At 46.6% G+C, this 112,472-nt stretch overlaps 2 protein-coding genes across 2 annotated transcripts; both read right to left on the reverse strand.

The window, feature by feature from the left end:
* Nucleotides 1-1,608: 1,608 nt before the first annotated feature.
* On the reverse strand, nucleotides 1,609-31,165 carry sncaip (synuclein, alpha interacting protein). The gene is made up of 12 exons (XM_056288715.1): nucleotides 31,069-31,165; nucleotides 25,615-25,702; nucleotides 24,101-24,173; nucleotides 22,151-22,686; nucleotides 21,228-21,399; nucleotides 18,732-18,991; nucleotides 17,339-17,518; nucleotides 14,027-14,140; nucleotides 13,814-13,939; nucleotides 11,716-11,885; nucleotides 10,143-10,232; nucleotides 1,609-7,927 (listed from the first exon to the last, which is right to left on the reverse strand). Exons 2-12 carry the CDS (start codon nucleotides 25,669-25,671, stop codon nucleotides 6,907-6,909), a joined length of 2,799 nt encoding a protein of 932 aa, XP_056144690.1. The 5' UTR covers nucleotides 25,672-25,702; nucleotides 31,069-31,165; the 3' UTR covers nucleotides 1,609-6,906.
* A 9,176-nt stretch (nucleotides 31,166-40,341) lies between these two features.
* LOC130112727 (protein-lysine 6-oxidase-like) lies at nucleotides 40,342-82,536 on the reverse strand. Its single transcript, XM_056280205.1, has 13 exons — nucleotides 82,460-82,536; nucleotides 82,052-82,113; nucleotides 81,497-81,584; nucleotides 80,125-80,132; nucleotides 69,485-69,653; nucleotides 60,169-60,223; nucleotides 59,540-60,038; nucleotides 53,972-54,080; nucleotides 49,720-49,851; nucleotides 44,578-44,734; nucleotides 44,339-44,434; nucleotides 42,947-43,062; nucleotides 40,342-40,373 (listed from the first exon to the last, which is right to left on the reverse strand). Exons 1-13 carry the CDS (start codon nucleotides 82,534-82,536, stop codon nucleotides 40,367-40,369), a joined length of 1,575 nt encoding a protein of 524 aa, XP_056136180.1. The 3' UTR covers nucleotides 40,342-40,366.
* Between the last annotated feature and the right edge of the window lie 29,936 nt (nucleotides 82,537-112,472).

Raw genomic sequence — 112,472 nt, forward strand, 5'->3', positions numbered from 1 at the left:
CCACCTTTGGCAAATATGTGGCACATGCGGCATTGCTATGGCTTGGTTCTGGCCCAGATCTGGCAAACAGGAGCGGCCCGCCCAAGTGCCATCATTCCACGCGGTATGTGGGCCGGATGAAGTGTCAGTGTGGGACGGGTCCGGGCCACAGAAATTTTGCTATCTGGGGGGGGGGGTACACTTAACTCCATCGTCACCTCAACACGGGGTTGCACCAGCACCTAACAGGGTGTTTTCTTACTGACAGGAGTTCAAGGTAACACATACACAACACACAGAAAAAGACTAGCTTGTGTGCCTGACCAAGACGTGAGCGGGGTGATTCTCTGCGTCTCTGGATAAGCGGGTGATTTATCTGATTTATCATTTACGGCGTGACGTAAAATCCGCGTTGTAAACAGGATGCGCGCGCAGAACGTGTGGCAAAACAAGGGCGAGAAGCAGCGTGCGTACCTATGAAACTCACCGATGAAAGCGTATAAAGCTTAAAATTAAAAGGAGAAAAAAGTTGGAAATTTGACAAAATGGGAATGTCAGAATATGCCGAAGGTCTAAGCAAGGAGGACAGAAAGCATTACGAGCGGAAACTTACACCAGGCGCTGGAGAAGAACCTCCCGATCCGTTCGTGCTGGAGGAAGCTCAGCGGACAAGTGACGTCACGAAGTTGGCCAACATGGCTGGAGGGACGTGACCGAACACCTCTTAGACACACCAAGTATGTTTACCAAAGAATCAATGAAGGTGTGCAAGTCTTTAGACGCACACGATTACTTCGTTGGTGGACCTGTCCAGGACTGCTTTTACCACCTGTTATCAAAGGACAACAAGTTTTGCTCCTTAAAGCAAAGGTAAGCCCTCGAAGTCTGCTTGTATGGTTGAATTGTTTGTGCGGTTATGAGCTCGAGGCTGGAGTCAAATTATGACCTCAAACATCACGACACAAGAAAGCGGACGGACTCGTCAAACCTGAGGAAGACTAGGCATTAACAGCTCAAACTTGGGTTTGCCAGCTGGTCTACTACAGCGGGGGCTGACCATGTGCCATGGAGAGCCACGTGTATGCGAGTTTTCGTTCCAGCCCGACTCCGCACCAGGTGGTCTCACTGACACGTCCTGCCTCTGTGGTTGAAGGGTTGCTAATCAGTGAGACCACCTGGTGTGGAGTCCGGCTGGAAGGAAACCCTGCATACACGTGGCTCTCCGCGGCACATGGTTAGCTAGCCACCCCAGGGCTACTAGGGCAGTATCACACTTAGAGCAGTGTCTTACGTATGTTCGATCGCCATACTTACTTGTGTGAGAAGCGGACACACACCGGATATGAAACGTTCTCCGCGAATCCCCGCCCGTCTTCTTCCGTTCTTCAATCGGAGTTCCCGCCTTTTTTTTTTACCATCTTTACGATTTGTACAGCCGACAGCGCAACAACTGTGAGGCCTTTCGTTTTGGTTGAACATCTAATTTCCCGTGATGGTCTCCGAAATGAACGCAGTAACGTTGACACACACGAGACTCGCGGCCTCACGATCTGCGCACGCACATTTGGCGCATGTAACCAGGGGAGCGCGTCTGTAGAAGAGGAGTAAAAGGGAGGGAGGACTCGGAGGACCAAAGAAATGTTTATTTCAGCTTTTAAGTTGGCCTGAACAAGTCTAACAGGACAGAGGAGAGGTGAAAACCTGGTTCACCTGCCACTACTGACTCTGAAAACTGGTTTTGACCGTACAACAGTCCAAGTCATTATTTCCATTGACAAAAGTCCACCTTTAAAAGTTCATCGAAGAATCGGGTCAAAGTAGAACTCTGTCCCCTCCCACAAGGTCACGACGTCCGGCTGAGAAACAGGAAATGCTCCTCTCTTGCTTCCTGTGGGCGTGGTTATGTTAAAGACACTTCAAATTAAAACTGCACACGAAAACAAATCTCTTTTAAAAAAAACATTCGAGGGATGCAGAGGAGACCAGAAAATACTCTGGGCAATGATACCAGAAACTACAACAAAATGTTTCTGGGATATAAACTTCATTCTTTTTTCTCCAAATGTTTGTTAAACCTCCTCTGAACACTCACTCGTACGCAGTGGTTGTTAAACGCTAAATTCAATGTTTCACAACAACATCCTTTGTCCCGGGAGTGAAACGCTGTCCCGGACCAACACAAAGGCTGACGTCACCAGCATCACTCAGCTTCCTGTGAACTACATGACATCCTGTCACGTGTCAAAGATGCTGTATGCATCCATCCATTATCCGAACTGCTTATCCTGCTCTCAGGGTCGCGGGGATGCTGGAGCCTATCCCAGCAGTCACTGGGCGGCAGGTGGGGAGACACCCTGGACAGGCCGCCAGGCCATCACACAGGGCCGATACATTCACACATATCCATACTTAGGGACAGTTAAGTACGGCCGAGTCACCTGACCTACATGTCTTTGGGCTGTGGGAGGAAACCGGAGCCCCCGGAGGAAACCCACGCAGACACGGGGAGCACATGCAAACTCCACACAGAGGACGACCCGTGATGACCCCCAAGGTTGGACTACCCCGGGGCTCGAACCCAGGACCTCCCTGCTGTGAGGCGACCGTGCTAACCGCCGTGCCACCGTGCCGCCCCTTTCTTTGACGAATAACGACCTCGAGTGGTCCAGTGATGTGACGCCAACAAACCCAAACAGACAAGCCAGTAAACAGAGGTGGTGACAGTCCCTCAGCAGAAATCAGTTCACTGTGACGGCCGTTTACTGAGACAGTCAACAACCAGTGAGCCGCTCCAGCTCCCGTGTTTTCAGTGGTTACCCTTAAATTCTCCAGTATTTTATTTTCATACTGTAAATCCTAGAATTACATTCAAAACAGCCGTGACCGTGAACAGACACGGCGTGTTCACATGCAGACTGTAGTGTAGCGCGGGCCAGCTACTCCAGCAGTAGCATGTGTTAATCCGGACAACGAGGACTGATCAATTCTGACATCTGACACGGTAATACTGAGCCTCATATCAACCCATATTCCAGTTGGATAATATCCAGTTTTGTTCATTTTAACGCCTATGGCTTCATCCTCTGCATTCAACACACAACTTCCTTCTTCTTCTTTAGATATTGTGGTAGATTCGACTTTTTTCCTGTGTGGGCTCCATTACAGTTTGAACGCTTGGCAGGAATGGTGGACCCCACCGGCATCAACCACAACATACCGAATTACAGTTACACAAAGCTAATAAACTGAATGGCTGTTGCTGCAGAAATGCCAATGGGAAAATGCACAAAATATGGCATTTCTAACATGACAAGTAACAGATAACAACTTTACATGTAGAATTGGGGGGGGGGGGCAGTGAGTCATTTAATTTGTTTTAATCTTTACCACCCATTAACCCCTTAGATCCCTTCAGGAAAGCCAAAATATTACATATAAGGAGTGGAGGATGAACTGGATTCTGGATTCTCGTAGGGTTCTCTGAGGTTTTAATGCATCTGGCCCATGGAGATGAGATCTGTACCACAGAAAAAGGAACTTTTTCAATGAAAAATAAATATCCTCGCCATTATGCAGTGATCAAATGGCTCCCGAAGCCAGAAGCTGGAGAGCTAAGACATCCAGGACCCACCTCACTGACACAAACAGCAGACCGACTGACTTAAAAGATGACAGCCAGGCCGTTTTTCTCGGGTGTACGTTGAGGTGTACATTCATTTTCCCGTCATCCTATTGATTTTCTAATTTCCACGTCAGGGTCTTCGTCTGACGACAACACAGGAGTGTAACCAATAGCTTGAGCATGTGGACGGCTGACAGATCTGCTTTAACTAAGACGGAGGCCATCGCGTGAACCGCTTCTGCCAAGTCCTCCTTTCATGAGATCCCAGACTGAACGTTCATCAGTTTTCCAGCTTCAGCAACAACTCCGACACACCTTCCTGCTCCCGTTCAACCTTCTGAACCAACATCTGACTTTTGGAATGTGTGAGATCTCCTGCAGAGGACTGACCATGTGACAGGTCAATCCAGAACCCTCTAAAGACCTTCACTGAACTACATTTCAACTGACGCAAACACACATCCAGAAAAGTTTAAGCCTCTTCTAGGTTTCCAAATTCTAACTTTCAAATGAAGCTGGTACTACGGGTGGAAGATCATCCTTTTACTTAAAGCGGAGATCTGTGACTTCCCTCCATTAATACATGTCTATGTTCTCCATGTGTATGGTGGAGTCATGCTCCATAACACTACCGGTCATCTTCACCATGGTTGGAGACACTCTCCAGTGTCCGTACACCGCTGCTGAGATGTTTTGACCGGGTAGGATGAACACTGGTGCAGCAGAAAACATGTAGGTGTTGGGGAAAAGACTGAGACGTGATGCTGATGTGTCCATGACTGTACAACAGTGTTCCCATATAGTGTGATGTAGTTTGTAATACACCAGACTGTCTGTGTTAGCTTTGGTCCCAGGATCCATGTTTACAAGGGTGGGAACTGTTTACTGCTGAGCTGACGGCACGCCAGCCACAATGGCTGCTACACCTGGTTTGTAGTCCTGCTACACCTGGTTTGTAGTCCCAGAACATCAGAGTCAACAGGTCTGTTTCTCTCTGTCTCCTACATCCACTACATCACAACACTGTTCACCTGGAAGACTGACTGTCTGTCCAGCACCACCACATCACCTCCACCTTTCAGATGGAGAACATAGTGAGAAAAGTCACAGACTGCAGCTTTAAACTTGGCTTTCAGTTCATCTAGTCAGCCTGCTGGCCGGCTGTCGTCAGTTTCTAGAAGGTGCTGCCCAGTCAAACCCTCATCACACACCGAACCACAGCCTCATCCCAACCTGAAACCTTCCCACCAGAAATACTGCATAGATAACCAAACCACTCAAAAACACTGGGATATGAAGCTAACAACAAAACATTAAATACTGAGATATATATACAGTGGTTTCAAATACTGTTGTGCTAGTGCACGTTAACCGTGTGCATGAATATAACAAGACTTTAAATCATATAAACACAAATTTAAAACATAATTGTGTGCATTAACATAAATATTAATATTTGATAACTTCGTCTTTAGTGTAGAAGACAAAGTCTTAGTGGCAGGATTCGGACAGAATCCTCACAACTCACAACTTCCTTTTGTGTTTTTGTCGAACTGTAAAGTGACTTCTTACAGCGTCTCTCCAGCAGGAAATGATTCGAATGTGAAGTGACCCCAGAGGAGGACGTCAGGGGGGGAAATGACCCGTTCTGTTGTGACCTTTGAAAAGTGACGCTTTGGAGATATGACGTGTGTGGTCAGATGAACAGCCAGACCAACATCCTTTACTTGGTCTGTGAAAATGCCCTCTGAGGTCGTGTCATGTACAGGTCAGAGGTCAAACATCAGACACGCTCGGTGTTGTCATCCACTCACCTGGTGAGTTCATCACTTCAGAAGACCGGATACCTGGTTTGGGATCACGGTATCGAATAACAGTTACCAATGTGAACAACATCAGTCATCCCTTAACCGTATGAGAAACAGACTCGCTTGAGTCAGCGGATGTGTGCAATACTGCAGTACTACTGCATTTAGCAGGAATGGCACTCAGCAACCAGTACAACTAGAGTACAAGGTCAGCCACGGGGAGTACGACAGCTCCCATCAGAAAAGATGGGGGGGGGAAAGTATCTTAAAGGTGCCGCGTGTCATTTCCTTTTTCCTTCAGCGATGTGAATGAAAATAACCAATCAAAATGGACACCCTCCACCAGTAGAAGGTGGCGGACACACAACATTTTTGTGGACATCTACCGTTTTTAAACACCTTCAAATGACGACAAAACAACTCGCCATGTGAAGGGAGCGCTCTGCAGAGAAGGAGGAGTGTCATTTACTTTGTTTCAGCGTATATCCATCCATCCATCCATCCATTATCTGAACCGCTTATCCTGCTCTCAGGGTTGCGGGGATGCTGGAGCCTATCCCAGCAGTCATTGGGCGGCAGGCGGGGAGACACCCCGGACAGGCCGCCAGGCCATCACACAGGGCCCACTAACACACACACATTCATACCTAGGGGCAATTTAGTATGGCTGATTCACCTGACCTGCATGTCTTTGGACTGTGGGAGGAAACCCACGCAGACACAGGGAGAACATGCAAACTCCACACAGAGGACGACCCCCAAGGTTGGACTACCCCGGGGCTCGAACCCAGGACCTTCTTGCTGTGAGGCGACCGCGCTAACCGCTGTGCCACCAAGCGCTCTCCAGAGCTGATAATTTTGAAAACGCCTGTCCGGTGTCGACGACAAAAACAGAGTTTAAAAAAAAACAAAAGAACAAAACGCTGATTTATAATTGTCATGTGATGTAAATGTAAAGTTGCCAGCTTAAGTTGCCTGCACATGCCCAAAAGAAGGGACTTCAGTTTTTCTAATGTTTCGACATTCGATGTGGACGAGCTTTTTAAAAACGTACAGAAAACACTTATGTGGATAAAAACGTTCTACCGTTTCCACCACGAAAACTGTTTTCACTTTTCTCCATTACCGTGGACATACTTTCAACCAGCGCCACTCTGCTGATGTTTGCTTGTCTTATTGTGATGTTTAGCAGTTATATTTACAGATATTTGCTCATGCTTCAGGAAAGCAGAAATATAACACACTGCACCTTTAATTTCAGATTCTTGGTTGAGAACCAACCACCTTACGAAGACTCTTATACTGAAAAACGAAATAAAATAGTTGGCTAGTAAAATACTGCAGATGGCTGGTGAATTTTGGGGTACTTGCTAATGACTCCCTGCACTGCTGGAGATGTTCTCTCAAATGTTTAAATTCAGAGACTTTTCATCCACACTGCCTCTCAGTGGTCAGCCTGAGAGAGGCCATTGTCCATCAGCAGCCACGTCCAGTCAGTCAGACGTTACTAGTCTTGTTTTTGACCTTTAACCCTCCCCCAGAGCTGCTTTTACCTTCTGCAGACTTCTTACTGGCTGAGTTCGGAGAGGGTCCAGTAGAAGCAGGATGTTTACCGCTGGGCGATGTGGAACTGGAATGTTTGACGGTGGTGGCTGACTGGCCGCCGCCGCCGTTGTTGTTGTTGTGGTTTGTGTTACCGCTCAGCGATTCCATGATGGACCGGAATGTTCCAAATGGGCGTTTACTCTCAGAACTGCCTGTAGGAGTCCTCTCCTTTCCATGATGCCCTTTGGCTGGCTCCACTTCCTGGGCAGAGCTCTTGTGGACCTGCTCATCAAAGGTGACCCTCAGTTTGTTGTTCTGGGAGGTTTTCCGGCGAGACGACGGGGACTTCAGGGCACTCTTGGGGCTGGTGGTGACTTTCTGACCGTTGGCATTGTCATGCAAGTCGCCAGGAGTGTCTGGTTTACTGTCTAAAGCTTCTGGGTCACTGGAGGTGGGGGAGGGGTTGTAACCCACACTATCTACCGATTTAGACCCACTGTGAGCAAACGTCAACTTTCGTTCTGTAGCCGAGGAACCGGAGGAAGAGGACGGCACATGCTTCCTCATCGCCATGTGGAGATGATTTGTGACTGGCTCCTGGTCACTGATGGGCAGGTGGGTAGGCCTCTCGGGTCGTGCTGCGCCAGAGCTTGTTGGCGGGGCGGTGTGGTTTTTCCCCTCCTCTGGTGGATAAGCATCTGAATCTGATTCGCTGAGAGAGCGCTGCATGATCTGCTTGAGTCTGGCCAGTTTGAGCTCTCTCCGCTCAACCAGTCCGACTCTGCGGCTCCCGGGAGCAGCGGCAGCTCTGTCTCTGGGACACAGCGGCTCGGACATGTCCTTCCCCAGGAGCTGCAGGAGCACAGAGTCCGGAGCGACTCCGCCCTGCCGAACCACCCAGTGGCCATCCGCAGGACTCCCCTCTGCCGTCAGTGTCATCTCTGGCCACGCCTCCACCGACGGATGATGGGAACTGGAGTCCAAACAAATGGACAAAAGTTCTTATATGTTGTGTTAAAACCATGCACTACACCCGCTACTTATAATAACACCACCACTTCTACTATCATTATTATTATGATCAAAAACAATGATAATAATAGAACTTAATTCAGGCACAGAAAGTAAAAGCTCATTTAGCTCTGAAGCATCCTTGATAAGAGTTTAAATATTGAATGGCTCAGCATTTTGGTCATCTTTCTTTGCCCTCACAAAAAGATCTTTAGGAATTGCTGAACTTGATCATTTGTTTGCATGATAATTGTTGAGTGTTTGATTTATAGATACAGGTTTTTTCAGGTAATGCAGTGCAAAAACCCTATATTGTGTCTACGTATGTGTGTGTGTGTGTGTGTGTGTTTCCATTGGTTGAATAGACATGCAAACTATTTACCCATTGGTCAGAATTTTTTTGGTTGTGTATGTCATCCATGATACACAGTCAGTGTGTTTGCATGAGGTAGCAGCAGCTCTCTTGTTCGGTAGGGAGCCGCCAAACGTGTTGGCGGCTCATTTACTGTGCTGGGACCGTCTGGCTGACATGACAGAGTTCCTTATACAAGCAAATTCAACATGAATCAAAGCGGTGTCTCGATAACTCTGTGCAGCTGCATTTCATTAGGCGGAGACATACTGTCTCCAGACTCCTCCACAGGAGAAGACACACTTTAACGAACGCCTACAGTGACACACTCTACCCTACCAGTTCACAGAGCTGATCCCATCATGCATTATGATTTCACGAGTTGGGCTGGATTCAAGGTTGTGGAAAAATATACCTCTGGGCCTGAAGGGGGGATTGAGCATAATTTTTTAGCAGCCTTCATTTGAGGAATTTGTGCAGCACAAAATAAATGTAACAATCAACTTTAAAGTTTTTTCTTTCTTTTTCAATGCTATGAACTGTTGTGAAATTAGAGATACATTAAAATGAATATCCAGTGTGCAATGAAAAAAATTACAAGAACTAAGCCGCGTCAGCGTTATGCCGAAATAGCACCTTCTTTCTGCTTGTGGCATAACACAATTTCTTTGAGCACACGATGCAAAAACCTGCACCAGTTTCTTTTAGTTCATAAGACCCGAGTGCCCAGCGTCTGTCTGTCCCCACCCTGTTCATCCAACCAAAGCCCAACGCTGCTTATTTGTTTTTCACCACGCTCTATGGCGCCCGTGTCCTCGCCAGCTTTCAGGAAATTAAGATTCCATGTTATGTAGAGACTTCAAATTGTGTGAATGAGCAAAGCACGCTACACAAAAACTCACAGAATTTAGCTGGCTAGTTGGATAACACACTACCTGGCTAGCTGGATAACAGACTACCCGGCTAGCTGGATAACAGACTACCCGGCTAGCTGGATAACAGACTACCCGGCTAGCTGGATAACAGACTACCCGGTTTGCATATCAATGGTAATTGTGAGATATTCTATTTTAATCAACCCTTAATGTGACTTGATAAAACACATTAAAAAAAGTTATACTTGCTTTAGGAGAAATTATGAGTCTAAAAGCTATGTACACTGGAATTTTAAACCACGTTAAAAAACTTTTGGGTCCGCGGTGGTGTAGCGGTCTAAGCATCGGCTTTGTGTCGATGCAGTTGCCCACTGGGGACTGGGGTTCGCGCCTCGGTCTCGTCAGATCCGACTATGGCCGAACTCGATGAAGCAGCAATCATTGGCAATGCTGTCTTCGGGAGGGGGGCGGAGTCGGCTTGTGTTCGTCACATGAACGCGTCTCTGTGTGTGTCGGAAAAAACAGTGGTTCGGCCTGGAGTCGCCTTGTCACAAAAGTGGGGAGGCGTCTCCTTCGAGACTGCCGGCCGGAGAGATGCAGTTGGCGAACACACGCAGTACGAGGGTGGGAGTTTAAACTAAAATAGGGATCGATTGGCCACTAAATTGGGAGAAAAAGGGAAAAATCAGAAATAATAATAAAAATAAAAAAAAACCCAAAAAAACTTTAAACCATGTCACTAAAAAGGAACCGCTCCCGAGTCCATTTGGCTTATTGAAACAGTCCTATATGTGACTGTTATGTTCATGTGCCTGAAATAAACGCTCCAAAAGAACTAAGTGTGAAAACACCTCATGTGCTTCTGTAGTACCTATGTGTGTGTGTGTGTGTGTGTGTGTGTGTGTGTGTGTGTGTGTGTGTGTGTGTGTGTGTGTGTGCGCGTGTGTTACCCAGGTGATCTGGAGGGCGTTCCATCTGTCTTGCTGGGGTCTAGTAGTCTCTGGAGTTGGTTTTGCAGAGCCATCCTCTCTGTGGCCTGTCTGCAGGGTCAAAACATTAACAATAATGTCACCATACCTGACATACAGCCCTGACTGTCCACACTTTCTCGCTCTCTCTCTCTGTACAGCAAAAAAGTAAAGTGTAAGTACAATTTTATATACAGATCACAACATTTACGTGTGTGTGTGGGACAGTGGCTGTCAGTGGGGGGCTGGAGGGGCGGGGGGCTGGAGGGGCAGGGGGCCTGTAGATTAGTCCGATTGTAACAGAGAAGAGACTGCTCTTGTGGCATGATGACAACAGTTCATCAGCATAGACAACTCCACCTCCTTCACTGCTCCTTTGTCCCAAGGCGTCCCCCAGGGTTCGGTACTTGGTCCTTTCCTGTTCATCCTTTACATGCTCCCCCTCGGAAACATCATACATTGTCATGGTGCCCACTTCCACTGCTACGATGACTGACATCCAGCTCTACATCTCCACTAAATCCATCACCACTACAACTTACTCCAGTCTGACCAACCGCCTCATTGAAATTAAATCATGGTTGCAAGCCAACTTCCTCAAACTAAATTGTGATACATCTGACATGATCATCATCGAGCCCAAATCCCTTACCAAAACCACTCACAACTTCTGCCTCACCATCGATAACCCCACTCTGTCTCCCTCCCCACACATCCACCATCTTGGACTTATTTGACAGCAACCTCTCCTTTGAACACTATGCTGATCAAATCAGCAGAACTGCCTTCTTCCACCTAAAAAACACAGCTCATCTCTGCCTGTCACTCTTCTTCTTCTTTCGACTTGTTCCCTGTTTTCAGGGAACAATCTGTTGGCTGAGAGTTGACCGAGGAGTACAAGGCATGTGAGGGAGAGGGAGACTGGCGCAACATGTCCAACATGGTACACTCGTTGATCTGTACACCATGCTAGCAAAGGTGCTTTGTTGTGTTAGTAGTGCATCCTCTCTTGCATGAAATACACTTGGCACAGGTGTTGCACTGTGCCGACCCGTCATTTTTTTCAAACAAAATGAAGCCACGCTTGCTGCGATCCATGACGGTGCACGGCTCTACTTAGACTTGTGTGCTCGATACTCTAATTGATCTTCCCACAAAAAAAAAGTATCTCTTTGCGCAGCATTGTCCAGTCCAGAAAGGGCACCAATGTGTAGCTTAGGAGACGGGAAGACATGCATGCATTCAACTCGCATGACCATAGGCGCAGCTGGACTGCCAGATCCTGGTACTGAAACTCAAACTAGCGTGAGTGAAATTTGTTTAGGAACTGATGAGCAGGATCGAAATAAAAATTTGTTAATGGTTCGGTTGGAACTGGAATTTTGGAACCACTTCTAGATGCCCAACCCTAATACTCGCAGCTTAAGAAAGTAATAAAAAAAAAGAGGTTTAAAACCTCTTTAAAACGTTATTGACTATCTAAGATTGCATAACACACTACATTTTGCTGAAACATAGCCTGACTGTAACCACGTGAACAGCTGATGGAACTCACTCGTTGAGCTGCTTGGTGAGTTTGACCACCTGTGAGGCCAAAGACATGCAGGTTTCCACCACCACCAGGTAACGGGCGCAGGTTGTGTGGCCCTGCCGCTCGGCACTCTGGGAAGGCCTCTCTCCTTGCTGATTCTGAATTGTCACATTAGAGCCGTACTCTACCAAAGTCTGTGGGAGGGGGGAGGGGGGGGCAGGAGGATAGAGAGAAAGGGAGAGAGAAGTGTAAAAATAATAAATTTGTAGCTATGTGAGTTTCATATATATATAAAATTTAACCATTTATTTTTTCTGCACTTGGACAAAGAAAGACAAATACGTAAAACAATTATTTGACTAGACAATTTTTTACTACTAGTATCATTGTAAATACTTTTTTTTACACAGACAAGGGAAGTGAAGTTGAAACACACAACTATTACTATTACTGACGATTATTAGAGTCTATCAAACCAAATATCTATAAACTGACAGTTGCCAGTCACGACTTTGAGGACCTATTCTATGATATTCTACTCCATAGACCTACTCAGTTGGTTAAACAGTAAAACTGCTCCACTGATCAGTTTGGCATGGTGGGCAAAATACATTTTAAATGCAACACTGAAAACACAAACACACACTTAGTATGTTTTTTCTAACTAACAAGTTGGTTGAAAATCTGTTCCCCAACTAATCTGAGTGTATAAACACAAATGTAAGGATGGGAGCCACTCAGCGACTGTGCTTGTCTACAGCTTACATTCTTCCTGTCTGGCAGCCAATCAACAGCCTGCTTTCCCCCACAGGGCCAAACAAAACAAAGACCCTCATTATCGGTGGTACTACATTCCTGGGCTTGTTTTCCTGTAGTAACTGTAGTAGAGAGATATGTTTTGTACGGAGCTGAATGCTTCACATTCCTCCTCTATTGTGTGTTGAGGTGAGTATCCATCTCCGTCTCTGACACACACAGGGTCAGAGGTTAGAGGTCATCAGTGAGTGTTGTAGTTTCAAGGATAACGAGCTTTTACCAAGTTTTACCGAGACACGGGGTCTGATACAAGCACCCCTTGATGTATTTCAGGGGAGCAGCCGTGCAAAATTCTGGTTAAAGTATCAAGGTAGGTTATCGAGACGGCTCCTCCCGTCACAGATGAGAGGACGATTTCAGCCCATGAAATCACCAGCCGACCAAACAGGAAGTTCTGGCGTTCGTTCCCCTCTGTCTACGAAAGCCCTGCTGGGCCCTGCTGAGGAAAAGCTGTTCCTTTATCAGCAGTCGTTAACTGCAGTCCTTTCATTGTGGGCTGGGCCAGCCAGCAAAAAACAGCCGGGAATGATAACATCCACTTCTCCTAAGGTGGAGCGTCTCACCCATGGAAAAAAAACCCAAGACTTTCACTGCTGAAAAATACATTTAAGTGCACTAAACGTGTTAATATTAATAAATAATTTTCTGTCATAACATGGTTCTGGCTGAGACCCGAGGAAATCCTGAGCAGTAAATCGCTGAACAACACTGAAAAAATTGACGCTTTCTCCTTGTCCTCAGGACTAACATTGTGTCCACAGTACGGCAGTAAAGCTGATTATGTTGTTCTTAATATATTTCATCGGCCCGTGAAGCCTGTAGGCTACAGTTAATAAATATATATAAAAGGCTATAGCTGAGACAGCTGATCTTACTGGATGGATGAATGCAAGAATTGAGTGTGACCCCCAAAACACTATGCGGGCCCTCTAAATGAAACCTCACAGTCCTATTGGCTTCCAGTTATTATAAATGCTGACATCACCTAGGACAGTGTTTCTCAACCCAGTCCTCAAGGAACCCCTATCCTGCAGATTTTCATTGTAACCCTGCATAGGTAGCCCTGCTTGTACTTACTCGACCAATCATCTCGCAGCACTTAATTATGCAAGGTGTGCAACATCTGACAAAATTCATTGCTGATTGGTTGGATAACTACAAACAGGTACCTACTCAGGGTTGCAAAGAAAATATGCAGGATAGGGGTTCCTTGAGGACTGGGTTGAGAAACACTGACCTAGGAGATTATCATCCATCCATCATTCATTAATCCAGCATCCTTCCCTAACCCCCCCCCCCCCCGTACCTGTATACAGGAGAGGTGTCCATACTGGGCTGCTACGTGCACAGCTGTGTTTCCTTGGTGATCCACCTCATCCAGAGAGATGGCCTGCTCCTGCATGAACTGGAGCAACCATAGCAAGACCTTCTCCTGGAGAAGAGATATACGGAGCAAGGCAAAGGGGGGTTAGAATATATACATACACTGTGTGTGTGTGTGTGTGTGTCTGTGTGTTACCTGTCCATATCGAGCAGCATAGTGGATCAGACTGGGATGTTCTCTGGTGCAGCTCAGCTCTGCTATGGCTTCTGTCTCACTCACCATCCACCTCACACACTCCAGGTGTCCATTCTGGAAAACACGTGCGCGCACACACACACACGCACACACGCACACACACACACACACACACACACACACACACACACACACACACACACACACACACACACACACACAGATCGTTACCATATTCTTTTCCAAGGTTTTACTTTAGACCAGCTGGTTAGAAAAGTGTCAGGGGACCGTGGGGTGACACCACCTCCTGTTCTCAGGTGCTGAAGTTTACAGACAGTTGGGTGGAGTCACTAGTAATTTGTGAGATTACATTAAGGTGTAAAAGACAAAAGCCAGTCATAACAATATACAACTGCTAAACTTGTCTGTAGATAGCGTACTTCCTTCCTGGCAGCCGAAAGCCTGCTCTCCTCTATTAAGCCAACCAAGCAGGGCCCCAACAGCGTTTGAGCTCTTTAAGCAGTCCATGAACTCTTCCGAAACCTTCACCCAAATAACAGTCACTTTCACTTCAATAGAATTCAGTTCATGTTTTGACAGGAAACTATTTTTTAACCGATTGGGCATGGATGTCTATGTTCTCCAGGTGTGCTCACAAGATTAACATTAATTCTTTTTTTTCTTTTTTTTTAACTGTTTATTATTAAGTTTTACATGAAAATACAAGTGCAACACCAGGGCATTACAAAATGTTTTTATCCAAAACAGGTATAAATATATATGTATATGTACATATACGATAAACTTCTCTGTTATCAAAATACTGTAAAAAAGTGATAATCAAAAATGTTGTACACAAAAACAGCATTACTGCCTCAGAAAATAAACTGAAAATAACAATAAAAAAAGGAAAAAACAAAAAACAAAAAATTAAGACAAAAACAAAAACGCAGCCAAAAGAGAGAGGAGGGAGGAAAAAGAAGAAAACAAAAAAAACAAAAACAAAAACAAAACATCAGTCAGCAAACAGTGGTGTCCCCACTAGACAATACCGTGACACGCCGGCCCCCGGCCAACGGGCCGGACCCCCCAGCCGACCGGCCAACGCTGCCGCCCGCGGAGCGGGAGACCCGGGCCAGCGCCCCGACTAAAGGGCCCGACCCACCAGCCAAGGACCAACGCGTCCACCCACCCACGCACGCCACAATACATTGGTATAACAGCAGTTAAACTGCATGCTGCCCAGCATCAGTACCACTGTAAACCATAAAAAAGTTTATCAGTCCGGGATAAATGGGAAACTTATGTGATTAACAAATTGAAAAAATTGACCCCATAATTTCTGGAATTTATCAGCAGAACCACTCAGTGAAAGTCGAAGTTTTTCTACTTTAAGAAAATAGAGAACGCCTTGAGCCCAGTGAAAATAAGAAGGTGACACCTGTGACTTCCATTTAATCACTATTAGTCTCCTTGCCAAAAAAGTGGTAAAAGCGAGGAGGTCTTTTTTAACTGCACAGAGAGTTGGTAACATAGGAAAGACTCCAAACAACGCACCAAAAGCGTCAGGCTCAACTTTTTCCCCACATACAACAGAAATTATATTAAAAACTTCTGTCCATCGGTCCGCGGTGGTGTAGCGGTCTAAGCATCGGCTCTGTGTCGATGCAGTTGCCCACTGGGGACTGGGGTTCGCGCCCCGGTCTCGTCAGATCCGACTATGGCCGGACTCGACGAAGCAGCGATCATTGGCAACGCTGTCTTCGGGAGGGGGGCGGAGTCGGCTTGTGTTCGTCACGTGAATGCGTCTCTGTGTGTGTCGGAAAAACAGTGGTTCGGCTTGGAGTCGCCTTGTCACGAAAGTGGCGAGGCGGTCTCCTTTGAGACTGCCGGCCGGAGAGATGCAGTTGGCGAACGCATACAGTGCGAGGGTGGGTGTTTGAATTAACATAGGGATCGATTGGCCACTAAATTGGGAGAAAAAAGGGAAAAATCAGAAATAAATTAAAAAAAAAAAAAAAACTTCTGTCCAATATTTATGCAAAGATGGGCAAAGCCAGAGCATATGTATAAGATCCGCAGGTGAATGCTGGCATCTGTTGCATGCAGGGGACACCCCATCATAGAACTTTGACAAACGGGCATTAGTATAATAGGTGCGATGAACCAATTTACACTGAATAAGGCTATGCCTGGCGCAAATAGAGGATTTATGAACTCGTTTTAAAATCTCCGCCCAAATTTCCTCTGATATTGCCTCCCCCAAATCCTTCTCCCATAACATCTTAATGGAATTTAAGGAGTCCGGACGTAAAAGATAAATTTGGTTATAAATATATAAGATGGAACCTTTTAAGGTTGGGATTGGTGTCAGGAAGATTAACATTAATTCTTAATAAACTCTTATGAGTAGTGTTTAAGATTTCCTGGAGCATAATATGAATAATTAAGAGTTTCACATTAAGACGTTCACAATTGTGACAAACTATGCAGCATCACGGTAAAGCGACATCTGCTGGGTGTTTTCGAAAATGGCAGATGTCAGCAAACGTGATGTGCATCCACTACCTCTCTGTTTGAATTTGCTTGACTTGTTTATTTGGATTTGTGGTTGTTATTCACATGGCTGAACACTAGAGGTCAGCCATCAGACAGAAAACACACAAAGACCCTTTAAGCCTTGAAGTCCATCAATCTTCCATTTTTAAAATGGGAAACCGACACGTTTATTCAATTACCCTCAAAATATGTTTTGAATCGGAACAAAATCTGATTTGAAACTACTTTTTGGAGCTGACGGATGCAACCCAACTATCTGTAAACTTCTGCACCCGAGAACAGGAAGTCCTGTCACCCCGCAGTCCCAAAGTGGATATAGCAAGGAGAACATATTTGTGGAAGAGCAAAATAGAGACATTCTGAATTTATATAAAGGATCGCTTGTGACACTTTTTAAAAATCAAACATATCAAGACTCGGCCGACTGTACTGCGAGTGTCCTGATTTAAAAAATGAGCTACATCATGGTGAATCAAGGTTTAAATGAGCTACATCATGGTGAATCAAGGTTTAAATGAGCTACATCATGGTGAATCAAGGTTTAAATGAGCTACATCATGGTGAATCAAGGTTTAAATGAGCTACATCATGGTGAATCAACACGTGAGAGGACTCAGTGAAGAGGTAAGGCTGTCAGTACTTACGATTAACCGCAAAAAGGTTCATACATAGTCAATGACCAGACAGCACGTATGCACACATGTACACACACACGCGCACACACACACCCTCTAAACCTAACCTCCCTCTTACCTTGACCCCCAGTCCAGCGGGTGTGAGCTGCTGGTTGTTGCGTTCGTTGAGGCCGTCCTCTCCCATCAAAGAGGTGAGATGCTGCAGACAGTCGGCGTGGCCCTGGGAGGCCGAGATATGCAGCAGGTTGTTCCTGTCCTCGTCTCTGATCAGCTCCAAGTTATCTGCTGCTAGATGGGGCTAGAGGATCGGAGAGGAGAGTAAAGGATAAACAGCCCAAAAAAATATTTTTATACATGTAGCATATTTTTTCAGAAACCTTCAATAGTGTTGATAAAAGAGCTCAACAAATGAGGAGCGGAATATTAAGATAGATGTAGGGGAAAAAATCTTTAACACATAGCAGTACAAGCCTGTTTTGTGCGTCACACACTCATCAGCAAACACACAGCGAATAAATGCTATGTTACCTTGCACCACGCCCCCTAGTTACAGTGCACAGCAACCAATGGGAGGACAGAAAACATTTGAAAAGTAACATCAGAAACATAACAACCAATGAGGGAGGGGCTGGGGCTCGATTTGAAAAATTGAGGACTTAAAGGGCCGGGGCACTGTTGAAATAGCATACTTTTGAAATATAACAAAATAAAAAACATCCAATGGGGTACTTTACATACATCGTCTAGTGGAGTGGGTCTGGAGCACAGCCGAAAGAGCACACAGCCAAAACATAAAAATACCACATCCAATAACGGTCATCACATGTATATCATCCAGTGGAGTGGGGGGGTTGAATAATAAAGAGAATGGCTTATTTGTAATTGCAAAGCAGATATTTTTTCTGTCTGCAGCTGGTGGCCAATTCATTTCTACTGTTCGAGGTGGACATATCAGGCTTGCAAATAATAAATATTTCTCTGCCAAGCGCAGGTTACAGCTTTTGCTGTTAACTGAATATACGTTGTTCTTCATGAGGATTTTCCATGAGATAAGAGTAACTAATATTCTTGTCCACCAAGGACCAAATGTGGCGGCTTAAGGCCATTGCATTTCTTTAATGCTCATTCCTGAGGCTACTCTTATGGGCGTTAAACCTCATTTTAAAAGGGCCCTCTGTTAGTCCAACGTAGGTGTCCACTTTGCAGTTGTCTTCTCTTGTCCGGGCGTGGTGCGAGGCAACGTAGCATTTATTCACTGTGTGTTTTTTTCTGTTGTTTAGCCACCTTGGCAGCTGATGAGTGCGCAATGCACAAAACAGTCTTGTACTGCTATGTATTACAGTTTTTTCCCCTACATCCATCTTTATATATATATATCTTTATATATATATATATATATATATATATATATATATATATATATATATATATTTATAGTTTTCATGTTTTATATATGTTAGAGCCCTTGCTCCGTTATGCCTCCCTCCTCTCTGGGATGATGTCACACTCACCAGCAGTGAGATCTGTCCCTCTCTGATGATGTTGATGATGTTTTGGTTCTTCTTGGTCTCCTCATCCACCTCCATTGCTCCTCCTCCAGCTCCTCCAAACCCCCTGGAGCTCCCTCCCGCGGGGGCCCAGGGTTTGGAGCCGTCCTGCCTGCCCATAGTGCTCCCTGACAGGGGGAACATCATCCCCTGGCCACCCGGCAGATCCACTCCCGGCCTCTGGCTCTGGGAATCCGGGAAGACTCTGGCTGACAGCAGCTTGTCTGAAAATCAATTCACATGAAAAGTTTTATTATATCAAGCTACACAAGGTACCTTTTCCCTACAACACCGGGTGTGAGGATATAGCAACAATTATTATGATCCTAAATTACAACTGAAGGTAGGCTGAACAATGTCAGTCTTTTAGGTTTGCATGGCAAACAAATGAGTTTTAATCTGATTGTTATTGTGGTGCTAAATGTGTAGCAGCATATACATCCTGACACACACTACCACCTTCCAAATAAGATTAAGAAACTTTAGTAACTTAAATTGTTAAAAGCAAGTTCCTCTACCGAGAACGGACAGCTGATGTGATGTAGTTGTTTGACTTTCTCTTTTTAATGATTTTATTTCAGATTCCAGGAGACTTGTCGTGGGTTAACATGTCTGTATAATCTGATTTAACGAACATATGGTCTGAATCACATAGGGAATTTTCCATAACCGGGCTGGAACAAATTTGTGTTGTAGCATTTATTTTAGCGTGTGAGTCAACACAATGTTTTGAACAAAGAAAAGTTATATTGAACATAAAAAGGATTCAGAGCTTATCTGGAGCTGCGGACTAATCCACTGCGGCATTTTCACACTGTCCAAAAAGCACAAAATACTCAAATTCAATCCAGTCAGCTTCAGCTAATCAGGAATCAGGAACAGGAAAACTTTGTTGTTTCATTTTCCCCATCCACAGCAGTACAACACAAAGACAAAAACACATCCAAAAACTACAAGAACACACAAACCCAAACCAACACATATATCCAACTAAACAAAAATCAATGTCCAAGGGAACGAATGCCAGCCAGGATAACTGTGGGAACTGCCGGTCTACATGGGCTAGCAGTTAGCTTAGCCCGCCCTGCTTCCGCATCCTGTCAGACTGCCTTCGGCGTTTCCTCCTCGGGCGCAGCTCCAGGCAGGGGCCGTGGTCCCAAGGCCCACCGGACAAAGCAGACCAAGGTCTCCCAGCCGATCCAGCACCAGCTCTCCCAGCCAGACACCCTCGACACACCTCCCTGCACTCCTCACGACGACATCAAAAACATCATAGTCAACGCCAGGTGAGGCTGTTGCCAGACCGCCCTCGATGTTATTGGAACTGCGGGTCTGCATGGGCTAGCAGTTAGCTTAGCCTGCCCCGCTCTCCCAACCAATCCACCGCCAGCTCCCCCGGCCATCAAACAAAGACAAAACTTAGACGCAGACATGGACAAAGACACTATATTGACAGTACTGGGTGAGGCCGCCGCAAATGTGAATTCGCACCACCATTTTCCCACACCGGCACTGGGTGAGGCCGCTGCAAACGCGAATTCGCGCAGCCATCTCCCCACACCGGAAGTGGAATCAAAAAACCAAAAGTAACTGAAGTCCATACCACAATTTACCACAGATTATATCCAAAACCCAAAACAAGGAGCACCCTAAAATCCCTCTCATTTCAAAAAGTCCTCACTACATTGTGGTACCGGTCAGTCTGTCAGTCAGCCGTCATCACCATGTTAACCTCATCGGAGTTTAAGGAAGACACTGAAAAGACATTTTGCTGCCCCAAACCTCCACCCAGCAATCAGAGAGGAAGAACCTTTATTACGACCCCGAAAAACCCAATTTAAACTGTATACAGACTACAACAATAAACCAAATGGGAAAAATACGCCCAATGTCTTTACCTTATCTACAGGGATATTGAGTGTATTAAGGTAAAAATCCTACATGGTCTACTTTGCCCTCAGAGCGCCCAAACCTCTGAAAAGTTTGAACAGATTCCCCAAAAACATCCCACATCCGGACTGTCGTTCCAGTAACTACAAAGTCCATTTACTGGCGAAAACCTGTGTTGCAGCTCAAAGTGTTGTCAAGATGGTTCCACTGGTTTTATGAACTGGACTGTGACATCATCAGTCCTTGCACCACTCCACGAGATTACAAACATTCCACCATTCATTTCTATGGTGATTTTATTTTTCCACAAAAAAGTTAAATATCTTAAGAAGTAGATGGAATTTCACCACAAAAAGGCCCATCTGCTCACCAAACTGAGTCTGGATCTGTCCGTCCACCCTGAGACATCCTGTCGATCAACAGACAAAACGGTGACTTCTCTTTTGGGCAGCCATCTTGTGCTACTGGGACTTTGGACCCCCATTGAGTATTGGTGGGAAATTAGACAAAGATCTACTGGGATCAGTGAGTGGAAGCAGCAGAAGAAAAGAAGGAGATGACCATACGCACCTGCATCAGAGAAGGAGGACAGGGAAGAGGAGCAAGAGAGTCCAGAGGGGAGATGGTCAGGCTGGTAGCCTCCTCCTCCTCCAGCGGGGGGACGATGGAGGTGATGAAGATCTGGGTCCATGGATTTGGACTTCCTCAGGTCAGACCACTTCACTGGTGACAGCACACAATACTGTGGACACACACACACACACACAAAGGTAAATTAGGTTCAGTTATATTGACATCATGCCTGATGTACATTTACCTTTGACTTCACCCACAAGTACAAAAGGACACAGTACATATAGGACATGAAATGGCAGCAATAACACAATGTTTATACTACATAATGGTGTTTTGAAGTGATGACATACTAAATAACAGCTGTTTAAAAAGTTTAAGTTAAAAGTAACACATCACAACAGTAATCAGCCAACCAAACTATCGACACACGCAGTTTTTAAATATGTAATAAAAACATAACCAGTGTCGTGTTGTGGGTTTCAGTCATTAAAGATAAGCAGTGAGGCGGGGGGGGGGGGGGGGGCATGAGGAGAACAGTGCAAACTGTTAAGATCACCGGTCAGAGAAATCACAGTTAAACACAGCTGGCAGAGGAGGGCATCTCCGGGTGAAAAGTTAAGACTCCTAAATTTACATCTGACGAATTCACACATATTACACCATATACGGTGCTGTATCAGTACTGCCGCTGATTAGAGGCTAAAACATAAACATATGATACCCTGAGGTTTTCACCCAGACCAGAGCCAGCAATTTGGGACCACTACACTGTGAACACACATTTAATATCTAGAGAGCAGCAGTATTGTGGATGTTGAGTAAACACCAGCGGTGTTGCTGTGACACTTTACAGTACGGCACCACCACAAACTCCGCAGCTGGTTTGTCTCAGTGCAGTGGTGAGCTGGAGAGCCTACCTGTGTCTGGGAGCCAGCACTACCCAGGCTCAGAGGCTCATTGCTGGCTAAAGCCGAGTTCTTCAGCCCCGCTCCACGGCTCCTGTCCAGGGTACCTCCTCCCATGTTGCTCCCCGTGATGGAGCGCTTGTCGTGGGGCACACGGGGCAGGGTGGACATCTGCTGGCTGGATTTGATGTAAGGCACATCCAGGATCTCGTCCATGTCCAAGTCATAGTGCTCCAGCTCCCCAAACAAAGCCTGCGGGTTGGGACCTCCACCCTTCACCTTCCCTCCTTGCCCGTCGGAGGAGGTTGAGGCCTGGGCTACTTTGTCGAGGCCCTGTTCCTCCTTGCTGCCCTCCCCCTGCTCTCCTGGTTCCTGCCCCGGGCCCTGGGCCTTGGCATCAGAGTCCGTGTCAGTGGTTTCTGGCTGGTGTTTGAGAGGGGAGACCCTCTTCACCGGGCGGAACTTGCCGTGGACTTCTGGGAGGCCCGTGGGTTTGACGCCTCCCCCACTGTGGGAAGAGACGCCACGGCTCCAGTTGATGGCAGGAGCTGAGAGGAGGAAGAGCTTAGTTCAGTTTGGTTTCATTTAACATATACAGCATAGAGACTAAAGCAGTGATTTAGCTACTTTTTTTACATATATCTTCAAGTTCAAATCTGACCTGACTAAAGCCCTTTATCTATTTCATATTAGATATCTTTATTCATATTTTCATTTTTATATATAAATTCTTTTCAACCCCCCCCCCCCATTTTTCTCCCTAATTGATCCTGGCCAATCACCCCGCTCTCTGAGCTGCCCCAGTCGCTGCTCCACCTCCTCTGCCGATCCCTGGTAGTCTGCTGATACATGTGGAGTCGCTGGCCACCTCTTTTCACCTGACAGTGCGGAGTTTCACCAGGGGGATGTAGCGCGTGGGAGGATCACGCTATTCCGAACAGGTGCTCCGACTGACCAAAGGAGGCACTAGTGCAGCAACCAGGATACATACCCACATCCGGCTTCCCACCCGCAGACACAGCCAATTGTGTCTGTAGGGACGCCCGACCAAGCCGGAGGCAACACGGGGATTCGAACCGGGATCCCCGTGTTGGTAGGCAACGGAATAGACTGCTACGCCACCCAGACATCCTCGAAAATGTTTTTTTCAACAACAGGGTCACAGAATGGTGATTTAGATATGCGCTGTTTAGGTTCAGTTTATTGTGTAATAAACTTTGGGCTGGATAACTCAATGAGCAGTTTATTTTCTTTTTGACCTTTCACTACACCAGGTCAAACTGCTGCACACGACAAATTAACTTCACACGTCTGCAGAAATGATGTTATGAGCATAAGACATTAAAAAAAATGTATCTATGAATTGATTTTTTTTTTATTTTTCCCCTTTTTCTCCCCAATTGTACTTGGCCAACTACCCCACTCTTCCAAGCCATCCTGGTCGCTGCTCCACCCCCTCTGCTGATCCAGGGAGGGCTGCAGACTACCACATGCCTCCTCCGATACATGTGGAGTCGCCAGCCGCTTCTTTTCACCTAACAGCGAGGAGTTTCTCCAGGGGGGCATAGCACATGGAAGGATCATGGTATTCCCCCCACTCACCCACCGAACAGGCGTCCCGACCGACCAGAGGAGGCACTAGTGCAGCTACCAGGACACATACCCACACCCAGCTTCCCACCCGCAGACACGGCCAATTACGTCTGTCGGTGACGCCCGACCAAGCCAGAGGTAACACGGGGATTCGATCCGGCAATCCCCGTGTTGGTAGGAAACTGAATAGACCACTATGCTACCCGGATGCCCGAACTGATTTTTACAAACATAAATGAAGACTTCTGAAGTAAAGTTTGCTTTAAATGCATTATATCTACAGCGTTAAAAAGAAAAAACTCAATTAAGCCTCGCTTATCTAGTTTGTTAGTGTGCAGTTGGGGTTGGGGGAGATGGTACCAACAGTACCTGGTCTCTCCTCTCCCTGGCCATCACTCCTCCTGGACAGCTCTGGGATACTCTTCAGAGACGTGACAGAATACTGCAAGACAGATGGGAAGAAAGAACAGTTTGTCAGGGGGGTAACACTACTTTAGCTTGCATTGTCAGGAGGCCGTATTGTTTTTTAATTATTGAGCTAACTAAATGTGGTGCTTTGAGGAGATGCTAACCTAACTGGTATCCTCCACTTAATATCAACAGTTTGCATGTTAGCACGCGGCATAGCAAACTAAAACTGACCGAACACAGCCAGGCCAGACTGCCACCTATCTATTGATACCAAAACAGGAAGTTCATCAGAGCCCTTATTGATTAAAAAAAAAAAAAAGTTAGCATATCCCTTTCTAAACAGAAAATGGCCTCCAAATAGCACTCCTCTTCAAACATAAATTCTTCTTCACACATTATTCATACAAACACCGCAGGCTGTTGATATGATATTGTTGAACTTGCTGCATGTAATGGTTTTCATTGGGAGTGACGAAGGAGGACAGGATTAGGAACGAGTATATTATGCCCCTTTTCCACTACATGGTACCGGCTCAACTCGACTGGACTTTTTCATTTTCCATTACTGGAAAGTACCGGCATTTTGATAGCTGGTACCACTTTCCTGGTACCACCTTTGTCGAGGTTCCAAAAAAAAAACTGGAGCGGGTACCAAAATCAATGCAGACCAGCTACACTGAGCGGGCGCTGTTACGGTAATGGAAAACGACACTGGTACCGTGTAGTGGAAAAGGGGCATTAGAGGGACAGACAGCTCAGGTTGGACGGTTTGGAGATAAAGCAAGAGAGGCGAGATTGAGATGGTTTGGACATGTGTGGAGGAGAGATGCTGGGTATATTGGGAGAAGGATGCTGAACATGGAGCTGCCAGGGAAGAGGAAAAGAGGAAGGCCAAAGAGGAGGTTTATGGATGTGGTGAGGGAGGACATGCAGGTGGCTGGTGTGACAGAGGAAGATGCAGAGGACAGGAAGAGATGGAAATGGATGATCCACTGTGGCGACCCCTAACAGGAGAAGCCGAAAGTAGTAGTGGTAGTAGTAGTAGTAGTTGCACATAATGGTTAGGTTTACGCATACGGCCTCTGCTACTGGTTTCTAATCATTTGTTACTGAGACCTCAGAGGATGCAGCTTTTCAGTCAAACGAAACCCATCCCTCACACATTTCACTCATTAACACCTTTGCACTGACTCAAAGTATGAAAATAAAGGTTTTCTTTTCTTTCTGTTTTCCAATTTAAATTCTGCCTTCAGTGTGTTTATATTGTGGAAATCTTGCAGTCAATGTGGCACACTGCTGTAATCCCCGGTTTGAAAACCACTGAACTAGACGGTGCGGTTTAATCAGTGAAATCTGGTGGGGCAGATATTAATAAATGAAATAGAATAGAGATCAGTTAGTGAAATCAGATGGTGATGATTAATTAGTGAAATCAGCCAGGACAGAGATCATACGGTCAGTTCCATACTGACCACGGAGTCATCGGAGAAGTCAATCTCATCCAGGTCGAGATATTCAGGAGCCTCCATCTTCACACAACATCATCAGCCAAACCACCACCTGTTTAAAAGAGAAGGTTTTCATGAAAACGAGCTGCAGAATACATTTAAAGCAGCACTAGGTGACTTTTTTGGCTTTAACGTGATTAAATTCAGTTTGGTGGCATAGTGCGATGGGTATGGGGTGGACACAATCATTGTCCAGTGGCGTAAGTCTTGTTTTCTCATTGCCTTTTGTCTGCCACCGGATACCGAAACTCCTGGGGAAGTATAGAGAATGCTTTACGCTACACATAAGTATCAAAATTTTATTTCACCTCTTCGATCAACATACCTCCTCTTCTTTGGCGACAGTCTTAAGATACAGCTTGTGAATAAATGCGCTACGCTACGTAAAAAAAGCCCCTTGCTTGACTGTGCGACAGATGACAGAAGAGACGTTGCCAAAATCCATAAAGTTACCTGACGCCATTTTAAACTCTCATTTCATGCATTATACAGTTGGTGGCATCACAGCGATAGTTTTGTTTGTTTTTTTTGGGGGGGGGGGTTCTCCCCAATTGCACTTGGCCAATTACCCCACTCTTCTGAGCTGTCCCAGTCACTGCTCCACCCCCTCTGCCAATGCGGGGAGGTCTGCAGACTACCACATGCCTCCTCCAATATATGTGGAGTCACCAGCTGCTTCTTTTTACCTGACAGTGAGGAGTTTTGCCAGGGGGACGTAGCGTGTGGGAGGACGCTACCCCCCCCCCAGTTCCCCCTCCCCCGAACAGGTGCCCCGACCGACCAGAGGAAGCGCTAGTGCAGCGACCAGGACACATACCCACATCAGGTTTCCCACCTGCAGGCACGGCCAATTGTGTCTGTAGGGACGCCCGACCAAGCCAGAGGTAACGCGGGGATTCGATCCGGCGATCCCCGTGTTTGTAGGCAACGGAATAGACCGCCACGCCACCCGGATGCCCCCAGTGATAGTTTGATAATTAAATAGTTGTGATAGGTTTCATTCTATCAGTAGGTACCCATATTTTGGTAATTTTTGTACACAGTACAACTCAATATGTTAAACTACTCCCTTTACTACCATAAGGAGTACTTTTGTAATGCTCAATACCTCGATACCTTGTGGAAAAACTATTGAATAATTGCACTGTAGCATAACGTCATAACAACTGCTCCACATGACTGGCAGGGAGGGCATTTTGCTCACAGCAGGGTTGAATTAATTGACAGGAAACTGTGATTATCAGACCACGCTGCTATTTTCCTCCACTAACCAATGACAACAAGCAAAAATCAGCCTCCCAACTCAGGCCTGGTCTTAAGTCGACCAAATCCTGCCCCACAAGGCAGCAGGTTAAAACCTTCTCAACCTCAAACGGTCGCCCCCACAAAGTGCATAATCTGTGCTGATCAAAGCCAAAGAGCAGCGAGCTAATCGGGAATAATCAGAGGACAGCATGACTTACAGCACAGTCGCGGCTTTACAGGCCCGGTACGGGATCCAGACCTACACAGCAAACATGGCTGATCTCTCCAACACAACTCAAACAGAGTAGAATAACTGACAGTGTCTGGCAGCTATGATTTTCTTAATGCCATTATAGATTTTACGGATCCTCCATACAGAGGTCAGGGCTCATGGCTGGAGGAGTGTCTCTGGAGCTTGTAGGGATTCTGCCGCTTGCCAGAGGACACCTCGGCAAGCGGTCCTCAGATTAAGAGAGCGGTCTCTGTTCACTATGCCCCCTGCTGCCTAAAGGATTTAGTTTAAGGAATATCTGCTTTCTTATCACAGCAGAAAGAGAAAAAAAAATCAGTCGAGGGGGAGGGAAAGGCCATGAGCCAAACTTGAACCTGAAGGTGTTATAAGAACCACACCATCACTAGCTGACAGGCCCAGGACACACCTGAAAGGTCCTCTTTAATGAGGGCTACCACACTCTGACCTCCCCTAGGACCTCACTCTCCTTCATAAAAGACCATTTTAACCACTTCTTTACCCATCCATCCATCCATTATCCGAACTGCCTATGCTGGTCTCAGGGTCGCGGGAATGCTGGAGCCTATCCCAGCAGTCATTGGGCGGCAGGTGGGGACACACCCTGGACAGGCCGCCAGGCCATCACACAGGGCCCACATACACACACACACACCCACATTAGTACCTAGGGGCAATTTAGTACAGCCGAGTCACCTGACCTACATGTCTTTGGACTGTGGGAGGAAACTGGAGCACCCGGAGGAAACCTACGCAGACATGGGGAGAACATGCAAACTCCACACAGAGGACGACCCGGGACGACCCCCAAGGTTGGACTACCCCGGGGCTCGAACCCAGAACCTTCTTTCACTTCTTTACCTTTAAGGTTATTCTATCCTGTTGTATGGTTTTCGATAATGTTGTGACGCAGTACTGCTGATGTCATTTATGTTGTGTTCATGGTTAGATGCTGGGTCATACATAATTGTGTTTGTTTTTGCTGTTGTAATTATTAGAATTTGTATATCATTTAATAGACTCGTTTATCCAAAGCGGCTTACAGGAAATGCAGCAATCAGCAGATAAATCTTAATGTCAACCTGCAGGCACTGACTCATAATCATATCGTAGCCAAGAAGGCATGTCATTTCAGGTGCAATAATTATAAGTATCGCAGTAAGGTAGGTCGAAGAAGGAGGAATTTCAGGCTCTTTTTGAATGGAGTAAGCGAGCCTGTCCCTCTGACGGAGGAAATCATTCCACCACTTTGGGGCCCGATGAGACAAAAGACTGGACATTATAGAGCTTGCTTCATTTGGAAGACACAGACAATAACCTTGCAGAGGCATTATGAAGGGGGTGAACAAACAGGTGTGCACATATTAATATGCATTTGCTGGGAAGTTGGGAAGCAGGGAACCCGGTTTCCTCCCACAGTCCAAAGACATGTAGGTCAGGTGAATGGGCTGTACTAAATTGTCCCTAGGTGTCAATGTGTATGTGTATGTGTGTGTGTGTGGGCCCTGTGATGGCCTGGTGACCCGTCCAGGGTGTCTCCCCGCCTGCCACCCAATGACCGCTGGAATAGGCTCCAGCATCCCCGCGACCCTGAGAGCAGGATAAGCGGTTTGGACAATGGATGGATAGATGGATGGTTGCAGGGAAGCTGGAAATACAGGCTAACTGGAAAAACAACAGGTAGGTTATGAACTTTACTGACAGCCAGTGTAAGGGAGACACCGAGAGGACAGACATCTTAGCACGTAGTTTTTTTATCCAACATGGACAAATCTGTCTCGTTTCTTTGATCATTTTTAGAAATCATTGTATTTTGTCACATTTTTCCGATACCTTCAACACCGTTTGTTATTACTGCGTAGGTTAACTGAATCTATATTCATTCTCCGTATTTCTCTTTGTGTTTACAGCAGTGAAAGGTTCATTTTGAACACACGATAGCTTCAGAGCGTCTTCAGAACGTGCCCTTTTTCCATCTTCAAGTCAAACTTGTTTGTCATGCGTTAATAAGACTTAACAGTTTTTATCCTTCCAATGGATTCAACTTCTTGACTAAAGCTTTGGCTGACACAGCAGTCTTGAAATAAAAAAACTGTCCCAGTGTCTGGATGTGACTGCCAGCATTAAGAGTTTTAGACCAGACAGAAGGAAACGCACCTCAACAAGACTTTGTCAACAACAGACCCATCCTTCTCCCACTAGGAAAAAAAAAATACAGGATAGATCCCATAGATGCTTAGGAGGGGAAGAAAATCTATCCTATTTCTTTTAGGAATTAAAAAGCTCTACAGCCAACATTTTCCTCCATATCTAATTTTGGTTTTCCTCAGAAACATGATCAGCAGTGAGGTCAGAAGTGAGGGGTCAGCACACAGGGGCTCTGATGCTTCTTTTAAGGCTATTCTAGTGGAGACAGACTCACTGACAGTTAATGGGGACCATCAGGTGATATATCAAAGACATGAGTTCCTACTCATCATCCCATACACACCAGTAGGTTAATGAAACCATCATGGGACACCCATTTTGGCACTAGGAAGGAAACTGGGTTCCTCTGCTGCTTTTAATAAAGTCCAGAAGACCTGATGGGCACTTTCTTATAAATAAACTTGAACCAGACGGGAATTTTGTTTTTGTGTTTTAACTACAGGGTAAAGCACTGGGTAAATCTTAAAATGAAGGTGCCACTTTCAGGACTTTACAAGCCAGCTTGACTTCTAGCAGTACAGAACAGTGTCTCCATGCAATGGCTGATTATCCTCCAAAGTTGCAGATAGAGCAGTACTCCCAACCCAAGCCACGGCCATCAAACACTTGGCTGACAGCGAGCAATTACTAAATAAACTACACCGTCAATCCATCATAGTTTCCATAATAGTTGGCGTGGGGCAGTGGTTCTGTTCTGACTGGATATTATGGCTAAGGGGTACAGTTAATATTATTTGGTCTGGTGGCGGCGGTGGTTAACTCAAGGCCACTTGGGCCTGTTAGAGCATACTGTTTGGTCTGTCGACATGCTGCGTATTCCATGCAAGGGGGGTCTCTGTGGTTGCCCTGTGGCGGCCTGTCCAGGGTGTCTCCCTGCCTGCTGCCCAATTTCTGCTGGGATAGGCTCCAGCATCCCTGCGACCCTGAGAGCAGGATAAGCAGTTTGGGTAATGGATGGATGCACTAATGGTGTACAGTCCACGATCTGGTCCATTATTGCAGCATTTCTGTTATCCTATGCGATGAAAGCAGCTGGCACCAAGCACTGACGCTGCTCTGAAATCCAGCAGATCTTGTACCAAAATACAGACAACCACACCATCTATTCTGTGTATGGTTAGATACTGGCAACAGAGAGGCTTATATAAGTTAAAGTCACTATTGTTATTGTATGAAAGTGGATGTAATCAGAGTCGTGCCATCCCCACAACACTCCCCACACTTGGGCATCTCAACACAAAGCCTCTCGGGATGTAAAATCCAGGCATGGCAACATTTCAGCAGCTTCCTCGGTGGTGACAGTTACCGGTGCCTCGTCCGCGTTGCCTCGGCGGGTTTACTACATGTAGGCGACCGGGTGCCAAGTTAGTGCACTCGGACCCAAACTGGTGAGCCGAGCCGAACCGAACCGAACCCAACACCGGCTGCGACAACTTTACCTGCTCGGGAAAAGAGAAGCGTCGTCTTAAGCTAACACCCGTGCGGACGTCAAGAGCCGGGCCAATTAAGAGCGCTAGCGTTAGCTGGTCAATCAGCATCCCCGGGAGCTAACGTTAGCTAGACGGCTAACGGCTAGCGGGCTAACCGACCAGGCAGTTGGAAAATCGGGGCGAAAACGGACGGGGGGCAGGTTTTAAAAACGTCTTCCGACGGACCCCGGCCGTGACGAAGGGTTTATTTTCCGTTAGACGCGTTACAGACTGACGACGCCGTACCTTGAGGAATGCGAGGAGCGGCGGCAGACTTTCGGGGAGGGGGGCTGCTTCGACAAACTGCGCTGCGGGATCCAGCTGTTTTTTCCCTCTGTCGCCCCGCTGTCTCCGGGAGCACAAAGAGCCCGACACGGGATTCAATACATCACCAACCCAGGGCGGGTGCAAGACACGCCCCCCGGCCCCCTCCCAACCAATCAGATCCGCCGCTGGGTTTCCGCAGCTCCGCGCTCCAGTCATATTCTGAAAGGACGTAGATATATATACATATCATATCATATCATATCATGTCATATCATATCATATATCATATAGCATATCATATCATATCATATCATGTCATATCATATCATATATCATATCATGTCATGTCATGTCATATCATATCATATCATATCATGTCATATCATATATCATGTCATATCATATCATATCATAATCATATCATATCATATATATCATATATATATCGTATCATATATATCATATCATATATCATATCATGTCATGTCATATCATATCATATATATCATATCATATCACATCATAATCATATCATATCATATATCATATCATATCATGTCATATCATATATATCATATCATATCATGTCATATCATATCATATAATCATATCATATCATATATATAATCTCATATCATATATATCATATCATATCATGTCATATCATATCATGTCATATTATATCATATCATGTCATATCATATCATATCATGCCATATCATATCATGTCATATCATATCATATCATATCTTACTTTATTCAGACACATGGGTAGGTCCATATTAAAAAGAAAATACAACACAGGACGACAACACAAAAATGTAGCTAACAGCGGTCCACAAGTCCACAATGATCAAAACCTATACAGGCAATCGTTCCAGTGTTTCCAGAACAAGAGGAGCACCTTCTATCACTTTGTGTAGGCTTCGTTAAGAGCATTATAATTACCTTTTTGGAGTCAATTAATCGACACATAAGTTTGTAAATAAAACTCCTCAACACAGCATGAAAAGTGGGAACATTACTAGTCACAAACACATGACTTGCACTTGTCCATCTTGGACGCTTGAGCAAGACTCTGAACGTGTCATTACATGCTACCTGCAGCTTTTTCGTTGTTGCTTTGCTATAACTGCACCACAAGTGGGCTGTATAGAGTGGAGTACAGGAGGCCCTAAAAAGAGCAGTTTTAACCTCATCTGTACACATACTATGCGTGCCAGCATATTGGCTTGTGCATACAGTTTGCAACACTGGCGCTGCACACCATCGTCATCACATAAACCATTCCTGATGATGTGACCCAGATATCTTACGTTGTTCACCACGTTTAGTGCTGGGCCTGCCAAGAGGAATATATAAATGTCATTGATTGTCTTCTACACACACCAAATGATTTAGGTTGGGTTAGGTTAGGTTAGGTTAGGTTAGGTTAGGTTAGGTTAGGTTAGGTTAGGTTAGGTTAGGTTAGGTTGGGTTGGGTTGGGTTGGGTTAGGTTGGGTTAGGTTAGGTTAGGTTGGGTTAGGTTAGGTTAGGTTAGGTTAGGTTAGGTTGGGTTGGGTTGGGTTGGGTTGGGTTGGGTTAGGTTAGGTTAGGTTGGGTTAGGTTAGATTGGGTTAGGTTAGGTTAGGTTAGGTTAGGTTAGGTTGGGTTGGGTTGGGTTGGGTTAGGTTGGGTTAGGTTAGGTTGGGTTAGGTTAGGTTGGGTTGGGTTAGGTTGGGTTGGGTTAGGTTAGGTTGGGTTAGGTTAGGTTAGGTTAGGTTGGGTTGGGTTAGGTTAGGTTGGGTTGGGTTAGGTTAGGTTGGGTTAGGTTAGGTTAGGTTGGGTTGGGTTAGGTTAGGTTAGGTTAGGTTAGATTGGGTTAGGTTAGGTTAGGTTAGGTTGGGTTGGGTTAGGTTGGGTTAGGTTAGGTTGGGTTAGGTTGGGTTGGGTTGGGTTGGGTTGGGTTAGGTTAGGTTAGGTTAGATTGGGTTGGGTTGGGTTGGGTTAGGTTAGGTTAGTTTAGGTTGGGTTGGGTTGGGTTAGGTTAGGTTAGGTTGGGTTGGGTTGGGTTGGGTTAGGTTAGGTTAGGTTAGTTAGGTTAGGCTAGGCTGAGGTTAAAGTTTAAGGTTAAGGGCTTTGGATAGGGTTTGGGTTAACTGTCCATGTCAACATCTGGTGTGATTAAAGCATTACGAAGAAATTCTGATTTCTGATGTGATTCCTACTCTATTGATGTCTCTAAAACACTGCTTGCTATTTCTTCAATATAATCAGAATCATGTTTATTGGCCGTGTAGGTTTGCACACACAGAGAATTTGACTCCGGTTTTGTGGCTCTCTCAGTGTACTTAAAATAGAATAACAACACTACAACACAACAATCTTCAGATATACACACAGGGATTGACTATATACAGGTGAAATAAGAGGTGATAAAGTGCAGTGGTGCAGAGAATATATCAGAGATGCTGAAATAGATGTTAGCAGGTTATTTACATACATGCCTGAGGTAGATGGGCATGTACAGTAGATACAAAATGGTTTAATTTATTTGAGAGTGTTAAGTGTTGATTTGAATGACAACCCCCGGAAAGAAACTTGTTATATGTGGTTGTTTTGGTGTACAGTGCTCTGTAGCGCCTACCAGAGGGGAGGAGTTGGAACAGGTTGTGACCAGGGTGTGATGGGTCTGCAGTGATGTTGCCTGCCTGTTCCCTCACTCTGGAGGTGTATAAGTCCTGAATGGAGGGCAGGTTGGCACCAATTATTTTCTCTGCAGACTTAACTGTCTATTGTAGTCTGTTCCTGTCCTGTTTGGTGGCCGATCCAAACCAGACAGTGATGGATGTGCAGAGGATAAACTGGATTATTGTAGTGTAGAACTGATCAGCAGTTCCTGAGGCAGGTTGAACTTCCTGAGCAGGCAGAGAAAGTACATCCTCTGCTGGGTCTTTTTGATGATTGTGTCTATGTTGGATGCCCACCTTAGGTCCTGGGGGATTGTGGAACCCAGAAATCTGTAGGTTTTCACCACAGATACAGTGCTGTTGAGTATGGTAAGGGGGGGGGGGCAATGTTGAGGAGCTCCTCCTGAAGTCAACTGTCATCTCCACTGTTCTGAGCATGTTCAGCTCCAGGTTGTTATGGCCACACCAAAGGACCAGCTGATCAACCAGACTCGTCACCATCCCGGATAAGGCCAATGATGGTTGTGTCATCTGCAAACTCAAGGAGTTGAACAGATTGGTCTGCTGAGGCGCAGTCATTTGTGTAGAGGAGAAGAGTAGAGGGGAGAGCCCACATCCCTGGGGGGGGGGGGGGGCAGTGCTGATTGTCCGACTGCTGGATGTGATTTTCCCCAGCCTCAACAGCTTCCTCCTGTCTGTCAGAGCGTTTTTAATCCACTGGCAGATGGGGGCTGGTACAGTGAGCCGGGTGAGTTTGGAATGGAGGATATCTGGGATGATGGTGTTGAATGATGAGCTGAAGTCTACAAACGGGACCCTTGCTTGTATCTCTGGGGAGTCGAGGTGTTGGAAGATGTAATGAAATCCCGTGTTTACTGCATCCTCACTGACCTGTTTGCACAGTAGGCAATATGCAGGGATCAAGCAGGGGGCCCGTGATTTCCTTCAGGTGGGCCAACACCGGTCCCGTCAAGGATTTCATGACCACAGACGTTAGGGCAATGGGCTTGTAGTCATTTAATCCTGTGATACGGGGGTTTCTTGGGGACTGGGATGATAATGGAGCTCTTGAGGCAGGAGGAGACTTCACACAGCGCCAGTGATCTGTTGAAGATCCGTGTGAAAATGGCGGCCAGCTGGTCAGCACAGACTTTCAGACAGGAGGGTGACTCGCCATCCGGGCCCGGTGTCTTCCTGGTCTTCTGTCTCTGGAAGAGCCGGCACGCGGCCTCAACACAGATCCCGAGTGCAGGTGGGGAGGGGAGAGGGGCTGGCAGGGGGTGCAGTTGGTTGTGTGTTCTGGTCAGAGAGGCTGAGGGGTGTGAAAGTTTGCTTATCAAACCTGCGGTAAAACCCATTTCGATAGACAGCCAGCTGATGGATCCCTGCAGTGATGGAGGGGGGGGGCGGTGTCTCCTGTCAAAACAGATACCAAACATAATGCTCACATCATCACCTTGGTAAAATGTTCTCTTAAAATGGCACTTATACTAACACATTTAAAATAATACAAAAAACCCACCAAATTTCAACACCTGTGTTATTCAGACAGGTAACAAGCAGTGAGGTCCGAGAACCGTTTCTGATAAAAAAGGTAAGTTAAATGCAATATCTCCATTAGGTAAATTATCAGTAACACTGAGCACCGTGACATGTTTCAGATACCTTTTCTTTTGGAGCAGTGCCCCAACATAATTTAAAATAATTTTCTGTTGCAATTCAGAATGGAAACTGCAAAGCATGGATTGTCCTACACCAGTGGTTCTCAACCTTTTTGGGGTCCTGGACCCCCTGCGTATTTTTGATCTACCCTGAGGACCCCTCCACCTGATCTTGGGGGAGGGGGGTTGCAATTTGATAGAAACAGTAGAAACTGCATTTTAAATTGCATTATAGCATTTATTCACTCTTTGGGGCAAAAATAAGAGCTTTCAGTTGAAACTTAGATATAGTTAACAAAACAGAATTCTTATGCAGTAACTTTCAGATATATGTAACAAAACAGAATTCTTATGCTGTAACTTTCAGATATATGTAACAAAACAGAATATGTATTCAGTAACTTTCAGATATATGTAACAAAACAGAATATGTATTCAGTAACTTTCAGATAGATGTAACAAAACAGAATTTTTATGCAGTAACTTTTAACAATGCAAACGGGAGCGAGAGCTCTTATTAAAATACAATAAATTACACTTGTGAAACAGATGTAATTAGAGAAAAAAGTCCTGTTACCCTTTATAGTTTAGGTAGATAAAGGTCTCAGTCACATTTGAGTAAAATAATCCTATTTCTATAAATGTCATAGGATCTTTTTTTAAAGATATTTTATTTTCACGGACCCCCTTGCAATTATACCACGGACCACTAGGGGTCCGCGGACCCCCGGTTGAGAAACACTGTCCTACACCATCGATCCAGTGAGCTTCAGCATAGCTTCATTAGTTTCTAGCGAGCTTCAGGACCCAGTGATCCTTGAGGCAAAGATGTCATTTGTGATGCCGGGCTACACAAATAAAAGTGACTTGACTTTATTGTAAGGTTGAAGGTTAAAGGGAATTGGGTTAAACTCACCCCCCCCCCCGTTTGTGGAAATGGCAGGACAATTGCGATTGGTTTAAACGCGTGGATGGGGCGGGGCTTCTGCTCGAGCCGGGTTGGTGAACCAGCGGCTGCCGTGACTGACAGGCAGGCGCTGGGCGGGCGGAAGTAGACGCGGTCCGGCCGGCCCGTTATCCTCGGAATAACATGGGAGAGTAAAGCTGCTCACCCTTCTCTTCACCTCCGGACGCTTTGTTCTACAGAAAGACGCCCTCCGAGGCAAACTAACGGAGGGATGACCCGGAGAAGAGTTGACCACCCGTCGCTGGTGTGTTTTACTGGAAAACGCTCATTAATCAAAATCGCTCCTTACCCCTAATTAGTGTAACCGGGTATTTTCTTGCCCGGTGCGGGATTCGATACGGGGTGTGCTGCACCACAAGGCGACATCACTAACCGCTCGACTAAAGGGTCAGACCCGTTAGCTAACGGGTCTTATTAGTAGTTTACAGTCGTCACCCTCCCCGGAAGCGCGCCCTCGGTTATTCCCGCGCTCCGAAGAGACTTCTGAGGATCTGCACACTTCCGGATCCCACCGCTGCCACCAATGGAACCGGTTATTTTCTTGCCCGGTGCGGGATTCGATACGAGGTGTACTACGCCACAAGGCGACATCACCAACCACTCAGCTAACGGGTCTTATTAGTAGTTTACATTAGTAACTCTTAACCACATTAAAACCTTTTCCCGCCTTTTTATTGCTTATTCTTTATTATTTTTTAACTTTAAACATTAAGAAGGAACACATTAGTTAGCTAAGTTAGTTAAGTGGGAGGGAATTCAACATGACAGGTTATTTTACAGTATTCCCGTCTTGTCAGATAAAGGTCTGGAGCGGTGCTGCACGTGTTGGAATACTTTCCCATCATCACAGGCTTTAAGTTCAGCAGGGTTTCCGGTGTTAGCAGGGTAATCCCCCCCCCCAACAAAAAAAAACCCCAGCACGATAAATTTGAGAAAGAAGAAGAAGAAAGCCACTTTATTTTGTCATTGTATTCTTATAATGAAATGTGTTCTCTGCATTTAACCCATCCTATTGTACAGGAGCAGTGAGCAGCTGCAGCACCCGGGGCACCGACTCCAGTTCTTCTTGCCTTGCTCATGTGCACAGACAGGAAGGAGTACTAACCCTACCCAGACAGCATCCGGATGTGGGCCACTTCAGGCAATGATGCGGCACTGATGGCCTTCTTCTGGCCCTGATAAAATGGATGTGAGCCTGAAGTGGCCCACATGTATAATAGCAAATATGGCCCAAGTATGCCACATCAAATGTGGGCCTTTTTTGGCAAAGATGCGGTGCTCTGGGCAACATGTGATCTGGATGTGACCCTGAAGTGGCCCGTGTGGTAAATGGTGAATATGGCCCAAATATCACAAAACAAATATGGGCCACCTTTGGCAAATATGTGGTGCATACGGCATTGCTATGGCTTGGTTCTGCCCCAGGTCTGGCAAACAGGAGCGGACCACCCAAGTGCCATCATTCCACACGGTATGTGGGCCGGATGACGTGTCGGGTGTGGGACGGGTCCGGACCACAGCAATTTTGCTATCTGGGTAACATGCATGTCTTTTCGATGAAAGGACACAACATCTGTGAAATAGAAGTATTTACACTCGCGGTTCCTGTGGTTTGGGCTCTGGTGCTTCTTTATCCCCATCTTAATCTTAAATTTGAACGTTCGAGTTGTAACTATGGAAGTGGTGACACAAATACGACCAATTGATTGCAGTGTAAATTGAACCTTTGATTTGATTTGTTTTGTTCAACAGTAAGTTTCTTCTTCCCTTGGCCCTCCCTGCAGTCCATCCTGTGGAGCAGCTGGTGCTCTTCCATGAGCTGATGAGGCCTGCTGCTGTTCAGCTGATCCAGGCACATCTGCCTTTATGCTGCATCACATCCCAGATAGCAAAATTGTTCTGGCCCGGACCCGTCCTACACCCGACATTTCATCCGGCCCACATACTGCGTGGAATGACGGCACTTGGGCGGTCCGCTCCTGTTTGCCAGATCTGGGCCAGAACCAAGCCATAGCAATGCCGCATGTGCCACATATTTGCCAAAGGTGGCCCATATTTGTTTTGTGATATTTGGGCCATATTCACCATTTATCACATGGGCCACTTCAGGGTCACATCCAGATTACATGTTGCCGAGAGCACCGCATCTTCGCCAAAAAAAGCCCACATTTGATTTGGCATATTTGGGCCATATTTGCTATTATACATGTGGGCCACTTCAGGCTCACATCCATTTTGTCAGGGCCAGAGGAAGGCCATCAGTGCCGCATCATTGCCTGAAGTGGCCCTCATCCGGATGCCATCTAGGATCCCTTTTACCTGCTGACCAGACCCCATCTCAAGGCTCAGATACAGTGGATTTCATGACACGGGCCTGACTCCCGAATCTGTGTAAAACCAGCTTGCAGTGGTTTGTTACAAGCTCTTCGGCAAACGCTTTAAGCGAGTTGAAAAGCGCAACTTAATCACAGAGAACGAGACTTTTCATATTCAAGCAAACTTTAATGGGATATTTGGCAATAATTTGGCTTGATAAGATGAGATGTGAGCTAGCCTATATACAAGTGCTGCACATACGTCTGGTTACAAGTCAACACACACTGAGCTCCACACAGCCGCTTCTCACTGAACCACACAAAACCACATCCCACCTCCACCCGTCCCGCTCTACTCACGCCTCCTTTGTCTCAGCATGGCGGCCATTTTGTTTCTGGACGATCTGCAGTTCGGTTTGGTTGATTTTGGGACACAAAACGACACCAAAATGGAACAACCTCGGCCCCCAAAACCAAAGTAGGCCTGCCTGCTGGTTAGCACCAAATGTCAGTGTCAGAGCACCGCTATTCAAATATAACTTGACAGACATTTTAAGACACAAATAAAAGTGAGGCTGTCTTGGAACTAACAAAATAAACCCGTCAGTCACTAAACCTACACACATTAAATTAACACGTTGAACCGTTGTGTTGAAACAGGTATAAAAGGAATAAAAGAGCGTTCCTTGCTGACGTGACAGTTTTTCTGTGCAGTTCTGATCTTTATTTCATTGATTCTCTCTCTCTCCACCCACCCCCCTTCATTTCTTCAGCTTACATAAGACTGAAAGTACTGGTGAAAATATAGCCGAGTGAAAAGAAAAGAACAACTGAAAGAACTTACGAAACTTCACAGAAATGAAACGTGAGATCAGACGAGCGGAGACGCGACACAGATGGATGGACGTGTCTCGGCAGCATTTAAATAGACCCAAAAGTAAAATAAAACCTGTACCACGTGTCATGGCCATCTGGACACAGACAGAAGTCACTCACACAGCAGACCTGTTTAAATGCACTTTTACAGGAGGCTTCTGTTTTCTACACCCTCGGCCTTATGTTTGTGGGTTTTTTTTATCATCGTGCGTATCGGTTATGATTTCATTTTCAAATACGATATCACAGAGCTTCCTATGAGACACCTGGACAGGAGGGTCAGACATGTTTCAACAAGTCCACTTTAACCCAGTTATCTAAACCGGGTATGTGGAAGTGAAAGTTAAAGGCTATGATGTGAGATGTCCAATATGATCAATGGTGGACGACATGGCTGATCTACTTCCTGGTTCACCCTGCAGGAAGTAGCAGCCTACGCTTACCGTAGGTAGGAGTAACCATCCATAAACTAGCCGGCCAGCACCATATAGAAGTCATAGGTAAAGGACAGTCATGGGCACAGTCTGACTGAGACACTGGGGGGGGGGTTGTTGTTGTTTAAAGACTCCCGTTCAGGTGTCCCATAAGACACCGCTGTAAAGCTGAGTCCAGCGGTGGTCCATGTCCAACATCTACTGAATGAAGCTGGTGGGAAAATGACTTCATAACTGATATGCATGATGGGCCAAAGCATGACGATAAGACCCAGGTTGTAAAAAAGCAGATCTATTCTTTAAGGCGGTGTCGTTGAACGTTGTCTCCTTGGTTGGCTCTCTGTCCCACTGTTCTCAGTATCTGCAACACAGCAACAAGGGTGGGGGTCAGTAAAGTTAGGTTTATTTGTGCACGTCTGAATCCCAGCGACAGTCTCAGAGGGGTTTACATTCACAGTAGAAACAGGCAGATGCATTAAACCACAGTAGACGACACCTTCTATCCTCAGAGCCTCCATTCGGGTGGGGAACAACTCCACAGGAAGAAGGACAGCAGATAAGAACGACAGCCTCTGGTTGTGATAGGTAATGGGCCAATCTAGCTAATGTGTCACCCTTTTTATGCAGTAGCTATCTATTTATGTACTTATTCATTAATCCTTTACTTTCTGTTTATTTACTTATGCCCCTTTTCCACTACATGGTACCGGCTCGACTTGACTCGACTTTTCTGTTTACCAGTACTGGAAAGTACCGGCATTTTGGGGACTGTTACAACTTTTCTGGTACCACCTTTGTCGAGGTTCCAAAAAAACTGGAGCGGGTACCAAAACCAATGCAGACCAGCTACACTGAGGGGGGTACTGTTACGGTAACGGAAAACCACACTCTGCGAGTCGAGTCGAGCCGAGCCGAGCCGAGTCGAGTTGAGCCGGTTCCATGTAGTGGAAAAGGGGCATTATTATGCAACAGTACAGCAACATCAGCGTAGAAAGACCCTGGTTACGCTGCGCTCCACCTCAGCAGAGCCACTTGGTGCCTGTGCTCGTCTGATTTCTGTCTTACTGCATATCAAACAGCGCCCCCTGCTGCCACATGGGCCTTTCTTTGCAGGCGTTTCTCCAAATATCTGTTCGTTCGACAGAAGTCGGCGGGAATGAAACTCGCAGACAGGACGGGGCTAAAGAGAAGATCTATCCGTCAATCGTTCCAGAAAGACGTGTCTGTCCTCCTCTGTCTTTCTCAAGGTTTCATCTGTCCAGATAATAAAAAAATAAACTATAGAGAAGTGGAGTCAAGCGCTTCCATACAAAATCAAATATAAAGGTTTACGGGCATACCACCCCGAGAATGCCCGATCTCCTCCGATCTCCACCGATCTCCACTGATCTTCATCGATCTCTACCAAGCTCCACCGATCTCCTCCGATCTCCTCCGATCTCTACCGAGCTCCTCCGATCTCTGTAGCTAAACTGGGTCGGGCCTGGCTCTTGGGTCACCTCTGTAGCTTGATGGTTACAGCGCATACCACATGACCACACACCACATGATCGCAAGGCCTCAACCGTCGTCAGTTCGAATCCAGCTGGCGACCTTTGCTGCATGTCTCACCCCCCCCCCCAACTCATTTCCTGTCTGCACCATAATCACCGTCTAGTAAAGGTGCAAAAAGTGCCAAAAATAATAGTGTAACGTGCATGGATAAGTAGACACGCTGGCCGCTGGCTGGCGGGTCTGACCCTTTAGTCTAGCGGTTAGCGATGTCTCCTGGGGTGCGGGCCATACAGGTTCGCTTCCCGGCCGCGGCAGTTCCTGTGGTTGCGTTGTCCCCCGAATTCGCTACAATAGATAAGTTCCTTTCACACCACAAATGATACTCGGCACTATTAGAACTACGACCCTCAGGGAGGAGACAGCCAAGGACCACCAGGAAGGTGCTTCTAAAACATGATGCGCAATTCAGATATTCAACTGAAATTGATTTTTTTTTATCTTGTATGAGTTTACTGTACATGAAATGTTTTACTTAATGATGTCTGACGTTCAACCCTGTGTCTTTCTACATAACGTATTTTGTATGGATAGCTTAGCTAATATGTCTGGTGTTGAAAGCGCCCCTGTGTGTTTCTACTGTACTGTAACGACCACGGCTGTGTAGACTCGCTAGCCCTTGGCTAACGGGTCGGACCCTTTAGTCGACTGGTTACCGTAGTCGCCCGTGGTGTGGGCGACCCGGGTTCACGTCCCGGCTGCAGCGGTTCCCGGCTGTCTCCAGAATTCACTACGTTGGTGTCAGAAGTGGGATGGTGAGACCGTGAGGCCATCGGAAGCGCGTGCGCCAAGAGGCGCGAGGCAGCTTGTATGCTGAGGGGGTAGTGTAACGACCACGGATGTGTCGACTCGCTAGCCCTTGGCTAACGGGTTGGACCCTTTATGCCCCTTTTCCACTACATGGTACCGGCTCAACTCGACTCGACTCGACTCGGAGAGTGTCGTTTTCCCGTTACCGTAGCAGTACCCGCTCAGTGTAGCTGGTCTGCATTGATTTTGGTAGCGGCTCCAATTTTTTTGGAACATCGACAAAGGTGGTACCAGAAAAGTGGTAACAGTTACCAAAATGCCGGTACTTCCCAGTAATGGAAAACGAAAAAGCCGAGTCGAGTTGAGCCGGTACCATGTAGTGGAAAAGGGGCATTAGTTGACTAGTTAACGTAGTCCCCCATGGTGCGGGTGACCCAGGTTTGTGTCCCGGCTGCGGCGGTTCCCAGCTGCCTCCCCGAATTCACTACAGTATTTTCACTGTATTCTATTGTGTCTAATCAGTGTGAATACTGGAGGAACCAGATTATTCTGTGTGTGTGTGTGTGTGTGTGTGTGTGTGTGTGTGTGTGTGTGTGTGTGTGTGTGTGTGTGTGTGTGTGTGTGTGTTCTTACGAGGTCATGGTGCAGCCGGACACGTGTGCGGCGGTTCCTGTGTACTGGACGTCGCAGCGAACAATGTTGTTGTTGAAATTGGACTCTGGAACCTGGTTTCCTGGATTCACTGTCACCTGGTAGGAGAGGGTTAAAACAAAATCAAAAAAATTATGCGTACTGAACGTGAAAACCGCTAATGATGTCGCACACATGCGCTTCGATTGTTTCAAGGTGAATTACTCTGGACATCACAACATGAAACAAAAAGGAAAATATTAATCGGGATTATTGCACTGGTTTGACTGATTCCTGCTGCATGACTCAGTTTCCATACAGAAGTAAATAAAGATGATCTCATTTTATCTTTTCCTTGTTACATTTTCTCATCTCATTTTCTCATATCTCATCTTAACACATTATTTTATCTTACTGTGTCTTGTCATATTTTATCATATCTTGTTGTACCTTATCCTATCTCATCTCATCTCATGTTATGGTATGTTATGTTATCTCATCTCATCTCATGTTATGGTATGTCATCTCATCTCATGTTATGGTATGTCATCTCATCTCATCTCATCTCATAATAATTATGTTGAGGTATGACAGAGTAATGATATTCTGGGAGTTTAATATTCATGTGTGTTGCCTTTTTCATCTGTTCTTTTATACTTTTTACAAATCTATGTATGTTTTGCACAATACATACATAAATGTGTATTACACAGTAGTAGTAGCAGCAGTAGCATTAGCAGTAGCAGTAATAGTAGCAGTAGTAGTAGTAGTAGTAGTAGTAGCAGCAGTAGCAGTAGTAGTAGTAGTAGTAGTAGTAATAGCAGTAGTAGTGGCAGTAGTAGCAGCAGTAGTAGTAATAATAGCAGTAGTAGTATTAGTAGTAGTAATAGCAGTAGTAGTGGCAGTAGTAGTAGCAGTAGTAGCAGTAGCAGTAGTAGTAGTAATAATAGCAGTAGTAGTATTAGTAGTAGTAATAGCAGTAGTAGTGGCAGTAGTAGTAGCAGTAGTAGTGGCAGTAGTAGTAGTAGTAGCAGTAGTAGTGGCAGTAGTAGTAGCAGCAGTAGTAGTAATAATAGCAGTAGTAGTATTAGTAGTAGTAATAGCAGTAGTAGTGGCAGTAGTAGTAGCAGTAGTAGCAGTAGCAGTATGTATCATACATTTATGCTGTAATTGCATGTTGTGATGCAGGATCCAGACCATCCTCATTACATTGTGTACTTTCATTGATAGTGCAGACTAACTGCAGGGAGGTCAGGGGTCATCGGAGCTGGCAGGGGCTCAGTGTCTTACTCAGGGGCACTTCAGCAGGATGGCTGTTTGCCGTCTGTGGGCCTCCCTACCACCCCGAGGAGAGGCGGAGGGTGTGTGATGGGGTGTGGGGTTGTGGGGTCACACCTTGAGGATGTATTTTCCCGGTGAGATGTCGGTGATGTCGATCCACTGGCAGTCGATGTCAGCGTTGTAGGTGTCGTAACAGCCGGGACTCAGACCCTGTCTCACCAAAACCATCAACCACACGACATGGCAGCGGAGGGAGGAGAACATCAGTCAGATGATGATAGTCATTCTCATGTTCTACTAATACATATGTGCAGGTGTGTGTGTGTGTGTGTGTCCACCCCAGTCCGGCAGACCTGTGTATGGGAGGTGCAGGCGTAGCGTCTGTAGTATCCGGGGTCACAGGAAGTGTCCTCCAGACAGAAACTGGCTTTGTGGCCCTCGGCCACACGGGCCTGAGTGTTCACATCCAGCAGCTCATACAGGCTGAACTCGTCCATGCTGTGGAAGTGACTGAGGAGCAAAGAAACACACATTTATACAGACACAAGTCTAAACACCACATTATAGACATGTAGAAGTACAATACTCCATCAGAGTATTCCACTCACACAATTAAACGGCTTGAAGTAAAATCACGGACATGTGGAAACCGTCTTTGCAAACCATGCGTGGTTGTGATTGTAAATGTGTGGTTTAAAAACTTTAATTAGCTTCAATTAATAGTGTCTTTATGCATGCTCAATAATCCAGGTAAGAAAACCAAAGACTGTTGAATCAGTTCCTCTGGACACAACGTTTACTGGCAGATATGTTTCATCACTCACCTAATGCCCCTTTTCCACTGCATGGTACTGACTCTACTCTATTGGACTCTACTTGCTTTACTTTTTGGGATTTCATTTTCCACTGCAGATAGTATCCCCTCCCGGCGAAGCCCCGCTGGTCATTTGTGGGCATGTTGACTAGGTTTTTTTTTTAAAGATTTTATTTATATTTAAATAAATATACATATATTTCTATTTATTTCTATTATATTTTATATGTTTATTTATAGTGGTATTTTCATGTCACCTTTTAGTATTGGCTCAGCTCGCTTGGAACCTCGATGGAGGTGGGACCAAAAAAAGTACCTCCTTGCACTTAACAGCGTACACTATATTGCTCTGTTCGTGCCAGGTGACCCGATCCTTGGGGTGGACCAACTTCTGACCCAGCGTGTCTTGGGGTTTGAAAGCAACTGAGATGCGGTGTTTGGGAAAGCGTCTCAACTGTTCCGACACTCCCACCACATACGGAATCAGACCCAAACAGTGCACCAGCCAATCAAAGAGAGGAGAAGGGCAACAGCTGCCTAAGCATAAATGAGTGGTGATTCCGTGTGTGGCGGGAGTGTCGAAACAGTTGAGATGCTCTTCCAAACACCGCATCTCAGTTGCTTTCAAACCCCAAAACACGCTGTGTCAGAAGTTGGTCCACCCCATGGATCGGGGTGGACCAACAGAGCAATATAATGAGCATTACAGTGCAAACAGAGCAATATAGTGTATGCTGTTAATTACCAGGAGGATTGCTGTGACTTGTACATTGGGAAACAAAACAGACACTGGCCAAGAACATGGCACAACACAGGAGAGCTAACACGTCAGGCCAGGACTCCACAGTCTACACCATCTACAGGCCAGTGGCCACTCTTTCAAGGATGAGGATGTGCACATCCTTGATAGGGAGGAACGCTGGATTGAACCAGGGGTCAAAGGGGCCGTCTATGTGAAGACCATCCCTGAACCGGGGGGGGGGGGTTCTAAGAGTACCTCTGTCACCATCTTACAATGCTGTGATTGCAACTATTCCCAAATACTCTTTGAATAGTACACATGGCCACTGAAACTCTAGTTAATGGTCACGGCAATTTGCATATGGAATTGATTGTTGCTGAGTGATTAAAGGTTTCTGTCAATAAATGTTGTGTCCAGATTAACTGATTCTTTCTTTGATTCAGCTAATAGTGTTAGCTTCTGTACTGGTCTTATAGCCCACCAAATGTAAGGTATCGAATAGAAACTGGGAAAACCGTGGTGAGATTTGTTGGAATGTACACTGATCAGCCAAAAAATAAAAACCACCTGCCTAACATTGTGTAGGTTCCCCTCGTCAAAACAGTTCTGATCTGCTGAGGTATGGACTCCACAAGACCTCTGAAGGTGTCTTCTGGTATCTGGCACCAAGATGTTAGCAACAGCTCCTTTAAGTCCTGTAAATTACATTGTGGGGCCTCCATGGATCAGACTTGTTTTTCCAGCACAGCTGCTCGATCGGACTGAGATCTGGGGAATTTGGAGGCCAAGGCAACACCTTGAACTCTTTGTCCTGTTCCTCAAACCATTCCTGAACAATCTCTGCAGTGTGGCAGGGCACATTATCCTGCTGGAAGAGGCCACTGGCATCAGGGAATACTGTTGCCATGAAGGGGTGTACTTGGTCTGCAACAATGGTCAGGTAGGTGGCACGGGCCAAAGTAACAGCCACATGAATGCCAGCACCCAAGGTTTCCTAGCAGAACATTGCCCAGAGTATTCACACTGCCTCAGCCGGCTTGTCTTCTTCCCATAGTGCATCCTGGTGCATCTGTTCCCCAGGTAAATGACATACAAGCAGCCAGCTGTCCACATGATGTGGATGTGATTCATCAGACCAGGCCACCTTCTTCCACCGCTCCACGGTCCAGTTCTGACACTGACGTGCCCATTGTAGGTGCTTTCGGTGGTGGACAGGGGTCATCATGGACACTCTGACCGGGTCTGCAGCTACACAGCCCCATATGCAGCAAGCTATGATGCACTGTGTGTTCTGCACCTGTCTATCATATCCAGCAATAACTTTTTCAGCAATTTGAGCTACAGTAGCTCTTCTGTGGGATTGGACCAGATGGGCTAGCCTTCACTCTCCACATGTATCAGTGAACCTTGGGCATCTATGATCCTGTCGTTGGTGCGCTGGTTGTCCTTCCTTAGACCACTTTTGGTAGGTGTTGACCACTGCATACTGGGAACATCCTACAAGACCTGCCGTTTTGGAGATACTCTGACCCAGTTGTGTAGCCGTCACAATTTGGCCCTTGTCAAACTCGCTCGGATCCTTATGCTTGCCCATTTTTCCTGCTTTCAACACATCAACTTCAAGAACTGACTGTTCACTTCCTGCCTAATATATCCCACCTCTTTACAGGTGCCACTGTAAACGAGATAATCAAAGTTATTCACTTACCTGTCAGTGGTTTAAATGTTTTGGCTGATCGGTGTAACTGAATTGTATGTTGTTTGGAGTTGCTTTGATGGAATCGTTTCGGTTGATGTGAAATCTAAACCCTCCTCATGATCCTTTACATCTGAAACCAGTAAGTAATGGTTCACAGTGTGGTAGACAGCAGTGTGTCTTGACACGTTTGCATATTTCTACTGTCATTTAGATGAAGCACATTAACCATCCCAAAAGCGTCGATTCATCATCTTAGATGACACGTTCTGATGATGTCATAGGAATACGCATCTCTCCCTTTAGCTCGTCAGTCTAAAGATTCAAAAACAACTGCATTTTGAACCATGGGGTGTAACATCACATCCTGTGCAGTGGTTAAAGTTGTGTAATTTTGTAAATCAATGACCTTAGAATTAGAATTGATAAAGTTCCCAACCAGCCGGCGAGTGTGTTTGCATGGAAAGTAATACTCCAACTTCCAGATATAATCCACCGGTTAAATACATGATTTGGACTGAAGGGTTTGAATTGTGATTCATCTGAAACCCATGTATACAATGGACATGTTTACATGGAGACTAATAATCTGAATCACAAACCGACAAAGAAAATACTCAAACAACCCAACAGCTGTTAACTAGTTTGGCCCGGGTACATACAGAAGGCTTAAGGCACCGCCACAAACTGACCAAATGACTTTCTTTCTTTTTTTTACCCCCTTTCCTCCCAATTGTATCCAGCCAAATTACCCCACTCTTCTGAGCTGTCCTGGTCGCTGCTCCACCCCTTCTGCTGATCCGGGGAGGGCTGCAGACTACCACATGCCTCCTCCGATACATGTGGAGTCGCCAGCTGCTTCTTTTCACCTGAGAGTGAGGAGTTTCCCCAGGCCCAGAGAGCGAAATTGCTGTGGCCCGGACCCGTGCCACATCCGACACTTCATCTGACCCATATACCATGTGGAATGATGGCACTTGAGTGGTCCGCTCCTGTTTGCCAGATCTGGGCCAGAACCAAGCCATAACAATGCCGTATGTGCCACATATTTGCCAAAGGTGGCCCATATTTGTTTTGTGATATTTGGGCCATATTCACCATTTACCACATCGGCCACTTCAGGGTCACATCCAGATTACATGCTGCCCAGAGCACCATATTTTTGCCCTTCTTAAGACGTAATACTAATGTTGGTAACTTGCTTCATCAAGAACAAGCTCTGGGGGAGTAGAACAACTCTATCTGACTGTTTATATGCATAAAAGCAACTGGAAAAAAACCACACCCTCTAATCAGTCTGTGAAAGAAATTATTGTTATTATTATTTTATTTTATTATTTTTATTAATTTAATTTTTATTTTTATTATCTTCTTTAACCCTGCTTTGAATTGTATTACTTGTTATAGGGACGGGGTTATGGGGGGGGTAGGGTGAAAATGTTTGCTGTACTGTGCTATTACTTGTTTTGATGTAATTTGCAAACAAAATTCAATAAATATATTGCTTAAACCATATTTTTGCCAAAAAAGGGCCCACATGTGATTTGGCATATTTGGGCCATATTTGCTATTATATATGTGGGCCACTTCAGGCTCACGTCCGTTTTGTCAGGGCCAGAAGAAGGCCACCAGTGCCGCATCATTGCCTGAAGTGGCCCACACCCGGATGCTATCTGGGGGCGTAGCATGTGGGAAGATCACGCTATTCCCCCAGATACCCCCTCCCCCCGAACAGGAGGCGCTAGTGCAGCAACCAGGACACATACCCACATCCGGCTTCCCACCCGCAGACACGGCCAATTGTGTCTGTAGGGACGCCCGCCAAATGACATTTTTAATCTGCGTGAACAGTTAACAAGTGGAAGACTTCATTTTTTAACATTTCACCACAAACAAATAATAGAATAAAGAATACCGGGGCTCAGTTTGAAAGCTTAACTGTCTGTCAGTACATGGAGCCAGTATATATATGGATATATACCAAGTCCAGTTGCACTTGATTCAACTCCTTTGGATAACCATGACCTGGATGAATGAGAACATTCACAGACATGCATGGAGCCAGCTTCGGAACTGCCAAAGTCTCTTTAACCGATTATTAAAAGAATCATAAGATTGTGAGTCCATGGACATCTGATTAGAAATGATCTTTTAAGACAAACCCAAAAGGTAAATGCAGCTGTGAAAATACAGTTAACCCTTAACCTTCCAAACAAACAAACCAACCAGCCAGCGTGACTTACTGGTGACAGCTGTGCCATTCCCAGGCATAGCGAGGCTTGCTGGGTAGGAAATCCGCCGTTCCCTGATTTTTCACCCGCTGGGGAAACCTCAGCAGGACCCTGGTGTCGTAGTCCTGAGCGTAAGCACTGGAACTGAGAAGAGAAGAGGACAACGAGGATTCACAAACGTGTCTGTAGCTGAGTGTTAGCTGGCCGGTCATACTTACGCAGGCTAGAGAAGCAGAAAGGAAAGTTGTGTCTGTCGTTGGATATGTAGACTGAAGACAGGGGACATCTACAGTCTGTTGTTGGGATGCTGTGATGGCGTCAGGATTTTAAAGACGGCGTGAAACGTCGTTTAGAGTGTATCCCACTTCCGTAATGTGACGAATTCCTTCACTCGTTCACTACTCCCTGTCTAGGGAGTTCTGTGTAGAGGACTGTGTAGTGAGCTCATCGGCAAAATGAAAAAAACAAAAACAAAAAAAAACCACTACTCATTCCTTTTCTCTGCTGTTAATTACGTCATTACTGTCTCACAATCGAAACATGCCAGATCAACGTCGGCTGGTGAACCATCCATAATATATACCGGCATGCGTTTTTGTGATAAATACATGATATTATACTGAGCGTAATTTCCCAAATTAATGAATACAAAGTACTTTGTGGCTGTTTGTGTGACGATGCTCTGCTCACATGAAACATTGTAGAGAATTCGGGGGGCAGGCAGGAACCACCACAGCTGGGACACAAAACCCGGGTCTCCCGCACCACAGGCAACTACGTTAACCAGTAGATAAGAGGTTCCGACCCGGGCTCGCGCGGGTGCGGCAGTTCCCGGCTGCCCACTGAATTCGCTACATTGGTGTCAGAAGTGGGATGGTGAAACAGTGAGGCCATCGGAAGCGTGTGCGCCCCAAGGCGTTAGGAAGGTGGTGGAGTTCAGGGAGGAGTTAAGACAGGCACTGGGTGTTGCTGATGGCTGAGCACCTACTGCAGGTATAGTGAGGGAGACAGCTAGGGAGGTACTTGGTGTGTCATCTGGACAGAGGAAGGAAGACAAGGAGACTTGGTGGTGGAATGAGGAAGTTCAGGAAAGTATAAGGAGGAAGAGGTTAGCAAAGAAGAAGTGGGATAGTCAGACTGATGAAGAAAGTAGACAGAAGTACAAGCAGACGCAGCGTAAGATGAAGACAGAAGTGGCAAAAGCAAAAGAAAAGGCGTATGGTGAGTTGTATGAGAGGTTGGACACGAAGGAAGGAGAATAGGACTTGTATCGATTGGCTAGATAGAAGTACTGAGCTGGGAAGGATGTGCGGCAGGTTAGGATGATGAAGGATGGACACGGAAATGTGCTGAATAGTGAGGAGAGTGTGTTGAGAAGGTGGAAAGCGTACTTTGAGGGGCTGAAAAATGAAGAAAATGAGAGAGAGAGAGAGAGAGAGAGAGAGAGAGAGAGAGAGAGAGAGAGAGAGAGAGAGAGAGAGAGAGAGAGAGAGAGAGAGAGAGAGAGAGAGAGAGAAAGAGAAAGAGAAAGAAGATCGAATGATGTGGGGACAGTGAATCAGGAAGTAAGGTGGATTAGCAAGGATGATGGCAGCACCTATGACGAGGATGAAGAGTGGAAAGGTGGTTAGTCCAGATGATATACCTATGAAGTCAAGGAGAGATGGCAGTGGAGTTTTTAACTAGACTGTTTAACCCAGTCTTGGAAAGAGAGAGGATGCCTGAGCAGTGGAGAAGAAGCATACTGGTACCAATTTTCAAGAATAAGGGTGATGTGCAGAGCTTTAGTAACTACAGAGGTATAAAGTTGATCAGCCACAGCATGAAGATATGGAAAAAGTAGGGGAAGCTAGGTTAAGAGGAGAGGTGAGGATTAGCGAGCAGCAGTGTGGTTTCATGCCATGAAAGAGCACCACAGATGCGATGTTTACTTTGAGAATGTTGATGGAGAAGTATAAAGAAGGTCAGAAGGAGCTATATTGTGTCTTTGTGGATTTAGAAAAAAACATAAGACAGGGTCCCGAGAGAGGAGGTGTATGAAGTCGGGAGCGGCAGAGAAGTATGCAAGAGTGGTGCAGGATATGTATGAGGGTAGTGTGACAGTGGTGAGATGTGCAGTAGGAGTGAGGGATGGGTTCAAGATGGAGGTAGGATTACATCAAGGATTGGCTCTGAGCCCTTTCTTATTTGTAATGGTGATGGACAGGTTGACGGACGAGATCAGGCAGGAGTCTCCATGGACTATGATGTACGCAGATGACATTGTGACAGTAGTTAGAGTAAGAAGCAGGTTGAGGAGAGCCCAGAGATGTGGAGGTATGCACTGGAGAGAAGAGGAATGAGAGTCAGTAGCAGCAAGATGGAATACATATGTGTGAACGAGAGGCAGGACAGTGGAAAGGTGAGGATGCAAACAGTCGAGGTGAATGAGTTTAAATACTTGGGGTCAACTGTTCAAAGTAACGGGGAGTGCAGAAGAGAGGTGAAGAAGAGAGCTGAGGCAGGGTGGAGTGGGTGGAGAAGAGTGTCAGGAGTGATTTGCGACAAAAGGGTACCAGCAAGCGTGAATGGGAAGGTTTACAAGATGGGAGTGAAACCAGCTTCTTCTCATCTCCTGGATCGTGACCTTGTCGTGGTGGAGAAGCTTGTGTGTACCAATGATCCCAACAGCTATGTTGTCCGCAACTAGGCTCCTGGTAGGGTCACCCAAGGCGGATTGGTCAAGGGGGAGGTTCCAGACGAAGCGCGATCCAACAAAGACCTCAACAGCAGAACTGGCGGAGGACGTATCCTGGTCACAATGGCAGTGAAGGTGGATGAAGGCTGCAACAGAGGGTGGTCCCCAATCATCTTGGTTCTCCATGCCATTGGACTCTGGCCACCCCCTGCTAAGGACCGTGTGGTGGCTGCAGGCGCATCAGCTACTCCACGTCAAATGCTGTCACGCGCAGGCTACCTCCCATTTTGCGGCTCCAGAATCAGCCTCTACACCCACCTGAAGACCCAGAGGGTGGATGGTCATACTCGACTCCGAGTGACCGCCTATGAGTGAGACCAGCTATGTTGTATGATTTGGAGATGTTGGCACTGATGAAAAGACAGGAGCGGAGCTGGAGGAAGGAGGTGGCAGAGTTGAAGATTTTAAGATTTTCATTGGGAGTGATGAAGGAGGACAGGATTGGGAACGAGTATATCAGAGGGACAGCTCAGGTTGGAAGGTTTGGAGACAAAACAAGAGAGGCAAGATTGAGATGGTTTGGACATGTGTGGAGGAGAGATGCTGGGTATATTGGGAGAAGGATGCTGAATATGGAGCTGCCAGGGAAGAGGAGAAGAGGAAGGCCAAAGAGGAGGTTTATGGATGTGGTGAGGGAGGACATGCAGGTGGCTGGTGGGACAGAGGAAGATGCAGAGGACAGGAAGAGATGGAAACGGATGATCTGCTGTGGCAACGCCTGATGGCCGCAGCCGAAAGAAGAAGAAGAAGAAGAGTGAGCTGAATCCTTATTGTTTTTCGATAGTCAGTGATATGAACATTCGTTTATTTGGAAAAGTTCGAAATTATCATTTAAGGTGATTATATTTTATGTAAAGATAATTAAAAAAAGTGAAAAATAACATCAATGTAATAGCTGGTCGTACAGAGGGTGTCGGTGTATATTCTACCATATAAGAGTAATAGAGGACTGTCGTCATGAGTCTGTTTCCATTAGAGACATACCACTGCTGATATTGATTCTGAGTACGAATCTTTTAACCGAATACCCATCCCATCATACACTTTTACTGAACAGTGAGGACTTGGTCATCAGTTTGGGGGTCGATGGACAAAATAACAGACAGAACCAGTTTTTTTTTCTTCAGCCAAGAAATACAGGTTTCCATGTGCCAAAGTTGCAGTAAATCAAACCATTTTGCTTTTATTTACGAGATGTTACTCATGGCTTTTGGTATCGGGTTAATTTTGGGTAAGATGTCTGGCACCTAGCCTGGTGTCCAAAACCAGTCCCAGTACTGCATTGCTGGTTTCTATAATAAGCTTGGTAATACATGCTTATCATGACTATGAACCAGAGAACTGGATCAGACCAGCATGTTTTATAAAACTACATTATCAGAGTATTAGTACTGCGTTAATATTGTTGATAGAAAGTGATACTACTGCGCTACTATAATTAACAAACAGTACTAGTATTGTGTTGGTAATTATTAATAGATGGCATAAGTACTGTGTTACGGTGTACTGAGGGGCATCTGAGCGTACCTGGCCAGGCAGTTCTCCTCAGCGGCACAGCGGAGGTTGTACATGGGGAGTCTCTGGATGTAGCTGGCTATCTGGATGTAGTAGGGGTCAGGGACCAGGTCAGGGAGACCTGCACACAGAGACGCCACACCAAACATTCAGAGCGTATGAAAATCTAGAAAGACCTTTTTCTGGAGCTGCTATGTAGTGTAGCTGAAGGTGTAGAAACCCGTCACCAGTCGAATTCCCAACACACCATGATGTTAAAAATGCCTTTACAAGACCTAATGTTCTATCACGCAATGCTCGTTAATACATCTAGAACGTTTTAATATTTTTCAAAGATTCAACAGACAATTTTACATCCACGTTTCTTCTAAAGCACCGGAACATTTTCAAGTTGTTGTAAATGCAGCGAATCCAGGAGGCAGCCGTGAATCCGCCGCAGCCGGGAAGCGAACCCGGCGACTGCGTTAACCAGTCAACTAAAGGGTCCGACCCTTTAGCCAACGGGCTAGCGAGTCTAGTCATCCGTTGTCGTTGCACTACCCACCCTCCTTCGGGAAGTGGGTCCCCGCGCTTCAGCCTACCAGCTCCCTCACGCCTCTGGGCGCACGCGCTTTCGATGGCCTCGCGGTCTCACCATCCTGTAAAGTTGTTATATCTAATTCCAAGGCAGCAATGTCATGTTAAAATTCCTTTATTAACTTATTCAGCTTCCATGCTTGGCAATCGTAAAAATCTAAAACGATTCTACAGTACCGGGTTTTTCTTCTTTCAACCCATAACCACTTACAACTGTTACGTATCTCGAATGAAGACCAGTGGCCAGTGTAGCGAAACCCAAAGGACAGACAGACACGGAGCACCGAGATAACCCGAAGGCGATTTTAATGCAGGAAAATAAACAACACTGCCACAGGGATGAAAACAGGGGAATCTCAGGCGGGGGTTGTTGAGACGATGTGCGTGCGCCTGGCTACCAAAGTCCGAATCCGTAGAGCGAGGGGTTGTCCCGAGGAAGTCCGTGTGCGAGATCCAGGAAGTCAAGTCCGAAGGGAGCGGTCCAGGAAGAGAGACGCGGAGGGAGATCACCGGAGAGGTCCGGGGAAAAACGTGAAGGTCGCTGGGGACGAGGAGCGAGGGAGACGCGGGGAGCCGTGGAAGTCACGAAGGGAGGGTCGCAGGGTTCAGTATGTCGAAGCACAAGAGGGGCGTTCTGGGAGGCTTCTTGTAGAGGGCTGCCTGATTGCCGCAGGTGTGCCTGACAGATGATGGCAAACACCTGGTGCAACGCAGCTCTCGTCTCCTCGGAGCGCGAACCGAGCGCTTGGATGTTTCTGGCACGTCCGGGGGGCGGTGTATAGCCACAACAGGACCCCCCCCCCCTACGGGAGACACCGGGCGACCGTCCGATGGCGTTGGGGTGGGCACGATAGAACTCCTTCAGGAGTGCGGGGTCAGCCAGGTAGGAATGGGGCACCCAGCTGCGATCCTCGGGCCTGTAACCAACCCAGTCCACCAGGTATTGGTAACCCCGGCCCTGGCGGTGAACAGCGAGCAGTCGGTTGACGTCCCAGACCAAATTGCCACCGTGGAGGACCCTGGGAGGTGGAGGAGCTTGGACAGGGGGAGACAAGGGGCTGGAGGCTACCGATTTGAGGTGAGAGACATGAAACACAGGATGGATCTTAAGTGAGGCAGGGAGGAGGAGACGTACCGCGGAGGGGTTGATGATGCGGTCAATGGTGTAGGAACCGACGTAGCAAGGGGCCAGCTTCCGGGAGAGTGTCTGGAGGGGGAGGTCCCAGGCCAGTAGCCACACCTTCTGGCCAGGACAATAGGTCGGGGCTGGCACTCTCCGCCGGTTGGCGCTGTGCCGGGACCGCTGCTTTGGGACCACTCTATGACCCGCAACATAGTGGCCCGGGCAGTCTTCCAGATGCGACGGCACCGGTGGAGATGAGCCCTGGTGGATGGGACCGCCACCTCCAACTCCTGACAGGGAAACAGAGGGGGTTGGTAACCGAGGGAGCACTCAAAAGGGGACAAACCGGTAGGAGAACTCTCCATGGTGTTCAGGGAATACTCCACCCAGGGTAGATGCTTGCTCCAGGAAGCGGGGTTGCTGGTGGTGACGCAACACAAGGCCACCTCCAGGGCTTGGTTGGCCCGCTCCGCCTGCCCATTGGTCTGGGGATGGTGTCTGGAGGAGAGACTGACCGTGGCCCCAGTCCCCTTACAGAAGGCCTGCCACACCTTAGAAGTGAACTGGGGACCACGGTCGGAGACTATGTCCTGAGGGATCCCATGGAGACGGATAACATGGGAGACGAGGAGGTCCGCGGTCTCAGCAGCAGAGGAGAGCTTGGGAAGGGCGACAAAATGGACAGTCTTAGAGAACCGGTCAACAATGGTCAAGATAGTATCATTACCTTGGGACACGGGGAAGCCAGTCACGAAGTCCAAGACAATGTGTGACCAAGGTCGACCGGGGACAGGGAGGGGGAGCAGCCACAAACTCCTTTGTGTCCGCCTCCATAGTGGGCCACCAGAAGCGTCTGCGGATGAGGGCCACTGTCCAGTGGATGCCGGGATGACAGGCGAACTGGCTGGAGTGCCCCCACTCCAGCACCTGGGACCGGATGGTGGACGGCACAAATAGATGATTCCAGGGGTCTGTTTCCTGAGTCGGGCTGGGCGTGCTGAGCTCTTCTCACCACCGATTCGATAGCCCAGGTGATGGCACCCACCAGCCGGGCTGGGGGAAGGATGGTGTCAGTGAGGCCAAAGGGCATGATGAGGCACTCGAAATGCCCTAGGTGTGTGTTGAAGGCCGTCTTCCATTCGTCACCCTCGTCACCAAATGGTACGCACTGTGTAGGTCTAATTTAGTGAACACCATGGTATGAGTGAGTGGCTCGAAAGAAGGAAAAGTGGATACTTGTTTTTTAACAGTGATGTCATCTAACTGACGATAATCTATACGGGGCCTCAGGCTGCCATCCTTCTTCGCCACAAAAAAGAAGCCCGCTGCAACCGGGGACAACGAGGGCCTTATGATTCCTGAGGCCAGGGACTCGGTGATATAATTGCGCATAGTCTCCTTCTCCGGGACCGAGAGGTTATACAACCGACCGGTGAGAAGGGCGGCCCTGGGAAGGAGGTCTACGGTGCAATCATAGGGACGGTGAGGGGGAAGTGAAAGTGCACTGTCTTTGCTAAACACGGGAGCTAAATCGTGATAGACAGAGGGTTCACCGGTGAGATCCGGGGGAGAGAGCCCGGGCCTGGGGCCACTGGCATGGCATGCAACGCTCCAACCCAATATCCGCCCAGTGGACCATGAAATGTGGGGATCGTGCCTCTCCAACCACGGTCTACTTAACACTAGGGGGCGCTGCAGGGGTGTGCAAGACCAAAAAACGCGCAGTCTCTACATGGTTACCCAAAAGAGTGCGCGTGAGAGAAGCTGTGCTGTGTGTAATCCTACCGAGTGAACGACCGTCTGAGGCTGTGAGGGGAGTGTCAAGGGGGACGAGCGGGAATGCTTGCTTACCGGGCCAGCGAGACGTCAATCAAACACTCGCCCGCCCCCGAATCTAACAGTGCACTGATAGGAAGTGACTCCTCATCCCAGGTGAGAGTGAACAACCGGTTTTGCTCCTTTTTGGACTGGGGCAGGGGGGTCAAGTTCGTTAGGGCACCCCCGACTAGTAAAATGATGTGAAATGATTTGACGGCTCACTGACATCATGTCATCATGACTGACATGACTGACATCACGTCACATACTGATCTGAGGGTTTTTCTGCACCACTGATGAGGCTGAAATTATAATTTCGTAACCAACACCAGCCTTGAATTTACAACAAAGTATATTTTAGGCACGTGGTTAAAATGCCAGTATGTTTTCCCGCTCACACTGACAATTCCCTGTTTTCCAGTTGGGAATATGTACTGCATGTTGAAACAATGAAACTGTTTCGGGATAAAACGTTTTAGTGAGTATTGTCCAGGGAAACCTACCTACACTAAATACTTATACACGTAGGTGGTTTTCTAGCTTGACACGAACCAGTCAGCGTTACACACAACACACCCCCCAACACACACTATTCCATACGTTCTACTCTCTCTCTCTCTCCCCCCCTCGCTCTCTCTCTCACTCACACACACACACACCACACCCCCCAACACACACTATTCTATACGTTCTACTCTCTCTCTCTCCCCCTCTCTCTCTCACTCACACACACACACTATTCTATATGTTCTACTCTCTCTCTCCCCCCCCTCTCTCTCACTCACACACACACACACTATTCTATATGTTCTACTCTCTCTCTCCCCCCCCTCTCTCTCACTCACTCACTCACTCACTCACTCACTCACTCACTCACACACACACACACACACATTACTGTATAGGTTCTACTCTTGCTCTCTCTCTCTCCCCCTCTCCCTCTCTCTCTCACTCACACACACACACACACACACACACACACACACACATTACTGCACAGGTTCTACTCTCTCTCTCTCTCCCCCCTCTCTCTCTCACTCACACACACACACACACACACACACACACACACACACACACATTACTGTATAGGTTCTACTCTTGCTCTCTCTCTCTCCCCCCTCTCTCTCTCACTCACACACACACACACACACACAGTACGAACACTGTGCTCCTCCTTAATGCAGTATGTGGTGGCGCGCAGTGGTGCCTCAGCATGTCATTGACAACTGGGCTGTCCGTCAGAGTGACGTCACAGGCTAAAGGGCGGGGCCTAACCACCACTCCTGTATCTGTCGTAGATCATAAAGATCCTAAAGAATCTCAGTGAACCTCCGTTAATATGAATACTCACTAAAACACCACCATGACCTGTCGGGGCATCTGCTGGTATGGGTCAAAGCTTGGGGGGGGTAGCCTAGAGAGGGTTGGAGGGCCTCCTCTCAGGGGCCCGGGAATTTGGTCTTGCCGAATTTTTACATTAGACTGACAGGAGATACAGGACCTACACATCTCAGAGGTGAGGAACCACACAACTTTCACTTTCCAGTTACCATGGGCCGGTACCCTGGACACAGAATTGGGTTTGAAACCAGGACCGGGCTTCACCTGTGTCTGGGAAACCGACTCGATAAGCTCACACGTAGTCCCAAGTATTGTAATGAAGAGATGAGAGATTCTTCATTGATAACCCGAGAGGGCTGTAAATCTGCTATAAATCTGAAAATCCTGGTGTCCCTTCTATGAAACCCCATGCAGATGGGATACCCGTCTGCCTTTCATGACGAGCACAGACAAGACATCTTTATTCCACTTCAGGAAAATTAGAAAATTCAAGTTTTCTTTACTTTTAGAATAAAAAAAACCCTTAAGCAATCCCTTCTCCGCGACACATATATGAGTGTTTATATATATATATATATATATATATATATGTGTGTGTGTGTGTATATACATATATTTTATATATATATATATTTATATATTTATATATATATTGAGGACGCAGGAACAGAGGCGGTGTGGAGAAGCAAAGGGGAGAGAGACGTGCACATTATTCTCACCGTGCTGGTGGTAGCTGGTGCCGTAGCCGTGTCTGGGCTGGGCCCGGGCCCGCGGTCTGTAGTAGGAGTCGTAGTAGTTGTAATAAGGGTAATAGTTGGACGGTTTGTACGGGTTGTACGGGTCATCTCCCACCATCATATCTTCCCGTCCCGGGGAGGAGCCGGCGGAGTCTTCGCTCGTCGCCGGTCGCTCCGGCCGCTGCCGGCGCGCCGCGCGTAATTGCGCGCCGCCGCTGCTGGCGGGGATCCGCGGAGAGCCGCGCGGCGCGGTCTCGTTTCTGTCCCTGAGGACCACCACGGGACGGTCCGGCCCGGTCCGTCTCCTGCCGGACGGCTGGTACTGAGAACCGCCGTGGCTCAAGATGCGGAACACGTGTCCGTTGTGCTGCCACGTCAAGCCCCGCGTGAGCTCACCTGGCTGATCCTCCTGGCACGCGCCGGAGTCCAAAACGCTCAGCAGAAAGTAGAAGCGCGTCAGAGACAGCAGCAGAGCCAGCTCCTTCATCATTACACGCAAACTCAATAAATTACAGCTCGAAATCAATCTGCACCACGCGTCCCAACCGGCTGACAGACGGGAGGAGAAGTTATCGTTGCAGGAGTGAGGAGTGTGTCGGAGGAGTCAGCACCTCCTTCTGACGCATGCTGCTGCTCAGTGCGGAGGAGCCAGAGGTGGAGTTACACCTTTAAATGGCTCCAACGTTACACAAACTCCGCGTGTGAACTTTAACCTCTCTTACTGCCCATGACCTTGACCCCTGCCGTCAGGCGCGAGCGGCTCATGGTGGACGAAGCGTTTGAATTTCAACGTGGGGAATGTGAAGTCCACCTTCGGCTCCCACTCCCGCACCGGCACGAGTCACATCACTTCCTTTTCACACTTTTCCGGGGTTCGGACCTACGACCCAGCACGCAACTCGGCTCTGAGTCAGGTTAAGTGCTCGGCTGTCGGGACTCCTGTCAGGTTACGGCAGACTGGAGATGGACGGTCTTGTTTTCGTGCAGCTTTTCACTCGCGGGTTTCTCCGCGTCTCCGCAGGAGGAGGTGTAATTAGCGCCTTCCTCTGGCGACCGCCGTCCTGCCGCGGTCACTTTAATTGCCGCTGCGGGAGAAGCTGCGCTCCGTTTAAACGGGACACAATGTATCCAGGCGCTCCGGACCGAAAACGTTAAAAAAAACAACAAAACAAAAACAAAAACAAAACAAGAAAGGTTTTGGTCTCTAACGTTCAAATTCCACATGACGCAAAGCAGAGGAGAGTTTGTGATTGAAAGACGGGTGGTTCGAATCCCAGGCTGGATGGGGGAAGCGGAAGAGAAAAGCTCAAAAAAGCCTCCCGTCACACCACCGACTACCGTTGAAGTGCCATTGAGCAAGGCACTCGACACTGAGCTGCAGCTGAGGACTGTGTTTGTACTGGAGAGCTCACAGTAGCTAACAGTAGCAGGCGCGCGCACACACAACAATTAAACCCCTTATACCTGTGTGTGTGTGTGTGTGTGTGTGTGTGTGTGTGTGTGTGTGTGTGTGTGTGTGTGTGTGTGAAGTAGCGTGGCTATCAGTCCATCATGGATGGATGGGTGGATGGCCTGGTGATGGATGGATGGATGGACGGGTGGATGGGTGGATGGATGGATGGATGGATGGATGGACGGATGGACGGACGGGTGGATGGGTGGATGGACGGACGGGTGGATGGACGGATGGACGGGTGGATGGATGGATGGACGGACGGGTGGATGGATGGATGGATGGATGGATGGATGGACGGGTGGATGGATGGACGGGTGGATGGGTGGATGGATGGACGGATGGATGGATGAACGGATGGATGGACGGATGGATGGATGAACGGGTGGATGGACGGATGGATGGATGGACGGATGGACAGACGGATGGGTGGATGGATGGATACTGACAAAAAGAGAAGCGCGGTCTCTGCACGCGAGCCTGAACCCCCGCCTCATGCGCAGGAACAGTATGAACGTTATCAGTCTTTGTAGGACGTTAAAAAGGTGGAAAAGCTTTTAAAAGGTGAAGCCCCCAGTGGTGAACGAAGGCTGCTTCTCCTTCTCTCTCCGCCCTCCGACTTTATGAGTGGGAGTCTCTCTCCCTCCTCCTGCTCTCTGTTCAGATCCTCCTCTCCCCGCTGCGCGCCCAGGATGCTTTTAAATGCTGAAATTCAAGTTTCCTCATCTCCAAGCGCCGTTAAACGCAACACAACTGCCACCCACATGGCGCATGGAATGCACGCGCACGCACACACACGAGCCTGCACACGTGCATCACGTCAGTGCACGTGAACAGACGAAGGTTAGCGTCACATAGTTGCACACACACACACGCACGCGTGCACAACACACAAACATACGCGCATACACGTGCACACACATACACACATACGCTTGCACACATACACACATATACGCGCGCACACAGACACACAAACATACGCGCACACGCTCTTACACACACACACAGACACACACACAGACAAAGCGTGCCTGGACGGCTTCTGTTCTTGCCTCTTAAAGTGATACAGTGTAACTCAAACCAGGTGAGAGTCCTGCGCCCCCCTCTGGTGACGTGTTACACGGCGGGGACCCGGGCTGAGGCGCATCACAGGTGACCCCTCTCGTGACGACTCGCATTACACGTCTGTCTAACAGAGGAAAAGAGCAGGACGGGTTGGACGAACTGCTAAGTGGTTTTTTTATCAAACCGCTTTCTTAAGGTATCTCATAGAGCAGTCTATCGGGACGAGGACCTGATGATAGGTGGGTTTGGTAGCCCATTTCGGCAGGACCGGCCACCGGAGATCACTGGGAAGAGTCGAGGAGGTCTGGTTCGGGAGAAGATACTGTAACGACCACGGATGACTAGACTCGCTAGTCCTTGGCTGACGGGTCGGACCCTTTAGTCCACCGGTTAACAGTCGCCCGTGGTGGGGGAGACCTCCGGGTTTGCGTCCCGGCTGGGGCGGTTCCCGACTGCCCCCCGAATTCGCTACATTGGTATCAGAAGTGGGATGGTGAGACCGCGAGGCCATCGGAAGCGCGTGCGCCCCGGGGCGTGATGGAGCTGATATGCTGAAGTGTTAATGGAGTGGAGGATGCTGATCCGTCAAACACTTTTAATTCTTTTTTCTTTCGCTTTGAAAGATCTGGTTTTACTCACAATGTCTCCAGCTTGCGGGAATCCCCTGTACCTCAGAATAATATTGCGATATCTCGAGAACGTGTCCCAGCCTCATTTAAGAAAATTAACATAAAAAAGATAGGGTGAGGAGCTTGGACATCCGGAGGGAGCTCGGAGTAGAGTCGCTGCTCCTTTGCCTTGGAAGGAGCCAGCTGAGGTGGTTCGGGCATCTGATTAGGATGCCTCCTAGGCGCCTTCCTTTGGAGGTTTACCAGGCACGGTCAACTGAGAGGAGACCCCGGGGTAGACCCAGAACTGGCTGGAGGGACTACATGTCCACTCTGGCCTGGGAACGCCTTGGGATCCCCCAGGAGGAGCTGGAGGGCGTTGCTGGGGAGAGGGACGTCTGGAGTGCCCGACTTAGCTTGCTGCCATCGAGACCCGACCCCGGAGAAGCGGCTGAAGATGAATGAATGAATGAATGAATAACATAAGGAAGGCCGCTGGCCTCGCTGCCATCTGCGGGCACAGTCTGCGCTACTGTGCTGAGCAGCTCAGTGAGGTCCTCACGAAACTCGTTCAGACGCGTGCCGATTGTTGCCAGTTACCTTCAATCTGGAAAACTTCCACTATAATCCCTATTCCGAAATTTAAAAAAAATTCCGGAGAACTAAATGAGTTCAGACCGCTTGCAGCTTGCTTATCAAGCTGACAAGGGTGTTGAGGATGGAAAAACTCTTTGTCCTCGACAGCGTATATAAGCACCTGGAGAAACCCAATTCTCACGAGAGACTTTTATTTGCCGACTTCTCTTCGGGCTTTTAACAAGATGCAACCTCACATTTTGATCGAGCGGCTTGCTTCTTATTTTCATTTACCTGATCAGCTTTTAATAATGTTTTTACACTTTTTAAAAGACAGAATCCACCAGGTTTTAGTTAACGGAGTCACGTACACTGTCCTGGCCTCAAACAGGGGCTCACCGCAAGGTTGCGTTCTTTCCCCCCTGCTTTTTATTTTGTATACAGACAGCTGCAGGTCTTCTAAAGAGGGTAGCTACCTGGTGAAATTCTCTGACCATACCGCACTTTTGCCTCTTCTTCAGGGCTCAGAGTCAGATCAAGGCTGTGCCCTGCCTGCCTCCGTTTATTGGTGCGATGATAACTTCCTTGGCCTTAACATGTCAACAACTATGGAATTTATCATTGATTTTAGGAAGAACAGTGAAATACCCAAAGCTAGCACTGTACATGGCGAGGATATTCAAATTGTTGACAGAAGTACTTGGGAACCGTGCTTGACTCCCAACTCACGTTCGATGTGAACATGTTAGATCCGATTGTCAAGCGTGGACAACAAAGAATTCACTTCCTGCGGAAGCTTAACTCCTTTAATGTCTGTAAGAAGGCCTCGTGTATTTTCTACCAGTCGTTTATTGGAAGTCTTTCAACTTTTTCCTTTATTTGTTGGTTTAACGGGTTGACTGTGAAGGCCAGGAACAGCCTAAACAGTAGTGTTAAGGTCTGCTCCAAGATAATCGGGAGTCCAGCAGAGAGACTTGTGCTCCCTCTGGGAGAAACGTGCATGTGGCCCAGAAAGCAAAAGGAATTATTAGCCAATCTGACCACGTGCTGCCCAGTGAATTCACGGTAATGCCCTTCGGCCGGCGTTATAACGCGCCCCCTAGGAAAACGAATCGCTATTCTAGGTCCTCCACTCCTTCCGCTATCAGGCTGTTAAGTGCCGAGAGTAGTCATTTTAAATGAATGCTTCATTTTGTTTTAAACCCCAATTGTTGGTTTATACCTTGTGTGTTTTTCACATGGCTTGTGGGCCTAGAAGTTCACTGAACGTTGCACTGGAAGGTAACGTGCAATGCATCTTAGGATGCTTCAGGGATTCTATTCTCTTAACTGATGTGAGTTTTTATCCTTCGCCTGGTCCTCGCGTGAGACTGCATGCATGGCCACGCAAGGGTGACAGTGTGCACCTCTTGTCCATTGTAACGATCGCTGCTGAGGCGTCCCCAGCTGAGGTATGAGGATTTTTGTCTGATGTTCTTCCATTCAACTCCGCGGAGATCAGCCCGATCTCTACACTATGTACTGATCTGCCTATTGTCCCGGACATACTGCTGAACGCCGCTTGCCTGTGTGTTTGTGTATGGTCTGGGTACATTGCGGAACTGAATTGCCCTTCTGAGATGAATAAAGTTGTCTGAATCTGTATCTGAATGTGTCTCCCGCTGTGCAGTGTGGGTCAACGCAACTCAAAGAGACTTGAGGAGACTGCAGATCGCACTAAAACAGGCAGGCACCAAGAACAGTCTGGAGGTGCGCGTTTGGAAGAGGAGTGAGTGAACTACATATCATAATGGCATGGCCCACAGTAGCGCGTGAGACGTCGTTCTACTGCACTAATTTAAAAAATTCAGAAGTTCAAAGAGTCAGTCAGTATTAAAGACAAACTGATATTGGTACGTGATAAACATCAAGCTAATATAAGAATATGCACTACCAAAAATAAAAACTGAAATGGAAAGACGGACATTCATTTTTAGAACTATTAAGTGATGGAATTCATTACAATAACTGACTTAAGAAGAACAGCATGGCAGCTGGATTGTTGATGGCACATTTTTAAGGTTTAAAAGTAGTTATCCTCACATTATCGCCAAGCCTTGGCTGTGTTTTTAGTGTCGCCGTGTGGAGTGCGGGGAGGTGCGTCCAAGGTGTCTGGCTGGGAGAGCTGGCGTTGGATCGGCCGAGGGAGTCTGGTCTGCGCGTCCTGTGGGCCCAGGGACCACGGCCCTGACCGGAGCTGCGGCTGAAGAGGAGGCGCCGAGGGCGGTCTGACAGGACGCGGAAGTGGGACAGGCTAAGCTAACTGCTAGCCCACGCAGACCGGCAGTTCTGACAGTCATCCAGGCTGGCGTTCGTTCTCCTGGACAGGTGGCAGAGATGAAGATGCTAAGATTTTCATTGGGAATGACAAAGGAGGACAGGATTGGGGATGAGTATATTAGAGGGACAGCTCAGGTTGGACGGTTTGGAGACAAAGCAAGAGAGGCAAGATGGAGATGGTTTGGACATGTGTGGAGGAGAGATGCTGGGTATATTGGCAGAAGGATGCTGAATATGGAGCTGCCAGGGAAGAGGAGAAGAGGAAGGCCAAAGAGGAGGTTTATGGATGTGGTGAGGGAGGACATGCAGGTGGCTGGTGTGACAGAGGAAGATGCAGAGGACAGGAAGAGATGGAAACGGATGATCCGCTGTGGCGCCCCCTAACGGGAGCAGCCGAAAGTAGTAGTAGTAGATATATATGTTAGTTTGGATATGTATTCTTGTAGTTTTTGGACGTGTTTTTGTCTTTGTGTTGCACTGCTGTGGGCTGGGGGAAACGATGTTTTGTTTTATTTCATGTATGCAAGCGGATGAAATGAAATGACAAAGTGTTTCTGATTCTGATTATTGTATTTCATTGCATTGCATTGTATTGTTAGTAAGTTTGTAGAGCATTGGTATTATATGTGAACACATGTAGATGAATATGTGTATAAATGTAATATATATGTGCCATAGGTTAGGTCTTATGTTTCAGTGAATGTAGTTTATACACAGATCAGCCAGAACATTAAAACCACCTGAGGCCACAACCATCGGGGAATACTGTTGCCATGAAGGGGTGTACTTGGTCTGCAACCATGTTTAGGTAGGTGGTACATGTCAAAGTAACATCCACATGAATGGCAGGACCCAAGGTTTCCCAGCAGAACATTGCCCAGAGCATCACACTGCCTCCACCGGCTTGCCTTCTTCCCATAGTGCATCCTGGTGCCATCTCTTCCCCAGGTAAACGATGCCCAAGCACCCAGCCGTCCACAGGAAGTAAAAGAAAAGGTGATTCATCAGACCAGGCCACCTTCTTCCACCACTGCATGGTGCAGCTCTGACGCTCACATGCCCATTGTAGGCACTTTCGGTGGTGGACAGGGGTCATCATGGGGACTCTGACCGGTCTGTGGCTACGCAGCCCCATACACAGCAAGCTGTGATGCACCGTGTATCCTGACACCTGTCTGTCATAGTCAGCATGAACTTTTTCAGCAGTTTGAGCTACGGTCTTCTGTGGGATCAGACCAGACAGGCTAGCCTTCGCTCCCCATGTGCATCAGTGAGCCTTGGGCGCCCATGACCCTGTCGCCGGTTCACCAGTTGTCCTTCCTTGGACCACTTCTGGTAGGTACTGACCACTACATACCAGGAACACCCCACAAGACCTGCCGTTCTGGAGATACTCTGACCCAGTCGTCTAGCCGTCACAATTTGGCCCCTGTCAAAGTCACTCACATCCTTACGGTTTCCCATCTTTCCTGCTTCCAACACATCAGCTTCAAGATCTGACTGTTCACTTGCTGCCTAATACATCCCACCCGTTGACAGGTGCCATTGTAATGAGACAATCAGTGTTATTCACTTACCTGTCAGTGGTTTTAATGTTTTGGCTGATCGGTGTGTGTGTGTGTGTGTGTTAACAATTGTGTTGAATTATTTATGAATTATTGGATGTTTAATTTTTTCCCCCCTTTTCCCCCCAGTTGTATCCTGCCAATTACCCCACTCTTCCAAGCTGTCCCGGTCTCTGCTCCACCCCCTCTGCTGATCCGGGGAGGGCTGCAGACTACCACATGCCTCCTCCGATACATGTGGAGTCGCCAGCCACTTTTTTTCACCTGACAGTGAGGAGTTTCGCCAGGGGGACGTATCACGTGGGGGGGGATTACGCCATCCCCCCCCCGCCCCCCCGAACAGGCGTCCCAACCGACCAGAGGAGGCGCTAGCGCAGCGACCAGGACACATACCTACATCCGGCTTCCCACCCGCAGACACGGCAAATTGTGTCTGTAGGGATGACCGACCAAGCCGGAGGTAACACGGGGATTCGAACGCGAGATCCCCATGCTGGCAGGCAACGGAATAGACCGCCATGCCGCCGGGACACCCTGTTTATATGTTTTTAATGTGGAATCTTGGAAGATTAGCTAATGAGCTAAACGAGATCCAAATAAATCAAATCAAACTAGGTGACCCTGACTTAGGCTCCAGTCACACCAGCAATTTGCAGAGTGGAATTTATTTGTGTGTCCTGGTGGTACCAGAAGCTTGGCGACCAGAAACGCTAAACACATTGAAATGAATGAACCGTAGTTATACCATCTACTGTTGCTTCACCGCCGACTGCAAACATGCCGCTTAATTTTTGTGTAGTGATTTGTGCTCTGTCAGAATACAATATCACCTCCATCTCATCTCATCATCAGCTGCTTCTCCAGGGTCAGGTCGCGGTGGCAGCAAGCTAAGTAGGGCACTCCAGACGTCCCTCTCCCCATCAACGCCCTCCAGCTCCTCCTGGGGGTTACCAAGGTGTTCCCAGGCCAGACTGGACATGTAGTCCCTCCAGCGAGTTCTGGGTGTACCCCGGGGTCTCCTCCCAGTTGGACGTGCCCGGAAAACCTCCAAAGGAAGGCGCCCAGGAGGCATCCCAATCAGACCATCTCAACTGGCTCCTTTCGACACGAAGGAGCAGCGGCTCTACTCCGAGCTCCTCACCCTATCTCTAAGGCCGCTGTCTCCTCAAAGCAAGAAGGTCCTGGGTTCGAACCCCAGGGTTGTCCAACCTTGGGGGGTCATCCCAAGTCGTCCTCTGTGTGGAGTTTGCATGTTCTCCCCGTGCCTGCGGTGGGCTTTCTCCGGGTGCTCCGGTTTCCCCCACCATCAGAAAGACATGTATGTTAGGGTTAATACTCCCGTCTGTGCCCCTGACCGAGGCAGGGCAAGAAGAACTGGAGTTGGTCCCTGGGTACTGCACGGCGGCTGCCCACTGCTCCTAGTTATAGCTAGGATGGGTTAAGTGCAGAGAGTAATTTCCCTGCGTGGATTATTAAAGTATATCAAATATCAAGTGATAGGAGATTGAAATAACATGGTAGATCGGTGTTTCTCAACCCTGTCCTCAAGGAACCCCTATCCTGCATATTTTCTTTGCAACCCTGAATAGGTACCTGTTTGTAGTTATTCAACCAATCAGCAATGAATTTTGTCAGATGTTGCACACCTTGCATAATTAAGTGCTGCGAGATGATTGGTCGAGTAAGTACAAGCAGGGCTACCTATGCAGGGTTACAATGAAAATCTGCAGGATAGGGGTTCCTTGAGGACTGGGTTGAGAAACACTGTGGTAGATGGACAATACCATATATAAGTGTCATAGAAATAGGGTAGTCAAGAGTGCATGTGTTTAATACAGGTAGCAGCAGGGCGTAATAGTGATAGCAGCTAACAGTGATCATAATAAGTGGTTAATATTAGCTGGATGATCTCAACAATCAGTGTAAGAGTCCTGCTTACAGACCATTTTGGCCCAGACTGTGCGTCCTATAGAAGAAAGGAGACGTGGCCAACAGAATATTTTGCTAACCTTTGGGCAGCCAGCTAGCCATGTATGTTGTTTTTCGTCTGTGGTAGCTTGAAAGTGAAGGACGAAATTCTTCGCTGATTTCGTGATGCCAAGTTCGGGATTTGACGTCCTCCTGAAGCGTATGGCCTTGATCTAACTGAGAAAGACAAACAAGTGCCAATTTACAGTAACTAGCTGGCTAGATGGCAGTGTTGCGCATGTGCGCTTCCAGATAAGCTGGTTCACAGCCAGCTTTTCTGCCCACCAAACTCCCACGCTCAAAACCTGAGCGTTCTGTTTTGTTTGTCAAAAACGATTCTGGCAACCGACTGCCCAACACGACATGATACCATTCGCTTCCATACTGCAGCCGACATGCGCAGTAGAACCCGGGTGACGTCAGAGTGACGCAGACTGATAATTCCTCTATGCCGCAACACAACTGGGAATAACAGAGCGCATGCGCGAAGTAAGCTGCAGGCCTGGCAGCTTTGCCGTGAACAGGGTAGGTGTGGCAGACTGCAGTGATGCGAGTGGGAAAACCAGACCGCAGCGGCCGTTTGAAAACAATCGAAGAAATTGAGAAACAAACATTTAAATGACACGTTTTAATGTAAACAATGCTCACGTTACTTATTAAAAAAATAGATTTTCAATTCATTATTATACTGTATGTAAATTCTCTCGTCATTTTCAAATGCCTTGGGCATGTAGCTTAGTATGACCGCTCGCCACTTTTGGGGTTAAAGTAACTTTATTGCTAAAGTAACGCCTGTGTTTATCAGTCTTGTGTTTGGCATGTGTTCTTCTGTTCCATGTTGTTGTGTTGCATGTCGTAAAGAAATGCATCACAGTTGCCTGCAGGTCTGTAGCTTGTTTCTGTGTGGATGTACTGCCTCTACGCGTGTCTCCTATATGAACTGCTGGGACATCTGCTAATCATCAGCTGCTCCCTCACTTGTTCTAAGCCACGATGATGACTGCATCTTCTGTCGCACCAAGGCAAACACCAGGAGCTCATTTATGTACATGTGTTTTAAAGGGCCAAAGGTCATGGATAAGGTTTAGATTGCACATTAGCAAAAATATCAACCCATAAAGTAGCGTCCGCTTCTGTACTAATGATACTGCGGTCAGACTCGGAGGTAAAATGAAGTAATTTCCTCATATTACTCCGCGTTTAGTGACTGACTTTAGCTTTGTATGAACTACATCCACAGGTCATTTCCAATTTTTACAGTGTTTGGAAGCTAGATTAGAGTAAATTGCCAGCAGAGGTGGAAGAACCAGGTCCAGAAAGTAAAAGCCCAAACCATGTATTTGCTCCAGCCGTGTACATTACACAGCTCATTTCACTAACTGGTTTCCCCTACCACAGATGGTTTACCGGAACAAGAGTCACCACTCACCATCTCTTCCAGGGATGCTCCATATGTGAGCGTCCTCTACCGCTAGTGTAAGATGGATTGATGAGCTAGGACTGCATGGCTAAAACGCACTTTATGTGACTCTACAACCGTCAGTCCTCTTTTGTTTTTCAGGTTCTGGAAGGTGTTATATTCAAATATTTGCAAACTCCATTAATCAATAAGGACATTTGAGTGTCAACCTCATCTACATATATATATTTAGAAGCTAGCTTCTTAGCTGTGAGGCTAACAGATTTACTGCCCTGGTTGAACAGCACACAATCAAAACCAACGTTTCAACACGTACATACAGTGGCTTGCAAAAGTATTCATACCCCTTGAACTTTTCCACATTTTGTCACGTTTCGACCACAAATATAAATATATTTTATTGGAATTTTGTGTGAAAGACCAACACAAAGTGGCACACAATTGTGAAGTACAAAGAAAATTATACATGATTTTAATTTTTTTTACAAATAAAAAACTGAAAGGTGCGGTGTGCAAAAGTATTCAGCCCCCCTGAGTCAATACTTTGTGGAACCGCCTTTTGCTGCAATTACAGCTGCAAGTCTTTTGGGTTATGTCTCTACCAGCTTTGCACATCTAGAGACTGAAATTTTTGCCCATTCTTCTTTGCAAAACAGCTCAAGCTCAGTCAGATTAGATGGAGAGCGTTTGTGAACGGCAGTTTTCAGATCTTGCCACAGATTCTCAATTGGATTTAGGTCTGGACTTTGACTGGGCCATTCTAACACATGAATATGTTTTGTTTTAAACCATTCCATTGTAGCCCTGGCTTTATGTTTAGCGTCGTTGTCCTGCTGGAAGGTGAACCTCCGCCCCAGTCTCAAGTCTTTTGCAGACTCCAACAGGTTTTCTTCCAAGATTGCCCTGTATTTGGCTCCATCCATCTTCCCATCAACTCTGACCATCTTCCCTGTCCCTGCTGAAGAGAAGCACCCCCAAAGCATGATGCTGCCACCACCATGTTTGACAGTGGGGATGGTGTGTTCAGAGTGATGTGCAGTGTTAGTTTTCCACCACACATGGCGTTTTGCATTTAGGCCAAAAAGTTCAAATTTTGGTCTCATCTGACCAGAGCACCTTCTTCCACATATTTGCTGTGTCCCCCACATGCCTTCTGGCAAACTGCAAACGGGACTTCTTATGGTTTTCTTTTAACAACGGCTTTCTTCTTGCCACTCTTCCATAAAGGCCAGATTTGTGCAGTGCACGACCAATAGTTGTGCTGTGGACAGATTCCCCCACCTGAGCTGTGGATCTCTGCAGTTCGTCCAGAGTCACCATGGGCCTCTTGGCTGCATCTCTGATCAGTGCTCTCCTTGTTTGGCCTGTAAGTTTAGGTGGATGGCCGTGTCTTGGTAGGTTTGCAGTTGTGCCATACTCTTTCCATTTCCAGATGATGGATTGAACAGTGCTCCGTGAGATGTTCAAAGCTTGGGAAATCTTTTTATAGCCTAACCCTGCTTTAAACTTCTCCACAACTTTATCCCTGACTTGTCTGGTGTTCCTTGGACTTCATGATGCTGTTTGCTCCTCAATATTCTCTTAGCAAACCTCTGAGGCCGTCACAGAACAGCTGTATTTGTACTGAGATTAGATTACACACAGGTTGACTCTATTTAGTCATTAGGTCAACGTTCGATCATTCAGCAATCATCAGGCAACTTCTGAAGGCAATTGGTTGCACTCAGAGAAAAGGGGGCTGAATACTTTTGCACACCGCACTTTTCAGTTTTTTATTTGTAAAAAAGATTTAAAATCATGTATAATTTTCTTTGTACTTCACAATTGTGTGCCACTTTGTGTTGGTCTTTCACATAAAATTCCAATAAAATATATTTATGTTTGTGGTCGTAACGTGACAAAATGTGGAAAAGTTCAAGGGGTATGAATACTTTTGCAAGCCACTGTATGTAACGTGGTGACATTAATCGTATATCAAGAGAAAAAAGCTCCATGCTCTAAACATATAAGTCATATGTCAGCTGCACTTGATCATTCCAAACAAGTATGGAGAAAATTTTATAAAAATGAACAAATATAGAAAGACAATTCCTTAAAATGGCGACAGGCATGGGCGCAAGTCCATGAATACTGGGCTGGCCTCCAGCGCTTTACCTGTGCCCCCGTCCATAGGGTTAGTGGTTGTATCAGGAAGGACATCCGGCGTAAAATTTTGCAAGATCATTATATGGATTGACAAGACCGCCATCGGCGCTGTGCCCTCACAGGGTACCGATGGAAACTACCAAATCCGCTGTGGCGACCCCTGGGAATCAGGGAACAAGCTGAAAGAAGGAGGAGAACAAGAAGAAGAATTCCTTAAAATTGCGATGGTTTGTGATTTTGTGAAATTAATCCTTTGACCACATTCATTTTACACTTACTGACGCCCCCTACAGCCCTCGTGGTCATTTTCAGAGTGTTGTTCCTTTCATTCAGCCTAAAGTCTCTTTGCTACTACCCAGCTGAAGAGTGCTTGATTAGAATCAGCTGGTTTAGCGTATGTGTGAAGCAAACACACTGTCTGGACTTTTACTTCTTGGATTTGGTTCTCCTACCTCTTACTACTGGGCACATTCAATATTCTACCAGTCAAATAGAATATAACAGGACCTCCAGATGATGGCCGGTCACCCGGTAAAGCGTCTGGTAGAAGTTACCAAGTCACAGACAGTGATTTAGTTGGTGTTTCTGGAGGATGTTGGTTGTTCACCGTGCTAGACCATGTGCTGATCATGCATGTGCATGGTCAGCACAAAAACATGAGGCTCAGGTGACATTTGTGTTCAACAGTAGACCATCAAACATGCAAACCGCCAACCCACCCCCATTATGTGTTGCTTCCAGTTTAAAAAAAAATATTGTTTGAATTCAAGGTGGTGAGTGTGTGAGCTCCATTCAGACTGAACGAGAGTCAGCGGAGCTGTTGTGTCAGAAACAAACATAAAACCTGGCAGAACCTGAGTTTTATTTATCGATGTAGTACTATGTGTTGGTAAAGGTCTTCTACCAGCTTGTTCTGTCATATCTGCTGGTTAGACAACAACTTCACTTCTTTGTCAAACTCAACACTACCTGCCTTCTCTGGCTGCTGTGATGAAGATGGAAAACTCTATTGCACCCTGTCGTTTTTCCTGGCAAAGTGCTACCAGACAACAGCCATCCACATCACATCCTACTGAAGTCTGCAGGGTCTGATGATCATAGATTAGTTGTTGTCTTAAGTGCGCCAGAGATACAGAGTACCAAACGTGACATCTGTTTGCAATTAAATCTTTAGGACTGAAACTTTAACTTCCATTTTTGTCAGTAATTTTACTTTTGTGCTCACTGTGAGTTATTCTTGATGACAGCGTTGGTTAATCGCCTTAAGTCTACTGAAAGTGTAAACTGTAATTATCATCCTGTGGTCTGGATATGGAGCGAAAAGGGGTTAAAAAAGCACAAAGTATTGCTTTAATACCATCCAGATTGGAGCCTTACACAGTAGCAGTAGAGTAGGTACCTACCTACCCCACCCCCCACCTACCCCAGGCTGCTGTTAGGAAAAAGTGATGAAGTTGAAGCAGAGCCGCTTTTCATCACATCTGTGTAAAGATGAAAAGACATTTCCCCCCTCAGATATACAAGGTAACGCAAGCTGTTTCCAATGAGAAGCAGGTGTCTCAACAGCTTCATAATGAGGGCTGGTCGCCTGCAGGCCCCCCCGTGCCCCCAACGTCCCCCTACCCCCCGGCACAGAACACATAAAACACTATGGGAACACCAGACACAATAGTGCTGCTCTCATCATCATCATCATCATCATCATCATCACTTTCTTTGTGTGTTGTGTAGGAAAGATGGGGAGATGAGGAAAAGAGAGAGCGAGAGAGCGAGAGAGAGAGAGAGTGCATGCAAATGCAAGCAGTTGTGTGATTCAGGTGTGTTAGCGTATGTGTGTGTGTATAGCTAAAACCCTAGAGGAAATCTCCTGGTCCAGCAGCGTTGGCTTATAAAAGGTGTTGGTTTGAACGTCACACCTACACAGCTGAAAATCAAACCCTGCTACACCCGACTCTCTGCTGTCGTTTACTGTTTTCTCTGATCGTTTCATTTCTAAACCAGTTAAGCCATTGTCTACTCTGTCCAGTCTGCATCCATCCTGGAAGAGGGACACTGTTGTCGATGCTCTTCCTGAGGCTTCTCCCACTTTTTAAGTTTCTCCTCATTCGAATCAGGATCTGAGGATAGAGAGCATTGTCTACTGTTCTTTACTACTTGTTCACTATCTACCTGTTTTTCAATGTGAGCGCATTCATTCATTCATCAGCCGCTTCTCCGGGGTCGGGTCGCAGTGGCAGCGAACTAAGTAGGGCACTCCAGACGTCCCTCTCCCCAGCAACTCCCTCCAGCTCCTCCTGGGGGATCCCAAGGTGTTCCCAGGCCAGATTGGACATGTAGTCCCTCAAGTGAGCTCTGGGTCTACCCCGGGGTCTCCTCCCAGTTGGCCGTGCTCAGTAAACCTCCAAAGGAAGGCGCCCAGGAGGCATCCTAATCACATGCCCGAACCACCTCAACTGGCTCCTTTCGACACGAAGGAGCAGCGGCTCTACTCCGAGCTCCCTCCGGATGTCCAAGCTCCTCACCCAGACCCCCTATGGAGGAAACTCATTTCTGCCACTTGTATCCGCGATCTCACCCTTTCGGTCAGTACCCAAAGCTCATGACCATAGGTGAGGGTTGGAACGAAGATTGACTGGTAAATTGAGAGCTTTGCCTTCTGGCTCAGCTCCCTCCTCACCACAACGGTCCGGTACAACGTCCACATTACTGCTGATGCTGCACCAATCCGCCTGTCAAACTCCCGCTCCATCCTATGTGAGAACAATGAATTATATTATGTATCAGTAGTATGCCTCACAACTAGTAGTGCTCATTTATGAGAAATATCTCTTAGAGCCAAAAGTCCAACTCCCTTAAGTGTTTGTTTGTCACAGAAGTCACTGCAGACATTTAAAAACAAACAAACAAACAAAAAAAAACCTCATTAATTTTCTCAGAGCTGTAAGAACCCATATGGCAGATTTATCTTTCTGCTTTGCCTGCTGCAAATAAATGTCATCCCTGCACCACTTTATAGCAACATACTTGTAATGAAAGACAGACTACAGAAATTAAAGAGAATAAATCTTGATTGTAAAATGTAGCGCCGGTCTTTAGACAGCGTTGGTGCTCTGCAGAGTTTAGCTAAGTTTTATCACAACGGCTTGAGTTAGCTGGTTGACAGCTAATGTACGAGCAGTGCTGCAGTGATGTGTGGAAAAATGTATCACTTGAAACACTGGTTACTACTGCTAAGCGGTGGCAGCTGGTGGAGAAATGTTTTTTGGGGGGGCCGCAATTTACCTTGGCGCAGCACACCCGACAGCTGCTTTAATGTCCACACAGTCACAGAGTTATTAAGAAGAACAATGTAGCCTATAGATTTGATCAGGGTTCGTTGACGGTGGATGATTAACAGTCGAGACGAGGCGTGGTGGTGGGTGTGAACATGATTGACATAGATCAAAAAACATTAAAACAATACCAATTCGCTGCCAATAAAAGTGGGAGTGTCTGGGGCGCACAGAACTGCGCCCCATGGAAAATCTGAAGAAATCAATCAGACAGCAGCCTCAGGTCACCTGCTCGCCACAACTTTAAGGGCTTACATAAGGTATGGTTTGGCCGGCGCCCCTCACCCAGGAAGTATATGTATTCAGACAGAAACCAACCAAATACCATTTGGAACCAATATTTAATGGCTGCTGACAGGCGCTCACAGACTGAAAAACACTTTTATTTCGTAATTATTTGTATTATACAACTAAATTATATTTAACATTTTTAAGTAGATTTTCATCTCTTGATATTTGAAGACTGTGATGGACTGGCGGCCTGTCCAGGGTGTCGCCCCGCCTGCTGCCCAATGACTGCTGGGATAGGTTCCAGCATCACCGCGACCCTGAGAGCAGGATAAGCAGTTTGGATAGTGGATGGATGGATATTTGAAGGGGGTGGTGCCCCACCGCCCTGTACTAGCCAGCCGCCACTGTTGCTAAGTCTGCCAGACTTTCAAGGTGAACTGCATTAGTATTCTGCCTCTTAATCACTACAAGAAGTAACTGATCAGTCAGGATGATGGGAAACGTTATTACGTGTTCCCCAACTGCAGTTTTTATTATTGTTTCTTTTAGCCTTAGCTATGTATGTAAACAAACCTAGCATCAACTGAAAGGAAAGGCCTGAATGTGTGACCGCTACAGTGAGGGGGTCCGGGGGCTCTGTTATGCTGTGGGGGGAGGCATTTTCCTGGCATGGTTTGGGTCCACTTGTCCTGCAGGGATGGACAACATGATCCAAAAGGTCCTTAGCGAAGACAATTGGTTGACTAATAGAATCAGGTGTGTTGGTTGGAACAAAGACCTGCACCCACACCGGCCCTTTTTTGATCATCATTGCCCACCCCTGCTGAGGGAAGGGTCACTGCAAATCAATACAAGGTTATTTTAAGTTATCACTTTCATCTTATGATGACATATTTCTATCCTGCTGGGAGTGGTCTCTTCCAGGATGACAATATCCTATCCACGGGGCACAAGGGTCACCGAATGGTTCGAAGGGTATGACAATGATGTAAATCATATGCCATGGCCCTTTACAGTCACCAGATCTGAACCCAACTGAACACCTATGGGAGATTTTGGACTGATCTGTTAGACAGCACTCTCCACCACCATTAAAACACCATATGATAGAATATCTTTGGAAGAATGGCTGGATGGATGGATTGCATTTATATTGTGCTTTTCTAGCTGCAACAGCCACTCAAAGTGATTTACAATGCTATGTACACTCTTACAATAAGTCATTTAACACAGACTTTTATGCAAAGTTTTAAATGGTGGTGATGTTGTATATAAATTTCCTCAATATTCAGATTCAGGATTATCTGGAAACAAGCACACAATGCTTTGCAGCTAACGAGCTTAAACCAAAGCATCACTACCTCACCCACTATCCTTCTTTGATTCTCAAATTTGGTCCTCTTATAAGGTTGTGGACCATGAGGTTTGAAAGCAAACACGCTTACTTCAAAAGATGCTCAAGGAGGACACAGAACTTTGAAAAGTCTGTCAAACACTTGCAAACAATGACCAGCTCCTTCAGAACGACTGGCGTCCCATCCCTCCAATAGAGTTCTGAGACTTGTAGAATCTATAACAAGGAGCATTGAAGCTGTTCTGGAAGTTGTTCCGCAAGTTGGGTGTGAGACAGAGGAGAAAGAAGAATTCTGGAGTGAGGTTGATGAAGTGGTGGAGAGTGTACCCAAGGGGGAGAGGGTGGTGATTGGAGCGAGTATCTGAGCTGTGTTGTAGTGTTGTTATTCTATGTTATGTACACCGAGAGAGCCGCGAAACCAGAGTCAAATTCCATGTATGTGCAAACCTACATAGCCAATAAACATGATTCTGATTCTGAAATTGAAGGTGTGATGATGAATGTTGTCCGCGCATATGCCCCACAAGTTGGGTGTGTAATGGAAGAGAAAGAAGAATTCTGGAGTGAGTCTGTTGAAGTGGTGGAGAGGGTACCCAAGGAAGAGAGAGTGATTGGAGCGGACTTCAATGGACACGTTGGTGAAGGGAAAGGAGGTGATGAGGAGGTGATCTGTAGATATGGTGTCAAGGAGAGGAATGTGGAAGGACAGACGGTGCTGGATTTTGCAAAAAGGATGGAAATGGCTGTGGTCAACACATAGCTCAAGAAGAGGGAGGAACACAGGGTGATGTATAAGAGTGGAGGAAGGTGCACAAAGGTGGACTATATCTTATGCAGGAGGTGCAATCTGAAAGAGATGGACACTGCAAGTGGTGACAGGGGAGAATGTTGCTAGGCAGCATCGGATGGTGGTCTGTAGGATGACTTTGGAGATCAAGAATTGGAAGAGAGTGATGGCAGAGCCAAGGATCAAATGGTGGAAGTTGAAGAGGGAAGACTGTTGTGTGGCGTTCAGGGAGGCGGTAAGACAGGCATTGGGTGGTAGTGAAAAGTTGCCAGATGGCTGAGCAACTACTGAAGATATAGTGAGGGAGACAGCTAGGAAGGTACTTGGTGTGTCATCTGGAGAGAGGAAGGAAGACAAGGAGACTTTGTGTTGGAATGAGGAAGTTCAGGAAAGTATATGAGGAAGAGGTTAGCAAAGAAGTGGGATAGTCAGACTGATGAAGAAAGTAGACAGGAATACAGTGAGATGCGGCGTAAGATGAAGACAGAGGTGGCGAAAGCAAAAGAAAAGGCATATGGCAGAGGGGCAGGAGCAGCGACCGGGATGCCTCGGAAGAGGGGGGTAATTGGCTGGATAAAATTGGGGAGAAAAAAGAAAGAGGGCCCCCCAGGATGAACTTCTGAGTGAGTACCTCAGGCAGCAGAAAACAGAGAATGCAGAGGAAGAAGAGGAGGAGGTATCATGGAAGATCAAACCCCTCCATGGGATGTACCATCAACAGATAGAAGACGTAGCTGATAGAGAAATCCTACCAGTAGCTAGAAAACGCTGGACTAAAGGACAGCACAGAGGCTCTGATCTTAGCAGCACAACAACAGGCACTCAGGACCAGTTCGGTTGAGGCAGGGGTCTACCACACCAGACAAGACCCAAGATGCCAGCTGTGCAAAGACGCCCCTAAGACAATCCAGCACTTAACAGCTGGGTTTAAAATGCTAGCTGAGAAAGCCTACACTGAAGGCATAACCAAGTGGTTGGAATAATGTATAGGAATACAGACTGGAAGTCCCCAAGTCCAAATGGGAGACATCATCAAAGGTGGTTGAGAATGGCAGAGCCAAGAGCGTGTGGGACTTCAAGTTCCAGACTGACAAGCAGGTGCTGGCTAACCAACCAGACATTGTGGTGGTTAACAAGGAACAGGAGACAGTATAGTGATTGATATAGCAAGCCCGAGCGACGGAAACATCAGGAAGAAAGAGCATGAGAAGCCAGAGAAATACCAAGGGTACCAAGGGTTGGGGGAAGAACTAGATCGGATGTGGAAGTGTAACTCCACAGTAATGTTTACTGCATGGCTGAATCCAACACGCTGACACAGACAGATTCAAGGCAGGGTTTCAGTCAAACGAGTCTTTTTATGCCAGGGAAGACAAGGAGACAGTAAAGCGAGGAACAGACAGGGAACACTGGATCTAGGGCAAGAGCGCAGAGGGGAGGGGGACCTTGACCAAACTGGGAAGCAGGAAGACAAGTGGGGTTCTAGGGAGACAGACCAACGACCGGAGGTAGGGGCTGGGCAGAGCAGGCAGGACTGTGGGAAACATGGACAGCAAGGTTTAGATGAGAAAACAGGCAACAGGCAGTGTCTCAACATAAAGGCTGGAAACGTAGACTGAACTGAGCAGGCACTACGACCTGGCAAGGTGGCTGTGGCAATGCTGGGTAGATAAAGAGTAGGGTTGATTGCAGTAGATGAGATGCAAGTGGTGGACCTCTGCTCTGCCTGTCACACACCTACCTCCAATCCTGACACATAAACAGGAGAGAGAAACTAGGGGAGGGAGAGTGGCCAAGATAAGGGAGACAATTAGGGAGACTGGGACGAAAAGGGTGAATCCTGGGAGGGCGTGTGGGTAGCTGTGACAAGAAGTCCCATTGGTAATAGGAGCACTAGGGGCTGTGACCCCAAAACTGGGAGAGTGGCTCCAGTAGTTTCCAGGAACAACATCTGAGGTCTCTGTCCAGAAGAGTGTGGTCCTAGGAACAGCTGAGATACTGCACAAAACCCTCAAACTCCCAGGCCTCTGGTAGAGGACCCGAGCTTGAGGAAGACACACACCACCCGAAAAAGGTGAGAGGGAGATATACTATATCCATACATCCATTATCCAAACCGCTTATCCTGCTCTCAGGGTCGCGAGGATGCTTGGAGCCTATCCCAGCAGTCATTGGGTGGCAGTCGGGCAGACACCCCGGGACAGGCCGCCAGGAGATATATATATATATATAAATACACACACACACACACACCCACACACACACACACACACACACCTGTCAGCCAAAACATTAAAACCACTGACCTGTAAGTGAATAAGTGAATAACTTTGATTATCAACGACACCTGCCGAGGTGTGGGATCTATTGGGATATGTATATTAGGCAGCAAGTGAACAGTCAGTTCTTGAAGTTGATGTGTTGGAAGCAGGAAAAATAGCCAAGCGTAAGGATCTGAGCAACTTCGACAAAGATCAAATTGTGATGGCTAGACGACTGGGTCAGAGCATCTCCAAATTGGCAGGTGTTGTGGGGTGTTCCCGGTATGCAGTGCTCAGTACCTTCCAAAAGTTGACCAAGGAAGGACAACTGGTGAACCAGCAACAGGGTCATGGGCACCCAAGGCCCACTGATGTGCATGAGGAGCGAAGGCTAGTCTGTCTGGTTTGATCCAGCAGAAGTTCTACTGTAGCTCAAATTGCTGAAAAGGTTAATGCCGGCTGTGATAGACAGGTATCAGAACACAGTGCAGCACAGCTTGCTGTGTATGGGGCTGCATAGACACAGACCACTCAAGAGTGCCCATGATGAATCCTGTCCACTGCCGAAAGTGCCCAAAAAGGGCATGTGAGCATCAGAACTGGACTATGGAGCAATGGAAGAAGGTGGTCTAGTCTGATGAATCACGTTTTCTTTTACATCATGTGGATGGCCAGGGGCATGTGGCCGCCCAGGTGCATGTGCATCATTTACCTGAGGAAGAGACGGCACCAGGATGCACTATGGGAAGAAGGCAAGCCGGTGGAGGCAGTGTGATGCTCTGGGCAATGTTATGCTGGGAAACCTTGGGTCCTGGCATTCATGTGGATGTTACTTCGACACATACCACATACCTGAATATTGTTGCAGACCAGGGGCGTTTCTTGGACCTGGGAACATTGGGGGCTGAGCCCACACCCTCGTAGGGGAATCTGGGGGATCCTACCCGGAAAAAAAAAGCTCTATCTTTACGCTTTCTTGAGCATTGTGGCACCTTGTCTACAGCCAAATACTGCAACATGTGCTTCAAACTGTATTTATATTCAAAATTAATCATGAATAATCTAAACAAGTTCTTAGTAATCAGTATTAATATTGAGTAGAAACAGGATGATAAAATTAGTTAACAGGTAACAATTATTTTCATTTTTTCATTTTTCTTTCCCTGATAAGCACAAGAGTTAGTTCTGTGTCATGTTGCATGGTGCACCTCTGTGTCTGCTGCTCTGTTTCTCTCCATCATCTGCTCACTCCTTCCATCTTCTGCTGCCAGAAAAACAATGAAATGTATACTTAATGACAACATCAGAAAATATTGAATAAAATATTTAAAAAATAATTTTTAATTTTTCTTTCTTTCTTTCACTCAGACAAATTTCAGATAAATGTCATCCAGTGTGGTGCTGTACCTTTCACTTTTCCAGACTCTGCTGCTGTTTCTCCCCATGACTTGCTCTCTGTCACACATCTTCTGCAAAAAACAGATAAACATAAACTGTTTTCAGTCACACGCAATTTTCAGATAAAGCTCATGCTGTAGTATTACTGTACCTCTCTATCATCTGATTCTGTCTCTTCTCTCTTTCCCTCCAGGCTCCATCACTTGCTGTTTTCCTTCTTTCACTTGCCTCCATCCTTCTTTCACTTGCTGTTTTCCTTCTTTCACTTACTGTTTTCCTTCTTTCACTTGCTGATTTCTTTCTTTCACTTGCCTCTTTCCTTCTTTCGCTTGCCTCTTTCCTTCTTTCACTTTCCTCTTTCCTTCTTTCAATTGCCCTTTTCCTTCTTTCACTTGCCTCTTTCCTTCTTTCACTTGCCTCTTTCCTTCTTTCACTTGCTGCTTTCCCTCTGTCACTTCCAGTTTTCCCTCCATCACTTGCTGCTTTCCCGTCATCATCCACTAATTCTCTTCTCTCTCCCTCTATCATTTGCTTTCATCTTTTCTCTTCCTCCATCACCTGCTGTATTCTCTCTGTTTAGTTCTTTGAAGGTGGAAGTGTTAGGCTGAAACGTCTTGCTTTTAGCTTTGCAAATCTATCTATGACTTCCCCGTGGTCAACATTGGCCAGCATCTCCCTCTCAATTGACATTATAGCCAAATTACTTAGCCGCTCCTGACCCATTGTATTTCTCAGCCATGTGTGTAGTCGGCGGAGGGCACTGAAAGACCTTTCACAACTGCAGCTGGTAACTGGGATCGTCAAGGAAGCTTGAAAGATGGCCTTAAGGGAGGGGAACATATCCTTGTCCAAAAGGGAAAACACACTTTGAATGGTGGGTAGTGCTAGGTCTTTCTTTTTTCTGTCGAGGACATTTTTTGCAACAAGAATTTCTTCAGGCTTCATTTGGATGCTGTAATGTTCAGCCAGATGTTTGAGTGCCTCTTCATTCAGGAAATGCTCTGAAGCAGGCTGACATGCCTGTACGCCTGTCAAGATTTTTTTCCCCCAACTCCAGAAAACCTGTTCTGAAGCTCCTCCAGCATTCTATCAAGAACTGGAAAGAAGACTCTCCCTCTCAGATCATCTCCAGTAGACAGATCTGACCGTGTGCTGCAAGATGTCTCGACTACAAAGACGTCCATGTTTTTTCGTTTCTTCCTCTGTGTCTCAGTTGAATGAATCTCAAGATCGTCACACAGGGCATTGGTCTTGTCATAGATTTCATGTGCTTTCTCATTGCTCCTGTAACTTTTGAGTGTGCTCTGAACTGCCATTTCATATTCCATTGCCTGCACCAAGTCGATTGTCTCTTTCTGCAAGTATTTGTGCAGGCCCTGAGTTACTGAGAGCAATGTCTGAAACATGACCAGCATGTAGATGGTGCTGAATCTGCAACGCTTGCTTTCCAGCCCCTTAGCTAGAGGTGCTGAAACACTCCCCAAAGTCTGGATCAAAGCAGGAAGGTTTTGTAGAGTGGCCTTCACACTTTCAATCTGACATGCCCAGTGAGTCTTAGACAACTGAACAAGTTGCCTGTCCCCCACCTCAAGTTGCCTTTGAAATTCTTGCAATTTCTGATGGTGGACAAGAGATGTGGAAAAGAAAGAGTAGAGACACACCAGGAGATCGAAGAGGTCACGTGCCTCTGGGATGGCTTTACAAGTGGCACAAAGGACAAGATTAAGCTCATGGGCATAGCAGTGAACATACAGTGCCTCTGGATGCTTCTCTCTGAATCGAGCTTGTACGCCACTCACTGCTCCGCTCATAACAGCAGCACCATCATAGGATTGAGCAACACATTTTAGGTGTCCTATTCCATTTTTCTCAAGCTGCTGCTCTGTGGTGTCAGTGACGGACCGAGCATCAAATGCATCAAGCTGGGAAAATCCAAGGAATCGTTCTTTCACCAAGCCTTGTGGAGAAACATATCGCACACACAGTGCAAGCTGCTCTGACCGATGATCCCTTGCTTCATCCACCATTATCGAGAACATTTTTGCCTCTTTAATTTCAGAGATTATCCTTGAAATGATAACATAAGAGGTGCTTTGAATCATCTCATTCTGGGATGAGGGTGAAAGGTAAGTTGCACATGAAGTCGGTTTGTATGTTTGTAGAAAAGGATCAAACTTCTCAAGAAGCTGCATGCTTTCCATAAAATTTCCCTTGTCACTGTCTGATGTTTCATTGTGCCCTCTAAAAGCAATCCCTTGCTTCCCGAGAAAGGCTGTCACTGCTGCTATGCGTGTCAGATACTCCCTACGATCCAAAATCTCACTCATATGTGCGGCTTGTAGCTGCTCTGTGATGTCCCCATGGACTTGTGTGGCTTTAAAGCTCTTCCAGTGAATCACTGAGGCGTTATGTATGTTAGATTTTTCATGCTCTGTAAAAAACTCTAATGCTCTCTTCCAGTTAGTGTAACCTGTGGTGGTGAGCGTATCTTCTTGATCCCTTGCCTGTTTTGGTTTGCCATATAATCTACAAACAAAGCAGAATGCTGCATTGGCAGTTACCAAGTATTCCAGCCATTCAAATGTTTCAAACCAAGTAGATTGAAATGCTCTTTTTTGCTTGCCAAACATGCTGGACGGAAAGCAGTGATGTTTTATTTGCTGTGGCCCTGTGCCTGCAGTCCCCAAATCACTGAGTTCAGTTGGGATGCTACCTGTTGCCTCTTGTGTGTTCTGGTCTTCCTCATCATTGTTGTCCGTTTTATCTCCTCCTTCTGTCTCCTTTTGCTTGGGGTCTGCTGTTGTTTTCTCTTCATTCTCTGTCCTGTCTAGGTCATCTGTAAACAGAATATAACATCAGATTTCTTTTATCATAGTAGACTTTATTAAAAGGTCATCATAAAAGGGAACTGACCCTTCCAACATGATTAGCGTTAAAGTGTCATTTACTGGGGGAAATGGGCTCAATTATATAGTTTTAATTATGAAATACAAGAAATGTTACTCAAAAGTTAAAATTAATTAAATTTCTCCTATCTGGATAATTGGATTTTATGCCTGTATGCAATTATTTGTGTATATGGTAAATATAGAATGCAAACATAATGAATAAGTTTTATATTCCCGAGTAAATCCATAAGTCACTCAAATATATGGTAGTTAAGCGTTTAAAGTAAATTAACCCATCAAATGTTGCAACATCATATCAAGTAGCCTAATCTTAATCAATAATCACATTGATGAATCTCTACATGAATAACTGCATACATGAGTTACAGCGGTCTTTGCACTCAGTTTACTTATGCTATGATTTTACTTATGCTTTGTGTTTGTTTATTTAGTTGAGCTCTCAGTTGCACCAACACTATAAATATAGGTAACTATACAGGTTGAATACTGTACTCAATCCATATTTTATTATAGCCCAACGCAGTGTGTACCTGCTGTTCTTTTTTCTATGTAGGGCACCTGTCTTTGTGTGGTCACTTTAAATGTTGCTGAATCATGTATTTCTAATGAGATAAAATCAGATGTAATTGAATCATCTAACGTTATGGGCTTGTGCAATCTGTATCTCACCTTAATTGTGGCTGAGTTGTGTATTTAAACTGATACGACTTCGAAAGTAGTTAAAACTTGCAAGGTTATGTGGGCTAGAGCAATCTGTATTGTATTAACTCTTTTTATGTATTTACAAATAAGGAATTGCTAGCCAGGTAATGTGTGTATTGTTTTCTAACTGAAGTAATACGCTGTTGTTATTTTTATAAGATCAGATAAAAAAGGAAAAGCAAAAAAAAAAACATGTTACAGCCAATTTTATTTTGCAGGTTTAAAATGATACTAGTAGCAGATCACTGCACTCCCGACCAAAATATGCCAAGGTGCCAGAAAAAAAGACATCAAACTTGTGTAATAAAGATCCAAGTGTGCAGATAGACACTCTTTCTTACGCAGGTTTAAAATTAAAAATACGGTTGAACGAAAGTAAACTGTTAAAACTGTTGATTTTAGGCAAATGTGTATGACACAGGAAAAGGGCAAGGCTAACGGTTTAGCTAACTTAACCCTCGAAGTATCATGTACTGTCATTAATGATCTGCCTAAATGTTCACATCATTTCGAAGACATACAGGATTTAAATGACTTGTTTGTTTGCCTGGTTCATGTGGTGGCTCAGATATTTGACGCCCAACCACCACGACTGCAGAGATGTCCTCCTTTCTTCTCGCAAAAAACCGTCGTATGTCCATTTTTCAGTTTTTCTGATGTTGAAAGACTCGGAAGCGCTCGGGACCCTGTCAGAGTTCAGATTAGATACCTGTCAGCCAATAAAACACGGATGATTCCCCGCTTCCATACAACTCCTCTCTGATTGGTCTTGGCGTCGTGTCTGTGCTGCATTCACTGAAGATGGGAAATGACAAAACTGTCTTCTTCTTTAGCGTCATAGGGCTCAGATAATGTACGGTTCTATTTCATTCCTTCTGAGGTGGAACTATCCAGGGCTATATAAGAAATGTTCGGGGCTAAAGCCCCGAATGCCCAGGCCAGGCAACGCCGCTGTTGCAGACCAAGAACACCCCTTCATGCCAACGGTATTCCCTGATGGTAGTGGCCATCAGGACAATGTGCCCCGCCACACTGCAAAAACTGTTCAGAAATGGTTTGAGGAACATGACAAAGAGTTCAGGGTGTTGCCTTGGCCTCCAAATTCCCCAGATTTCAATCCAATCAAGCATCTGTGGGATGTGCTGGAAAAACAAGTCCGATCCATGGAGGGCCCCCCTTGCAACTTTGAAGACTTAATGGATCTGTTGCACTAATGTATTGGTGCCAGATACCAGAGCTTCAGAGGTCTTGTGGAGTCCATGCCTTTATGGGTCAGAGCTGTTTTGGCATCACGAGGAGAACCTACACAATATTAGGCAGGTGGTTTTAATGTTTTGGCTGATCGGTGTATATATACTCCACAGGAAAAGGTTCAGATTGTAAATACTGTTAAGTCAAAATGGCTGACACCGTAAAGCTGATAAATCCTGAGAGTCATTCAAGTATTCCTGATGCTATGGAAGTTTCCTGGGGAGCGGTGTGTATGAGAAACATGGAGCGGAGCCTTGGGCACGCGAGGTGGGGTCCCGGGGGGTCGGGGTCACTCATAATTATGTGAGTGAGTCCTGTTGAGAATGTGTTACTAGTTAATTACAAGTTTACCACAGCTCATTAGAAATCACTTTGGAATGGCGTCATGGTGTCTCAGCCAGTGAAGCGTGGAACATGCACACTGGTCGCAGCGACCGGGGTTCGAATCCCATTATGGTATGTTTGCTGCATGTCTTACCCTCCTCTCTTCACCCTGTCTGTCTGTCTCTACCACCCTGTCTCGTAAAGGGTAAAAACACAACAACAAAAATCTAGTTTTTAAAACAAATCACCACCTCGGACCAGACCATCAACTGGTACAACTGGTAGTCAACTGGTCCATTCCTGAAACAGGCTGTCAGCTAGCCAGACTGTCCTCATGTCAGTAAGTCAGTAGGTTAATGGCTCAGTCAGTCGGTTGGTTAGCAGGAGAGGTAGTGGTTCTGTCTCTCCGTGAAACCTCAACAACAGCCACATCCTCACTCGTCCCCCTGTAAAGTCACCGTAAAGAGGACCTAAAAGAAGCCAGGCTCTGTCATAAAAGACAACAGTACCTGATCCCATATGAGCAAGCTGACCCCTAACCTCTGACCCCTGACACACACACACACATCTATAGCTGTTATACACAGCTGCAGATGACAGATTCACACACACCGTTCATAAAACATCAGAGAGAGAGAGAGAGAGACAGAGACAGACAGACAGACAGACAGACAGAGAGAGAGAGACAAGAGATACATACAGAGCGAGAGACAGACAGACAGACAGACAGACAGACAGACAGACAGACAGACAGAGAGAGAGAGACAAGAGATACATACAGAGCGAGAGACAGACAGACAGACAGACAAGTAAACTTAAAAAAGACAAAAATATGATCTTCCAGAAGAAGCCCAGGTGTCAGGACAGTAGACACCTATTTACTCTTGATAACGCCGCCCTAGAGCACACGTTAAACTATGATGCCCTGGGACTGACGATCAGTTAAACTATGATTACCTGGGACTGAAGATCAGTTGAACTATGATTACCTGGGACTGAAGATTAGTTAAACTATAATTATCTGGGACTGAAGATCAGTTAAACTATAATTATCTGGGACTGAAGATCAGTTAAACTATGATGACCTGGGACTGAAGATCAGTTAAACTATGATTACCTGGGACTGAAGGCCAGTTGAACTATGATTACCTGGGACTGAAGGCCAGTTGAACTATGATTACCTGGGACTAAAGATTAGTTAAACTATAATTATCTGGGACTAAAGATCAGTTAAACTATAATTATCTGGGACTGAAGATCAGTTAAACTATGATTATCTGGGATTGAAGATCAGTTAAACTATGATGACCTGGGACTGAAGATCAGTTAAACTATGATTACCTGGGACTGAAGATCAGTTAAACTATGATTACCTGGGACTGAAGATCAGTTAAACTATGATTAACTGGGACTGAAGATCAGTTAAACTATGATTACCTGGGACTGAAGATCAGTTAAACTATGATTAACTGGGACTGAAGATCAGTTAAACTATGATGACCTGGGACTGAAGATCAGTTAAACTATAATTATCTGGGACTAAAGATCAGTTAAACTATGATGACCTGGGACTGAAGATCAGTTAAACTATAATTATCTGGGACTGAAGATCAGTTAAACTATGATTATCTGGGATTGAAGATCAGTTAAACTATGATGACCTGGGACTGAAGATCAGTTAAACTATGATTACCTGGGACTGAAGATCAGTTCAACTATGATTACCTGGGACTGAAGATCAGTTCAACTATGATGACCTGGGACTGAAGATCAGTTAAACTATGATGACCTGGGACTGAAGATCAGTTCAACTATGATTAACTGGGACTGAAGGCCAGTTAAACTATGATTACCTGGGACTGAAGGCCAGTTGAACTATGATTACCTGGGACTAAAGATCAGTTAAACTATAATTATCTGGGACTGAAGATCAGTTAAACTATGATGACCTGGGACTGAAGATCAGTTAAACTATGTTTACCTGGGACTGAAGGCCAGTTGAACTATGATTACCTGGGACTAAAGATTAGTTAAACTATAACTATCTGGGACTGAAGATCAGTTAAACTATGATTACCTGGGACTGAAGATCAGTTAAACTATGATTACCTGGGACTGAAGATCAGTTCAACTATGATTAACTGGGACTGAAGATCAGTTAAACTATGATTACCTGGGACTGAAGATCAGTTCAACTATTATGACCTGGGACTGAAGATCAGTTCAACTATGATTAACTGGGACTGAAGGCCAGTTAAACTATGATTACCTGGGACTAAAGATCAGTTAAACTATAATTATCTGGGACTTAAGATCAGTTAAACTATGATTATCTGGGATTGAAGATCAGTTAAACTATGATGACCTGGGACAGAAGATCAGTTAAACTATGATTAACTGGGACTGAAGATCAGTTAAACTATGATTACCTGGGACTGAAGATCAGTTAAACTATGATTACCTGGGACTGAAGATCAGTTAAACTAGGATGACCTGGGACTGAAGATCAGTTAAACTATGATGACCTGGGAGTGAGGGTCAGTGCCTCAGGCAGCTTTGGTCTGGCAGTGAATACACTTAAAAGAGAAACCCGAAGAGCTTTCTATGCAATAAAAAGAAAATTCTATAAACCAGACACCCCAATTAAAACCTGGTCCAAAATCTTTGACAGTGTCATCCTGCCCATTGCAGTATATGGAAGTGAAGCATGGGGTCCACTCAGTCAGCAAGACTACACTAGATGGGACAAACATCCAATAGAAGCCCTGCATGCAGAATTCTGTCAAAAATGGCTAAACGTACAAAGGAAAACACCAACAAATGCATGCAGGGCAGAATTAGGCCGTTTCCCATTGATATTAAATATCCAAAACAGATCACTTAAATTCTGGATGCACCTTAAATCAAGTCCCCACCACACACTGCAGTTTAAAGCATTCAAAATCCAACAGCTAAGAAAGAGTCCCCTCAGTCAGCTGGTTGTGAAACTAACTGACCCCGTAACCACCGACACAGATGAGTTTCAGACTCGCACCGCTAACCAACCACAGATTCGATTAAACCACATCATCACACAATGCAACAACTCATATGTGGAACACTGGGACATAGAAACCAAATTACAACACAAATGAGAACGTTATGGGGCCCTGAAAAGAGAACACAAACTGGCTGACTGTTTGTCCACTGTCAGAGACAGTAAGCAGAGACACAACCTTACCAAGGACAGGCTCACTGACCACAGTCTAGCCACAGAAAAGGACAAACACACAAAACATCTTGGCTACCAAAAGAGCAAAGAATCTGTGGTCACTGTGGGGCAGGTGAGGTGGAGACAGAGATGCACTTCCTGCTAAATTGTGAGAAATTCCGGAACAGAAGAGAAAAATACCAGGAGAAATTTGAAAACCAGATTCCAAATGTTCTACTCCTGGATGTGAAATAACAATGGCCACTTACTTTAGGAGAAGGTCAAAGGTCACACCTTGCGCCACAATGTGTGTCAGAATGCCATAGCCCAATGGTCAGTGAGTGACCAAAACACTCTCAGCTACTGTCAGTTGCTGTTCTATGTTTCTGCCAGTTCTATCTGTTCCTTTTTCCATTTTTTGTTTTGTTTTGTTTTTTGTTTGGTTCTCTGTTGGCCTGTTTTGCTTTGGCAACATTGTAATTAATGCAGTCATGCCAATAAAGCATCACTGAATTGAATTGCGAGAGACAAACAGAGAGAGACAGACACAGAGAGAGAGAGACAGACAGACAAACAAACCGAGAGAGAGACAAACAGAGAGACAGACAGACAGAGACAGACAACACAGACAAACAGAGAGCAAGAGAGCAAGAGACAGACAGACAGAAAGAGACAGAATGAGAGAGAGACAGACAGACAAACAGAGAGAGAGAGGGAGTGTGTTTCAGTAACCTCCTCATCCTGGGTTGCCACCTGTCCACAAAGTGATGCTGCTGTTGCTGGTGTAAATGTAAATATCATATGCATATATCACATCTTTGTAAGAATTATTTAGATGCTCATCTATTCATCCAGTCATTTTCCCATCCATATACCCACCCATTCATTCAAACAGAAGGGAATGGTCCCGGGGTGAAGACTCACCTCTTCCTGGTCAGACAAGTGACAGACAGGTAGTGGTGGTTTTGGTCCCGATCACACCTCCTCCCTGGCGCTTCAGCAGCAGAGAGTTTGTGCAACGTGGCCGACGGAGCATCGTGTGTGTGATGGAAAGTGAGAGAGAATAGGAAGGGGGTAGATGTTTGTGTGTGTATGTTTCCAGTAAAACCAGGAGGGTTAATGTTCCCAAGTCCTGCTGAGACCAGCAACCCATAAACCTCCTGATGTTCAAGAGGAACCAACACGCCAGTTTAATCTGGTTTCTTCATTCATATCTGGGCGAGAAGGACAGACCAGAACAGCGATGAGGGACAGGACACAAGTCGTGTGAGCGCAGACCAAACCAGAGGAGAAGAAGACAAAGAAAGACAACACCAAAAAACACCTAGTCAGAGTTTGTCCAGCAACCTTGGCTTTCAGGTAATGGCACCAAGAAGCGTCTTCTGTCTTCCTCTTTCAGGTTGATGTATATCCGGCCCAAAACAGGACGTTAGGGTGCTGGGACCTTTTTTTTGGGGGGGGGGGTTCCCTCTTTTTCTCCCCAATTGTACCTGTCCAATTACCCCACTCTTCCGAGCCATCCCAGTCGTTGCCCCCCCCCCCCCCCCGTTGATCCAGGGAGGGCTGCAGACTACCACATACCTCCTCCGATACATGTGGAGTACCCAGCCACTTCTTTTCACCTGACAGTGAGGAGTCTCACCAGGGGAACGTAGTGCATGTGAGGATCACGCTATTCCCCCCCCCCCAACAGGCGCCCTGACTGACCAGAGGCGGCGCTAGTGCAGTGACCAGGACACACACCCACATCCGGCTTCCCTCCTGCAGACATGGCCAATTGTGTCTGTATGTACGCCCAACCAAGCCGGAGGTAACACGGGGATTTGGACTGGCGATCCCTGTGTTGGTAGGCAACGGAATAGACCGCTACGGCTACGCCACCCGGACGCCCGGCTTCTGGGACTTTGAGAAGAAAGAAGAAAGCCACTTTGTCATTGTACTCTTACAACAAATTGTATTCTTACAATGAATTTGTTCTCTGCATTTAACCATCCTATAGTATAGCAGCAGTGGGCAGCTGCAGCACCCGGGGACCAATTCCAGTTCTTCTTTCCATTGCCTTGCTCATGGGTACATGCAGGAGTATTAACCCTAACATGCATGTCTTTTTGATGGTAGGAGGAAACCGGAGCACTTGGAGAAACCCACGCAGACATGGGGAGAACATGCAAACTCCACATAAAAAGGACCTGGGACGGCCCGGGGGTTCGAACCCAGGGCCTACTTGCCGTGAGGAACAGTCCTAACCACTGGGCCACCGTGCCGCCCCTGGTTCAACCGCAGCTGGATCTTGACTTGCCAGGGTTAATGGTTCCAATGCTACAGCGGCTCTGAAGAGCAAAAACCAAATCAACAAACGCAGCGGGCAGAGCCAGGCGCCAACACTGCCAGGGTCACCAGTCCCGTTCCCGCCGGGGGGGCATCTTGACAACGTATGCAGTTATGTTGCTTTAAATAAGATTCAGCCAAGGCTCTGCCATCATACTGGCAAATGAAAAACTGTAAAACTGCTTTCAACAACAGTTTTATTATCTTACAATCCGGACAGTCTGCTCTGTCGGCCGTCCAGTGTGCCTGTGTCGACGTGACAAAGCTCACAAAGGCGAGATAAAAACAGTCATCCACCGCCCGCCAACCACACACACACACACACACACACACACACAGGGAGGAGGGTGCCACGGACAATGACTGTACAGCGGGACAGATTGAGGGTTTGGGTGGCCGAGGTATTTAAACCTGTAGTCTGAGAGCCGCAGAGCTCCAAAAGATTCCTGTCTGAGCCAAAGATAATGTGCCATTTATTTTTAGACTGCCAACCTCACAACCCAGCAGTCATTTACACATTCTGTCACACACTACGAGGACTCGAGAGGGTTTCAGCAATGCAAAGCCAACAGTCATTTTATGCCCCTTCTCCGCTGCACGGTACCGGCCCGACTCAACTCTACTCGCTTTTCCATTGGGCAAAATTTAGGGATGCCCTGTGCGATGGCCTGGGGGCCTGTCCAGGGTGTCTCCTCGCCTGCTGCCCAATAACTGCCAGGATAGGCTCCAGAATCCCCACGGCCCCGACAGCAGGATAAGCGGTTCGGATAATGGATGGATGGAAAAATTAGGAGTAGTACCTGGTACCAGGTACTTTTTTTGGTACCAAAGTTCCAAGTGAGCTGAGCCGATACTAAAAGGTGACATGAAAATACCACTATAAAGGAATAAATAAAATATAGATATATGTATATTTATTTAAATATAAATAAAAGATCTAGTCAACACGCCCACCAAATGACCAGCGGGGCGTCACCGTGAGGGGATACTATCTGCAGCGGAAAACGAAATCCCCAAAAGTAAAGCAAGTAGAATCAAATAGAGTAGAGTCGAGTTGAGCCAGTACCATGCAGTGGAAAAGGGGCATTAGACACACATTGCCCCAAGAAACAAGATCGGGACCGAGGTTAATCTTCTCATGCCTCATCTTTTGGCAGCCAAACCTGTGTTGGACCCACCCTTATGAAAGCTGCACTCACAGTGACCACATCTTATACAAGTCTACGCTTCGGGCTGTCGTCCTGCACGCCGTCCGGCCAGACTCCCAGCATGTGAACATCTGAAGAAGAAGAAGAAGAAAGTGGGGAATGCTGCGTCAGCTGCTTTTTTATGCAACAGCTTCAACTGACTTGTCCTCGTGCATGTGTGTTCAGCTGTGAGACAAATAAAGTCTCTTCTCTAGAGAGTCTGGGATCAGTAGAGAGACTGGGATCAGTTTGTGATGTTTTCATTGTAACCTTGTAAGAAGGCAAAGAAGAAAAAAATGCAAAAAAAAACAAAACAATATATATATATATATATATATATATATATATATATATATATATATATATATATATATATATATATATTTCGACAATTGTGAAAAGTTGGCTGGTTACACAAACACAAACAGCACTAACAGGCAGAACGGAATAAAACCTAACACGTGAATGTAAATATGAGCTGAATTCTTTGTGTGTAATCCTGAAGATTGCTGTGTTGTTATTGAGAGACACTAAACCACAGTCAAATTTCTTGTATGTGTAAACGTACATGGCCAGTAAAGAGGATTCTGATTCTGAATGTCTAAATCAAGCTAGAGATTACATGTCTGGGATTACATGTCCGGTTATAACTTTATACCAGGAGTCAAACGCATCAGTTTGACATTTTGAGTTGACTTTTCTTGAACAAGGTCAGAAATGAGAGGACTTCCTATTTGTACACTACTCACCTTTAACCACCTCCACCCTTACCGTTTTTAACCTTAACCTTTATTTTACCCTAACCCTAACCTTAACCCCAATCTTACCCCAACCCTAACCTCAACCCTGATCTTAACACTGATTTTACTCTAACCTTAATCCTGATCTTAACTTAACCCTAACCTTAACCCTGATTTTAATTTAACCCTGATCCGGCCCTAACCTTAACCCTGGTCTTACCCTAACCTTAACCCTGATCGTAACTTAACCCGAACCTTAACCCTGATCTTACCCTAACCCTAACACTGATTTTACCCTAACCCTGACCTTACCCTAATTTTAACCCTGATCTTAACTTAACCCTAACCTTGACCCTGACCTTAACTTAGCCCCAACCTTAACCCTGATCTTACCCTAATATTAACCCTGATCTCAACTTAACCCTAACCTTAACCCTAGTCTTAAATTAACCCTAAACCTAACCCTGATTTTAACTCAACCCTAACCTCAATCTAATGTGGTGAAATGGCGTACAAATAAGGAGTCTAACTATTGGGGAAAATGTGTTTGTGATAACTTGACTAATGCTGGGACCACTTTATCCAATGGGGCAACTCAGTCAGTGAGTAGATGCAGACACAGAGAACAGTTCCAATTGTTTATATAAGGCTGCACAATCAAGGGTTGAATACATCCATGAACAAATAATGTAGAGTGACCAGTAGAACGACTCAACAGCTGAATGGTTTCTGTAAGACTGAATAAGGAATATAACATAGCATAAATGGCTAATAGACCAGTTTAACTAGCATTCAACATTTGTACACTTGTAAACAGTGCAATACAACATACAGAGTAGCATTAAACAACTCAGATGACAAACGTAGGTCACCGACGTCATAATGTGAACTATATACAACATTTATCCCAAATAAACAACATATAACTTACTTTCTTCACGAACACATTCTATGTTAACGAGGGAAAAACAGCCGCACTCACCAAGTTCATAATGTCACGTATCTGCCTACATAGGACCCTACTGAACTGCCTGGGCTGGCCAAAGTGCTTGACTAAAATATGACATAGATAGCCCAATATTCCAAACAAAAGGGGAATTTACAACAGCCGCCCCTAGAATAGCATGGCTATTATGTAAAACAATAAATTCCCTACGGTGCTACAGAAGTCTCTGGATCCGCATCGTTGTCAGGAACAGTCAGCAGCTGGACAAGGCGGGCTACTGGTCAAAGGTAAGTCCTGTCCCCCACTTGGACCTCAGCCAACCGAACGCACCCATCAGCATTGGCATTCAGCTTTACCACCTTCCCACCGCCCCGTGAGCCTGTGGCGGCTGAGGGTCAACGATCATGACGACTGTGTTCTAGAGGAGGTCAGCAGTGTGTTGCTGCCACTTCTGACGGACTTGAAGAGATGATGGTACTAGCTTCTGATGAATCAAGCCCAGAAGTGATCCACCATCATTTGACAATGATGCCACCATCGCCTGGTGAATGGGTCTGGAGCGTAGGACACTTACGATAGTGAGGTGTCCCGCCGCCCCATCAACAACATGTTTGGCATCATGAGAGCTGAAGCTGCAGCGTGGACGACACGTATCCTAGAGGCTTGGAATTAAGGATGCCTTCCACCTCAATCAGTATGGTAAGCAGGACGTCTTCTTGGAGAGACTGAACACTGATCACCACCTGCAGAGCTTTCTTGATGGATTGTATCTCACACTCCCAGGCGCCACCAAAGTGGGGAGCTGCTGGTGGGTTGAATTTAAACCTAATCCGTTGCTTTGCAAGTCTCTCCTGTAGCTGTGGGTCCATTGCCGCAAACGCCTCATTCAGCTCCCTCTCTGCCCCTCTGAAGTTTGTTCCCTGATCAGAGAGAACCTCAAAAGAGGTGCCTCTATGGGCAATGAATCGCCTCAATGCTAGGAGGAAGGCATCAGCGTCAATGACATTAAGCAGATCTAAGTGGACAGACATTTAAATATGACTCCCCGATGCTACTCGCGGTGCCGCCCAACCTTGACAAAATATGGCCCAAAGCAGCCCACTCCCATCAAGAAGAAAGGTGGCTTGAAGCTCTGCAGGTGGGCAGGAGGTAGATCCCCCATCTTTGGAACCACCGGCTTCCCTCGCCACTTCCTGCATTCAGTGCAAGTCCTCTGATGATGCTTGATGGACTGTCTCCTGCGCAGGACCCAGTACTGGTGCCTGATCTCGGCAAAGACCCTATCAGGCCCTGGGTGGAGTAGGTGTGCATCCATGTCCTTGATGAGTCTTGTCACTGCATGGCAATGATCGAAAACTATGGGGTGAATGTCGGTGGAACCGGAGGTGTCAATGTGACGAAAGCACCCACCAACTCAGATAAGACCAATTGTAGGCTCCATCTCTAGTGCGAGCATGCTGAGCTTACTACAGGGCAGTAATGGTTTGCAAGGCCAGCCAAGCGCTGGCCTTCAGCAGGAGGACCTCGGTGTCCATAAGATCAGGCTGAGGTGAGTAGGGGTCAGCCGTTGCCCCGTGAAGGAACTGCTGGGCGGTTTTGACCAGGTCTGTCCAGCTGTTGAACAGTGTGATGTCTAGTATTTGAGGTGCCAGATTCACCTGTGTGAGGCCACAGAAGATACTTTGTCTGAACTCAGCAGCATCTTCTGGCTCCATGAAGGCAGGAAGCGACAGCCATTCATCACGTGGACCACAAAGGCACGATAGCCCTTGAATCCACTGATTTGGTGTCGCCAGCACAGCCAAGGTCTTGCAGCGGTGGTGCATCCTTGCCGCGAAGCAGAAGCGTGGAGTACTGAAGTTTTCTGCTGACCTTCATCCTCTCGGTGCGTGCCTCCAGGATGCTCACAGCCTCTTGGTACGCTCCAGACGGGACCGCACTGCTAGCCTTTCGCTCCAAAATGAGAGCAAGACGAGCTGCCAGAGAAGTTCGACATGTTGGTAGAGGTCGTCTGGTGATGACTTGAGAGACGTGAAGTAGCAAGAGGTAGCACGTGATGCGAGACCATCTGGACACTGCTTGGCATCCTCCTCATAATTTTCTCCATATATTGTATAATTCCATTCTAATGCTCTTATCCTCTTTCAATTTATTTAAATTGTGTAAACACAACATCCATTGCACATTATTATTGGGAGACAGATCCCTCCTCTGTTGCTCTCCCTGAGGTTTCTTCCTATTTTTTCTCCATGTTAAAGTGTTTTTTTTTAGGGAGTTGTTCCTTATCCAATGCGAGGGTCTAAGGACAGGTTGTTGTGTTGCTGTAAAGCCCCTTGAGGCAAATTTGCAATTTGTGATACTGGGCTATACAAATAAAATTGACTTGACCCTGGAGTGCCCAGCCAAGCACTGTGCGAATAGCTACGGGTCCACCTCTGGGCCCGAACCTGGTGGGCTCTTTAGCTGTGATCAGGTCAAGTCAAGTCAAGTCAAGCTTATTTATATAGGACATTTAAAACAACCACAGTTGAACCAACGTGCTGCACAAGCTTAAAATACAATATAAAATAAGTAACACATATGAATATAAAAATACATGTAAAAGTAAAATAAAGGAATTAAAATGTAAACAATAAAACACAAGAGTAAAAGTATATTTCCACAATAAAATCACGGTGTCTAGCTCAACTTGAATTGAATGCCAGCGAGAAGAGGTAGGTCTTTAACCAAGATTTAAAAGTCTCTAGGGTCTGAGCAGATCTTATGTGTATTGGTAAGTTGTTCCAGAGATCAGGGGCAGCAACTGCAAAGACTCTGTCACCCCTATTCTTAAGCCTGGATCTCGGAACATGTAAGAGCATCTGGTTTGCTGACCTGAGTGCTCTGACTGGTGTATGATAATATATTAGCTCAGATAAATAAGATGGTGCCAGCCCATTTAACGACTTGAAAACAAGTAATAAAATCTTAAATTGGATCCTAAAACAGACAGGAAGCCAATGAAGGGAGGCCAGTACAGGCGTAACGTGATCACGTCGCTTCTTTCCTGTCAGCAGGCAAGCAGCTGCATTTTGTACAAGCTGCAGGCGACGAAGCGACGACTGAGCTATGCCAACATACAAAGAGTTACAATAATCTAGACGAGAGGTAATAAATGCATGAATTACCCTTTCAAGATCATTTGGAGGGAGATAGGCCTTTACTTTTCCCAGAAGTCGTAATTGAAAAAAACTTGTTTTGACTACTGAGCTTATTTGTTTGTCAAAGTTAAAAGAGCTGTCAAAAATCACCCCAAGATTCCTAACAGAAGAGTGACTGTAGGAAGCTAAAGAGCCAAGAGCACTATCATAACCATCCAGAAGATCAGGTTGTCCATATACAATAATTTCAGTCTTATTTTGATTTAATTTCAGGAAATTTAACTCCATCCATGTTTTGACATCCTTTAAACAACTCAGCAAAGCCTGTATAGAATCTCTGCTGTTTGTTTTTATAGGCAGATAGATTTGCAAATCATCAGCAAAACAATGAAAAGACATATTATGTTTTTTAAAAATGGACCCCAAGGGCAGCATATATAATGGTGGGGGTAATCTGCACCGATTAGCAGTAACGGATGTACCTTAATGAAATTCTGCAGCTGGAGGCCCCTCAAGTGGCGATAGCACTTCTGGAGTGTGGTCATGGGGCAGAACTGTTCTGCCAGGGCTAGCTGACCCACTGTGAAGGCACCTTTAACCAGGTGCTGTTCTGAAGGCTGTGTCAGTAGGGCCACATGGAAATTGACTGATGCGCCAGTAAGCCAAGCCACATCTTGGCGCACAGTCCGCAGGTTGAGGGACTTGGCTTCACCTTTGAGTTCCAGGTGTCAAACGGCAGTATTATCGTGCGTTCATCCCCATCGTCCAGGATTGCATAGGTGTGCAGCAACTTGCTTCCGTGGCTAATGATGACTGGCACCACCTTAAGGTACACCTTTCCTCCTTGATTGGAGCTGGCGAGCGTTCGGCGATCCTTTGGTGTGATGAGGTAGACATGGGGACCCGGCTTGGCGATGGCATGGAGAACTCTTATGGGGGATCTCCTGGCATTCACTGCATGCTTTCTTCAGAGTGCAGGCGTTTTACTCGTGGTTGGCGTGGCCGCACTTACAACAATGCTCGTCGTCTGCTATCCAGCTCTCGACTTCTTCCGGTGAGCGCTGGACGATGTCTGGACACTGATAGGTAGTGCTCGGCACCCTTATAGAAAAGACACGTCCTCTTTAACGTCTACTGTTGGCCTCCAATTGAAACGCCTCTGAAAGTCAAGGGCTGTCAGCTTTAGGCTCGTTGGAGCCATGATACACTGAGACAGACTGGTTGCGAGGCCTGAGTGTGGGAACTTGCCCATCTCTCTTGGGGGCCTGTGGCCCTTCAATCTGATGGCACTGTGCCATTCTCGCGGACAGTCTTTGAGCTTTGGCCTTTACCCTGAGTCAGTCAGAGAGATCTTGAAGGTTGTACGGGTTTAGGTTGTTTGTAACGAGGTGTCGTTAAGCCTGTAGATGCTCCACGAAGCTGTCCCACGATTGCTTAGGGAGCTTCCTCAGGAGCTGATCGACATAGCCGGTCAACATCACTTTTATCTCGTTGGGCCCTTCAACGATGTCAGCATTCCCAGTAGCAGGTTGACGCTAAGGGCGAAGCTCTGAAAGGTTTTGGAACCTCCTGGTTTGAGGTCATGAGAGTTCAGGATCTCTGCAATCTCGCTTTGTGTGAGTTTATATGGCTGTCCATATTGCTGCTGTAAGGCCTGCATGCCGGCGGTGTAGGGCTGTGCATAATGGCTGCAGGAGTGGGCTATTAGCCTGGCTTCATCAGTACACGGTACTTATGATGTTCAAAAAGTTCAGTGTGGGGACTAAGTGGTCCAGTGCCATCTTCAGGTCAGTGAAGTCTCTCTCACTGTCATGGATTAATTTAGGCAGTTTAGGACTGGGACTGGCTGACCGGGAGGCTGATATGGTGCTGGGCCAGGTGTTGGAGGCACCAGCTGATAGGTTGGCTGAGTCGGTAGAGCGGGCTGGGGCTGATACACCGGTTGTTGATGCACCAGCTGATAGCTTGGCTGAGTCAGTAGAGGAGGCTGGGGCTGATACACTGGTTGTGGATGCACTGACTGATAGGCTGGCTGAATCAATGGAGTGGGGATGACTGGTGGAGGCTGATACGTTGTCGGTATGGTCGGTAGCACATTGCCATACATTGCTTGCGGTTTGGCTGGTAGGCAAGCTGATACCCTGGTGTTGTTGCCATTTGTTGGTCCATGTGACCCACTGCTTGCATTGCCTGGCAGTTAGATGGCTCCATAAACATACTCACCGTGGTGGGGACTGGTGGCCTAGAAATCAGAATTACTTTATTCATCCCCGAGGGTAAATTGGGTAACTGCTCCTAACAGCAGTACGGAAGTCACTGTTGGCGATGGGGGTTGAGTCACTAGGTTGCTCTGCTACCTTTGACCTGGCATACAAGCTGTTGTTGCTTGAGGCTGTAAGGCTACCACGCACAGCAGCAGTGTTGGCGGCACCTTATCTTGAGGCTGGGTGGGTGTTCCCAACTGGAGGGATAATGGCTGCTGCAGAGAAACATGGCTGTTTGTTTGGGCGTTCAACCAAGGTGAGTGGTTCAATGGGGCACCCAGACTGGGGTATGATGATGTCTGTGGTGCAGGAGAACTAGGTCCACTTGCGCTGAAGCTGTCATCTGTTAGGCGCCGACTATAGCAGCTCTGCTCTAAGGGGGCTGGCGATGGGGGCCCATACACACATTCAGCTGGCTGGCCAGGTTACTAGCATATGATGCTATGTCCTGTTGACTCACCTTATCAACTGCTCTTGGTGAGGAGAGACGGGGGTCCGAGCGTGGTGTATAGCTGGTCACCTGTAGCGGCAAACTCGGTCTGCAAGCTGAGTGACCGCAGCTGCTGTGCGCTGGCACTCTGGCTGTTGTCTTTGAGGGTGGCAGTATAAGGCATGAGGGACTGTGGTAAACTGACCACACAGCCTTGCAGGTGTGCTGGAAGCTGTCGTGGCCTTCCTCCTCGTGTCCCGCTTTCGGCTGCTGCTGTTGTCTGTGCGTCCATGGCGCCGTCGTGGGTTAAGTACATCCGGCTCGAAGGACTGATACGATGTTTTTGTGATAACTTGATTAATTCTGGGACCACTTTATCCAATGGGGAAACTCCAGTCAGAGAGGAGACGCAGACACAGGGAACAGTTCCGGTTGTTTATATAAGGTTGCACAAACAAGGTTTGAACATATTGTAAACTACTAATAAGACACGTTAGCCCCTAGCTAACGGGTCTTACCCTTTAGCCGAGCGGCTAGTGATGTCGCCTTGTGGTGCAGTACACCCCGTATCGAATCCCGCACCGGGCAAGAAAATAACCGGTTACATTGGTGGCAGCGCTGGGATCCGGAAGTGTGCAGATCCTCAGAAGTCTCTTCGGAGCGCGGGAAGAACAAGCGCGAGGGCGCGCTACCGGGGCGGGTGACGACTGTAAACTACTAATAAGACACGTTAGTCCCTAGCTAACGAGTCTGACCCTTTAGCCGAGCGGTTAGTGATGTCGCCTTGTGGTGCAGTACACCTCGTATCGAATCCCGCACCGGGCAAGAAAATAACCAGTTACAGTATCTTATTAACAGTTTACAATATCCATACATCCATCCACTATCCAAGCCACTTTTTTAACACATCCACGAACAAATAACATATAGTGAGCAGAAGAACGACTAAACAGCTGTATGGTTTCTGTAAAACAGAATAAGAAATACAACGTAGCATAAATGGCTAACAGACTAGCGTAACTAGCGTTCAACGTACTCTCGTAAACGGTGCAACATACGGTAGCATTAAGCAGCTCAGACGACAAACGTGCGTCACAGACGCCATACAGCCCATAAAGTGAACTACACACAACATTTACCCCACATAAACAACATTTAACTTACTTTCTTCCCGGACGCATCCTCCGTCAACGACGGTTACACAAGCCGCCGCGCTCACCCAGTTCATGACGTCACGTCTGCCTACCCAGGACCCTACTGAACTGCCCGGGCTGGCCAAAGCGCCTGACTGAAATACGACCTCTATAGCCCAATATTCCAAACAACACTCAAATGTTTGACATTTTTTATTTAGGTTAAAGGGTGCTTTAACAATCAGCGAAATGGAAACCCACAAGACTAAAATGAGACTTCAAGACGTCAAATGAGGTAAATAAGAACAGCGTTTACAAACAAATGTAGTGTAGCGAATTCGGGGGGCAGTCCGAGATACCGTCGCCACAGCCGGGACGCGAACCCGTATCTCCGGCACCGCAAGCGACAACGTTAACCAGTCGACTAAAGCAGCGTTTCACAACCGGGGGTCCGCGGACCCCTAGTGGTCCGTGGTGTAATTGCAAGGGATCCGTGAAAATAAAATATCTTTAAAAAAAGATCCTATGACATTTATAGAAATAGGATTATTTTACTCAAATGTGACTGAGACCTTTATCTACCTAAACTATAAAGGGCAACAGGACTTTTTTCTCTAATTACATCTGTTTCACAAGTGTAATTTATTGTATTTTAATAAGAGATCTCGCTACCGTTTGCATTGTTAAAAGTTACTGCATAAAAATTCTGTTGTTACATATATCTGAAAGTTACTGAATACACATTCTGTTTTGTTACATATATCTGAAAGTTACTGAATACATATTCTGTTTTGTTACATATACCTGAAAGTTACTGAATACATATTCTGTTTTGTTACATATACCTGAAAGTTACTGAATACATATTCTGTTTTGTTACATATATCTGAAAGTTACTGAATACATATTCTTTTTTGTTACATATATCTGAAAGTTACTGAATACATATTCTGTGTTGTTACATATATCTGAAAGTTACTGAATACATATTCTGTTTTGTTACATATATCTGAAAGTTACTGAATACACATTCTGTTTTGTTACATATATCTGAAAGTTACTGAATACATATTCTGTTTTGTTACATATACCTGAAAGTTACTGAATACATATTCTGTTTTGTTACATATACCTGAAAGTTACTGAATACATATTCTGTTTTGCTACATATATCTGAAAGTTACTGAATACATATTCTTTTTTGTTACATATATCTGAAAGTTACTGAATACATATTCTTTTTTGTTACATATATCTGAAAGTTACTGAATACATATTCTGTGTTGTTACATATATCTGAAAGTTACTGAATACATATTCTGTTTTGTTACATATATCTGAAAGTTACTGAATACATACTCTGTTTTGTTACATATATCTGAAAGTTACTGCATAAGAATTCTGTTTTGTTACATATATCTAAGTTACAACTGAAAGTTCTTATTTTTGCCCCAAAGAGTGAGTAAATGCTATAATGCAATTTAAAATGCAGTTTCTACTGTTTCTATCAAATTGCAACCCCCCTCCCCCAAGATCAGGTGGAGGGGTCCTCAGGGTAGATCAAACATACGCAGGGGGTCCAGGACCCCAAAAAGGTGGAGAACCACTGGACTAAAGGGTCCGACCCGTTAGTCAAGGACCAACGTGTCTACTTATCCATGCACGTTACAGTATTGTTCTCTTTGAGGGCATTTCGAGTGAAACACGACAAGAGTTCAGGCGCTCCTGATGGCAAAAGCATGATCGCCCTCAGTCTGGGGTCCTGAGTCTGACCTTGTCTTGTGGATCCGGGGGCCTGTGCATAAAAGCTATGATTTGATGACTCCATCGAGGCTAATTGCATTGTTAAGTGTTCCCCTCTTTTGTTTTATCAACATAAACAGTTTTCCCTGCTATGCCACAGGTTGGGGAAACAGAGGTTTACCTGCTCAGCCGGCTCTTGTTAAACTGGAACAAACCAGCCATTGTTTATTGCATTAGGGGAGTTTCCACCCTGAAAAGGATTTCAAGGGAAACTAACGTGGGTTAAGCTTGATTAAAAAGAAAAAAGCTGATCAGACACTTTTCTCCCCCAAAGCCAGATCTTACTATGGTGGGACGCTTTGAAAAGAGCAAACCTGGAGCTGAGAGGGAAAAGGGAAGAGCAACTTTTAGAATAACTCACATTTGCATCTATTACTTTTCATCACATCACCAACAGGCACAATAGAAACTATGCCACTGTTCTTTGTTGAAAAAGTCACGCTGAAAGGAAACTGTCAGTCAGACAGAGTTAATGCTCTTATTTTGAGCTAGAAGAGGGGGGTCCCCCCACCCCCACCCCCCCAAAAGGACGCATTCACCCAGAAACGTTAATAAGCAGAAGAACTTGTGTGAATTGTGTTTTGGGGTGGATTTGCTGTGCAGAGCCCAACAGCAACAGGCTGTCTGTCTCTTTGCTGCCCCCTGTTGTTTCACCATAGACACACATCTGTTGAGACAAAACTCCCACCAACAGCAATTCGAAAGGGTTGAAACAGGTAAAAAACACCAACAATCTGCCAACACAGCAGGAAACCAGCAGCATGGAAAACAACACACAACAGGCGCTGACAGCAACAAAACACCAGCTTTCTCTTCTATTTATTTGACTATTTAAGAATTGGGTTATCGAAAGCATAACACAACAAGGTGTGCGTCCGGTTGTTGCCTCTGCGGAGTATGTTTAATATCCTTTAAAGCAGTGGTTCTCAACCTTTTTGGGGTCCTGGACCCCCTGCGTATTTTTGGTCTACCCTGAGGACCCCTCCACCTGATCTTGGGGGAGGGGGGTTGCAATTTGATGGAAACAGTAGAAACTGCATTTTAAATTGCATTATAGCATTTATTCACTCTTTGGGGCAAAAATAAGAGCTTTCAGTTGTAACTTAAGATATAGTTAACAAAACAGAATTCTTATGCAGTAACTTTCAGATATATGTAACGAAACAGAATATGTATTCAGTAACTTTCAGATATATGTAACAAAACAGAATATGTATTCAGTAACTTTCAGATATATGTAACAACAGAATTTTTATGCAGTAACTTTTAACGATGCAAACGGGAGCGAGATCTCTTATTAAAATACAATAAATTACACTTGTGAAACAGATGTAATTAGAGAAAAAAGTCCTGTTACCCTTTATAGTTTAGGTAGATAAAGGTCTCAGTCACATTTGAGTAAAATAATCATATTTCTATAAACGTCACAGGATCTTTTTTTTAAAAGATATTTTATTTTCACGGACCCCTTGCAATTACACCACGGACCACTAGGGGTCCGCGGACCCCCGGTTGAGAAACACTGCTTTAAAGCACACACTTGTCGTAGACTATCCCATTTATACCACGATCACTTACCTAAGAATTAAAATGAAAGCGGAATTAAAATAAAAGCATTTCGTTTATTTTCGTGGAGCGTTTCGGGCTCAGAATTTCAACGGTTATCAAACAAAAGTTAGCCACTAAGCTAACACTGTGTGCTTGCTACCGATTCGGCGTGTTACTATGGTTACACAGAGACTTGGCGTCCAGCGTATGGAATAGCCTGGGTGCGTAAGATGGCGTCGTTCGACTTCCGACGCACGAGTACTTGCACAAGAACTTCCGGTGCGGCTAGTCGAGCGAAGAGATGGCGTTGTTTCACACTCGCTGTTTGCAGGACCTCCCTAAAATCCCGGTCGACGGTGGACATCGCATCGCGAGCGCTGCCTCGGTAGCTCACACGAGCGCAAAAGAAAAGGGGTTAAGCGCCAGAAGCACATGAAATGCTCATAGGTAGCAAACCTTAGGACACAGGCCATAATGCATGACATGCTAGTTTCACACTGTCTCTTCTGTACAGTTGTTAAAGTATAGCCCAGTACTTATTGCTACTACGTGTGGGGGTGTGTGTGTGAGAGAGGCATGGTGGGGGGGGGGGTGGAGAGACTGAACAGTTGAGTTAAATTGGCAGGGGCGATTAAATGAAATGATACAAATCAGCCATACCTGGTGTAAAACCCAATGTCCTCATCGGAACCTGCAAATCGCCCCAGGCTGACTTTGGACTGCTGCTGGACGGTCTCTAGTTGTTTCTGGAGCACTTCTATGCAGAGGTGGAAAAACCCGGTCCAGAAAGTAAAAAACCTAACCGTGTCTTTACTCTATCCATGTGTTAAACCCGCTGATTTGGGGAAACTAGTCAGTGCAATCTGATGGTTTAATACATGGGTGGAGCAAAGACACGGTTAGGGTTTTTACTTTCTGGACCGGGTTTTTCCACTTCTGTACTATTTGTTTCCTCATTGACTCGTTTTGGGCCAGGGCATCATCCAAAGCGGCGGGATTAGGAGCCACGCAATAGTCAGGCTCTTGCAGGCAGCTGCTGACATCCATCTCATTATCAGAGGAGTCCAGAGCTGGCAGAGGGGCGACGGCAGGAGGCTCCCGGCGCTCCCACACCCCTAGCCTGGCTGCGGGTTTGGAGTACTCATTGCACGCAGTGTGGGGACAGCTCCTTTCTTGAGCCTCCTGAACACACCTATAGCTGGCACAGCGAAATCACCCGGTTCAAAATGCCGACTTATAAGATGTTTGCAAATTTTTATTTCTAACTAATTAGTGCCATAACTTCAGTTAAAATGGGCTCAACACATCGGTTGAGGGACTTAAAGAAAGTAGTGGAGGCTCTCTGAGGCCCCTCTCACCACTCTGAGGCCGCGCTCACCCCTTACAAAAGGTGCAAAATGGTTTAGTCCGCCCCTCACAAGCGTCTCTCAGTGCAGCTTATCTAGTCCTGTCGCGAGTGACTGCTGATACGAGCACGAGCCCGAGCCCGAGCCCGAGCCCAGAGTCATGTCTTCCCCAAAGAAAGCAAAACCTGGGTTCCAGAAAAGAAACGAAAAAAAGGGAAAGGGAGGGAAGGTAAAATGAGGGAAAACAACTGCTGAGTAATTTCTTCCAAAAGAAAGGTGAGCTAGGAGCTTTGAAAAGAAAGGTGGCTAGTTACTGTAAACTACTAATAAGACACGTTAGCCCCTAGCTAACGGGTCTGACCCTTTAGCCGAGCGGTTAGTGATGTCGCCTTGTGGTGCAGTACACCCCGTATCGAATCCCGCACCGGGCAAGAAAATAACCGGTTACAGTGGTGGGATCCGGAAGTGTGCAGATCCTCAGAAGTCTCTTCGGAGGGATCCGGAAGTGTGCAGATCCTCAGAAGTCTCCAGAGGTATCCGGAAGTGTGCAGATCCTCAGAAGTCTCTTCGGAGCGCGGGAAGAACAAAGCGCGAGGGCGCGCTTCCGGGGAGGGTGTCGACTGTAAACTACTAATAAGACACGTTAGCCCCTAGCTAACGAGTCTGACCCTTTAGCCGAGCGGTTAGTGACGTCGCCTTGTGGTGCAGTACACCTCGTATCGAATCCCGCATCCGCACCGGGCAAGAAAATAACCAGTTACACTAGCTAGCTAAAGAGCATAGCCTAACCTAGCCTAACCTTTAGGGTAAGTCAGGTTAAAACAGATGACTGTACTGCGATGGTAAATAATAACACACAGCATGCTAGAACTCAACACAGTGATGCGTGAGAGACAGCAGAGGGAAGGGGCCCACAGAGGCTGCTTATGCACAGGGCCCAGAGTTCCGAGCTACGCCCCTGCTACTGGATTTAAGAAAAGCAAAAGTAAAAAGGAACACAGGAGGGCCGTGCTGCTGTTTGAACCCTTTAGTTTATTATTAGAAACCAACCCATGACAGGAGAAGATACAGAGAGGAACGGACAAACGTGAGGCTGAGGAACAGGACGTTGCCCGGCTCTCAATATATTAACATACACAACTACTCTGACTAGTCTATGTACACGTCTGACGCAAGACCCAGGAGAGACACATCCCACGCGGGGAGACGACGAGCGGGAAACGCACCATCTCCCACGGGAATGTTGGCTTTGGTATCCCCCCCCAAAAAAAACCAAAAGACAACAAAAACACAAAAACAAACAAAATTGCTGCTGAAAAGGAAGACACCAAACGACATCCCCCGCATAGACGTGAACAGAAACCAATACCTACTACAAGTTCCGGTAATCAGCTATCGATAACAAGTTATCACTCTGGATCTGCATTCACACACTTGAGATACAGCTGACCTACACTGCAACAACTCCTCCACGCCTACGCCGCAGACACAGGCTCACGGTAGCAAAGGACTCTGGGAGATTGAGTTTAGTGGTTTCCTCACATCCGGCATCCGCTATCAAATCTCTCTTTCTCTCCTTTAAAACGGCCCCCACCCCGCCCCGCCCCACCCCCCATACACACATACACAAAACGAGCCACTTCAGTCCCAACACGCTCCCAGTGCTTATAGGAATGCGGAAAACAAGTCATTAAAAACACAAATACAAACATGTACACTGACACACATGCACACACGTACTTAAAAAAAAGTGTTAAGATACAGTACACGTGACACTATTTTACATACTGATAACATTTTACAAAGACATTTCTGAAAAGATCAAAATGCCGGACTCGGGTCGCTGGTCTTTACTCAGAGCTCCCCCCCCCTCTTCTTCTTCTTCTCCTTCTTCCTGCGGTGAATGTCCAAGTTGGTTTCCTTTGTGCCATTTCGCCTCCCCGGTCCAATTAAACGCCGGGCGGGGAGCCGGATGGCTGCCATGACGACGGGGACGCCAAATACATCTACTGTACACTGACACAACCAAAAGGGGGATGTAAAGAGATGCGACTTTTTTAAAAAAAAAAAAAGCACAACCTGTCTTTGCTTTTTGAAACCTTGACGATGAGGATGGTGTGATTTTAGTCGGAGATTACCAACATTTTGTCCGGCGTTCTGCGTCTTCACAAGCTAACAGGAGGACAAGCTAACGGGTTTTACACGTTTACCACTGGCAGGTGATGCTCTTTAGACCTGGTAATCCTGGACGGTGTCCAGCCCGGTTTGTTGTGGCGTCCGCATGGAGGCAGTGTGTTACTTTATCTTCATCGTTTCCACCACCACCACCCCAGTCCTCTTTCCCAGCCGCCTACACTTTCCGCAAGAGTCCATCCGTCCGTCCATTATCCGAACCGCTTGTCCTGCTCTCAGGGTGGCGGGGACGCTGGAGCCTATCCCAGCAGTCACTGGGCAGCAGGCGGGGAGACACCCTGGACAGGCCGCCAGGCCACCACAGGGCTGAGGGAGGAAACGGGGGGGGGGGGTAGGGGACCAGGTGGAGAGAGCCGGGTTGGGAACACTAGACTGGATCAGCTACTTTTAAAAGCAGCCCCCCAACAATTACAATACAAATGAATGGGCGTCCGGGTAGCGGAGTGATTTATTCCGTCGCCTACCAACACGAGGCCCGCCGGTTCGAATCCCCGCGTTACCTCCGACTTGGTCGGGTGTCCCTACAGACACAATTGGCCGTGAAGCCGGATGTGGGTGTGTCCTGGTTGCTGCACCTAGCGCCTCCTCTGGTCGGTCGGGGTGCCTGTCGGGGGGGGGGGGGACAGCGTGATCCTCCCACGCACTACGTCCCCCTGGCGAAACTCCTCACTGTCAGGTGAAAAGAAGCGGCTGGCGACTCCACATGTATCGGGATGGCTCAGAAGGGTGGGGTGATTGGCTGGGTAGAATTGGTGAGAAAAAAAGGGAGGGGGGGGGGGTAAAAAAAATCCAAAAAATTGTTTGTTTTTTTTTCAAATTTCAAACGAATGTGAAAAGACGGTTTGTATAAATTCAACATCTCGCAGAACAGGCGACGAGGCCCAGGCACGGGCCCGTGAGAATCCTCCCCGACAGCAGCGAGAGGTCAGCCTGAGCGTGGCGGAGACGTTTTAGGCCTCAAATATCTTTCACTTGTTCATTTTTATCTCTTCTCTGCTGCTACGATGAGCCGAGTCCCCCTCCGGGATCAACGACGATCGTCTCGATTGAAACGTCCCAAGTTTTTTTTTCTTTTTAGTCTGTGCCGGTTTCGGGATTGTGTAGTAGTCTTCGTACATCCTCCACTTGGTTGTTTTTAAGGTAGCTGGCCAATCAGCTGGACTATAAACCGGATGGACCACGGCGGGAGCTGGACCAAGCGAGTCAAGACGAGGCGGTCCACCCCGACATGTCGGAAGGCTCCAAGCTCATCAGACACGTCGTTAACAGACCGGACCGTCTGTACGGAAAGAGGCCTGACGAAGACGTGGACACAGTCAGATCTGGATCCAATATCAAAAAACTTTTTTTTTTTTTTACATTGGATTTCTTTTTTTACCCCCCACATTTTTGTTTTGTTTCGTTTCCCCCAAAACTTGGTAAGTTGCGCTCCGAGTCTGCTGTATCCGTCGTTGGCCAACCGACTCGACGTGGTGCGAGTCTGGGAACTGAGAACACTGACAGACTGAATTCAGACCATCAAGGAATCCTTTTAAGTGACAGTTCACCCCTGAAATGAAAATTCTGTCATTATCTACTCTACTTTGAGCTGTAGCCGGTAGAGTCCTGGGTGAGTGTTCTGGTTCCATACAACCCTGAAGGAGTTCACTAAAGAAGGGAAGAGCAGCTTTCTTCTAGTCTGTCCTCTCGTCAGGTCTACCTGGTGATGCTGGTCGCGTGGCTCAGGTCCTGGGCTGTTCTGGTGGCATCTGGACACTGTTTAGCATCCATCCATCCATCCATTATCCGAACCGCTTATCCTGCTCTCAGGGTGGCGGGGATGCTGGAGCCTATCCCAGCAGCCATTGGGCGGCAGGCGGGGAGACACCCTGGACAGGCCGCCAGGCCATCACACAGGGCCCCCACACACACACTCATACCTAGGGGCAATTTAGTACAGCCGAGTCACCTGACCTACATGTCTTTGGACTGTGGGAGGAAACTGGTGCACCCAGAGGAAACCCATGCAGATGTGGGGAGAACATGCAAACTCCACACAGAGGATGACCCCCAAGGTTGGACCACCCTGGCCGGGCTCAAACTCATAACTTTCTTGCTGTGAGGCTACCGTGCTAACCACCGCACCACCGCGCCACCCATATGGGCAACAATTATAATGGAATTATATATATTTTATAATTCCATTATAATTGTGTTGTCCTCTTTCAATGTTGCATTGTGTAAATTGTGCAAACACAGCATCCACTGCTCGTTGTCCATCTTGGGAGAGAGATCCCTCCTCTGTTGCTCTCCCTGAGTTTTCCTCCTATTTTTTCCTCCTTGTTAAAGGTTTTTCTTAGGGATTTGTTCCTCATCCAATGTGAGGGTCTGAAGACCAGGATGCTGTGTTGCTGTGAAGCCCGCCGAGGCCAATTTGTAATTTGTGATATTGGGCTATACAAATAAAGTTGACTTGACTTCTTTCAAACATTTGCCGTGGATAATGGCCAGATCGTTAGAATTCAAAAAAATTGTACTTTAAATTGCTGACGCAGCACAATCCACGTCTTCCTCGGCGGCTCGGTGCCTCACAGCAAGAAGGTCCTGGGTTTGACTCCCAGCCGGGGCGGTGTCCATGCTGTCTGTGTGGACTCTGCATGTTCTGCCTGTGCTCCGGTGGGCCATCGCCATCATCCAAAAGAACCCCAATAGAGAGATGCAGAACGCTGTCTTCCCCTGACCTCGACCACAACGCAGATATCCGTCTGGAGCTGGACGCCGGGCGCCGAAGGAAAGGGCTACCCGCTGCTCCTGGCTGCTCCTGGAGGAAGGACAGCGGGAGGGAAAAATGCAGAAGGGACATTTCTCCAGCCACCGCTGTCAGCTGTAAAGTCTCTCTTCTGAAGTCACACAGTAGAAATATAAACCACAGCCGATGCAACGCTTCCCTTTCTCTCGCACTTTCCAATTATTTTGGAACTAACAAACTGGCCACTAGGGCGGCACGGTGCCACAGT

This window comes from Lampris incognitus, chromosome 1 (assembly GCF_029633865.1).
Source record: "Lampris incognitus isolate fLamInc1 chromosome 1, fLamInc1.hap2, whole genome shotgun sequence".
NCBI classification, from domain to species: domain Eukaryota; kingdom Metazoa; phylum Chordata; class Actinopteri; order Lampriformes; family Lampridae; genus Lampris; species Lampris incognitus.

Bases quoted from the DNA above. Each gene is read 5' to 3' on its own strand.
- sncaip (XM_056288715.1), bottom strand. From the start codon at position 25,671: ATGGAGGCTCCTGAATATCTCGACCTGGATGAGATTGACTTCTCCGAT. The intron at 17,519-18,731 runs GTGAGTGTGACA...CCGATCCTCTAG, and splicing joins AGGGACAGATCTCACTGCTG to CCCCATCTAGCAGCAGATAA. The intron at 14,141-17,338 runs GTAAGAGGGAGG...CGTGTTTTCCAG, and splicing joins CCGCTGGACTGGGGGTCAAG to AATGGACACCTGGAGTGTGT.
- LOC130112727 (XM_056280205.1), bottom strand. From the start codon at position 82,536: ATGACGGGAAAGCAGCAAGTGATGGAGGGAAAACTGGAAGTGACAGAG. The intron at 49,852-53,971 runs GTACGCTCAGAT...TTCTCTTCTCAG, and splicing joins GAGGAGAACTGCCTGGCCAG to TTCCAGTGCTTACGCTCAGG. The intron at 44,735-49,719 runs GTAAGTCACGCT...TTTGCTCCTCAG, and splicing joins GAATGGCACAGCTGTCACCA to TCACTTCCACAGCATGGACG.